General features: G+C 43.2%; 4 protein-coding genes across 13 annotated transcripts; 2 read left to right on the top strand and 2 right to left on the bottom strand.

Annotated features, from left to right (window-relative positions):
• Positions 1-43524: 43524 nt before the first annotated feature.
• Positions 43525-58554, bottom strand: SNAP47 (synaptosome associated protein 47). Of its 2 annotated transcripts, XR_009276949.1 has the most exons (6): positions 58485-58554; positions 55281-55807; positions 52277-52749; positions 46558-46673; positions 45427-45748; positions 43525-44184 (listed from the first exon to the last, which is right to left on the bottom strand). XR_009276949.1 is itself a non-coding variant. In XM_058832784.1 (5 exons), exons 2-5 carry the CDS (start codon positions 55766-55768, stop codon positions 45602-45604), a joined length of 1224 nt encoding a protein of 407 aa, XP_058688767.1. In that variant the 5' UTR covers positions 55769-55807; positions 58485-58554; the 3' UTR covers positions 45351-45601. The 2 variants fall into 2 exon arrangements, 1 of the variants encoding a protein (XP_058688767.1); XM_058832784.1 differs by lacking the exon at positions 43525-44184 and having other exon boundaries at positions 45351-45748.
• A 132-nt stretch (positions 58555-58686) lies between these two features.
• JMJD4 (jumonji domain containing 4) lies at positions 58687-75811 on the top strand. Of its 7 annotated transcripts, none has more exons than XR_009276745.1 (8): positions 58700-58875; positions 59721-60166; positions 62575-62740; positions 64972-65097; positions 66183-66450; positions 69867-70013; positions 72550-73721; positions 73773-75811. XR_009276745.1 is itself a non-coding variant. In XM_058830444.1 (8 exons), exons 2-8 carry the CDS (start codon positions 59908-59910, stop codon positions 73615-73617), a joined length of 1929 nt encoding a protein of 642 aa, XP_058686427.1. In that variant the 5' UTR covers positions 58700-58875; positions 59721-59907; the 3' UTR covers positions 73618-75811. The 7 variants fall into 7 exon arrangements, 6 of the variants coding, with proteins under 6 accessions (XP_058686424.1, XP_058686425.1, XP_058686427.1 ...); XM_058830444.1 differs by having other exon boundaries at positions 72550-72973; positions 73079-75811; XM_058830443.1 differs by having other exon boundaries at positions 72550-73012; positions 73079-75811.
• Positions 75812-75817: 6 nt separating this feature from the next.
• On the bottom strand, positions 75818-120009 carry ALS2CL (ALS2 C-terminal like). Of its 3 annotated transcripts, none has more exons than XM_058830435.1 (26): positions 119639-119977; positions 116416-116524; positions 115623-115803; positions 114063-114128; positions 113238-113403; positions 112460-112588; positions 111242-111361; positions 109612-109688; positions 109005-109071; positions 107946-108142; positions 102257-102322; positions 101077-101175; positions 99665-99823; positions 99334-99442; positions 97383-97460; positions 95949-95989; positions 94875-95048; positions 93890-93977; positions 89749-89906; positions 88225-88263; positions 85793-85957; positions 82925-82967; positions 82780-82826; positions 80016-80144; positions 77020-77116; positions 75818-76886 (listed from the first exon to the last, which is right to left on the bottom strand). In XM_058830435.1, the coding sequence occupies exons 1-26, from the start codon at positions 119747-119749 to the stop codon at positions 76824-76826; spliced, it is 2778 nt and encodes a 925-aa protein (XP_058686418.1). In that variant the 5' UTR covers positions 119750-119977; the 3' UTR covers positions 75818-76823. The 3 variants fall into 3 exon arrangements, with proteins under 3 accessions (XP_058686418.1, XP_058686419.1, XP_058686417.1); XM_058830436.1 differs by lacking the exon at positions 119639-119977 and adding an exon at positions 119988-120009 and having other exon boundaries at positions 75819-76886; positions 99331-99442; positions 116416-116525; XM_058830434.1 differs by having other exon boundaries at positions 75819-76886; positions 99331-99442.
• Positions 120010-126092: 6083 nt separating this feature from the next.
• On the top strand, positions 126093-140430 carry TMIE (transmembrane inner ear). Its single transcript, XM_058830454.1, has 4 exons — positions 126093-126594; positions 131038-131155; positions 135999-136148; positions 139344-140430. The coding sequence occupies exons 1-4, from the start codon at positions 126508-126510 to the stop codon at positions 139667-139669; spliced, it is 681 nt and encodes a 226-aa protein (XP_058686437.1). The 5' UTR covers positions 126093-126507; the 3' UTR covers positions 139670-140430.
• Positions 140431-144179: the final 3749 nt, after the last annotated feature.

Raw genomic sequence — 144179 nt, 5'->3', positions numbered from 1 at the left:
GAAATTTCTCTCTGGCAGAAATCCCGGCTGAAGTACCTGCTCCTCCGGGAACGGTAATTCCTACGCCACTGGAATGGCCGATCCACACGTTCGGGGCTTCAGTTTTTACTTCAGCATCGTAAAACTGAAGCTGGAGCAGCTGAGGCCTTGTAAAAGCAGATTTGCGACTCACCCCCACCCCCAGGCAAAAATATTTGTTTAAAGGATGCTGGAATAGGATCCCAGAGGGAACAAATTAAGGGAATTCGTGCCTGTGGAGTATTAGGGAGATGGGAAACATTATTTATTTTTTTTTAGTTGTTTTATTATTTTAATTTGGGAAAATGATGGTTTTTATTACGATGAGGAGAAATTATCTGCGGGAATAATGCTCCACGTTGGCAGGATGAATAGCAGGAACAACAAAATCTGGTCACACACCAGAAATAGAGTTTTAATTGGGAATTTAAAGATGGAATCCCAAAATTCTTCATTTTTCTTCACAGAGGACAGGTTGGATGGGATTAGGAGCAGCCTGGGGCAGTGGAAACCGTCCCTGCCCACAGCAGGGGATGGAAATGGATGAACTTTAAAGTCTCTTCCAACCCAAACCACTCCAGGATTCTGTAATTCCCAAATTTTTCACATCCTTGGAAGCTGCTGGACTCAATCCGCTTTTCCTCTTTTATTTTCAGGCCACTTTTCCCCTTTCCATCCCCATTTTACAGGATCTGAGCACGGAGCCAGAGACTCATTTTTCCCAAAAGTGAACATCCCTCTTTGATAGCAACAACCCAATGGATCTCGGATCTGATCCAGGGCTGAGCAGGGAGCAGGGATGGGAAATTCCAGCGCTTGGAGCAGTTGATCCAGTGCTACTGGGTGAGCTGATGGAGCAGGGATGGGAAATTCCAGTACTTGGAGCAGTTGATCCAGCGCTACTGGGTGAGCTGATGGAGCAGGAATGGGAAATTCCAGCAGCTGGAGCAGCTGATCCAGTGCTACTGAGTGAGCTGATGGAGCAGGAATGGGAAATTCCAGCGCTTGGAGCAGTTGATCCAGTGCTACTGAGTGAGCTGATGGAGCAGGAATGGGAAATTCCAGTGCCTGGAGCAGTTGATCCAGTGCTACTGGGTGAGCTGATGGAGCAGGAATGGGAAATTCCAGCAGCTGGAGCAGCTCGTGTGATGCTGCCGGAGCAGGAAATGACTTTTGGGCAGTCTGCAGCTCCTTCTGCTGGGCAAACAGCACCACTTGTCTCCCTCCTCCTCCTCCTCCTCCGGGATAAAATTAAGCAGAATATCACAGCAAGTCATATTTATCGCTTAAATTCATGGAATTTCACCCCAATCTTTCATCCACAGAATATTTAGGGATGAGATGCAGCCTGAAAAGTGTGGCCGAGTGCAGGGAGCCACGGGCAGCTGTTCCACAGCTGTGCCTACAAAAAGAGGGAGGAGATGCACAACATGGGCTGCCACGGTGAGGAAAATCCTTTCTGTTCCGTGCTGGAAGCTCAGCGCATCCCAGACTCATCCCAGAGAATCCCTTCCGTAAAGATTTACCGTGATCCTGCATCGTTGTTCTTCCCAGCCCTCATTACCCGCTAAGCCGAGCTCGGCTGAGCTGAGACACGTGAAGGCGTCGTTCCCAAAACTCCTAAAAATGCAGGAGAGAGAGGAAAACCAAGGGCAGAGGGGCTGAACCCAGCTCCTCTCACCTATCCTGGTGTTATTTTACACCTTGAGTAAGTCAGGCTCAGGGCCAGCCAGGACTAACACCTCCAGAAAGCTCAGCCTAGCACAAGGGGAGGAGGGCACCCAGTTCCTCCTGTCCCCAAGCAAGGTCTCCATCTGGGCTTTAAACCAGGCTTAACAGGCAGGATCTGTTGGGCACAGCCCCCATCCCACACAGATCAGTGGGGCCCTATTGATTTATTTCTGTGGCCCAGAAACACTCAAAAAACCTTTTTAAACATTTTTTTTTCTCTTGATACCCTTCCCTTTTTAGTATTTTTTAGACATCAATGGAATATCAAGGCTATTCCACTGGATATTCCAAGGATATTTTACAACTCGTAAATTGTGAAAAATTCTTGGCCCTCACAGCCAAGAATTCCTCCCCAAAATCCCACCTCTACCTTCCCTCCTTCATCCTCAGGCCACAGGGACTTTGGGAAGGTGGTTTGATTTTGTCTTCGGAGGGTGGGACCGCTGTGGATGCAGCGGCCACGGAGAGAAGGAGAAGCAGTGCCGGAATTATTTTCCAGAGCTGGTTTATGATGTCTGCACATCATAATTATGATGAGTCCTTCCCATCCCTGCCACAGACAGGAGAGAAGGGAATGTCCAATCCTAGATTTAGTGCATGAACTGCCAGGATCTGGGGCAAAAGGGGCTGTGATCCTTTTTTTAGTGATTTTTTTCCTTCTTCTAAAAAAAATTCACTGGACAATGATCATAGGATTGAGATTGCTCAATATTTGATCATCCTCTGGAAAATAATTGGAGGTGTGGGGAGGCAAGAATCCACCGTGGGGAATTATCTGGAGTTTTCTCAAAACTGGATGTGGAAGAGCACACAAAACTCTGATAAACCTGACAAAAATCTGATAAACCTGGCACTAAATTTCTGATAAACCTGACAAGAAATCTCTGATAAACCTGGCACCAAATCTCTGATAAACCTAAAAAAAATCTCTGATAAACCTGACAAAAAATCTGATAAACCTTGCACCAAATCCCTGATAAACCTGACAAAAAATCTCTGATAAACCTGACAAAAAATCTCTGATAAACCTGACAAAAAATATCAGATAAACCTGGCACCAAATACCTGATAAACCTGACAAAAAAACTGATAAACCTGGCACTGAATCTCTGATAAACCTGACAAAAAAAATCTCTGATAAACCTGGCACCAAATCTCTGATAAACGTAAAAAAAATCTCTGATAAACCTGACAAAAAATCTCTGAAAAACGTGGCACTGAATCTCTGATAAACCTGGCACCAAATCTCTGATAAACCTGACAAAAATTCTCTGATAAACCTGGCACCAAATCTCTGATAAACCTGACAAAAAATCTCTGATAAACCTGACAAAAAATATCAGATAAACCTGGCACCAAATATCTGATAAACCTGACAATAAATCTCTGATAAACCTGGCACCAAATCCCTGATAAACCTGACAGAAAAACTGATAAACCTGGCACTGAATCTCTGATAAACTTAAAAAAAATCTCTGATAAACCTGGCACCAAATCTCTGATAAACCTGACAAAAATTCTCTGATAAACCTGGCACCAAATCTCTGATAAACCTAAAAAAAAATCTCTGATAAACCTGGCACTGAATCTCTGATAAACCTGGCACCAAATCCCTGATAAACCTGGCACCAAATCCCTGATAAACCTGACAAAAAACTGATAAACCTGGCACTGAATCTCTGATAAACCTGACAAAAAATCTCTGATAAACCTGACAAAAAATCTCTGATAAACCTGACAAAAAGTCTCTGATAAACCTGGCACCAAATTTCTGATAATCCTGACACCAAAGCCCTGATAAACCTGACAAAAAATCTCTGATAAACCTGACAAAAAATCTCTGATAAACCCAAGACCCAACCTGGCAATCAAATACTCTGGGCTGGAGCCAAGGCGCTGAGAGAGAGGAAAAGAGGGAGAATCAGATTCAGATTCTTCCTAAAATTTGCCTTTTTGTTGCTCCCCACCTGAGCATTTCCTCCCTCTGGAGTTAAAACATTCCTGTTTGACACTTGTCGGGTTATAAATGTGAGCTGCAGCTGAGCCAGACTCAGTTCACTGACAGGGAAAAGATCTTGCTCCAAAGTCTGGAATTTTGGAGGATTTAGGACCTCGAAACAGTGGAATGGGTCAGCCCAAACCTCTGCCTCACACAATATCCCATTTCCTAAAGCTGCAAATCCCAAATGAGGGCAAGGAATGCATGGAAATGCTTCCATCAAATCCTCTCACAGTCTATAACAATTCCTGCCATTGGGATTTCCTGAACTGGACAAAATTTCTGCACATTTTAATGGGTTTTTTCTGCCATTGATTCTCTTTTTTTTTTTTAATTTTAATTTCCCTGTGAGCTCAGGAAAACTTTCAGTGTCTAAAACCCCCAGGATCAGGGATTTCCACACCCTCACTACCCGGAGTGACCCCTTATTCAGAAGAAACCCCCTTGTTTTGGGGGTTTTCAAACCTTAAATTTTTGGGGTTTGCAGTGGAATGTTTCCCTTTGCTCCAGATGGAATTCGAAGGGGAAATTTATCCCAAATTGAGGGTGTTTTTCCACTTGGTGGTTTTCCTTTACTTCACTCTACCAAGGTCATTTGAATTTTAATCCTGGCTTGGGACATACCTTGAAGGCCAGAGCAGATCCTTCCCTTTTCCACCTCCCCTATCCTGAATGGAAGTGTGAATACCAGCGCAGAGGACAACGTGTCCTGGCTGGATTCATCCTCCCTTTTGGATAAGCAAACCCTTGGGAGCTGCCTCCAAATCCAATTTTATCCCTGCTCCTGCATCCTGCATTTATCTGGGTCCTGCTTTCCCCCTGTCCCTGGATAAGGGGATTTAAAAGCCGTGTGGATGTGGCACTTGGGGACCAGAGGTGTCCTTGGCATTGCTGGGGAATGCTTGGGCTCGATAATATTTGTGAGCCCCAACTCCGCTTTCCCTGGATTGTGGATTCTGTGTTTCTGTGATTCTCTTACTCTTTATTTGCGTTAAATAAGAACTCCGAGAACTTCCCTGTCCCACAAATTCCCGAGGCCACGCTGTGGCACAGAAAACACTTTCTGCCTCCCAAAACAAGGTGGACACCGTCACCCTCACCCTACAGATGGTCCCTAAGTCACCCCCGTTCCCCACACCCAGCTGGGACACGTCTGTGCACCAAGGGCTGGACCCAGTCGTGGTTGGACTGAAGGTCTGAAATACCCAGGACTGACATCCACTATTCCCAGGGGCTTAAAAAGCAGGAAAAATTGCATTAATTTAGAGTTTGTGGTTTTTTCCCAGTTCTGGGGTGAGGGTGAAGTTGTGGGCCTTTCCTGGGCAGGAGATTCCCCCAAATCCCTTCCTCTTTGTCATTATCCCAGCCCAGGGTTGTCCTCCTGGGTGGAGACAGGCTGGGGCTCAAGATTCGGGGTGGGACACCAGAGGGTGGCAGGTCCAGTTTTCCTGTGAGGGTGGAGAGGCCTGGAACAGATTCCCAGAGAATCTGTGGCTGCCCCTGGATCCCTGGAAGTGTCCAAGGCCGGGTTGGAAGGGGCTTGGAGCAGCCTGGGACAGCGGGAGGTGTCCCTGCCCATCCAGGGGTGGCACTTTCAGGTCCCTTCCAACCCAAAGCATTCCAGGATTCCACGAGAGCCTCATCTCAAGCTCTGTATAACCAGCAGGGACAAATATTTTTGCCCTTAAGTGGACATTTAAAACAGTTTAGACAAATAGACATTTATTTTTTTTAACATAATTATTTTTCCTCAACAGATTCGTAAATTGTGAAAAATCCATCTTGGGGCTGGTTGAGTATGGAATTTTTCAGCTCATGGACTCTCTTAACTGTTTTATAGTGCCCTGACTGCCAGCTGAAATGGTTTTACAGACCAGGAGCAGGTCCTGTTTGGATCAGAGCCGAGCTGAGCCGAGAGTGGAGCCTGGGCAGAATTTAGTGCGACTCCAAACAGCAAAAAACCAGGGGATGTGCAAGACATTCCCTGAGGGAGGAAGGGAAAAGGGTCAGAAATTATGAAATGATTCTTCCAAAACGTTCTTCCCATGGCTAAGAAATGCCAAAGCGCTATGAGGCCTCATGAGCATGGAAAAGGAAAAGGATGAGATGCCAAATTCCTGGAAAAGCAACAAAAAATTCCCGGAGCTGGAAGCCATAGCCAGGGGAGTTCAGGAAGCGTTGGAAGGAGAGATCGGGTGGCAGGCAGTGGATAGTGAGACACGATTCCTTCTAGGTGCCACTTCCATGACACTCCAGCCTTTGGATGGATCCCAGAAAACCACCGGGTGGGAGGGACAGGAGAATGCCAAAAGCGAAGGGCAAAACAATGGGAGGAAATGCCTCGGAGATAATTCCGGGAGTTTGGGGATCTCCTCACCTTCGGAAATTCATGTGGCCCACGCACGTTCACCGAGTGTTGGGGTCAGAGCACAGAGAACAGACCCCTGTCCGTCCTGCCCGGCTCTGACACCCAAGAGAGCTCTGAGCTTAGCCTAAAACCGCAGAGACAGCTTTAAAATTAAGCTGAGAAACTGGGAATGTGGGTGTGTGAGTTAGAGTGAGCCTTCTTAAATCATTGGGTGAGAAAGTTCGAGTTTGGGGTTGAAGTTATTTTAGAAAATAAGAGACAACATGGAGGATTTAGGGCCTTGTCCCTTTCTCCTTCCTTCTGCATCTTCTTCCCCTGAGGGTTTTTGGGTAATAATGAGTGATTGGATAAAGAATTCCGCAGTGCAGCACAAGGGTGTCAGGTCATTGGGTCACTGAAATAAATAATTTACTTGGAATTTGATTGTTGGAGAAACAGACACACAAAATACCTTGGAGAGATTCTTCGTTCTCCATTTTGCACCTTTCTGTCTTAGTGTGTGGAGCTCCTTGTACTCTGTATGAGTGTGTATATGTATATATATATATATAAATAATAAATATATATATAAAACATATATATATCCTATTCCATCCCATCCCATCCCATCCCATCCCATCCCATCCCATCCCATCCTATTCTATTCTATTCTATTCTATTCTATTCTATTCTATTCTATTCTATTCTATTCTATTCTATTCTATTCTATTCTATTCTATTCTATTCTATTCTATTCTATTCTATTCTATTCTATTCTATTCTATTCTATTCTATTCTATTCTATTCTATTCTATTCTATCCTATCCTATCCTATCCCATCCCATCCCATCCCATCCCATCCCATCCCATCCCATCCCATCCCATATTATTATTATCATTAACCATTATAATGCCACTGGTGAACATCTATCCCAACAAACTCATCCAGAGATCCTTGCGGTCCATCCCACACCCACATCCCAAACATCACAGCCCTAAATATCAATTTTAGGATAAAAAATAAGGAAAATCTCCCAGCAGGGCTGAGAAGGGATTTTCAGGAGGGGAATTTTTGAAGCCTTAAGGAAGTGGTGTGTGAGGTCGCTGCTCCTAAACACAGAATCATGGAATGGCCGCGGATGGATGGAAGGATGGATGATGGAAGGATGGATGATGGATGGATGATGGATGGATGATGGATGTATGGATGATGGATGATGGATGATGGATGGATGATGGATGGATGATGGATGGATGATGGATGGATGATGGATGGATGATGGATGATGGATGGATGATGGATGGATGATGGATGGATGATGGATGATGGATGGATGGATGGATGGATGGATGGATGGATGGATGGATGGATGGATGATGGATGATGGATGGATGGATGATGGATGGATGATGGATGGATGATGGATGATGGATGGATGATGGATGGATGATGGATGATGGATGGATGATGGATGATGGATGATGGATGATGGATGATGGATGGATGATGGATGATGGATGATGGATGATGGATGGATGGATGATGGATGGATGGATGATGGATGATGGATGGATGGATGATGGATGGATGGATGATGGATGGATGATGGATGATGGATGGATGATGGATGATGGATGATGGATGATGGATGGATGGATGGATGGATGATGGATGGATGGATGACTGATGGATGTATGATGGATGGATGATGGATGATGGATGATGGATGGATGATGGATGGATGATGGATGGATGATGGATGGATGATGGATGGATGATGGATGATGGATGGATGATGGATGGATGATGGATGGATGATGGATGATGGATGGATGATGGATGGATGATGGATGATGGATGGATGATGGATGATGGATGGATGATGGATGATGGATGATGGATGATGGATGGATGGATGATGGATGGATGGATGGATGATGGATGATGGATGATGGATGGATGGATGGATGATGGATGATGGATGATGGATGATGGATGATGGATGGATGATGGATGGATGGATGATGGATGGATGGATGATGGATGGATGGATGATGGATGATGGATGATGGATGATGGATGATGGATGGATGATGGATGATGGATGGATGGATGATGGATGATGGATGGATGATGGATGATGGATGATGGATGATGGATGGATGATGGATGGATGATGGATGATGGATGATGGATGGATGATGGATGATGGATGGATGGATGATGGATGGATGGATGATGGATGGATGGATGATGGATGGATGATGGATGGATGATGGATGGATGATGGATGGATGATGGATGATGGATGATGGATGGATGATGGATGATGGATGATGGATGGATGATGGATGATGGATGGATGATGGATGATGGATGATGGATGATGGATGGATGGATGATGGATGGATGGATGGATGGATGATGGATGGATGGATGGATGATGGATGATGGATGATGGATGGATGATGGATGGATGGATGGTGGATGGATGATGGATGGATGGATGATGGATGGATGGATGATGGATGATGGATGATGGATGATGGATGGATGATGGATGGATGGATGGTGGATGGATGATGGATGGATGATGGATGATGGATGATGGATGATGGATGGATGATGGATGGATGGATGGATGGCTGATGGATGGATGATGGATGGATGATGGATGATGGATGGATGGATGGATGGATGGATGGATGGATGATGGATGGATGATGGATGATGGATGGATGATGGATGGATGGATGATGGATGGATGATGGATGATGGATGGATGATGGATGGATGGATGGATGGATGGATGGATGATGGATGGATGGATGATGGATGGATGGATGGATGATGGATGATGGATGATGGATGGATGATGGATGGATGATGGATGATGGATGGATGGATGGATGGATGGATGGATGGATGGATGGATGGAATCCATAGACGGACGGATGGATGAAATCCATGGATGGGTGCATGGATGGACCTTAAGGATAATCCCATTCCAACCCCTGCCAAGGACAGGGACACATCCCACCAGAATCAAGCTCACTCTGGAGCCTTTCCTTAAGTGGCAGAGATTATCCCAACCCTTCCTCCATCATTTTCCATCATTCTGGGATTATCCGAGACACTCCCTTACATCCCTCACCCACCCAGAGGTGTGATCCTCTTACTTTGGGAAATTTCCAACATTTGGAAGGAATGTGTGAAGTTGTTACCTGGAGAACAGGAAAAAATCCCAAACAGAACCCCACAATTTCTCAGTTCCACCTCAACCCTTTTGAACTTTCCTAAAGTTAATCTCTCTCCCTTATGGGATCCGAATTTATCCGGGATTTATCTAAACCAGCAGCCTGTCCTTCCTTTCCACAATTCCAGGGATGTAAGGACCTAAGGCTGTACTTATTCCATAAACTGCCGACATCACTCCCAAATCCAGATGCCCTGGAAGGTTTTGGATAGACAAAGCACGTTGTGATAATCCTCAAAATATTCTCTCAACTTCCAAAATTTTAAAGCTCAAGCTCTCCCTGGAATATTCCTGGATTTCCTTAACAAATCCCTTGGATGCTACTTCCAAAACATCTCCTGGGGAGAATTTGGGATCTTAAATATTTGTTCCATGCTCTCTGTAGGACTTAAGCACAGGAGTTCCTCCCCTCTCTCCAGGTACGTAACCAACAACTTCAGTTCTCAGGGATTTTGATGGCATTAGGAGACTTTGAAGAGCGAATTTTCCTAATTATAGGGAAAATCAGCAACGATGGATGTTATTCCAACCAGGAGAATCCGTGGTGTCCATTGGGACGTCACCCCTCTTATTCCTGCGGTGGATTCTCCATCACGGGATCTGCTCCCTTGGCTTTTTGGAAGGGAAAGGGAGCGTTGAAAACCACACACAGCCAGGTGTCTGCTCAGCGCTGCGATCCTGAAACACCCGGATCAGGATCCTGACAAACAGCAAACACAAAATCCCGGAATGTTTTGGACTGGAAGGAGCATTTAAAGGCCATCTGGTCCAACCCACCTGCAAAGAGCAGAGCCAAGGGTGCTCTGCTTCTCTCCCTCTCCTGAGGGTGACGTCCCTCAGACCGAGGCAGCGGGAATGGGAGCTGGGATTCACGGCAGGGGATGGGAGCTGGGATTCACGGCAGGGGATGGGATTCATCCCTCAGCCCGAGGCAGCGGGAATGGGAGCTGGGATTCACGGCAGGGGATGGGATTCCCCCCTCTGCCCCCAGCCAGGGCTCAGGAGCAGGGGCAGAACCAGGCTGTGGAGCCAGGCAGAGCCCAGAGGTGCTGCCTCCCTCTGGTGAGGAGCTGACCTCCAAAATCTCTCTGCTGTTCCTCCTCTGCGAGATTGGAGTCTCCCAGAAGGATCCTGGCACCTCTCAGGGATGGGGCCAGCACCGGGATTGGGAAGTTCCATGAAAATCCAGGTTGGATGAGGCTTGGAGCAACCTGGGATAGAGGAAGATGTCCCTGCTCATGACAGGAGTTGAAACTGAACAATCTTTAAGGTCTCTTCCAACCCAAACCATTCCAGGATTCCATAATCTCCACCTCAGGCACCTCCTCCGGGCCTGCAGGAAGTGCAAAGCACCTCCAGCACCGGCTGCTGGAAAAATGATTTGGGAGAATCCTCACAAGCCAAGAGGGTTGGAGTAAATCAGGTGCTGGAAGACATCAGCTTTTCCCACCTGTCCTCACCCTTTCCTGCCAGCCCACAGCCAGGGCACCTCAAGGAACGGTGTCCAGATGTCTCCTCCTTGCCCAGGAATAACAAACACCTCCAGGGCGGTCTCTTCCCAACGCCTCTGCGGGCAATTCCTCGTGTGAGTCCCTTTCCCTGCCTGACTCATTTCCTGTTTTGCCCAGACGGAAAAGAGGCACCTGGTGCCGGCAAGTGCCAAAAGTTGCATCTTTGGGGTTTGGGGAGGGTGTGGGGAGGGTTGCTGGGCTCCCTGGATCACCAGACCTCTCCGTTTGCCAGGACAAACACCACCTGACCTGCTGGGAAGCGGGACAGGAGCTGGGGTGTTTGGAGCTCTTTCCAATCTCCTGGTTGTGTCCTAAACTCTGCTTTCTGGAAGTTGGACACCCAAAATCCATCTTACAGCCAGAGCAGGGCGTGGGATGGTGTCCTGGATCCCTCCCCAGCCCGGAGTGGGGAGGTGATTGGGAAAGCCGTGAGCCAGAGGTGGATAATCCCAGCCAGACCTGGAATATCCATGCCCAGCCCTGAGGAACCCACGGTGAACACATCAGAGGAGAAGAGGGGAGCTCGGTGGTGATCCCCAAACTCAGGATCTCCTCGAGGGATGTGTGGTGGCAAGGACCAGGATGAGGGGGGCATCAGCGACCTCCTGACCAGGTGGAGAGGGAGGAAACTGCTCCTCCTTCCTTTCCGTGGGGACTCCCACATCCACCTCATCCCACACATCAGGGGAGCAACAACCCCCAGGGGAAAAAATGGCACCAAGGAGCTTCTTCTCCTTTTCCACCCGCTCTAAAAACACCCCCGATGGATCCAGCCGAGGAGGATCCAAGGAAAAAGCCGAAATCTCCGGGATTTCTGCTGTAAAGGCTGTCCCAGCACGTGACTCCCAGCAAACATTCCCCAAGCCTCCCGACTAACGAGAGGCTGTTAGTGCCAGCTAATTAATTAACAGCCAGCTTGTGACTGGCTTTTGGAGCCCCCGGCCACAGGGAAATTAAGTCAGAACAAAGGGAATGAAATCTCCTGAAGGGAAAATTTTTGGGGGTGGGAGCCCAGGATAGTTCCAGGAATAAACTTAATAGGTTTAGTAGTATTTAGGTGTAACTGGAGCAGAGCAGGGCTTCACATGCTGCTCGTTAATTTATTCCATCCTCTGGACTGAGGGGACAGAAAGGAGAGAAATCCACGGAGAGGAGGGAAAACAAACAGGAAAATGTCTTCAAAGGGGAAATAAAATATTTCAGGTGACCTTAAAGATTTATCCCCCCCCCCGACAGGGAAAAGTGAAGGAAGGTTGGGAGAGGGGCAGTGTGGGCACAGGGTGAGGTGACAAAAGGCCGGGAGGTGGATTTTGTCACCTTCTGCTCCTGCCCGGCCGCCTGGCAGAGACCTTTTCCATGAATTTCACGGAGATGAGGAGCCTGAGCGCTGCAATCCCTCCCAAAGTGAGGATGTTGGAATTTCAGGTGGATTGTTTTCCTCTTCCTTTGTGCTTTTAAGCCACCTCGAAGCACTCTTGTTCCCGATTTAGCGGATTTCTTCCCAATAACTGCCCTTCCTTTTGATCCATCATTTCCGGTCTCCTGGAAACCACTGGATTTTGGAGAGCGTTGGGCACAGGACAATCCTCGGCCCAGTTTTTTAAGCAGTTTTAAGTTCCCGACTCCCCCTGGCCTCCAGGAGCTCCTGGTGTTCAAATATTCCTGGACAGATCCCTGGGGGCTTCCAGTCTGAAGTTAGACCCAGGAATCTTTCCCCACTTTTAGGCCACAGGAAACAAACAAAAAAAAGTTGGTTTAGGGATTTTTTTTCATGATTTCTACTTTTCCAGGCTCCCAAATAATAAAGGATCCTGCAGATATTCCACAGGCAGCACCAGTGAACTCCCTGCGCTTCCAATCAGCTTTTTTATTCCAGATTCCCTCATTTCAGCGATCACATCCCAAAGGAAAAGCATCTCGGAAAATGTTTCCACCCCAAACTTTCCCCAGCCGCAAAATGAAATCCTGGAGGATTCACCTCGGAGGGGAACGGTTCTTTTCCAGGGCGGAATTCTCCTCACACAACTGGAAAATTTCAGCCCCATTTCCTGTTCACCAAATGGACGATAAACCACCAGGGAAAGATGGGATTCGAAAATTAGACAGGACCCTGATTACAGCAGAAATTATTTTGATAGGAAAAATAAAATGATAAAACAAGTGAAATTTAAAAATGAAACGAAATTAAACAAGATGAAATTAAATAAAATAAAAAATAAATATAATAAAAAATAAAAATAAAATAAAATAAAATAAAATAAAATAAAATAAAATAAAATAAAATAAAATAAAATAAAATAAAATAAAATAAAATAAAATAAAATAAAATAAAATAAAATAAAATAAAATAAAATAAAATAAAATAAAATAAAATAAAATAAAAATAAAAATAAAATGAAATGAAAATGAAATGAAATGAAAATGAAAATGAAAATGAAGTGAAATGAAAATAAAATGAAATGAAATGAAATGAAAATGAAATGAAATGAAATGAAAATGAAATGAAATGAAAATAAAATAAAATAAAAATAAAAATAAAATGAAATTAAAATAAAATAAAATAAAATAAAATAAAATAAGTCATGAAAAGCTCTCCCAAATTATCCTGAAGGCTTCCAGACCAGTGGGATTCACCTATGAGGAAAGTGGGGCGGGTGGGGACAGCATTCCAATGAAAAATCGGGATGGAATGGGAAGTCTGAAGACAATTTTCCCGTTTTTCCGTGTGCTTTCATCCACATTTCAACAGCCCCTGCTCATGTCTGATAATTCCCTTATCTTCCTGATCATTTCCTGATTTAACCCATGGAATTTCTTTCTGTCCTGAGCTGAACAGGGACAGCCTGAGGAGCCGAAATTACCCGAGAGGTCGTCCCCCCGCATTGTGATAAACATTCTGCATCCCAATTTTCCTCCTCTCCCTCCAGAGGGTGCCGAGCGACATTCCCGGCTCGGGAATGTCATTAGAGAGGGGCTTTAAAAGAAAGCAGGGCACACAAAAATGCGATGACTTGTCAAAAGCGCAGCCTGCGAGGTGTTTAAGGCATGAATTTCCTCCCAGCGAAGCCCCGCCGAGGGAATATTGGATTCGGGCCGGAACGGGAGCGATGATGTGGCACAGATTTATGGCTGTCCCCCCAAAATTCCCTGGAAAGGGGGCAGGAAAGGAGCCCCGCGTGGAAGGGCTCGTAAAAAACCCCCAGCCAAGCCCTGCCTTGGCTCTGAGCCACGGCTGCCAGGGGGTTCGGAATTTTGGGATGCAGCACGGCTCGGCAGGAGCGCGGATTTGGTGTGGATTTACCCTTTGGATGGGAAATCCTTCGGGATTCTTTGGATTGGGGAATTGCAGGGGTTAAACAGCATGAGCTGCGTTGGAAAGGAGCTGGGGGAACCCAGACTGGAGAGGAGAAAATTCCAGGGAGAGCTCAGGGCCTGAAGGGGCTCCAGGAGAGCTGGAGAGGGACTGGGGACAAGGGATGGAGGGACAGGACACAGGGAATGGCTCCCACTGCTTGGATGGGATATTGGGAAGGAATTCCTGGCTGGGATGGAATTCCCAGAGAAGCTGTGGATGTTCCCTGGATCCCTGGAAGTGTCCAAGACCAGGTTGGAGCAGCCTGGGATGGTGGGATGTCCCTCCCCATGGAATGGAACTCGGAGATCCTCAAAGGTCCCTTCCAAACCAAATCCTTCCATCATTCCATGATTCCACAATCACCTGAGCTGCCTGGACTCGAGAGGGGCCTGGACCCTTCTCTCCCGTGTTCTTTTCCCATCCCTCCACCACAGCCACCACCAACCATTCCCAGCCAGCCCAGGGAGCCCTGGAAAGCCAAATTCCAACGTGGGGAAATCACCGGTTTGTGCCAAATTTCCTCCATGTCAGGGAGGCACCAGCTGGGATTCCCAGAGCAGGAGAAAAGCTGCACTCGTGGAATGGCCATGGCAGAAAGTTTTGCTTCGGCAGAGACCAAAAAAACCCGAATTGCTCTCGGAGGTGGCACCATCATGGGATCATCACATCCCAGAATCCTTCAGGCTGGAAAAACCTTTAAATCCATGGAATCCAACTGCTCAAATCCACCACTAAACCACATCCCTGAGTGCCACAGGTCTTTTAAATCCCTCCAATTCATACTGCCAGGAGAGCACAGATTCACAGGGGTGCAGCCGAATTCCCAAAATAAAACCAAATATTCTCTGTGCGTCCCCTCTGGAACTGGGAGCAAGTCAGGGCATGGGATGATTCGGAAAAAATCGGATTTTGTAACATTCAGGAAGCTCCTTCCTTCCTCCCCACAGCCTCTCCGGTTCCAAACCGCTGTGAGGTCAGAGCTGGGCCGAGCACCGATAAGGATGTGAGAGGACTCGTCCGAGCAGGTGGAGCCCCGGGATTGGTTTTCTTTGGGATGAGTTTTCCAACTGGGGGAAGCGGAATGTAAACATTGGATCCCGTTCAGCAGCACTCGGCGTCAGCAGAGCTGCAAAAGGGACAGCTTTGACCCTGGAATTCTTCAAGTGACTCCAAAATCTGATTTTTTTCACTACTAAAGTACCTTTTTTTTTTTAATTTCCCCGTTTTTCCCCATTCTTTAAGGAGGAAAAATTGTTCGGTGATGCCTGGAATGGTGGGATGGTCCTGGGAGATAAAGGAGAAAGGAGCTTTGTATCCATGTTTTATCCAGAGGCATTCCGAGGTCCAGAGAGGTCACACAGCAGGTCACTGGGACTGGAATCCATGTCTCTTGATTCCCGGCCCAAAATTTAATTTGGAGTCAAATTTGACCTGACAGGATCCTTGTAAGCCTGGAATTTTACAGGATATAAAAGTGACTCGAGCGCCTTCCCGACTGCAACAAATACATTTAGAAATTAAGGAAAAGGGAAAAAAAAAAAAAGGCATAAATTCAGTATTCAGTTCACAGCTTGATCTCGATCCAAAGAGATTTTAAAAATAAAAAGGTGGGGAAAATAATTCCAAGCCTGGAGAACGTTGTCCTCCAGAATCCAGGCTCGTATCTCCCAAACTCCCCAGTCCTTTGGGATCTTTCCCAGGTAATTTGAAGCAGCTGACATTTCCCCTCCATGAAAGAATAAACATTTAATTTGCACTGCCGAGCTGTGGGAGGAAGAATTCTAATCCTGTTTGCTCCGGCTCAGCCAAAATCCAGGGAATGGGAGCTCTTCCCTAATTAGCGCTCCACACGGAGCGAGTAATTCAATTAGCGATCCCAACGGGGAGGATCCAAACCCAAGATTCAGCAACCGGGATTTAAATCCCATCCACTCTCCCGGGTCAGCGATTCCCAGGTGGGAACGGTCGGAAAGTCGGATCCCAGAGGGTCTGGGATTGATGGATTCCATAAGGATGAGCCGGCGGCGCTTCCCAGATGGATTCTTGGTTGTCCAAATCATTCCTGCTCTTTTGGAGCTCCTCCTGTGAAAAAGCTGAGGGTTAAAGGGGTTTCTGAGGAAAGGAAAATCCTCCCTGGACAAAGGTGGCTCCCATGGAAGAGCCCAGCGGGAAAAATTCCAGCCAAATCCACAAAATCCACGGTTTTTTTGGCCTTTTCATTGCATTTTATGTCCCTTTTCTCTCACCCTGCCCCGCATTTTTCATCAATATTTTTCCTTCTAACACACTTTTGGGATCGGTTAGGAACAGGGTGTAGAAAACTGCTCGGAGATACCAAAAAATGACAGGATCGTGGCCAGAGGGAAAGACAAATTATTCTGGAAGCAAAAATATGGAAGGAAAATCAAAGAAATTTCTTAAATATGTGAGAGATTTTTGCAGAGACACACAGAATATTTCTTCCAAGGAAATGGCGAAATAGCAGGGACAGGATTTCTTCGTGCTGCTGAAGATTCAGAAATGGAGTCAAGGAGGGAGCAAATTATCCAGAAATTTGGGATGAATCCAGGGAATCTTGCTTTAGAAATCCCTTGATGGCCTGCAAAGGGAGCCCAGGGTGAACAGGCTCATCCAGAGGGGTTTAAAGAGAAATTTCCAGAGATCTGACAGGAATTTTCTCTGGGAGAACATTCCAGTGGCACCTGCGAGACGATGGATGGATTTGCCACTTTGGAAAAAGCTTGGAGCCTTTGTTATTAGGGATTTCAATTCCATCGATATTCACTGAGAGGAAATTTCTGTATTGAGGCTGCGCTTGGATTATCACGGAACTGGGGATTACCACCTCTGAAACCTCTCAGGTGATTTCCTGAAGAGTATTCCCGTGGGAAGAGGCAACTCCTGTAAATTTGGCAGGAATATTCTCTATCCAAAGAGGGATATTTCTTCCACAAAGCGCAATTCCTGCTCGGAGCAAGGATGGAAAATCAAACAGGATCTGCGTTCCCGGGAGGTGCCCGATGTCACCACCTGGAATGTCACACCTGCCCCCCATCCCCGTGACGTCACCGTCCCCATGGCAGCAAAGTGACGTCACCGCGGCTGGAATCGGGAGCGGGATTTGTTTGGAAAAGCAATCGGAGGGAAAAGAGGAGCGGGAATAACGGATCAACGATGTCCCTGCGCTGTGCCACGGGAATTGCATTTCCAAATGAAGGGACGTGCTGGAATTTCTGGGAAAATGATGCCCGGCTAAGAGAGAGAAATAGAAAGGAAGAGTTAGAGCAGATATCGGAAATCATCGCATTTTTCCAGGCAGGATCCCAAAACCACAGGAAACGACCTTAAAATCCATCCAGTCCCTCCCTGCCACGGCAGGGACACCTCCCACCATCCCAGGCTGCTCCCAGCCTGGCCTTGGACACTTCCAGAGGCATCCCAGATAACCTTGATTATCCCATGGATTGCTCCAAGGATTTCCAAGCATCTGCTTCTCTCCATACCCGCTTCCCTAATCCCAAAAAATCTCAGTTTGGCTTCGATATCACCACTAATCTTGGAATTAAAACTGAGCTTCGCCCTAAGCTAAGGAAGGGATTTTATTTGAAACCAAGCGAAGCCAGCAGGAGAGGTGTTGGTTTTTAATTAGATATTAAAATATTAATGAAAGGAAAAACTTGGAGTGCTCGAGGTCTAAAAACCCCACAAAAAATTATTTCAGATTTTCCCCTTTTCCTTCAGCTCAATGTACACCCAAGATACTTCCTGGAGGTTTCTGTATAAACTCACCAAAATATTAATTTCATAAATATATTTATAATTTATATTTATATTTATAAAATATAAATATAAATATTTTATTTATATTTATAATCTATATTTATATTAAAATATTAATATTTTCTATTATATTTATAATATAAATATAAATTAGAAATATTTTATAATATTTGTAATATAAATCATATTTTATAAAAGCCATACATTTTTAATTGTACTTATTTCTATTTTACAATGAATTTATACATCAAAAAGCAAATTCTTTGCCGAACCTTTTCAAAAATACAAAAAAAATACAATATAAAATTATAAAAATATAAAATATAAAATATAAAATTTTATAAAAATGCAATATAAAAAAGCAGCTTTCAATATAAAACTTGGAATTTCCAGACCACAAAATCCAAGGGATGCTACTGCAGGAATTAGCCAGGAAATTATTTCCATAAATTTTGTAAGGAAAAACGTGGCCACATTTCCAGAAAAATCAGGGATTTCCATCAACTGCCGTCCTATCTTTAACCCCTTCCCAAATCCAGATAAAAATCCTGTTCCGCCGCCTGATTTTAGTTGTTATCCAGGTGAATCCAGCTTCCCGAAGGAAATGCGGATTCCCAGGTGCTGGGGGTGAAAATCATCTCTGGTTTTTGCTGTCTTTGTTCCCAGCCCTTTACAAAGTTTGGGGATGGAGAGCTGGAATGGGATTGAACTCCCCTAATTCCCTCTGCGCTAATTAATTTGCAAATTTATGCAGATTAATGTGTGGGTCCCTCTGGTGAAGAGTCGGGAAAAGGTCAAATTAGTCCAAAAGTCCAAATACGGAGCAAATTTAGGGATTTAGGGTGACCTGGGGAATTATTATTAATATTAATAATAAATATTAGTATTATATTATATTATATTATATTATATTATATTATATTATATTATATTACATTACATTACATTACATTACATTACATTCTATTCTATTCTATTCTATTATAAAATATTATAAAATATTATAAAATATGAAATATTATGAAATATTATAAAAATAATATGAAGTATTATGAAATATTATAAAATATTATGAAATATTATGAAATATTATAATTTTAATATAAATATTAATAATGATAATGTATTATTAATACACTGGCTGTGCTAATTAGGGCTTTAATTCCATTGCATGGACACAGGGAAGGAGTGAGGGAAAATCGTCCCACGTGGACATGGAGAGGACAGGAAAAGCAGCTGGAATCCAGCACATGGATCAGCAGCTGGAATCCAGGACATGGATCAGCAGCTGGAATCCAGGATGTTGATCAGCAGCTGGAATCCAGGACATGGATCAGCAGCTGGAATCCAGGCCATGGATCAGCAGCTGGAATCCAGCACACGGATCAGCAGCTGGAATCCAGGACGTCGATCAGCAGCTGGAATCCAGCACATGGATCAGCAGCTGGAATCAAGGACATGGATCAGCAGCTGGAATCCAGCACATGGATCAGCAGCTGGAATCCAGCACATGAATCAGCAGCTGGAATCCAGCACATGGAAGAGCAGCTGGAATCCAGGACGTCGATCAGCAGCTGGAATCCAGGACATGGATCAGCAGCTGGAATCAAGGACACGGATCAGCAGCTGGAATCCAGCACATGGATCAGCAGCTGGAATCAAGGACACGGATCAGCAGCTGGAATCCAGGACATGGATCAGCAGCTGGAATCAAGGACATGGATCAGCAGCTGGAATCCAGGATGTCGATCAGCAGCTGGAATCCAGGCCATGGATCAGCAGCTGGAATCCAGGACATGGATCAGCAGCTGGAATCCAGCACATGGATCAGCAGCTGGAATCCAGCACATGGATCAGCAGCTGGAATCCAGCACATGGATCAGCAGCTGGAATCAAGGACGTGGATCAGCAGCTGGAATCCAGCACATGGATCAGCAGCTGGAATCCAGGACATGGATCAGCAGCTGGAATCCAGGCCATGGATCAGCAGCTGGAATCCAGCACACGGATCAGCAGCTGGAATCCAGGACATGGATCAGCAGCTGGAATCCAGGCCATGGATCAGCAGCTGGAATCCAGCACATGGATCAGCAGCTGGAATCCAGGACATGGATCAGCAGCTGGAATCCAGGCCATGGATCAGCAGCTGGAATCCAGCACATGGATCAGCAGCTGGAATCAAGGACGTGGATCAGCAGCTGGAATCCAGCACATGGATCAGCAGCTGGAATCCAGGACATGGAACAGCAGCTGGAATCCAGGACATGGAACAGCAGCTGGAATCCAGGACATGGATCAGCAGCTGGAATCCAGGACGTGGATCAGCAGCTGGAATCCAGGACGTTGATCAGCAGCTGGAATCCAGGACATGGATCAGCAGCTGGAATCCAGCACATGGATCAGCAGCTGGAATCCAGCACATGGATCAGCAGCTGGAATCCAGGACTCCTCAGAAGTGCCCAGGGACAGCTCTGATCCCCACGGAGACACGGAGCTCTTCCTTTGGGAGAACGATCCGGGTGTGGATCCATGGGGAGCTCTGGAGTGTCCAGGGGATCTCCGGCTCCGGAGGGATCTGTTCCCTGGGAGTCTCCTGCCACCTCCACCAGACCTGCCCCAAACTCTCCGGGGTTTGGGCACCTCCAGTGACCTTTGGCAGCGGATTCCTGCCCAGTTTGGACTCCCAGCACATCCCAGAGGATTCCTGATGTCCATTCCTGGCTCGAGACGCCCAAGGAGGCATCAAAAGAGGCAAGGAATGGAATTTCAGCTCCTGGCCTGGGCTGTGGATCCATCCTGTTCCCACATCCCGGGATCCTGGGCCTGCCCATTCCCCTCCAAGTTCTCCCATCCCACGCAGGGCGCTTTGAACTGGTTCCAGTCTCTCCAGAAGGAGACAGCGTTTCCTGTTTCCAACCCCAGCCAGCTCCTTAATCCTTTTATCCAGCTCCGACTGTGCCAGCTTGTCCTTGCCTTCCTCTTTGACCTCACCTCGATTCCTCCTGCCGCAGGCTCCGCTCCCTGCACAGGGAATCTGCTTTAAATGGAATTTCGGGGCTTTTAGGGAGAGAAACTCCGGAGCAAATGGGTTTAAACACAATTCCAGGTCAATCTTTTCCATTCCCCATCCGGCTGTGAACCAGAACAAATCACTGAAGATCTCCCTGACGGAGTTTTCCCAGCCAAAAAACTGGGATGAAAACACTTCCTTACCTCAGACCGGACGTGGTTTAATTCCTTCAGATTTCCAAAGTTCCTCAGATGGAGAATTGGCTTAAATTTTCTCAGGAAAGTAATTTTTGGGATGCACAATTTGAGATTAAATTGTCCCTCCCTGTGCTCAGTCGGTTCCTCCACCAGCGGGAATTTTCAGGGAATCTCCGGGAAGTGGATTGTGGTTTTACACTAAATATGGAAAAGGAATTTTGCCACAGAAAGGATGGACCTTAAAAACTTCCAGGTAATTCAGGATTGAGCATTTCCTGCAGATCACTGAAGTGCTCCCTGAGTTTATGTTTTAAGATCCAAGGGCCAGACAGGAATTGTTGGTTTGCACCAGGAGAAAACCTGATTTTCACTGGGTTTACCCACAGATTTTAATTTGTTTTAATGAAATAATCCTTTCCTTTTTTTTGACAAATCCCTGCTAAAAACTGTAAATATCCTCATTTTATTTCAGACAAATTAAGATTCCAGAGATTTTCCCCCTGTGTTTTCCAACCTCAGGCAGATCCTGCAGTTCACCGGGAGGAGAAACACCAAATTCCAGTGGAACAGAATTAAAGTTCTCCAGATTCAGCTTTAATTAAATCCCTGAATTTTTTTCAATCCAGGAGTCTTGACCTCTAAAATAAACAATTTCTCTGTCTTCCAGTTCTTTTCCAGAGTGATGAACCAGCCCAGAGAGGGGTTTTTTAGAGGATTTTGTGGATTTTGAGGGAAATACCCTGCTCCAAACTCTTATTATCTTATTAATAACTGCAATGGCTGCAACAGCTCCTCTCCCACTTCCCACCTCCTTTCCAGGCTGGAATTTCAGCAGTTCCAGGAGTAAATTTGGCATTTTCACCAGGAGACCCCTGATAAGGTGCAGAGTGAGAATTTAAACCTGATTAAGTAAAAGGACCACAAAGAAAGAAGTAATTCCCCATCATTTACAAAAGAAAAAAGACAGGAACTGGATGAAATCCTAATTTTTCATCCGTCCTTCCCTTTTTTCCCTCAACAGCTGCACAACTTTGGATTTTTCTGTCTGTGCAGACAAATCCTTCTTTTTTTAATTTTTTTTCCCTTTCCCCTTTTACATTTCCTTTAAAAATTTCCTTTCAAATTTTCCTTTAAAACCTTTTTTAGCCTCTTCACCCCCACACCTTCCCTTCCCCATTTTCCAATCATTTTCCAAGCGCCCTCCCGGCAAATTTGTCACCCAATTCCAAAGGAAACATCACCCTTGGACAGCTCCTTCTGCTTCCAGCCGTGACCTTTGGAAACCAAACAGCCCCGAGCAAACACCGGGAGATAAGGAAAGGTTGGGAGGGCGGTTTTTATTTGCTCCAGGTGGGATTGATAAAGCTCTCCCTGAATCCTGCCAGTTGGAAAAGTCCCAGCGGGAAGGGCTTTAACCCTTTGGCTGCATCCCGGTGGATATTCATCCAAATAAGTGGGGATTATTTGGATTCTCTCTTGAAAACGCACAAGGAAAAGTTTCAAATCCAGGATTTTTTCCAGATGGTGATTTGGGATTGAAGTCTCCAGCTGGGATGCAGGGGGAAATAGGAATTTCTGCCTTTTTTAAATTTGGTAATTTATTTTGGATGGCTCACGTTGTTCCTCTGTTCCACCGTTTCCGCTGTGAAGATAAGACTGGGTGCTCCCGTGGAAATCAGGGAATCCTGGAATGGTTTGAGTTGGAAGGGATTTTAAGGAACATCCCGTTCCGGCCCCTCCATGGGCAGGGACATCCCATAAAGCTCTTGGGGATTGACTGATGGAGATGGTTATGGAAAAAAAAAACAGCATCCAGTCTGTAAATCCGGAATTCCCAAGGCCACCACTAATCCATGTCCCCATGTGTCACATCCACACTTTCAAATCCCTCCAGGAATGGGCGTTCCACCACTGCCCTGGGCAGCTGTGCCAGGGTTTGAGGAACCTTCTTCTGAAGGAATTTCTCCTCGAGGTTCATCCTTTGTGTGGCAAAATTCCTTTTCCATATTTAATGTAAAACCACGACCCACTTCCTGGAGATTCCCTGAAAATTCCCGCTGGTGAGGGAATCGACTGAGCACAGGGAGGGACAATTTTCTTTCTAAACTTCCCACCTAAAATTTTCTCTCCGATCTCCCAAATTCCCCATTGCAAGCCTTGCACTCAAAACAGGTTTTTTTTTTTTCCCCACGGAAAAGAATTCAAGTTCAGAATGTGGATTTACCAGAAATGTCCCAAAACATGGAAATTCAGTAATTCCCTCAGTTTGCTATGGGGAGGTGCCTTCCTTTTCCTCCTGGATTAAACCTCTCCACGTGAAGACACTGAGCCCTCCTCCTCTCCTTCTGTGTGGAATTCGGGGTCTCCATGATCCAGGGATTGGAGATTCCCATCCCAAAAATCCTGGCACAAAGTCCCGGTGGGACTCGAACTTTGGGAGGGAATCATAAAGAGGAATTAAAGGCATCAATTCCAGACAGGAGAATGGAGAAGGGGCGTCACCAACCTGGAAAAGTCCCAAAATTCTGAGAAAATGAGTCTGTAAGAGGAGCCCAAGGGATGGTTCCTCTGTCTCGGCATGATTTGCTCATTTATTTTTGGGATAGCCACATTCCAGCTGATCCCTGATCCGAGATCCTGCAGGATCCATGATCTCCTGGCACGTGGGGTGAGATTATTGCCACAGTGGCAGGGGGACAGGAAATTCCCTGTGCTCCACTTCCCTCTTTGCCTACCTGGAAGCCCCCAGGTTGTTGATTCCATGTATGGAAGGAGGGGAGAGGGGGATTGTGGCATTCCAGGGATCCGTTTCTGCAGGAGCAGAAAGGATGAGAAGCTTGGATTCCAACCTCCGTTTCCCAACTCTCCTGTTCCATGCCGGGAGCTGCCTGTTCCCATCCCCTCTTCCCAGAATTCCCGTTTCTGGAGTTTTTGGACCAGCCAGACACTTCCATCTTCTGCCCAAACAGCCCCTCCATCCCAAATCCTCAAATCCCAGAAGAGGAGCGGAGCAGGTTCCGATCCTTCCCTTAATAATCCACATGGAATATTCCACAGGTTCCTCTCAGCTTCTTTTCCCTCAAGAGCATCCAACTCCTGGAGCCCCACCAACCCCCGGGATCAGAACCCCGGGATGTTATCCCGGAGGGCAGGGTCAGGATTTCCCCTCCCCTCACCCCGTTTTTCCCATTCCTCTGAGGACCGAGGAGCAGCTGGAGGTGGGAAGTGGCGCTGGAGTTGTTTTTCCAGCCGTTATTCCCGCTCCAGGGCGAGGTGTGAGGCGAGGCTGCTGAAAAAGGAGGATTTTGAACATTTATTTAACAGGCGACGCAACCCAGCCCCTTTCCAAACACGGCAGCTCCGGGAATTCTCCTGGGAACCAGCCCCGCAAATCCTGGTGGCCGTGGGCTCTCCGATGTGTAATTAAGGCAGGAGTTGATTGACTGCGGAAAAACAGAGGAGGCAATGAGGGAAAACAGCGGCTCCTTTGCATTCCAGATTTTTCTCCGGCTTGGAAATGTCCTCAAGGAGGGACGATCTTGTGGCTCAACCACCCCAAAGCCAACGGCAAAATCCCTCCTTGGCTTTAGCACAGCCTGGAGCTAAATCCCAAAATAAATTGAATTCCAGGGAAAGCTCTGCTGATCCAGGTTTGGATGATTCTCCCCGAAATCCCTCAATTTGGAGCAGCCCAGAAATGGTCTGAGCCGGAAAAATCCAAATGTGAGAATTGCAGATAATAATCACCTGCTTCACCTCCACATTTCACACTCCCTGAAATGAGTTTTCATTCCATGTCCTCATCCCATCCTTCATTTTCCATGAGCCACCCGCCACACCTGGAAATGCAGCTCCCAAAAAAAGACCCCAGAGCACATTTTGTCCTCATGGAGAGGTCATTTCCTCCAGGAGAACTTAAAGCCCCTTCCAGGGCCTGAAGGGGCTCCAGGAGAGCTGGAGAGGGACTGGGGACAAGGGATGGAGGGACAGGACACAGGGATCCAGGGAACATCCACAGCTGCTCTGGGAATTCCATCCCAGCCAGGAATTCCTTCCCAATATCCCATCCAAGCAGTGGGAGCCATTCCCTGGGTCCTGTCCCTCCATCCCTTGGGAATTGTCTCTCTCCACGTTCCCTGCAGCTCCTCCAGGTCCTGGAAGGTCACACTGAGCTCACCCCAAGGCTTCTCCTCTCCAGGTGAACATTCCCAGCTCTCCCAGCCTTTCCTCCATCCCTGGGATCATCCTGGTGCCTCCTCTGGATCTCTCCAGCAGCTCCGGCTCCTTCCCGTGCTGGATCCGGGGCTGGGGCCTCACCTGAGACAGGTGTGACACCAGCGGGAAATTGGAAATTGGAAAAATAAATAAATTTTTAAAAATCCTTTGAAAATATGGGAAAACGAGAACGATAAAATCCTCTGAGGAGCTCAATCCTCATCTCCAAAGCCGGCAAACCAAATTCCAGCTTTGAGCGTTCCCGTTTTCCTGATCTAGAAGACAACGCTTCCATCTGGACATTTCCTTGGTATTTCTGATCACGAACCAAAACGCCAGCGGTGGGAGACGTTCCGGAAGGTGCCGTGGTTTGGTGTAACCCCACAAAGGATCTTTTACACCAAATTCCTCAGGCAGCAGGTCAAAAATTATATTGATTAAAACAAATTAAAATATATTCATATATTAATTATAAATATCCAAAAATTGCAGAATCGCAGAGGGGTTTGGTGTAGGATCATCTCATTCCAGCCCCATTCCATGGATTTTATCATTTATAAATAACAAATAATTGATCCGATTTGGGAATTAAAAAAAGATAAATTGGATGATTGGGTAATAAAATAATCAGATAAATCTCATTTGAAATAATAATTAATGATAATAAATGATAAATCTGCTAATGAAAAATAAAATAAAATAAAATAGAAATAAAATAAAATCTAAATAAATAAAATGAAATGAAATGAAATGAAATGAAATGAAATGAAATGAAATGAAATAAAATAAAATAAATAAAATAAAATAAAATAAAATATAAAATAAAATAAAATAAAATAAAATAAAATAAAATTATATAAAAAATAAAATATATAAAATAAAATAAAATAAAATAAAATAAAATAAAATAAAATAAAATAAAATAAAATAAAATAAAAATGATAAAAAATTATAATGATGATGATGATGATGATGATAATAATGATAATGATAATGATAATGATAATGATAATGATAATAATAATAATAATAATAATAATAATAAATTACAAATCTGCTCCTTTTTCCCCATAACATCCAGGCAGGTCTTCTCCAATTTCCCAGCTCTTCCTGACCAGCTTTCCCTCCAACCTCATTTATTTTTCCCTGTTGGACACCAAACCTCTCCCAACCATTTGCTCGTAAAACCACCGAGTTTTCCTCGGAGGGGAGCAAAGCACGACAAGTTCAGGGAATTTGGTTCTTGGTTCACCCCATAAAATTTAGGATTCCGGGGGGACTGGGAGCTCATTCATCTCCTCAGGCTGGGCTGGGGCTGCTCCTGCTGGAGGGAGCTCATAAAGCTGGAGATGGGATGAGGGAGGGGAGGAGTCTCCCGGATTTTTATTTCCTTTCAGCTCCGAGGGGTAAGTTACAAAAAAAAACAAAACAAGAAACGGTCAGGGAACACCTGGAGCAGCACCTAATTAAGCAAAGTGGGATTTAATTGGGCAGGATTAAATACTCTGGGCTCTGTGGGTCTGCTTTGCTCAGAGCTGGGATAAAATCCTGCGTTTCCCACCCTCCTGGGAGAAAAAATTTGAGGGAGGTACGAAACAAAGGTGACTTTGATGCTTGATTTTCCCCGTGTGGATAACTGGGATTAAAATTCACTGGGAAGGAGGGGGTGCTAAAAGCTGGGCTGGGCTGGAATTCCACCCCAATTCCTCCTGGTTTGTACTGGGGTGGGGGGTGGCTCGGAGAAGCAACAAAAAACCCCGTTAAATTCAAGATATGGGGGAAATTGATTTAAAAAGGGAATTGAATCCTGGTTGTTTCTCCTGGGAAGTTCAAGCACCGCTTCGGCATTACGGAAATCCCAAGTTGGAAAAGAAAGATTTGATGTCAGGTTTAAAAATTCACATCAGATATCAAGACCCGGGTGTCGTTCTAGAGATAAAACTGAGATTTAACCTATAAACCATGGAATCCAGGGATGGTTTGGGTTGGAAAGCACCTTCTGGAATATTCCTTACGGATCCAAGGCTCTTGGGCCGGGACACCTTCCTCTTCAATTATGGGGGAAGAGAATTAGCACAATTAATATGGACATTAATTAAATCCATTTATAATATCCACAATAGATATCCATATATATATATCCACAACTAATTAGGTGGATGTAATTAACAATTCTGATTGATTGATTGATTGATTGATTGATTTGAACAGCAGCCCAAGGGCAGAGAATCAGGAATTGACCGAGCTGGAGGATTCCTGACAGCGCTAAAGGCACAAATATTTCCAAGGATAATTTCCTTGATTATCCAGATCCTAAAACTGCTGGAAAAGATCCACCAATTCCTCTTTTCCAGGATGTCATTCCCAGTTTTTTGTCTCTGTGGCTGTGTGGATATTTGAGTGTTGGTTGTTCATTGGAGTAAGGAGTAAATGCTAAATATAATTATTGGAATGGTGATAAATAAAAATGAAAATAAAATTAAAATTAAAAATTGAAATTAAAAGAGAAATAGAAATAGAAAAAAGAATAGAAATAAGAATAGAAATAGAAATAGAAATAAGAATAGAAATAGAAATAGAAATAGAAATAGAAATAGAAATAGAAATAGAAATAGAAATAGAAATAGAAATAGAAATAGAAATAGAAATAGAAATAGAAATAGAAATAGAAATAGAAATAGAAATAGAAATAGAAATAGAAATAAATAAAATAGAAAAAAAATACAAATAAAAAAATAAAAAATAAAAAAATAAAAATAAAGATAACAATAACAATAACAATAACAATAACAATAACAATAACAATAACAATAACAATAACAATAACAATAACAATAACAATAACAATAACAATAACAATAACAATAACAATAACAATAACAATAACAATAAATAAAAATATTAAAAATTAAGCTGAAGGTAAAAAAATTTAAAAAATAAAAATAAATTAAAAAACATTAAAATTAATAAAAAAAAATAAAAAATAACAATAAAATTATTTTAAACCTCAGAGCCCCTTCCAGGGCCCAAAGGGGCTCCGGGAGAGCTGGAGAAGGACTGGGGACAAGGGATGGAGGAACAGGACACAGGGAATGGCTCCCACTGCTTGGATGGGATATTGGGAAGGAATTCCTGGCTGGGATGGAATTCCCAGAGCAGCTGTGGCTGCCCCTGGATCTCTGGCAGTGTCCAAGGCCAGGCTGGACGGGGTTTGGAGCAGCCTGGGATGGTGGCAGCTGTCCCTGCCCATGGAATGGGATGAGCTTTAAGGCCCTTTCCAATCTGAGCCATTCCATGATTTCATTATCCCAAATCCCTCACAAGCACCTGAAATATTCCCAAAGGAATGTGCCCCTACAGCCAGCTGGGATTTCCTTATCTTCAGCACCAAAACCTGTCCCAAACCCCGGGAATGTGACATTAAAATAACGTCACATCCGCAGGATATTGGATCTCCCAAACATCCCAAGGCTCCCGTCTGATCCTTGATTTTTGCACTTCCCAACTGGATCCCAGAGTGCTGGATTACTCTGGGATGGAACTCGGATCCATCCAGCCAAATCCTTCTGTTCATAGAAGGATCCTCAGAACTTGGGTGGACAAATCCAGCCCTTGACTGCTGGAGAAGTTTGGGAATATTTTTTAGGAATGTTTTGGCTTGGCTATTTTGGGAAAGGCGGATGTGTGGGAGCAGAACGTTTTCTCGGGAATGGAAAGATCCCGATGGAGTTTTTCCTCACAGGTTTTCCCAGATGAGTTTCTGAGCCCAGTGGAAGTACAAGAATTCCCGCTTTTCCCGCCGGTCAGGGATTCCAGGCATTTTCCACATCAACCATCCCCGCCCAGGCCCTTCCTCTGCCAAGTCCAGAATTCCTTGAAATTCCATCTCCTGTGTCTTGGCTCCGGATTTCCTTTTTCCTGTGGTTTTCTTGGTCAATTCTGGGTTGTTTTTCAGTTTCTTCTTCTGGTTCCGCTTTCCTTGGTTTAAACTCAGCCTGGGTTGAACATCGAAGGAATTCCCTTCTCTTTCCCAAATCATTTTTGGAACCTCAATTCAGCACAAAAAGCCGACAGAATCCAGGTGGAAGTTGGGTCGGTGCTGTCCTGGAAGGTGGAAAATCAAGGAAAACACATCCAGGAGAGTTCAAATCATTTGGTTTTAAGGGAATTCTGTTCCATTTGAATTCCCAGCGCTGAGCTCTGTCCATGCTGGGAAGTGCTGAGAGGAAATCCATCAGAACCTCTTGGAATTGTGAGCGAATCCTGAAATTCTCCTGCTGGGATGAGCTGTAGGTTTGAAGCCCTGACTTCCCACTCATGTGGGAAAATCCAGAGGAAATTCAAAATTCCCAGAAACGTCTGTTATCCAAGGATAAGCCATGGGAATTCATTCCTACAAGATTTTTGCCCCCGAAGTCCAAGAAGAGGGAGACAAATCAACGTTCTCCACCTTTGAATTCCGCAAATCCTCGGATTATCCCTCTCCCCTTCCCTTCCCTGCAGAATTCCCACGGCTGGAGAGGCAGCAGACGGCCTGGGAATCTCCCAAAAGCCGCTGATCCCTCAGCTGGAATTTCACCATTCCAAGGCTCCTCCTCTCCAGCCCCCTCACTCAGCTCCCGAGCAGCCGCGAGAGCTTTTATTTTCTTGTGGTCAACCGCTCTTCCCTGGAAATTCCCCGGAGGAAGGATTGGATTTCCTCCTCCAGGCTTTGAACTCCCGGATTCGCGCTCTCCTTCTCGGCTCCAGCCCTTCCTGGCAGAAGGAATTTGTTCCGCAGCCTTTGGGGAATCCTTGGGATAACAGAAAGGAGGGAAATCTGACAGTTCTTAAGAGGCTGATCCAGTTTCCCTCATCCCAACAGCTCCCGGGTTTTGCCAAATTCCCGGCTAAATCCCGATGAGCTTCCTGAGGATCCTTCCCTATGGAAAAGGCAAAACAGCTTTAATTAAAGGTTTTAATTAAAATTTAAATGCCTCTTCCCGTAACATTCCCATTCCTCGATTTTTCTTGTATTTTTAGAGACCTGAAAGCCCCAAAATCCCTCTCCCATCCTGGATTTTCCACGGATTCCTGGGCTGCTAAAAAATGGTCAAGTTCTGACAGGAAAATTGATGAAACCGGAAGTTTTCCCCAGCCAAAAGGAAGTTTCACCACCAGCTCTATTCCAATATCAGGATTATTTTCTCTGCGTGTGGATTTTATGGAAATCTGATGGAAAACTATTCACTGGATCCAGCCATCCCTCATTCCTTATCCCACGGAAAAATCGGGAGCGACTGGAATCACCTTCAGGATTTTGAGGGTGCGGGGGGATAAACAAGATCAGAATAATTTGTCGTGATGAAGAATGGATTGAAAATGCCAGAGGGCAGAGAGAAATGGGAATTTTGGGAAGGAATTCCTGGCTGGGATGGAATTCCCAGAGAAGATGTGGCTTCCCCCAAATCCCTGGAAGCGTCCAAGGCCAGGCTGGATCACCCTGGGATGGTGGGAGGTGTCCCAGCCCATGGAATTCGGTGATCCCTAAATCCCTAAAACCCAATCCATCCTGGGATTCTGGCTCAGAAATCACCTGCCCTCCAAATCAATTAGGATTTCTTCGCTTATTCCCAGATTTTTAGGTTTTGTGTGGAAAAACAACTTCCCCACACCGCCCATCCTGAATTTTTATCCATTCACTCACCCCACATCCGCCCTCCAGCAGCTCCAAGAGAACCAAGGAACAACTGGAAAAAAAAAAAAAAAAGGGGAAAAATGAGCGGATTGTCTGGAAATTTACAGGGCACAAAGCCCCGGCAGCTGACGGAATTCCAGTGGCTTTAACTCCACCCTGGGACTCGTGAGGGGAAACCAGAGACAAATCAGCGCCGGGAAATGAGAAAGGGACTTTTCTACCTGCGCATTCCGCGATCTCCAGCCATTCCCGTTTCTCCCAAAGCCTCCAGGTGTGTTTTATAAGGCTCGGGATGGATTTGGAGCCTCGGGTCAGGAGTTGAGTTTCCCTGGCTGATGGGATTTGCTGATGGGATTCCCTGAGGGGAATCCTCATTAAATTATCCGGGAATGCCACACGTGGAGCTTTACAGCTCCTGGAGGGAATTCCAGCCGTCCAGCCGGGAAGGAGGATTGCTCCATGCTGGAATGACAAATCTTCCACCTTGTAGAGCCTTTGGAAGTCCAACCCGAGCCAGTGATAATTAACGGCGCGAATAATTAACGCAGCGCTGCCGCGGGGGTTTGTGATTCCACTCCAGCTGTCAATCCGTGCTCTGAGGCTGGAAATCTCCTGGAAATTGAAGGATTTTGAAGTTTTCACGTCCAGGATTCCTTTTCCAGGACAGGAATTCGGTCTGGAATGGAGCTGTGAGGAGCCTTTGTGTCATTTAAGTTCCCACAGAATCATCCGGTGCTCCCACAGTATCCAAGGGATATTCCAAAGGGAATTCCATCCCAGCCAGCCTCGGGATTTCAGGGATTGAGGGTGTTATTCCTAGAGCTGACGGATGACATCAAACAAAGGATATCCCAAAATTCCTGTTTGCTGCTCCGAGGTGAATGAAGGATCAAACATTGGGGGTTTTGCTGCAGATATCCCAAATTTTTTTAGGAATTCTTTGTGCCAAATATTTTTTAGCCAACAAATTGTCCCGCCCCAACCCTCCAGATGCAGCAGCTGGATTTTATTCTTAAATTAAAGATAATTGAGAGCATCCTAAGGAAATCCAGGGAATAATTCCATGACCAACTACAATTTTTTATAACTGAGCCCCGTGAATTCAAAGCCAATTGGAATTCCCAGTTTTCCGGCCCGCTTGGAAGGAATTCCTGATTTTTTTTGTGAGGGTGAGGAGGGGCTGGAATGGATTTCCAAAAAAAGCTGTGGCTGCCTCTGGATCCCTGGAATGTCCAAGGCCAGCTTGGATGAGGTTTGGAATTAAATGATCCCTAAATCTCTTCCAACCCAAACCATCCCGGGATTTCTGATTCCATGACATTTACATTTTTCCTCATAAAAAATTGTTACAAAAAGAAGAAGCGGTATTAGCTTCATTAATTTGAATTATCAATAAAATGGATAGTTCCATTTATTTATTTTTGAATTTATTATTATATATTATTAATATTGTTTATATATTTAATTTAATGTAATTTAATTTAATTCAATTTAATTTAATTTATTAGTTTGATAAATTAATTTAATAAATTAATATAATTAATAGCATATAAATTAATATTTTATTAATAATTATTAATGAAAAATACACCCTTTTCCTCTGAGCTGGACTTCTGACTATAATTAAAAATAGAGGCAAAAATTTTTTTAAAAAATCTTTTTTTCAAGAATTAAAATTAAAAAAATTAAAATTAAAAAATTAAAATTAAAAAATCAAATTAATAATTAAATAAAATATAAAATTAAAAAAATTAAAATTAAAAAAAATTAAAGTTAAAAAAAATAAAATAATTAATTTTGTTTTAGAAAGTGCAAACTCCTGAAAAACCATAAGGGAAAGTGAGGCAAAGTTTTGGAATTTCCCTGAGCCTTTTAAACGGCTTTGTTACCTTAATTAATCCCTGCACAGAGAATTAATTAATACCCCATTAATTAACGGGGTTCCTGAGGGATTTCAATCTTGGCTGTGGCACTTGGGGCAGGGCTGGGGAATGGTTGGACTCGATGATCCTGAAGATCTTTTCCAAACTAAACAATTCCACGATTCTTCCTTCTCTCCACAGCCGGAATTTGTCCCTGGTGAATTGCGAGGATCCAGGTGGATCTGCTTGAACCGGTTTCTAATTCCACCTTTGAAAGCAAAGCCGCTTTGCCCGTGGATTTTTATTTTCCTAATCCAGGGAATGCATTTATTCCTTGGAATGAAAATGTTTAGGCACAAAAAAAAAGGAAGGTTTATTTCCATAACTTTTCCAACTTTCCAGTAGGAAAATTGAACCTCCAAAACCCCTCCCCCCCCGCCCTCAATCGCTCTTTTAATTTGCCTTTTCTTTTATTTTTTAATTAAAAGCAGCAATTTTGGTGTTGTTTGCAATAAAACTCTGTTACGAGGGTTTGTTCCCTAAAATGAAGGAAAAAGGAGTCGGAATTTGATTTTTTTGGGAATTCAAACGTCCCACATTTGGCACAATCCAGATTTTCTTCGTTGACCGCTCATCATTTCCTTGAGGTGCAGATAGACCTGACGGGGGCAGCTCGATGCCGGCCAAACCTGGAAAAATAAGAGAGTGCTGAGAAAATTCCAGAAAATTCCAGGGTTTGGATGAGAACTGGACAGAGGAAAAAAATATCAGGAAAACATCCTCCATTGCCTGTTGGAATGTGGAATGATCCTGCTTCCCACTGCCTGACTCCGGCCGTGGTTCAATATTCCAACAGTTTCCATGATTTTCATCTTCGGAGTTTTGGTGGAGCAATGACGTCACCACCCGGCTTTCGATCTCCATGGAATGCTGGAATGGTTGGGACGGGAACAGACCTTAAGGATCACCCAGCTGGCCACGGGCAGGGACCTTTCCATGGAGATCAGGTTGCTCCAAGCCCATCCAAGCTCTTCTCAGCGCTGTTCTACCAACCCACAAACAGAATTCCACTCCTTATCCATTGGAAAATCCGTCATTCCAAGCACAAGGATTATAATTCCCCTCTTCAGGCCGAGTTCTCCCTAAAAACATTGGATTCAGGGCAGGAACGTTAAAAAACTTGGATCTCCTGTGGATTTCTTCCAGCTTGGAGAAGAGAAGCTTTGGGGTGAGCTCAGTGTGTTTTTCCAAGAGCTGAAGGAGGTGACAGGAAAGACGGAGAGGGAATATTTCCAAGGGATGGAGGGGAAGGACAAAGGGGAATGGATTCAAACTGACAGAGAGGAGGTTTAGGTGGGATTTTGGGATGGAATTCCTGGCTGGGAGGGTGATGAGGCGCTGGGATGGAATTCCTGGAGAAGCTGTGGCTGCTCCTGGATCCCTGGAATTGTCCAAGGTCAGTCTGGAGCAGTCTGGGACAGTGGGAGGTGTCCCTGCCATGGCTGGGATGGGATGGGATGGATTTTAAGGTCCCTTCCAACTCCAACCATTCCAAGATTTTGGGATTCTAGGATAAATTGAGCTGAAAGAAGTTGATTTAGATGGGATTTGGGATGGAATTCCTGGCTGGGAGGGTGGGAACGAACTGGGATGGAATTCCTGGAGAATTCCCTGGATCCCTGGAAGTGTCCAAGGCCAGGCTGGGACAGTGGGAGGTGTCTCAGCTCAAGGTGGGAATGGGTGGGATTAAAAACCTCTTCCAACCCAAAGCATTCCAGGATTCCCTGAGCGGATTAAAATCTCCTCTGGCTGCCCCTGACATTCTCACCGGATAAAACCTCACATATCGCAGACCTGGGACAGAATCCCAGAATTCCCCTTTCCCCTGCCGTATCCACAAGGAATTTTAAGGAAGGAACAGTCGTGCTGCTCGCACTCACCAAAGGATGGATCCCAGCAGGAGCCGGATCTTTCCCATCCTCACCCAAAAGTCTGGATGGCTGCAGTGATTTGAGGGAATTGTTTGTGCCAAGGAATGTTCCCGGACACTCAGCTCCAACTCAATCCCGGGAAACTGCGAGAACAATCCATGGCACCGCTTCCTTCTCGGTCAACAGCCACCTCCACAAAGCATTCCTGGGAAATCTTTGGGAATTTGCTGCTCCTGCCTCCAGGGGATTCAAAGGAAACAATGGATTTGATCGGGATGTAATGTTTTAATTTCATTAATTTAATTAAAGGGTGGGGCTTTCTGCCTGCTCCTTTCAGTTGATTAAAGCAGGCTGGAATTTTGGGAATAGGAGCCAGCTCAGGTGTGAGCGTGCGATGCCGACGTTGGAATGGGATGAGGAAAACATCCCCTTTCCTGGCGGGATATTGCTGCCAAACATTCCTGGTCACAGCAGCTCCAAAAGGCAAACAAGGACTGAAAAATGCAATAAAGATGGAAAAATCCTTTGGGATAAAGGCAAAGATCAAAAAAATATTAAAAAAAAAGGGATATAAGGAATCATGGAATCATGAACAGTGGAAGAATTGAGGATGGATGATGGATGGATGATGGATGGATGATGGATGATGGATGGATGATGGATGGATGATGGATGATGGATGGATGATGGATGGATGGATGGATGATGGATGGATGATGGATGGATGGATGATGGATGATGGATGATGGATGATGGATGATGGATGGATGATGGATGATGGATGGATGGATGGATGGATGGATGATGGATGGATGATGGATGATGGATGGATGGATGGATGGATGGATGGATGGATGATGGATGGATGGATGATGGATGATGGATGATGGATGATGGATGGATGGATGGATGGATGGATGATGGATGGATGATGGATGATGGATGATGGATGGATGGATGGATGATGGATGGATGATGGATGGATGATGGATGATGGATGATGGATGGATGGATGGATGATGGATGATGGATGGATGATGGATGGATGGATGATGGATGGATGATGGATGGATGATGGATGGATGATGGATGGATGATGGATGATGGATGATGGATGGATGGATGATGGATGGATGATGGATGATGGATGATGGATGGATGGATGGATGGATGATGGATGGATGATGGATGATGGATGATGGATGGATGGATGGATGGATGGATGGATGATGGATGATGGATGGATGGATGGATGATGGATGGATGGAGGATGGATGGATGGATGGATGGATGATGGATGATGGATGATGGATGATGGATGATGGATGATGGATGGATGGATGATGGATGATGGATGATGGATGGATGATGGATGGATGATGGATGGATGGATGGATGATGGATGATGGATGATGGATGGATGGATGATGGATGGATGATGGATGGATGATGGATGGATGGACGGATAGGAGATGACGGATGAGAGATGATGGAGGGTTATCAAATCCAGGGGAAAAAGCCAAGGGAGAAGGGATTGGCCATTCCTGGTTTCAGTGGAAGAACCAGAGAGGCTCGGATGAAATCAGGAGGATGCATCACAAATCCTTCGCCAGGGAATTCAAGGATGCCTGAATCCAGCAGGATTCCAAAAGCCGATGGATCTGCAGCTCTCCCACCTCCGGCCATGGATTATTTGGGAGAAGACAATGGACACCTGCCCTGTTCCATTCCTGTTTCCAGGAAGCAGCAGGGAGGCGAGGAGGGACCTCTGGCCATTCCATGGATTTCACGGATTTGGGGAGAGAAATCCATGCCAGGGACTGTTCTGGGAAATGAAATTCCAGTCGCTCATCCTGGGTGCTCAGCACTGCTCTGAGGCTGGAGAGGGATTTGGGATGAGGGATGGAGGGACAGGACACAGGGAATGGCTCCCACTGCTTGGATGAGATATTGGGAAGGAATTCCTGGCTGGGATGGAATTCCCAGAGCAGCTGGGGCTGCCCCTGGATCCCTGGCAGTGCCCAAGGCCAGGCTGGACGGGGTTTGGATCACCTGGGATAGCGGGAGGTGTCCCTGGTTGGAGCAGGATGATCTTTACAGGCCCTTCCAACACAAACCCGGAATTCTGGGATCCTGTGATATTCCCCATCCCACCGGGAATGCCTTTTCCCACTTCTGAGCTGAATCCATCTTGTGGTGACATCCCGGAGATTCCCGCTCAGTTCCCGTCCCCTCCAGGTCCCGCACGGGAGGACAGGACAGGGCGGATCTGACCCCAGGAGATCCTCGGGATCAGCACCGTTGGGATCTTCCCTGGTTCCTCTTTCCCCCCTCCGGATGAAGTCGAAGCCCCGAGGGGCAGAGCCACTCCCGGAGCTCTCCGTGGAGCCATCCAGCTTTTCCAGCTTTTCCAGCTTTTCCAGCTTTTATTTGGAAAACTCGAGTGCTTTGTGGCAAACCTCATTTAAAATTTCCCCTTTTCAGCATTCCAGCCACCACAAAACTCCCAGGATTTCTAATTCCCATTCCTTAAACTCCATTAAAAAGGCAAAAATAGCAACTCCCCTCCAGAACTTTCCCTTTTCCCTTTTAATTGATGATTTCTCCGAGGTAAAACTTTCCCCGCCGTGGCCCAACATCGGCATTAAATTAATTATAATTTTGTTTTCAAAACTCACTTTATATTCCCAGAAAATCGCCTTTGTGTTTACATATTCCCCAATTCCTGCCAGTTTTTCCTCCTTTTTTTCTCCTTTCAAAGCACTCCAAGCCACGACCCTGGGGACGAGGGAACCTTTTCTGTTTATCCTCCTTTTCCTTCCAGTCAGGAATTAGCTCCGAGGGCATTATTTTAACGAGGCCTTCGTAATCCTTTAACGAGGTTCGTTGAAATTAAGACCCGGCATCGCCAGGCAGCAAAAAGCTGCTTAGAGCCAAACTCCTTGGAGCTGGAAAAGCTGGGAATTGGCTGAGTTTTCTTCCCGGTTTTTGGTGGAATTTGAGTTTTCCTGGGAGCCGAGAAGAGCGAGGAGTTCAGGAAGCGCCTGGAATGTGGTCCCGGTGCTCAGGGATGAATCCGGCTCTGGTGGATTCTGAGATTGGAGGAATTTGAGGATTTCAGTGGAATTGGATGGAATTCTCAAAATCCCACAAGGATGGGGATCCCGGATCCCGGTGGAAAAATTCGAGGTGCCCACACTGCTCTCCATGGAGAGAGCAAAATCCCAAACTCCCAAACTGGAGAGAAATTCAAACCCATCAGATTTGATATCAAACACGAGCCCAGGAGGGTTTAAGGCAACAGCTTTGCTGGAAAAATGAGGATCCAAAAGAAACGCGTCCGGGAAATTCAGGGAAGGGGGAATTCTGCCCCTGGGCCCCGCTCAGGTGAGGCCCCAGCCCTGGATCCAGCACGGGAAGGAGCCGGAGCTGCTGGAGAGATCCAGAGGAGGCACCAGGATGATCCCAGGGATGGAGGAAAGGCTGGGAGAGCTGGGAATGTTCACCTGGAGAGGAGAAGCCTTGGGGTGAGCTCAGTGTGACCTTCCAGGACCTGGAGGAGCTGCAGGGAACATGGAGAGAGACAATTCCCAAGGGATGGAGGGACAGGACACAGGCAATGGCTCCCACTGCTTGGATGGGATATTGGGAAGGAATTCCTGGCTGGGATGGAATTCCCAGAGAAGCTGTGGATGTTCCCTAAATCCCTGGAATGCCCAAGGTCAGGTTGGACGGGGTTTGGATCACCTGGAATAGTGGGAAGTGTCCCAGTGTGGATTTCCCCCTTCCCAACAGCTCCAGTGGTTGGGAATTGATGTTTTCCCTGAAATCCTGGATTTTCCTCACCCCCAACCTTCCGAATTCCAGGAAGTCCAAACTCGCCCTCTCCCCTCGCCCTGGCTGCTCCTCACCCCAGTCCAGGGAGCTGCCAACTCCTCCTGATCCCGGAAATCCAAAGGCGAAGAATTCCCGAGGAACGGGTGAAGGCCGGGATCGATCCCATCCCACACAAATAACCCTGGATCCCATCCCAATGGATAACCCTGGATCCATCTCACACGGATAACCCTGGATCCATCCCAATGGATAACCCTGGATCCATCCCACACAGATAACCCTGGATCCATCCCAATGGATAACCCTGGATCCATCCCAATGGATAACCCTGGATCCATCCTACACGGATAACCCTGGATCCATCCCAATGGATAACCCTGGATCCATCCCAATGGATAACCCTGGATCCATCCCAACGGATAACCCTGGATCCATCCCACATGGATAACCCTGGATCAATCCCATCCCACATGGATAACCCTGGATCCATCCCACACAAATAACCCTGGATCCATCCCAATGGATAACCCTGGATCAATCCCACATGGATAACCCCGGATCCATCCCACATGGATAACCCTGGATCCATCCCAATGGATAACCCTGGATCCATCCCAATGGATAACCCTGGATCCATCCTACACGGATAACCCTGGATCCATCCTACACGGATAACCCTGGATGCATCCCAATGGATAACCCTGGACCCATCCCACACGGATAACCCTGGATCCATCCCAATGGATAACCCTGGATCAATCCCATCCCAATGGATAACCCTGGATCCATCCCAATGGATAACCCTGGATCAATCCCATCCCAATGGATAACCCTGGATCCATCCCAATGGATAACCCTGGATCCATCCCAATGGATAACCCTGGATCCATCCCAATGGATAACCCTGGATCCATCCCAATGGATAATCCTGGATCCATCCCACACGGATAACCCTGGATCCATCCCACACGGATAACCCTGGATCCATCCCAATGGATAACCCTGGATCCATCCCAATGGATAACCCTGGATCCATCCCAATGGATAACCCTGGATCCATCCCATCCCACACGGATAACCCTGGATCCATCCCATCCCACACGGATAACCCTGGATCAATCCCACATGGATCACCAGGAATTCTGAGGAAGCTCCAACAAATTCCCGATCCATCCCCCGGCCACTTCCCCCCTGCCCAGAGCTCATCCCAGAGCTCCCATTTTCCATCGGGAATAACAACAAAAGCTGATCCAGCCATATCCAGACACAATTCCCACCCATTCCTTGGGTTTTTTTAATCCATAATTTTTTTTTTAAGGAATTTGGCTCAGGGTATTTCCTGTTAAGTCAGAACAGGATTTTTTTTCCCATGATTTCCATGGATTTTTAAAAAAAATCCCCTAAAAACCCTCACTCCAGGGGTGTTTCTTAGGTTCTCCCGAATTTTTTTTTATGGAAAAGTGGGAAAAGATGCATTTCAGGAGTTTTTCCCATTTTTTTTCCTTCATCCCTCCACTCCACCTCCTTTCCCTTCGGGCTCTCCCAAAATCCCGCGGGCGTTCACCGAACCAAAACCCCAAAACGAGGCCGAAATTCCCGAGCGGAACCAAATCCAACCCGATTCGGGATTTTCCTTCCTCCGGGAATTTGCTTGGAAGTGGCACTCCATAAAAAATGGGGGAAAAGCGGCAGCCCCAAGGCCGTGGAGAGCGGCGGCCGCTGGAATTTCGCTCTCCTGGATGATCCCAAGACGCTTCCTTTTTTTTTGGGGGATGAGTTTTCCAAGCCGGATTCGCCTCCGGAGAGGACGCGGATAAGGAAGAATTCCCGAATCCTGGAATCTCCAGGATCTTCTGATGATCCACGGAGCTCGAGCTGGCCGGAATCTCCCTTTTGGCTCCCGTTTCCACCATTTGGGACACAAAATTCCCGTTTGGAATCCCTCAAATCCGGTGGGAATGATGGGATTTTCTGTGGGAATTCCACAGAGTTCGGGATCTTCAGCCAACAGAAAGAATCAGGAACGGGACATGAAAAATCCTGGAAAATCCCAGAACATCCTGGAAGGGTTTGGGATGGATTTTAGGGATCATCCCGTTCCATGGGTTTGGGTTTGTTGATTTGAGTTGTTTTGTTAAATGTGGTGAGTTAAAATAAACCCGTTAATAGTAATAAATCAAATAATTCCTGCTAATTACTTAATAATAATTAATTTAATAAATAAATTTCTATTATATATTGTATTTCTAGTATTAATTACAGTATTAATTCTATTCCATTGTACTGTATTAAAATTATATTATATTATATTTATATTATATTATAATTCTATATAGTTTATATAGTTTTATATATTAAATGATATATTAATTGTATATATTACGTTATATTAATTATATTAATATTATATTATATATTAATTGCATGTACTAAGTTCTAATTATAAATATAATTACATTATGCTGTAATTACATTATATGCATTATATATATATAATATATATTTTATACATAGTATATATATTATAATATATATTTATAATATATTATATATAATATATATAAATATATATTACATTATACATTATATTACAAAGTAATTGTATACATTGTGTTGTATTAATTATATTATATTATATTATATTATATTATATTATATTATATTATATTATATTATATTATATTATATTATATTATATTATATTATACTACACTATACTATACTATACTATATTATATTATATATTAATTGTATGTGTTATAATTCTAATTATATTACAATAACATTATATTGTAATTACATTATATTATATATTATATTAATTATATTACATTATATTACATATTACATTCTATTATATCATATAACATTACATTATATTACTATTATAATTATTATATTATATTACATTACATTACATTACATTATATCATATTATATCACGTAATATTATATCATATCATATATTATATTATCATTATATTATATTATATATTATCATTACATTATATTATATTATCATTACATTGTCATTACTTCATATTATATTAATATTATTATTAATGCTATTATTAATGCTATTATTCAATAACTATTTAATAGTTAATATTAAATAACTATTTAATAACGATTTTTGTTGTGAGCTGTGGGTTAAGAGAAGGATAAATCAGCTTTAAATCCATTTATTTTCTGAATCCCAAAGAAACCCATCCTAAATCCCGGAATCCTGGAATTCCCATCCCACAGGAAAACTGGGATGGATTTTTCCCACAAATTCCCAGCAAAGTGAAGACAGGAGAGAGAGAAAAAACAAAAATCACAATTCCAAGAGATTTAATAAGGAATTACAGGTGGAAAATCCTTCTGGCACACGGAATTCAGGCGATTTACAGCTCCGGGATGGGTTTTCCAAGGAATATTCCACGTTTTTTTGGGATATGTTGGAATTGACACAACCCACAGAACACGGAGTCGGTGCTAAAACCCCACCACGATAAAAAATATGGCACAAAAAAACACCCAAAAAACGCTCAAATCCCAAAGATTTCCATCCGGGAATTCCGGCTTGGAATCATCCCAATCCCGGATCCTGAAAAAACACGGATTTGGCGCGGAAATCCGCTGGGAAATCCCGGGAAAAACGAGGGGTGGGAATTTCTTCTCCTCTCCCGGGAAAGCGGCAGCGATTTGGGGGATGGGAAACAACGGGAGAAGCTTGGAGAGGATCGAATTCCCGGGAAAAAAAATCCATGGATACGGAATTATCGGCGGATTATCCCAGAAAAAAAAAAAACTTGGGATAATTTTGAGTCCAGTCCTAAGGAAGATGAAGGGATAAAACCTCGGAAACAACGCCCTCAGAAACGTTTGGGGTTTTCTTATCCCAAAGTTTGGCCGGATTCCCAAAAAAAAAATTGGGAAAAAATTCCCACCGAATCCAAGGATTTGAAAAATGTTGAGTTGAAAATGTGGGATTTGAAAGCAATAGCAAAAAGATGGAAATTTAAATGAAAAAAATTAAATTTGTATTAAAAAAAGATTGAAATGTCAATTAAAAATGTATTTTAATTGAAATAAAAATTGAATTGAAATAAAAAGATTAAATTCAAAAATTAAATTTAAATTAAAAAAATTAACATTCAAAAATTAAATTTAAATTCAAAAATTAACATTCAAAAATTAAATTTAAATTCAAAAAATTAACATTCAAAAATTAAATTTAAGTTCAAAAAGATTTAATTTTATGTTACAAAAATAAATTAAAATATAATTAAATTTAAATTTAAAAAGGTTTAAATTTAAATAAAAAGGATATAAATTTAAATAAAAAAAGAAAATTAAGAGATACTTAAAAGAAGATTGAAATTAAAATTAAAAAAAATTACTTTTAAATTAAAAAATTAAATTAAAATATATTTAAATTTAAATAAAAAAGAAATTAATATTAAAAGATATTTAAACTAGAAATGTAATTTTAAATTAAAATCTAAAAAATTTCAAAATTTAAATTTCAATTAAAAATTAAATTTAAATATAAAACGAAATTAAAATATATTTAAATTTAAATAAAAATAAATTAATATTAGAAGATATTTAAATTTCAATTAAAAATTAAATTTTAAATTAAAAACGAAAAAATTTCAAAATTTAAATTTCAATTAAAAATTAAATTTAAATAAAAAATTAAATTTAAATATATTTAAATTTAAATAAAAAATAAATTAATATTAAAAAATATTTAAATTTAAATAAATAATTTAAAATTAAAATGTAAAAAATTTCAAAATTTAACTTTCAATTAAAAATTCCACTGGATGGCTGAAACGAGAATTTTTCCTCTGGAATTTCAACAATTTCTTCCCTCAACCAGAACCAAGTGCAAATTTCAGCCTGGAACTGAAAATATTCCCATTTTTTTGGGAATTCTGGAAAAGCCTCAAAATGTTTTCGTCACCACCGAGTGCAAATAAATGAAAAAAAATCAGGATTGGCTCCAAGGGATTTTAGGGAAAGAGCTGGAGAGGGAATTCCCGGCCTGGAAAGCAGCAAAGTGCAAAAGGACGATAATTAATTAGCGGTGAATTAATTAATTCGGAATCAGTCTGGTTTTGTTTCATCCCTTCCCATTTCCAGGAGAATCCGCGGGTTCGGCTCCATCCCCATCAGAAATTCGGATTCTTGTAGCCAAAAAAACCTTCTGGACCTCAGCAAGGGCCCAACGTGATCCAAGATCCAAACGATATCCAAGATCCAAACATCCAAGGTCCATCCATGATCCAAGATCCAACTTCATCCAAGATCCACCCATGATCCAAGATCCATCCTCAGCCAAAATCCAACCATCCAAGGTCCAAACCTCATCCAAGGTCCAACCTCTTCCAGGATGCGACCATCCAAGATCCAAACGTGATCCAAGATCCAACCATGATCCAAGTTCCAACCATCCAAAATCCAAACCTCATCCAAGATCCAACCTCAGCCAAGGTCCAACCTCGGCCAAGGTCCAGCCATCCAAGATCCAACCATGATCCAAGTTCCAACCATCCAAGATCTAAACCTCATCCAAAATCCAAACCTCATCCAAGGTCCAAACCTCAACCAAGATCCAACCTCATTCAAGGTCCAACCATCCAAAATTGCAGCCTCATCCAAGATCCAACCATGATCCAAATGTGATCCAAGATCCAACCTCAGCCAAGATCCAACCATCCAAGGTCCAACCTCAGCCAAGATCCAACCATCCAAGGTCCAAACCTCATCCAAGGTCCAACTTCATCCAAGGTCCAACCTCATTCAAGGTCCAACCATCCAACATACAACCATCCCAATTCCAACCATCCAAAACTGCAGCCTCATCCAAGATCCAAATCTCATCCAAGATCCAACCTCAGCCAAGATCCAACCATGATCCAAGATCCAACCATCCAAGATCCAAACCGCATCCAAGATCCAAACCTCATCCAAGATCCAAACCTCATCCATGAGCCAAACCTCACCCAAGATCCAACCTCATCCAGGATCCAAATGTGATCCAAGGTCCAACCATGATCCAAGTTCCAACCATCCAAGATCCAAACCTCATCCAAGAGCCAAACCTCATCCAAGAGCCAACCTCACCCAAGGTCCAACCATCCAACATACAACCTTCCAAATTCCAGCCATCCTAAACTGAAACCTCATCCAAGATCCAACGGTGATCCAAACATCATCCAAGATCCAACCTCACCCAAAATCCAAACCTCATTCTAGGTCCAACCTTATCCCAGATCCAATCTCACTCAAGATCCAACCATCCAAGATCCAAACCTCATCCAAAATCCAAACCTGATCCAAGATCCAACCTCAGCCAGAATCCAACCATCCAAAATCCAAACCTGATCCAAGATCCAACCTCATCCAGGATCCAACCATCCAAGATCCAAACGTGATCCAAGATCCAAACCTCATCCAAGATCCAAATGTGATCCAAGATCCAACCTCAGCCAAGATCCATCCATGATCCAAGATCCACCCATGATCCAAGATTCAACCTCATCCAAGATCCATCCATGATCTAAGATCAACCATCCAAGGTCCAACCTCATCCAAGATCCAAACCTCATCCAAGATCCAAACCTCATCCAAGGTCCAAACCTCACCCAAGGTCCAACGATCCAAGATCCATCCATGACTCAAGTTCCAACCATCCAAGTTCCAAACCTCATCCAAGTCCAGGAGCCGTTTCGATTTTCACCGGAACTCACCCCCAGCAGCGCCATTTTCAAACCTCATCCCAAAGCCCTTCCCAAAGCGTCTCTGGAAAAACAAATCCCAAAAAATCCCGGCTCTCCCCCATCCTCCCGCTCTTCCCGGCGTCGCCGTTCCGGCCGGGAAGTTACGTCAGCCTCCGCATGCGGCGGTTCTGGCGCTCGATGCCGAGCGTGGCGCGATCCACGGAGCTGCCGATGGAATCCAGGGCCTCGTCCTGCCTTTCCAGCTCCGCCTCCGTCTCCAGGGCCAGGCCCTTGAGCTGCTGCAGGATCTGCGGGAAACACGGAGAGATCCCGGTCAGGGCCGCGGGATAATCCCGGAATCCCGGGAATTTAAGGATTGTGCCGTGCTGTGGGCAGGGATAACGCCCACAATCCCAGGTGGATCCATGGAGGGAATGGAGGGAGCTTCCATGGGATTCCACATCCAAACAGGCAAGAGTGAGGAAATCCTGGGAATTCCTGTTCTGCCAGAATCCCGGGAATTCATTCTCTGTTGAAGAGGGAATCCTGGGAATTCCTGCTCTGTCACAGAGGGAATCCTGGGAATTCCTGTTCTGTCCAAGAGGGAATCCTGGGAATTCCTGTCCTGTCACAGAGGGAATCCTGGGAATTCCTGCTCTGTCACAGAGGAAATCCCAGGAATTCCTGTCCTGTCATAGAGGGAATTCTGGGAATTCCTGTCCTGTCACAGGTTGTTATTATTATTATATAATAATAATAATAATAATGATAATGATAATAATAATAATAATAATAATAATAATAATAATAATAATATACTTGTACCAATTAATTATCCTGTAATACTAATACTAATATTACTAATATTACTAATACTACTAATACTAATACTACTAATAATAATGCAACTTGTACCAATAAATGATTCTGGAATTTCCATCCCAGGCTTGAGGAATATTTCGAATATTCCCACAGAAATGGATTTCCAGGAATATTTGAAGGGACAATTCCTAATTGATCAAATCCATGGAATCAATTCCATTAAAAATTCATTAATTCTCAAATTAATTAAATCAATTCAACAATTCCTATCCAGAAATTCCATCCCAATTTTTACCTCTCGGATCTCCTTCACCTCTTCCTGGGAAACCTTTGTCAGCTGCTGCTGCTCCTGCCCTTCGGAGCTTCCCGCCGGAATTCCGGGATTCGCCGCCGCTCCCGGGAATCCGCCGCCTGCCAGAGAAATTCCAAGCTCAGCTTTTCCCTGCTTGGATGTGAAGGAAAAATTCCTGCCTGTGAAGGGGAGGTCTTGAGAATTCCCAGAGAAACTCCAGGATCCTTGGGAATGTCCGACAGAGCATCCTGGGAGGATGGAATTCCTCACAGGAATCCATACGGATCAACAAGGAATTCCGGGATCCAAGCGGTTGAGTTGTGCTTTGGGAAGCTGGGATGGCTCCCAATCCAATTTTTCCCATTCAATTCAGTTTTTCTGGGAATATTCAAGGTGTATTCCTGATAATTTTTCACCTGGAGGTGCCCAAATCGCTGGGATTTATTGTCGGAAGGAGCCTTTGGAAAACCGGGATCATTTCGAATGTGGGGATTCCATTGGAGCGGAGAAACAGCAACACGTTCCCGATCCATAACACGGGATTATCCCAGGATTTGGCTTGGGATGGATCCCTGCTATCCCAGGCTTTCCTTGGACACTTCCAGGGAATTCTCTGGGAATTCTCTGGGAATTCCAGCCCAGCCAGGAATTCCTTCCCAATATCCCGGCTATCACTCTTCCCTGCCCCAGAAACACCAAACCCTAAATCCCTCTCCAGAATCCCAACAAATTCCAAATCCTTGGAATTATCCAACGATCCGATCATCCCCGGATTCAGCTCCCATCCAAGCGGAAACCACGGAAGTTATTCCTTGTTATCCTTGTTTTCCAAAGGGGGAAAAAGCTGTTTATTGGGAATTCACATCCCACTTTCCCTCTGGAAAAGCGGGAATGACGGAATTCCCTATGGAAACTGACGGGCAGCTGTTGATTATTCCATGGAAATCGATCCAGCCGCCGTTTCCGCCCCACTCCTCCCACCCAGGCCGGGAATAATTCCCGGAAAAAGGAAAAAAATGTGGGAATGCCAAAAGAGCAGAGAAAGGATGAGGAAGGAGAGCTGGAATTCCCAGCAAATTTTTAGGGATAGAAGTGGCTGAAAGTCAGGAATATTTGGGTTCAAAGAGAAAAAGGCGCCGCATTTTTCCGGGAATTCCCGGAAAATCAGAACCCTCAAGGAATTTGGTCCCAGGGATAAGCGGGAAAAATTCATCCTCTCAAGGGATAAAATCTGGGAAAAGCAGGATTGGAATGATCCCACTGCTGATGGAATTCAGGATTTGAATCCAGGTTTATTTTTTCGGGATAAAATCGGATCCAAGCTGCTCCATAACAGCTCTCAATGATGAAAATTCCAATGTTTTTCCCAAAAAAAAAACAGCTGGAAAAAAGCTCAAAGCAGCCACAAATCATTCCAGATTATCCCTGAATTCCTTTTCCACAGGGAACGAAGCCTGAGTTGATTTTTTTGGAATTTAATTCCACAAATTTCTGGATAAACTGAGTTCAGGATTGGTGGAAACAAAGGATCCAGGCGGGATCGTGGCAGTTTTGAGGGAAAATCCAGAATTTTCCCCGAAATTTCCATCCTAAAAATCCCTGGATCGATTCCCGATTGGAAAACGAAGAGAGGGGCACAGAAAAATTGGAATTTTTTCCCCTCCTGATTTGATAAGAACGGGAAAAAATCAGGAAAAAATCCGTTTTCCATGGAAAAATCCCCAAGGATCTCACGCAGTCCGTGAGCGCCATCGTGTGACAAATCCAAGGAAAACGCCAAAAAAAACCTGGAAAAATCAGGATTTCAATCAGTTCCCCTCTGCTTCCCACATTTTTCCAAATTTAACAGGGAAGGAGAGCAAAATCCAGCTGGAAAACAGAAGGAAAACCGCTGGAAAAAGGCTGGAGATCCAATTATTTTCTGGAATTCCATAAAACTGAGAAGTTTTTGGGATAATAGGAAGGCAGGAGGGGATTTTTCCTTGGAGTTGCGTTGGAAAATTCCAGGAAAATTCCTCAGCAGCAGGAGATTCCCTGCCTTAAATTGCTGGATTTATTAATTATTTATAAATTAATAAACTTATATAATAATTAAAATAATATTATTTTAATAATAATTAACTATTAACAATGTTAATTATATGAATAATAATTAAATTTCATTAAACAATAAATTTAAGTTAATTTATACTTAAAAATTATACAAAATATAGTTATTGTAAGTATAAACATTAGTATAATGGCATAATTATTTATATTTTACACATTGACATTAATAAACAGTTATTAATAGTAGATCAATAATAATCTACTATAATTATTTACATATTGATATGGATTTACATAATTAGTTCATATATTAATGAATATTTCATTTTAATTTTAAATACTTAGTAATTTACATATAATTACATAATTATACTTATCAATAAAATTATACTAAACTACATTTCAATTATCTTTTAATTCTACAGAATTATATATTAATTACATATTAATTATATATTTTATATTTAATATTTAATTATACTTTAATTATAATTTTAATTCTTTTTCATTATAATTTTAATTACTTGATTTTAATTAGAATTTCAATTAACACATTTTAACATTATTATTAATTTAATAATTTAATTTAAATTTAATTTAATTGTAAATCTTTATAAATAATTTCCTCATCAATTTATTCCGGTTTTTCCAGCCGATTTTGGCGCTGTGGGATATAGAAAATTGGATATGGGATAATACTGATTATTAAATATGGGATATTAAATACAGGATATTAAATATTGGATACAGGAAATGAGAAATGGGATATTGATTATCGAATATTGTTTATTAACTATTGGATATGGGACTTTGGATACTGGATATTGGATACTGGACATGGGATATTAAATATTAATTATTTGATTTGGGATATTAAATATTAGATACCAGATATTGGTTACTGAATATTGGCTGTTGGGATGTGGGATATTGATTATTAAATATGGGATATTAAATATTGGATATAGGAATTGACAAATGGGATATTGGATATGGGATATTGATTAACTATCAGATATTAGACATTGGATATGGGATACTGGACATGGGATATGGGATATTAATTATTGGATATGAAATATTAAATATTGGATATTAGATACTGGATATTGGTTGCTGAATATTGCATATGGAATACTGGATATGGGATATTAATTATTAAATATGGGATATGGAATATTGGATACAGGATATTAAATATTGGATATGAGAAATGAGAAATAGGATATTGGATATTAAATATTGGATATGGGAAATCGGATGTGGGATATGGGATATAGAAAACTGGATATGGGATATCGGATATTGATTACTAAATACTGGATGTGGGATACAGGATATTGGATATGGAATATTGATTATTAACTATTGAATATGGGACACGGGACATCGGATATTGGATATGGGATACTGGATGTGGGATATTAAATATTGGATATTACATACTGGATATTGGATATTGATTATTGAATATGATATATGGGATATTGGATATGGGATATTAAATATTGGATATAAGAAATGAGAAATGGAATACTGGATATAAGAAATGAGAAATGGGATATTGATTACTAACTATTGGATATGGGATACTGGATGTTGGATATTGGATACTGGATATGGGATATTAAATATTGGATATGGGAAATTTGATGTGAAATATGGGATATTAACTACTGGGTGTGGGATATCGGATATTGATTATTAACTGTTGGTTCTGGGATACTGGATATGGGAAATGGGACACTGGATATGGGATACAGGATAATGGATATAGGATATTAAATATTGGATATGGGATATTAAATATTGGATATTAGAAACTGGATATCGATTATTGGATATTGAATACTGGATATGGGATATTGATTATTAAATATGGGATATGGAATATTGAATGAGGTATTAAATATTGGATATAGGAAATGAGAAATGGGATATTGATTATTAAATATTGGATACGGGATACTGGATATTGGATATGGGATGCTGGATGTGGGATACTGGATATGGGATGTGGAATATTAATTATTGGATATGGGATATTAAATAGTGGATATTAGATACTGCATATTGGTTACTGAATATTGGATATTGGGATGTGGGATATTGATTATTAAATATGGGATATTAAATATTGGATATAGGAAATGACAAATGGGATATTGGATATGGGATATTGATTAACTATCGGATATTAGACATTGGATATGGGATACTGGACATGGGATATGGGATATTAATTATTTGATATGGAATATTAAATATTGGATATTAGATACTGGATATTGGTTGCTGAATATTGAATATGGAATATTGGATATGGGATATTAATTATTAAATGCTGGATATGGGATATTGGATATGGGATACTGGATGTGGGAGATGGGATGTGGGATATGGGATATTGATTATTAACTATTGGGTATGGCATATGGGACACTGGATATGGGATATCAGATATGGGATATTAAATACGGGATATTGGATATTGATTATTAAATATGGGACATGTAGGATATTAAATACAGGATATGGGATATTGATTATTAAATATTGCATATGGGATGTGGGATATTAAATATGGGATATGAGATATGGGATATTAAATACTGAATATGGAATGTGGGATATTAAATATGGGATATGGGATATGGGATATTGATTATTAAATAGTGCATATGGGATGTGGGATATTAAATATGGGATATGAGATATGGGATATGGGATATTGATTATTAAATATGGGATATGGGATGTGGGATATTAAATACAAGATATTGGATATTGATTATTAAATATCGGATATGGGACGTGGGATATTAAATACAAGATATTGGATATTGATTATTAAATATTGGATATGGGATGTGGGACATTAAATATGGGATATGGGATATTGATTATTAAATACTGGATATGGGATGTGGGATATTAAATATGGGATATGGGATATTGATTATTAAATATTGGATATGGGATGTGGGATATTAAATATGGGATACGGGATATTGATTATTAAATATTGGATATGGGATGTGGGATATTAAATATGAAATATGAGATATGGGATATTAAATACTGAATATGGTACGTGGGATATTAAATATGGGATATGGGCTGTTGATTATTAAATATTGGATATGGGATATGGGATATTAAATATGGGATATGGGCTGTTGATTATTAAATATTGGATATGGGATGTGGGATATTGTTTATTAAATATCGGATATGGGATGTGGGATATTAAATACGGGATATGGAATATTAAATATTGGATATGGGATGTGGGATATTAAATATGGGATATTGATTATTAAATACTGGATATGGGATGTGGAATACTAAATATGGGATATTGGATATTGATTATTAAATATTGGATATGGGATGTGGGGTATTAAATATGGGATATTGGATATTGATTATTAAATACTGGATATGGGATGTGGGATATTAAAAATTGGGCACTGGATATGAGATCCAGGATATTGGATATCAGATATTCCCTTCCAGCTGGGAATTAACTCCAGGAAAAGCGGCAGCACCAAAGGCTCCGAAGCCACCCGGAGCTCATTCCCTGGATTTATCCTCACCGGGAATTCCCTGCAGTATTCCTTGGCAAACACCCGGAAACCTCCGGAGCCGGGAAATCCCCTCCAGCACCCACCTGCCCGCCAGAAATCCCCCTGGGGAGATTTCCCAGCTCCGGCAAATCCCAGCGCATCCTCCAAGAACTGGATTTTCCTGCTGAACTGCATCTCCAGGATGGGAATGGCCTCGGGCATGCGCGCGGCCAGCAGGCGGCAGGAAATGTCGGGTTTCCCGATGAATCTCTGCCGGATGCTGATCTCGTACGGAGTGTGAACGCGGATTTCATCCACATCCCGCGATTGGAAGCGCTGCAGGAGTTGGGAATTGCAATCCCTGATTTCCAAGCCGGATGGAAACACGGTGAGTTTGGCAGGTTTGGCGTTGGAATCTGGCCCGTGGGTGATGATGACGGGAATTCTCAGCAGGATTCCTTCCTGGATTTTGGGATCGGGAGGAGCGGGGTTTTCCTTCGGTTTCGCTTCCAAAGGGTTTTTCCAGAGTTTGATGCTGAAAGGCCACCAGGAAGGAGATTCCAGCTCCGTCAACAGCCTGGAAAGAGGGAAAGGTGAGTTTCTCCCAATTCCCTGGATCGGGAGAGGGAAAATCTCCAAGGAAATCCCCACAGACACGGAAATTCCTTAATCCCAAATCCAGCCTCCTCCTCAAAGCCATCCACGCTTTCCCAGGATCCAGGCGGTTCAAAGCCTGCCCTCTCCTCATCATCCACCAGAAAAATTCCCAGAATCCCACCTGGGAGGGAAGGAGCTGGAAGTGGATTTTTCCAGGTCCATATTCCCACTCCTGCCCATCCAAGGTTTTTTCCTGCTCTTTTTCCTTCACCCCCTCAGCCTGATGCCGCTTTTTCCTTTGCTCCACACCCAAATTCCCAGAAAACACACGGAAAATTCCAGGTTGACGCTCCAAAATCCAGCAGAAACTTCCCAGGAATGTCCAGCCTGCAGCTCCCTAAGGAAAACATTCCCAGAAAACAAGGCAGGGACTGGAATTGTTCAGATTCCACTCCTGCTCCAAGGAGAAGGGAAATAATCCAAATTTTTTCAACTGAAAACCAACAATGATCATCCCTAAAATCCTGATTTCACTCCCTTTTCATTCCCTTCTTTAAATCCATTAAAACTTTGGGATACTCCCAGGAATTCCCTTCAATTCCATAAAAACTGGGAAGAGCCGCTGGAATTTCTGCCTGAGCTCTGAGCTGGGGAATGTTCGGCTGCCCATAAATCCATGGAATTCCGAGTCCTTTCCCGTTCCTTCCCTCTCCTCACGCTCCAGAGGCCGCGTTCCCCTCGCTCCCGCTGGAATTTTATCCGGAGGCTTCAAAGATCAGGAAACGCTCAGCAAAAATATTCCCAAGGAACCCCGGCTGTTCCCATTCCCACCAATTCCAGCTTTTCCCCAGGGGTTGGAATATCGGGATATCCCAATCCGGCCATGAGCTCGCCCAAAAATTCCCAATTCCAGTCTCTTTCCTGTTCAGTCCCAAGGGTTTTCAAAGGTTTGGGGATATTCCTAGGAAATCAAGGCGAAGGTTTTCCAGGAAAGCTGTGGGGAAAAGGGTGGGAAAGGGCGGGAAAGGAAAGGGCGGGAAAGGAAAAAGGCGGGAAAAGAAAAAAGGGCGGGAAAGGAGAGGTTGGAGAGGAAAAAGGGAGGAAGAAAAAGGATGGGAAAGGAAAAAAGATGGGAAAGGAAAAAAAGTGGGAAAGGAAAAAAGGGCAGGAAAGGAAAAAGGCAGGAAAGGAAAAAGGGCGGGAAGGAAAAAGGCGGGAAGGAAAAAGGTGGGAAGGAAAAAGGCGGGAAGGAAAAAGAGCGGGAAAGGAAAAAGGCGGGAAAGGAAAAAGGCGGGAAAGGAAAAAGGTGGGAAGGAAAAAGGTGGGAAGGAAAAAGGTGGGAAAGGAAAAAAAGTGGGAAAGGAAAAAATGGCAGGAAAGAAAAAGAGTGGGAAAGAGTGGGAAGGAAAAAGGGCGAGAAGGAAAAAGACGGGAAAGGAAAAAGGCGGGAAAGGAAAAATGGCAGGAAGGAAAAAGGGAGGGAAAGGAAAAGGGTGGAGAGGAAAAAGGGAGGAAAAAAAGAATGGGAAAGGAAAAAAAGTGGGAAAGGAAAAAAGGGCAGGAAAGCAAAAGGGCGGGGAAGGAAAAAGAGCGGGAAAGAAAAAGAGTAGGAAGGAAAAAGGCGGGAAGGAAAAAAGGTGGGAAGGAAAAAAGGCGGGAAGGAAAAAGGGCGGGAAGGAAAAAGGGCGGGAAGGAAAAAGGGCGGGAAGGAAAAAAGGCGGGAAGGAAAAAGGTCGGGAAGGAAAAAGGTCGGGAAGGAAAAAGGGCGGGAAGGAAAAAGGGCGGGAAGAAAAAAGGGCAGGAAAGGAAAAAGGGCAGGAAAGGAAAAAGGGCAGGAAAGGAAAAAGGGCAGGAAAGGAAAAAGGGCGGGAAGGAAAAAAGGGCAGGAAGGAAAAAGGCGGGAAGGAAAAAGGGCGGGAAGGAAAAAGGCGGGAAGGAAAAAAGGTCAGGAAGGAAAAAGGCAGGAAGCAGCAGGCGGCACCAGGGATTTCCCAGGAATGGCAGCAGGGATGGGCTCCATTTATCCCAAGTTTTATTCCCACAGAGCCGGGCACAGCGGGAAGAAGAGATGGCGGCACTCCCAAATTCCCACGGCTGAATTCCCAACATTTCCAGCCTGTGGGCACAGAAGGCCTGGATTGGGAGGGATCCCAAGGATTATCCCATTCCATGGCAGGGAATTCCCAGCCTGGCCTTGGGCACTGCCAGGGATCCAGGGGCAGCCACAGCTGCTCTGGGAATTCCATCCCAGCCAGGAATTCCTTCCCAATATCCCATCAAACCAGTGGGAAGCCATTCCCTGGATCCTGTCCCTTATCCCAAATCCCTCTCCAGGCCCTGGAAGGGCTTCTGAGCTTTCCCTGGAGCTTTTCCATGAACATTCCCAACTCCCTCAGGCTTTCCCCCCAGAGCTGCTCCATCCCTCTGATGAAAAACCCAAAAATCCACGATTTTCACTTCCCAAAGACCTCCCAAAGAAATTCCAGCTCCGGGAACGTTCCCATTCCGTACCTGTCGGCCACATCCATGTCCCCCTCGATTTTGTGGAGTCCCCTCATGATGGAATCGAACTGTTCCCCTTGGGAATGCAGCACCTGGGCCGTGTCCTGCAGGCGTTTCTGGGATCCCTCCAACATTCCCGTTAATTCCTTCCCTTTCCCGTATTCCAACGCCGCTCCCGCCCCGGCCTCGGAGAGCAGCTGCTCCCTCCAGAAATGCTCCAGGATATTGAAAACCACATTCCTGTTGGGATGCAGGGAACTGAACCAGTGCTTGCTGCTCTTCTCCAGGATGGTCAAGGAGCTGAAGACGAAATGGGAAAATTCCTTCTTGATTTCGCTGATCCCGGAAAGTCGGAAATCCACCAGGAGCTCCCCGTTTTTGTCAGCCGTGAATCGGATGGAAACGGGAGTCAGGGAGAGCTTCCCGGGAATCCATTGTTTGCTGCTGTCCAGGTAATAGGAGCAAGGCCAGGAATGGATCCGGATGTCCTCGCTCATCCGCTCGCTCTTCCCGGTTTCCTCGTGCCGGGAAACGCTCTGGAATCCGCGGGAAAAATAAGGAAAAAATGGGAATTCTTCATAAACGGGTTTTTTTGGGATAGCTAAAAAAATTTGGAATTGTTTCTAATCGTGGCTTCCTATGGAAAACCCCATCGATATGGTCAGACAGTAATTCCATGAATATCCTGGAATATTCCCAGCTCGTCTCGGATTGCCACAGAGCAGCAGGGATGGAGGAAAATCCCAAAATTCAAGATTTCCTCTGGAAAAGCCCAGCGACATCACTGGCTGTGCGTTTTCCTGATAATTCCATGAATATCCTGGAATATTCCCATTCCCAGCTCATCCTTGGCTTCCCAGGGATTGGGGGGTACTGAGGAAAATCCAGGAGATCCCAAAATTCCAGCTCATTCCTCGTTCTAAATCCCTGCTCCCTCCCATTCCCCTCCGGCAGCTCAACTTCCAGGCACGTATTCTAGGAATTCTCCAGGAATTCCCAATATTCCTCAGGAATGGTCAATATTCCCCAGGAATTCCCAATATTCCCTGAGAATTGCCAGTATTTCTCAGGAATTCCCAATATTCTCCAGGAAATCCCAGCATTCCATGGGAATTCCCAATATTCCCCAGGAATTCCCAGTATTCCCCAGGAAATCCCAGTATTCCTCAGGAATTCCCAATATTCTCCAGGAAATCCCAGTATTCCCTGAGAATTCCCAGTATTCCCCAGAAAATCCCAATATTCTCCAGGAAATCCCAGCATTCCCTGGGAATTCCCAGTATTCCTCAGGAATCCCCAATATTCCAGTATGAGGAAATCCCAGGAATTCCTGTCCTGCCAGAGGTACAGAGGGAATCCCAGGAATTCCTGCTCTGTCCAAGGGGAATCCTGGGAATTCCTATTCTGTCACAGAGGAAATCCTGGGAATTCCTGTTCTGCCAGAGGTGCTGAGAAAATCCTGGGAATCCCAGACAAAATCCTGGGAATCTCTGTTCCGCCAAAGGTACTGAGGGAATCCCGGGAATCCCTGACAAAATCCCAGGAATTCCTGTTTTGCCAAAGAGGAAATACCAGGAATCCTTGATGGAATCCTGGGAATCTCCATGGAAATCCTGGGAATGCCTGAGGAAATCCTGGGAATTCCTGCTCTGTACAATCCCAGGATGCTCCAAGCCCCATCCAGCCTGGCTTTGGACATTCCAGGGATCCAGGGGCTTCTCTGGGAATTCCATCCCAGCCAAGAATTCCCGATTTTCCATCCAAGCAGTGGGAGCCATTCCCTGTGTCCCATCCCTCCATCCCTTATCCCAAATCCCTCTCCCTTCAGGCACTCCAAGGATCTTTCCCTAATCCCAGAAAATTCCTCATTTTTCCCAATCCCACTTGGAAAAGCCACAGGACAAACCCCAAACCCCTCTCTGGCTCCTTGGCTCCAGAACCTTCCTCTCCTCCCACGGAATTCCAGAATTGCTGAGCTTGGAAAAGCTCTCCGAGGCCATCGGATCCACCCCATCCCCGATCCCAGAGCCACCTCCAGGAATTCCTTGGACACTTCCAGGGATGGGGATTCCAAACCTCCCTGGGCAGCTCCTTCCAGGAAGGAATTTTCCCAAAATCCCACCTCAATCTTCCTCTCCTCCTGTCCTCGTTCCCTGGGAGCAAGTCCCAAATTCCCCTCCTGTCAGGGACACCCCTCTTTTCTCCGGGATCAACATTCCCAGCTCCCTCAGGAGTCCCCATTCCCACAAATTCACCATTATCCACCAATTTCTTGGATTATCCCGATCCCCTCCCAGCTCATCCCTTCCCTATCCCTGAATTCCAAATCCCAACATCCAAATCCTGGCTCGGCTTCCGATGCCTCTTCCAGCCTTCCCTCGCTCCCAGCCCAGGATGGAATTCCTGGAGCTTCCCAATCCCCATTCCCAGCTCCCAGTTCTCCCAGTCCCCATTCCCAGTTCCCAGTTCTCCCAATCCCCATTCCCAGCTCTCCCAATCCCTATTCCCAGTTCCCAGTTCTCCCAGTCCCCATTCCCAGCTCCCAGTTCTCCCAGTCCCCATTCCCAGTTCCCAGTTCTCCCAATCCCCATTCCCAGCTCTCCCAATCCCTATTCCCAGTTCCCAGTTCTCCCAATCCCCATTCCCGGTCCGGAGCCTCCCCAGCCCCGGGTTCGAGTCCCGGTCCCGACACCAAACCCAGCCCGGCGCCGCCAGACCCCGGTTCGAGACCCCCCGGTCCCGGTCCCGGTTCGGAGCCCCCCAAACCCCAACCCGCGAACCCTCAGCCCCATTTCCAACCCCAAACCCCTCCCGCCCCATTTCGAGCCCCCTCCGCCCCAACCGAGCCCCCCCGGTCCCGACACCAAACCCAGCCCGGGCCCACCGGCCCCGGTTCGAAACCCTCCCGGTCCCGGTCATGGATCGGAGCCTCCCATTCCCGGCACGGAGCCCAAGTTTGTGACCCCTCAGCCCCATTTCCAATCCCGAGCTCAACCCCCAGCCCCTCCCCCCCATTTCGAGCCCCCTCAGCTCCATCCGAGCCCTCCCGGCCCCGACACCAAACCCAGCCCGGGCCCACCGGCCCCGGTTCGAGACCTCCCGGTCCCGGATCGGAGCCCCCCAAACCCCAACCCGTGACCCCTCAGCCCCATTTCCAATCCCGAGCTCCACCCCCAGCTCCTCCCGCCCCATTTGGAGCCCGCTCAGCCTCACCCGAGCCCCGTCCGAGCTCCGCCGGTCCCTCACGCACCTCCCTCAGTGCGGCACCGAGCCCGCTCCGCGCCTGCGCCCTCCGCGCGCTCTCATTGGCTGAGCTCCGCGCATCCGCGCCTTCCTATTGGCTGACCCTGCGCATCCGCGCCTTCCTATTGGCTGACCCCGCGCCGCTGCGCTCCGTTTTTCACCTTCCCCCCCTGCCCCACCCACCTGATGAAGAGGTTCCGGCTGCTGCCGCCATTGCCCCGCAGCGCCGCCGTCTCCGTTGGCGCCCGGGCCTCGGGACAATTATTCCCGTTTTTTTGGGAATATCGCGGGGGGAGCGGGTGAGTGCGGATCCCTCGGGATGCTCCCGGTTCGGTTCCTGCGGGGGAAACGGGAGAGCGAGGTGGGAATGGCGTGTGCGACGCCCTGTGGTGTCCGGGTCCTCCCTCTCCTCACAGCCGGGAGCTCCGGGAGAGGGGAATTCCCCCCTGGAAAATCCTTAATCCCCATATTCCCATGAGGGAATTCCCTGAATCCCGATATTCCTTAAGGGAATTCCCCTCTGGATTTCCTTAATCCCGATATTCCCCATAAGGGAATTTCCTTCTGGATTTCCTTAATCCCGGTATTCCCATGGAAATCTCTGAGGGAGAAATTCCCTCATGGAAATCCCTTAATCCCGGTATTCCCATGGAAATCTCTGAGGGAGAAATTCCCTCATGGAAATCCCTTAATCCCGGTATTCCCATGGAAATCTTTGTGGGAGAAATTCCCTCCTGGATGTTCCCTATTCCCAATATTCCTGGATTTCCTTCATCCCGATATTCCCTGAGAGCTCTGAGAGGAATTCCCTTGGAAATCTCTTCGGGAGAAATTCCCTCATGGAAATCCCTTAATCCCGGTTTTCCATTGGAAATCTCTGAGGGGAATTCCCTCCTGGATGTTCCCTAATCCAAATATTCCCATGGAAATCTCTGATGGGAATTCACTCCCTCAGATCCCAAAATCCCATTTTTCCCCCCCTCCTTCCCAATCCCATTCCCAAATCCCATTTTTTCCCTCCCTGCTCCTTCTTTCCTTTTGATTTCCTTTCCCATTTTCCCCCTATTTTGACCTTCCCATTGCTCAAATCCATGGAAAACTCGGTGGGAAAGATCCAATCCCATCGATATTCCAGGAATTTCCTCCTTCCCAACCCTCATTTTTTTGGGAATATCCTGCTAAAATTTTCTTTCCTTTCTCTTCCAGGACAAAACCAGAGAATCATCCTAAAAATCCATGGAAAATCCAAATTATCCCAATTTCCCCTCATTTTCCTCATAATTTCCTGCAATTTCCAACCTTCCAAATCCCTTTTTTTTTTGGGGAATAACAGGAATAAAACCCATTCCAAACTTTCTCGCCTCGAGCAGGAATTTTCCATTTCCCATCCCGCATGGACAGAGAAACCTTGGATTTTTCCACCGCTTTTTTCCAGGATTTTGAGAATTCTCCGGAAGATTTTCCCGGGGATCGAGTGGATTTTATCGACAAATCCGATTCTTTCACGTATTCCCAATTTTTCCGGGATTATCTCCTTCCCAACCGTCCCTGCGTGTTCTCGGCCGAGTTCACCAAGGATTGGAGCAGTCGGAAATTCTGGGTCACTCAGGATGGGAAACCCAACCTGGAGCGGCTCCTGCAGGAATTCCAAGGTAAATCCGGGAATTTTTTCCAAATCTTAAAGGATGGAATTTATTAGGATTGAATTTTAGGAATAAAAACACAAAAAACCCCGAAATTCCAACTTTTTTCTTGATTTAATTCATGGAATTTTTTTTCCCATTTTTTTCCCATTTATTCCCAAATTTGATTTCTTATTTTGATTAAAATCAATTAAAAATCTTGGATAATTTAATGATTCCAAATCCCAAAGGATGGAGTTTTTAGGAATTAATTTTAGGGATAAAATCATAAAAAAACCCCCAAAATTCCAAGGATTTTTTTTTCCCATGGGAAACCCGACCTGGAGCGGCTCCTGCAGGAATTCCAAGGTAAATCCGGGAATTTTTTCCAAATCTTAAAGGATGGAATTTATTAGGAATTAATTTTAGGGATAAAAACACAAAAAACCCCAAAATTCCAAGGTTTTTCCTATAATATATGGAATTCTTTTCCAATTTTTTCTTGGTCTGGTTTGCAGATTCCACTGTGAAATTTATTCCCAAATTTTATTTCTTATTTCCATTAAAATCCATTAAAAACCTTGGATAAATTAATGATTCCAAACCCTAAAAGATGGAATTTATTAGGATTGAATTTTAGGGATAAAAACACAAAAAAAATTGAAATTCCAAGGTTTTTTCTTGGATTAATCTGTAGATTTTTTCCCATTTATTCCCAAATTTTATTTCTTATTTCAATTAAAATTCATCAAAAATCTTGGATAAATTAATGATTCCAAACCCTATAGGATGGAATTTATTAGGATTGAATTTTAGGGATAAAAACACAAAAAACCCTGAAATTCCAAGGTTTTTCCCTAAATATATGGAATTTTATCCCATTTTTTATTAGAAGATTCCAAGGTGAAATTTATTCCCAAATTTTATTTCTTATTTTGATAAAAACCATTAAAAATCTTGGATAATTTCATGATTCCAAATCCTATACAATGAATTTTTTAGGAATTAATTTTAGGGATAAAATCATAAAAAAACCCCAAAATTCCACGGTTTTTTTCTTCAATCCATCCAAGGATTTTTTTTCCCATGGGAAACCTGACCTGGAGCGGCTCCTGCAGGAATTCCAAGGTAAATCCGGGAATTTTTTCCAAATCTTAAAAAATGGAATTTATTAGGAATTAATTTTAGGAATAAAACCACAAAAAAACCCCGAAATTCCAATTTTTTTCTTGATTTAATTAATGGAATTTTTTTTCCCATTTTTTTCCCATTTATTCCCAAATTCTATTTCTTATTTTGATTAATTCATATTTATGAGCTTATTTGCATATTCCTTCATGTTCATGAGCACATTATTATTAATTTGCATATATGAATACATTTGCATACTCATTCACATTTATGACATCATTTGACTATTTCATGCTTAATTGGAATAATAATTCATACTTATGGCCTCATTTGAATATTTGCATAAATTAACTCATTTCAATACTTGTTTGTATATGAGGTGATTTGAATATTCATGTATTTGATGATCTCATTTGCATAATCCCTCCCATCCAGGTTCGCCTCCTCTGGCTGCCCCAGGGCTGGAATTCCGGGAATCATTCCCGGCCCCCTGCGGCTGCCGGAGCGCAATTCCCGAGGGATCTGTCCCTGATTGATTCCCTTGGGATCTCTCCCTGATTCCCAAGGGATCTCTCCCTGATTCCCATGGGATCTCTCCCTGATTCCCACTGATCTCGATTCCCATGGGATCTGTCCCCAGTTGATTCCCTCAGGATCTCTCCCTGATTCCCTCAGGATCTCTCCTCGATTCCAATGGGATCTCTCCCTGATTCCCATGGGATCTCCACCTTATTGATTCCCTTGGGATCTCTCTCTGATTCCCACAGGATCTATCCCTGATTGATTCCTCGGGATCTCTCCCTGATTCCCACGGGATCTCTCCCTGATTCCCGCTGATCTCTCCCTGATTCCCTTGGGATCTCTCCCCAATTCCCAAGGGATCTCTCCCTGATTCCCTCAGGACCTGTCCCAGATTCCTGCTGATCTCGATTTCCTCGGGATCTCTCCCTGATTCCCTCGGGATCTCTGCTCGATTCCAATGGGATCTCTCCCTGATTGATTCCCATGGGATCTCTCTCCAGTTCTCGCTGATCTCTCCCCAATTCCCACAGGATCTCTCCCCAATTTCCGCTGGTCTCTCCCTGATTCCCACGGGATCTCTCCCCAATTCCCTCGGGATCTCTCCTCGATTCCCTCGGGATCTCTCCTCGATTCCCTCGGGATCTCTCCCTGATTCCCACGGGATCTCTCCCTGATTCCCACGGGATCTCTCCCCGATTCCCTCGGGATCTCTCCTCGATTCCCTCGGGATCTCTCCTCGATTCCCTCGGGATCTCTCCTCGATTCCCGCTGATCTCTCCCTGCAGGAGCAGCCCCGGTTCCGGTGGCCAACTGTGACCGTCGGGAATACAATTCCCACCCCAAGGAGCTGCTGCCCTTCCCGGAATTTGTGGAATATTGGCGGGAATTCATCAGCAACGGGCACCGCTCCTCGCGCGGCTGCCTCTACCTCAAGGACTGGCACCTGAGCAGGTCCTTCCCAAAATTCCCACCGGGAATGTTCCCCTGGACAGGGATCCCAGGAATTCTCAGGGCTCCTTCCCCAAATTCCCACCGGGAATGTTCCCCTGGACAGGGATCCTGGGAATCCTCAGGGCTCCTTCCCAATTTTTCACTCTGGGAATGTTCTGGAATCCTCGGGGCTCCTTCCCAAATTTCTGCACCGGGAATGTTCCTCTGGACAGGGATCCAGGGAATCCTCGGGGCTCCTTCCTGAAATTCCCTCCAGGAATGTTCTCCTGGACAGGGATCCAGGGAATCGTCAGGTCTCCTTCCCAAAATTCCACTCTGGGAATGTTCTGGAATCCTTGGGGCTCCTTCCCAAATTTCCACCCCAGGAATGTTTTCCCAGAGAAGGATCCAGGGAATCCTCAGGGCCCTTCCGGGGCCGGAAGGAGCTCCAGGAGAGCCCGGGAAGGATTTGGGATCAGTCAGGGAATGGCTTCCGCTTCCTTCCTGTGGGAATTTGGGAAGGAATTCCTGTCTGGGCTGGAATTCCACAGGGTTGGAACTTTGAAGATCCCAAAAATTCTGTAATTCCAGGATTTCCAATCGCTCCAATCGGAGGCAAAGCAGGGGAGAGGAGAAAAAAAATTCCAACATTCCCTGAGGATTCCAAAAATTCCAACATTCCCTGAGGGATCTCTGAGGGATTCCCAAGCTCCGAATTCCCAAAATTCTCAATTTTCCAGGCTGCTGGCATTCCCAGTTTTTATTCCAAGCTCCATTTGGAATTGGAAATTTGATTGGAATTTCAAATTGGAATTTTATTCCAATTCCATTTGGGAAGGAATTCCTGGCTGGGAGGGGCTGGGCTGGAATTCCCTGGAATTCCCTGAATCCCTGGAAGTGGCCACGGGTGGGATGGTGGGAATGGCCCTGGGATGGGATGGGAATGGGATGATCCCAAAATCCCAAACTGGGGAAATTGGGATTGGAAGAGGGATTGGGTTTGGAATTGGAACTGGAACTGGAACTGGGATTGGAGCCAGGATTGGGATTGAGATTCAGATTGGGATTGGAATTGAAATTGGAACTGGGATTGGGATTGGGATTGGGATTGGGATTGGGATTGGGATTGGGACTGGGATTGGGATTGGGATCGGGATTGGGACTGGGATTGGGATTGGAACTGCAATTGGGATTGGGATTTGAATTTGGATTGGAAATGGGATTGGGATTTAAATTGGAACTGGGATTGGAGCTGGGATTGGGATTGAGATTCAGATTGGGATTGGAATTGGGATTGGAACTGGGATTGGGATTGGGAGTCAGATTCAGATTCAGATTGGAATTGGAACTGGGATTGGGATCAGAGTTGGGATTGGGATTGGAATTGGGATTGGAACTGGGATTGGGATTGGAAGAGGGATTGGGATTTGGATTGAGATTCAGATTGGGATTGGGATCAGGATTGGGACTGGAACTGGAATTGGAACTGGGATCAGGATTGGGATTGGGAGTGGAAATGGAATTGGGATTGAGACTGGAACTTGGATTGGGATTGGATGTGGGATTGAAATAGGGATTGGAAATGGGATTGGGATTGGAATTGAAATTGGAATTGGGATTGGGATTGGGATTGGAATAGGAATTGGGATTGAAATTGAAATTGGAACTGGAATTGCGATTGGGATTGGAACTGGAACTGGGATTGGGATTGGAACTGGGATTGGGATTCAGATCGGAGATGGGATTGGGATTTGAATTGGGATTGAAAATGGGATTGGGATTGGGATTCATATTGGAATTGGAACTGGGATCAGGATTGGGATTGGGATCAGAGTTGGGATTGGGATCAGGACTGGGACTGGGATTGGGACCGGGATTGGGACCGGGATTGGGACCGGGATTGGGATTGGGATTATTCCGTGGCTCTGTTGGATTTGGGATCCTTGATTATCCATCAGCTTTTCTGGGAAATTCCCGCTCCTCCCAATTCCCTTCTCCCGCCTCTGCTTTTCCTCCTCCAGCTGCCAAAGAACCTTGGGAAGGAATTTTCCCCATGGGAATGGGGAGGAGCCGGAATTCCCAAAAAATCCACCACTCCCCCTAAATCCCTGGAATTACCCCAAACCAGCTCGGAACAACCCCAGGATAGAAAAAAAACCCGGGATGAGCTCCAGAACCCTCCCCCAAATTCCACCCTAAAGGATCCTCGGGAATTTGGGATCCCGCTTTTCCGAGCTCCTTGTGTTTTCCAGAGCTTTCCCGGAGCGGGAATTTTACAGCATTCCCGTGTATTTTTCCTCGGATTGGCTCAATGAATATTGGGATGCCGTGGGCGCCGACGATTTCCGCTTCGTCTACATGGGACCCAAGGGATCCTGGTAAGGCTCCGATCCCGGAAAATTCCCGCTTTTCCAGCCGGATATCCCAAAAAATTCCTGTTATCCCGGGGAGGGAAGAGGGAAAAACCCAAATTCTCCTCCAAAAACGATCCCGGGAATTGTGAAATTCCCTCGGGATCGGCCGCTCGGAACGCGCGGGGAGAATTCCGGAGTTTTCCAGGTGAAAATTCCAGCCCGGAGTTGGTTCTGGAATTGGGATTTGGGGGGGGTTTTGATGGGAATTCTCGGTCCTTGAGGAATTTTTTGGGATAAATTAAAAAGGATAGAAAATGTTCCGTTATCCAGCCGGAATTCCAAGAGGAATTTTGGGATCGGGATGGATCCAGTGGCTTTTTAAGGACTCGATAATCCAATCAAAAGAATCCAAACGCCCTAATCCAACGGAAATTCCATGAGGAATTTTGGGATCAGTGTCCCTATAATGGCTTTAACAGCCCAAAATGCATAATCCAATTCCATGAGGAATTTTGGGATTGGAATGGATCCAATGGCTTTTTAATAGCCCAAATTCCACAATCCAGCCAAAATTCCAGGAGGAATTTCAGGATCAGGATGGATCCAGTGGCTTTAACACCCCAAACTCCATAATCCAATGGATTTTCCATGAGGAATTTTGGGATCAGTATCCCTATAAATGCCTCTTAATAGCCAAAAATCCATAATCCAATGGATTTTCCATGAGGAATTTTGGGATTGGGATGGATCCAGTGGCTTCAACAGCCCAAACTCCACATTCCAACCGAAATTCCATGAGGAATTTGGGGATCAGTATCCTTAAAGGGACTTTTCAACAGCCCAAACTCCATAATCCAATGGATTTCCCATGAGGAATTTTGGGATCGGGATCCCTTTAATGGCTTTGACAGCCCAAACTCTGTAATCCAACGGATTTTCATGAAGAATTTCGGGATTGGGATGGATCCAATGACTTTTTAATAGCCTGAACTCCATAATCCAATGGAAATTCCTCATGGAATTTTGGGATCCACCCCTGTTTCTCAACCGCTCAAATCGGAATTTTTCGGGATCTCTTCCCTCTCCATCCCATTCCCGATTTTTCCCAGGACTCCGTTCCACGCCGACGTTTTCCGCTCCTACAGTTGGTCGGCCAACGTGTGCGGCCGGAAGCGCTGGCTGCTGTATCCGCCGGGAGAGGAGCGATTCCTCACGGATATCCACGGGAATCTCCCCTTCGACCTCACGGCTCCGGAATTCCGGGATCCGCGGATTTATCCGCGCTCCGGCCGCGCCCGAGCCCCTCTGGAGATCATCCAGGAAGCCGGAGAGATCGTCTTCGTTCCCAGCGGGTGGCACCACCAGGTGCACAACCTGGTGAGGGAATTCCCGCCGGGAATCGGGAATTTGGGAATGGGAATTCCGGGTTTTTGGAGGATCCGCGGGGAAAAGGTGGAACGGGAGGTTTTGGGATGGGTTTTTTTCCCGGAGATTTTCCGTGTTTGGAAGGAGTTTGGGTGAGGATTGGTGCGCTCTGGGATGATCCTTAAGGTGCTTTTCCCAACCAAATAATTCCAGGAATTCCATGGTATTCCAGGAATTCCGTGGTATTCCAGGAATTGGGGTGAGCAGGAGGAAAAAGAAGAGGAAATGTTGGAAATCCTTCCCAGGAAGGAGAAATTCCAGCTTGGAGCACCCTGGAATATTGGGAATGGGATGATCCTTAAGGTGCTTTTCCAGCCAAATAACTCCAGGAATTCCATGGTATTCCAGGAATTCCATGGTTTTCCAGGAATTCCGTGGTATTCCAGGAATTGGGAGGAAAAAGAAAAGGAAAAGTCAGAAATCCTTCCCAGGAAGGAGAAATTCCAGCTTGGAGCGCTCTGGGATGATCCTTAAGGTGCTTTCCCAACTAAATAATTCCAGGAATTCCGTGGTATTCCAGGAATTGGGAGGAAAAAGAAGAGGAAATTCCATCTTGGAGCGCTTTGGAATATTTGGAATGGGATGATCCTTAGGGTGCTTTTCCAGCCAAATAATTCCAAGAATTCCGTGCTATTCCAGGAATTCCATGGTTTTCCAGGAATTCCATGGTATTCCAGGAATTGGGGTGAGCAGGAGGAAAAAGAAGAGGAAAAGTCAGAAATCCTTCCCAGGAAGGAGAAATTCCAGCTTGGAGCGCTCTGGGATGATCCTTAGGGTGCTTTTCCAGCCAAATAATTCCAGGAATTCCATGGTATTCCAGGAATTGGGAGGAAAAAGAAGACGAAATTCCAGCTTGGAGCGCTCTGGAATATTTGGAATGGGATGATCCTTAAGGTCTTTTCCCAGCCAAACCATTCCAGGAATTCCTTGGCACGGAATTGGGGTGAGGGAGAGGAAAATCCCGGGAAAAAAAGAGGAGGAAATGTTGGAAATCCTTCCCAGGAAGGAGAAATTCCAGCTTGGAGCAGCCTGGAATAGCGGGAATTGTCCCTGTCCATGGATCCCTTCCATCCCAAATCTTTCTGGGATCATCCCATGGAATTCTGGGATGTTCAAAGCACCAAAATCTCCTTGGGCCACTGGAATTCCAGAGCGAATTCCATGGGAAAAGCCGCCTGCTTCCCATATTCCCGCTTTTTTTGGCGGGAAATTCCTCAGGAATGGGATCCTGGATGAGCCAGAGCCGGGGGGAGCTGAGAATCCCGGGAATTGGGATGGGATCGGGGCCAATTAAGGAAAAATTCCATGGAATTCCATGGAAAGGAGCAGCGCTGCCCTCTCCCCTCCCCCGCCTTCTCCCACCCCTCGGATTTTTTGGGAATTTGGGATCGTTTGGGTCGTTCCAAGACTTGGAAAAAGGAATTTCCCAGGATTTCAATGCCAGGGAATCCTTTCCCTTCTCAAGAACTGGAATTTTGGAGGAGAAAATTCCTTTTTATTATCCCTAATAAATTAATTAGTGATTAATCATTAATTATCCAGGGGTTTTTCCCTAATTTTTGGGGGAATCAGGGACATTTGGGATTTCTAAGGAAGGAATTTCCCAGGATTTTGATTCCTTTCCCTTCTCAAGAACAGAAACTTTGGAGTGACATTTCCATATTATGATCCCTAATAAATCAATTAGCGATTAATCATTAATTATCTGTGGATTTTCCCTAATTTTTTTGGGAATCAGGGAGTCAGGGAATTTGGGAATCAGGGTTCCTAAAGAAGGAATTTCCCAGGATTTTGATACCGGGGAATCCTTTCCCTTCTCAAGAACAGAAATTTTGGATCGACAATTCCATCTCATCACACCTAATAAACCAATTAGTGATTAATCATTAATTAATTGTGGGTTTTCCCTAATTTAATTGGGAATCAGGGAGTCAGGGAATGAATTTGGGAATCAGGGTTCCTAAAGAAGGAATTTCCCAGGATTTTGATTCCTTTCCCTTCTCAAGAACAGAAATTTCAGAGCAGCAGAAATTTCTCAACAACAGAAATTTTGGTTTGACAATTCCATCTTATCACCCCTAATAATCCAATTAGTGATTAATCATTAATTATCAATGGATTATCCAAATTTTTGGGGGGAGAATCAGGGAATTTGGGAATCAGGGTTCCTAAGGAAGGAATTTCCCAGGATTTTGTTTCCCTTCTCAACAACAGAAATTTCGGCGCAACAATTCCATCTCATCACCCCTAATAAATTAATTAGTGACTAATCATTAATTATCTATCAATTATCCCAAATTTTGGGGGGGATTTAGGGATATTTTGGGGTTCCTAAATAAGGAATTTCCCAGGATTTTGATTCCTTTCCCTTCTCAGGAACAGGAATTTTGGATCCACAATTCCATTTTATAATCCCTAATAAATTAATTAGCGATTAATTAGCGATTAATTACCCAGTGTTTCCCGTGCAGGAGGACACCATCTCCATCAACCACAACTGGCTGAACATTTGGCAGCATTTTGGGAATCGGGGACGTTTTGGGTTGCTCAGGAACAGGAATTTCGGATCCACAATTCCATCTCATCACCCCTAATAAATCAATTAGCGACTAATCATTAATTATCCATGGGTTTTCCCTAATTTAATTGGGAATCAGGGAGTCAGGGAGTGAATTTGGGAATCAGGGTTCCTAAAGAGGGAATTTCCCAGGATTTTGATACCGGGGAATCCTTTCCCTTCTCAAGAACAGAAATTTTGGATCAACAATTCCATCTCATCACCCCTAATAAATTAATTAGTGATTAGTCACTAATTATCCGTGGGTTTTCCCAATTTTTTTTGGTAATTAGGGACATTTTGGGGTTCCTAAAGAAGAAATTTCCCAGGATTTTGATTCCTTTCCCTTCTCAAGAACAGAAATTTTGGAGCAACAATTCCATAGTATGATCCCTAATAAACCAATTAGTGATTAATTGTTAATTATCTGTGGATTATCCCAACTTTTTCAGGGGAATTTAGGGACATTTTTGGGTTCCTGAATAAGGAATTTCCCAGGATTTCGATTCCTGTCCCTTCTCAAGAAGGAGAAATTTCAGAGCAGTAGAAATTTCGTCGCAACAATTCCATCTCATCACCCCTAATTAATTAATTAGCGATTAATTAACGATTAATTACCCGGTGTTTCCCGGGCAGGAGAACACCATCTCCATCAACCACAACTGGCTGAACATTTGGCAGCATTTTGGGAATCGGGGACGTTTTGGGTTGCTCAGGAACGGGAATTTCGGATCCACAATTCCATCTCATCACCCCTAATAAATTAATTAGCGATTAATTAAGGATTAATTACCCGGTGTTTCCTGGGCAGGAGGACACCATCTCCATCAACCACAACTGGCTGAACGGCTGCAGCGTGGGGCGGATGTGGCGCTTCCTGCGGGAGGAGCTGGGGGCCGTGCGCCGGGAGCTGAGCCGCTGGCACGGCCCCGACCGCCACGACCCCCTCCAGTGCCAGGTGCGGAATATCCCGGAATTCCGGGAATTCCGGGAATTCTCCCGGCCGGAATTTTCCCTCTTTTGAAGGAAGGAGGAGTGGAGTTTTGGTTTTTTGTTTTATTTTGTTTTTATTTTTGTTTTTGTTTTTGTTTTCTTTTGTTTTGGCAGGAAATGTTCCTGATAAAAGTTTGGGGAATTGGTTGGGAAAGTGGGAAATTTTGGGATGGGGAAAAGTGGGAATGTGCAGCTGGAGAAGGGAAAATTCCAGGGAGAAATCATAGAGATCCTTCTGGAGATTAAAAAAAGCATTTTTGCACAAAATCCCGGAATTCTGACCCAAAAACCTGGAATTCTGACCCTAAATCCAGGAATTCTGACCCAAAATCCTGGAATTCTGACCTTAAATCCAGGAATTCCAACCCAAAATCCCGGAATTGCAACCCAAAATCCCAGAATTCCCACCCAAAATCCCGGAATTCTGACCCAAAATCTGAGAATTCCCACCCAAAATCCTTGAATTCAGACCCAAAATTCTGACCCAAAATCTGGGAATTCCCACCCAAAATCCCGGAATTCCCACCCAAAATCCCGGAATTGCCACCCAAAATCCCGGAATTCTGACCCATAATCTGGGAATTCCCACCCAAAATCCCAGAATTCCCACCCAAAATCCCAGAATTCCCACAGTTATTTCTGGAATTCCCACCCAAAACCCGGGAGTTCCCTCCCAGAATCCCAGAATTCCAACCCAAAATCCCAGAATTCCGACCCAAATTCTGGGAATTCCCCCCCTAAATCCCAGAATTCCCACCCAAAATCCCCAAATTCTGACCCAAAATCCTGGAATTCCCACCCAAAATCTGAGAATTCCCACCCAAAATCCCGGAATTCTGACCCATAATCTGGGAATTCCCACCCAAAATCCCAGAATTCCCACCCAAAATCCTGGAATTGCCACCCAAAATCCCAGAATTCCCACCCAAAATTCCAGAATTCCCCCCCAAAATCCCAGAATTCCCACCCAAAATCTGGGAATTCCCACAGTTAATTCTGGAATTCCCACCCAAAATTCCAGAATTCCCACCCAAAATCCTGGAATTGCCACCCAAAATCCCAGAAGTGCCACAGTTAATTCTGGAATTCCCACCCAAAACCTGGGAGTTCCCTCCCAGAATCCCAGAATTCCAACCCAAAATCCCGGAATTCCCTCCCAAAATCCCTGAATTCCCTCCCAGAATCCCCAAATTCTGACCCAAAGTCTGGGAATCCTGACCCAAAATCCCGGAATTGCCACCGAATTCCGGAAAAGCTGGAGAGGGATTTGGGATAAAGGCTGGAATGAGCGGGAATGGCTTCCCATGGAATTCCCGTGGGATCTTGGGAAGGAATTCCTGACTGGGATGGAATTCCCATTTATATTATTAATTATTTATAGATCTATTTCAATTACTTTATAATATATTAATTACATATAATTACTACATTATTAATGTAGCATTGCTATTTTATTAATATTATTACTAATAATTATTGATAATTAAGAAGAAATATCAATTGCTAATCCTTATTATTAATTGTTGATAATTAATTGACATGTGATTATATACATTTATTTCTATTAATTTACAGGAATTCTAAATATTATTAGTAATTACATTCACAAATAATAATATTAATAATAGATATTAGTAGTAATTATTAGCAATAATGGCTAATAAATATTAATTGATGTGTGATTTATATACATTTATTTCTATTAATTTGCAGAAATAAATATAATTATTATTAATAATAGTAATATTAGATAACTGATACTACTAATAAAAATATTGTTATTAGTTATTAATTTTCATTAATAATAAATATTAATATATAATTTATATCCATTTGTTTATATTAATTCACAGAAATTGTGGTTATTATTATATAATTATTGTCATTATCGTTATTATCATTATCATTATTATCACTGTTATTATTATTATTAATATAATATTATATTATATAATATTATATAATATAATATAATATTATATTATATTATATTATATTATATTATATTATATTATATTATATTATATTATATTATATTATATTATATTATATTATATTATGATATAGCAATAATAATATAGTAATAATAATATTAGCGTAATAATATCAATATTATCATGTTAATATATTAATAATAATTAATATTAATGATAGTGTGATACTATCTTAATAATAATAGTAATAATAAGAGTAATAGTAATAATGGTAATAATAGTAATAATGGCAATAGTAGTAATAGTAAAAATGCTATTAATGCTATTAATTCTATTAATAATATTAATATTATTATTTAAATAATAATATTAATATTAATTATTAATAGAATAAATATAATTATATAATGGTAATGATATGATGATGATGATGATGATGATGATGATGATAATAATAATAATAATAATAATAATAATAATAATTTAATTTAATTTAACCCAATTCTCCCCCATTCCAGCCGGGATTTTCCCCTCTCTCATTCCCAATCCCTTTTCCCTTTTTTCCAGCTGCTGCTGAAATCCTGCACCGGCATCGACTTCCCGGAATTCTACAACTTCCTGCGGCTGCTGGCCGAGAGCCGCCTGGCGCTGCTGGAAAACCGGGAATGCTCATCCTGGGAAAATTCCCCCGGATCCGCAACCGGCCTGGGAACGCCGCAGAATTCCCAAAGTTCTGTTCCCGCCTTGGAAACTCCCCAGAATTCCCAAGGATCCGTTCCCACTTTGGGAACTCCCCAGAATTCCCAAAAATCCGTTCTCAGCCTGAATTCCCAAAGTTCTGTTCCCACCCTGGAAACTCCCCAGAATTCCCAAGAATCTGTTCCCATGTTGGAAACTCCACAGAATTCCCAAAGTTCTGTTCCCACCCTGGGAATTCCCCAGAATTCCCAAAATTCTGTTCCTGCCTTGGAAATTCCGCAGAATTCCCAAGGTTCTGTTTCCACCTTGGAAACTCCACAGAATTCCCAAAGTTCTGTTCCCAGCCTGAATTCCCACGGCTCCGTTCCCACTTTAGGAATTCCCCAGAATTCCCAAGAATCTGTTCCCAGCCTGGAAACTCCACAGAATTCCCGAGGATCCATTCCCACCTTGGAAACTCCCCAGAATTCCCAAAGTTCTGTTCCCACCCTGGGAATTCCCCAGAATTCCCAAAATTCTGTTCCCAGTTTGGAAACGCTGCAGAATTCCCAAAATTCTGTATCTGGCCTGGAAATTCCACAGAATTCCCAAAGTTCTGTTCCCACCCTGGAAACTCCCCAGAATTCCCGAAGTTCTGTTCCCAGCCAGAATTCCCAAAGTTCTGTTCCCAGCCAGCATTCCCGCGGCTCCGTTCCGGCGTTGGGAATTCCTGATGCCGTGTTTGACCTGCAGCGTTTGGCCGCGGTGCTTCGCTCCTTCATCGCCAACCGGGAATTCCAGCGGCTCCCGGCCCCTTCTCCGCCCCCTCCGGAGCTGCTCCGGAGGCTGGAAAAGGCCTTGGACACCGCCCTGCTGGGAATTCCCCATTCCCGACATTCCCGAGATTCCCAAGATTCCCAATTCCCGGAGGAATTCGGGAAAAGCCGTCCCAGCTGAAGGAAAATCCCAGGGTTTTTTTACGGATTCTAAAAAAAATTCCCTCCTCTGGTGTTGGAATGATGGGAATTCCACGCCTTTTCCGGGAGCAGCTGAGGAATTCTGTGGAATTCCATGGAATTTGTGGAATTTAATGGAATTCTTGTTGAATTTAGTGGAATTTCATGGAATTTCATGGAATTTGTGGAATTTCATGGAATTCCTGTTGAAGCCGGAGCTGGAAGCAGCAATGGACACGGGAATTCCCAATTTTCCCGCCTTTATTCCAAAGATTTGGAGCTTTAATCCAACAGAAATTCGGGAATGAGGGAGAAATTCCCACAGTTTGGAGGAATTCGGGAAAACCCATCCAAGCTGAAGGAAAATCCTGGATTTTTTTACAGATTCTGAAAAAAATTCCCTCCTCTGGTGTTGGAATGACGGGAATTCTGTGACTTTTCCAGGTGCAGCTGATGAATTCCGTGGAATTCCATGGAATTTGTGGAATTTAATGGAATTCTTGTTGAATTTAGTGGAATTTCATGGAATTTGTGGAATTTTGTGGAATTCCATGGAATTTGTGGAATTTCATGGAATTCTTGTTGAATTTAGTGGAATTCCATGGAATTTGTGGAATTTCGTGGAATTCTTGTTGAATTTAGTGGAATTTCATGGAATTTGTGGAATTTAATGGAATTCTTGTTGGAGCTGGAGCTGGAAGCAGTGATGAACACGGCCCTGCTGGGAATTCCCGATTTTCCCACCTTTATTCCAAAGGATTTGGAGCTTTAATCCAACGGAAATTCGGGAATGAGGGAGAAATTCCCAGAGTTCGGAGGAATTTGGGAAAACCCATCCAAGCTGAAGGAAAATCCTGGATTTTTTTACGGATTCTGAGCCTCGCTCAGGGAAAAAATTCCCTGTGGATCAAACCTGGAAGAGGAAAAACGGGAATTCCTGAGCTCTCCCAGCTCCAGCTTTTCCAGCTTTTTTTTTTTTTGGGAATTCCTGCTGAATTCCATGGAATTCCCTGGAATCCGGAGCTGGGTTTGGCTCTTCCAAAGGTAAATTCCATGAAATTGAGAATTTTTTCCATGAAAATTCCATTGGGGATCGATTGCATGAAAAACTCGGAGCCGAATCTGGCTGGAATCATCCTGAGAAAAAATGGGAATGGGAAAATTGGGAATTCCCACCCGGAATTCCATCGGATTTTCCCAGGGGAGCTTCCCCTTCCTGCTTTTCCTTGGAAAAATCGAAAAGCTGGAAGCACAAAAGGCCGGAGCTAAAAAAACTTGGAATTTTGGGAAGTTTTAGGAAGCGGAACCGGGAATCCGCCTCGTTTTCCAGAGAATTCCTTGGATTTTTTATCCAGTTTTCCAATGGGGAATTTGAGGTTTTTATTCCCAAGAAATCTCGAGGTGTTTAATGGAGAAAATTCCCGGATTCCTGGGAAGAATTCCAAAGGAAAATTGGGAATAAGGAGCACGCGGAGCCTGGAATTACTTCGGAATTCCCGGAGTTTTATTTAAATAAAAATTCCTGGTGAAATTCCCGTGGGATTCTCGGGTTTGTTTTGGTGATTCCGGGGGTTTTTATGGAAGTTGGGAAAATGGGAGGGAAAACTGGGGAAGGTTGTTTTTCCAGGAAAAATTCCTGTGGAAAATGACAAAAATTCTGGGAAAAATGAAAAAATTTCTTGGGAAAAATAAAAAAAAAAAAAATCCTGGGAAAAATGACAAAAATTCTTGGGAAAATAAAAAACAAATCCAGGGAAAAATGAAAAAATTCTGGGGAAAAATATAAAAATTCAGGAAAAATTAAAAATTCCTGGGAAAAATGAAAAAAAAAATCTGGGGAAAATGACAAAAATCCTTTGGAAAAATGAAAAAATTCCAGGGAAAAATGACAAAATCCTGGGGAAAAATTACAAAATTCTGGGAAAAATGGAAAATTCCTTGGGAAAATAAAAAAAAAAATCCTGGGAAAAATGACAAAAATTTCCTGGGAAAATAAAACAATTCCTGGAAAAAATGGTAAAATCCCAATGGAAAAATTACAGAAATCCCTTGGAAAAATTAAAAAAAAAAAAAAATCCTGGGAAAAATGGAAAAAATCTGGGAAAAAATGGAAAATTCCTGGGAAAAATGAGAAAAATCCTCAGGAAAATAAAAAAAAAATCCTGGAAAAATGTAAAAAATCCTTGGAAAAATAAAAAAAAATTCTGGGAAAAATGGAAAAAATCCTGGAAAAATAAAAAAACCCTTGGAAAAATAAGAAAAATTCAGGAAAAATTACAAAAATCCCTTGGGAAAATGAAAAAAAAATCCAGGGAAAATTAAAAAATTTTGGGAAAAATGAAAAAAAAATCCAGGGAAAATTAAAAAATTTTGGGAAAAATTAAAAAATTCGGGGAAAAATTAAAAAAATCTGGGAAAAATTTTAAAAAAATCCCCATTTCTTTAAAGCTTTGGATTCCAAGTTTCCTTCCCAAAAATCTCAATGATTTAAAAAATGAGGAAAACTTGGGAAAAACAGCAGGAAAAATCCTGGGAATTTTGTTTTCCCTGGAATCGCCTGGAAAAGGAAAACAAAATCCCTGGAAAAATGAAAAAATTGGGATAAAAAACGTTTAAAAAAAGTGAATTTTGGGGCTGTTTTGGGAAAATCCCAAAGATTCATTGGGAATATCCCAAATTTTCCTTTTCCAAAGGGATTCAGGGCAGGGATTGGAGTTTCTATTCCCATTTTCCCGGAATTTCCCCAAAATCTGGGAGAAATCCACATTTTTCCTGAGCTCCGAGAAGGAATAAAACCACGGGAAAATCGGGAATTTTGGGAATGGGAAATTCCAAAAATCCTGACTCAGGAAAAGCGGAAAAATAGAAAATTTTTCCACATTTTTTTCCCTCATTCCAGGAATTTTTCAGAGCTTTAGAATCCATTTCCCATCCCAGGAAATCCCAAAAAAAAAAATTCCTTTTTTTTTTTCTGGGAATTCTCCAGTGTAAATTAAAAATCAAAAATCCCAGAGCAGGAAAAGGAAATTTTCCCGGGAATTCTTCATGGGAAAATGGGATCAAGATGGGAATTCCAGCTTTTCCAGTGATTTTTGGGATGGGAAAACCTCAGCTGGGGAGGAATTCCTTCCCTTAAAAGCAGCCAGGGATGAAATTCCCGATTTTTCCAGCGGGAAAATTCGGGATGAAGAAGATTTTCCCAAGGGATCAGGAACTGTGGGAATTTTCTTTGGGATGAATCCGGATCCTTTGGATGTGTTCGTAGCACGACTGAGGAGGGAAAAGAGCAAAAAAATCAGGGAAAAAAATCGGGAATTGTGGGATTAAATCTGAGTTTTTGCAGCCGGAAAATCCCGGCGGATCCCGGGAATTCCCATGGAATTCCGGGAAAAAATTCCCTGACCTCGAGCGCCGTGAGGAGGAAATCCGACATTCCGCCCTGCTGGGATGGATCCATGAAATCCCGGATCAGGTGGAGTTCCGCTCCCAGGTGCTGGATCCTAAGGAAAAACAATTCCCAAAATCTGGGAAAAACCTCCCGGGAATGTGGAGAGGGTGGGGATTAATTGGGGATTAATTGGGGATTAATTGGGGATTGTTTGGGGATTATTTGGGAATTATGTGGAAATTTATTTGGGATTATTTGGTGATTATTTGAGAATTAATTGGGAATTATTTGCGGATTATTTGGGAATTATTTGGGAATTAATTAGGAATTATTTGGGAATTATTTGGGAATTTATTTTGGAATTATTTGGGTATTATTTGGGAATTATTTGGGGATTAATTGGGGATTAATTTGGGGATTAATTGGGAATTATTTGGGAATTTATTTGGGAATTTATTTGGGGGTTAATTGGGAATTTATTTAGGGATTAATTGGGAATTATTTGGGAATTTGGGGATTTATTTGGGAATTATTTGGGAATTAATTGGGAATTATTTGGGAATTAATTGGGAATTTATTTGGGGATTAATTGGGAATTTATTTGGGAATTATTTGGGAATTATTTGGAAATTATTTGGGGATTATTTGGGAATTAATTGGGAATTATTTGGGAATTTATTTGGGAATTTATTTGGGGGTTAATTGGGAATTTATTTAGGGATTAATTGGGAATTATTTGGGAATTTGGGGGTTTATTTGGGGATTATTTGGGAATTAATTGGGAATTATTTGGGAATTTATTTGGGGATTAATTGGGAATTTATTTGGGAATTATTTGGGAATTAATTGGGAATTATTTGGAAATTATTTGGGGATTATTTGGGAATTAATTGGGAATTATTTGGGAATTTATTTGGGAATTTATTTGGGGGTTAATTGGGAATTTATTTAGGGATTAATTGGGAATTATTTGGGAATTTGGGAATTTATTTGGGGATTATTTGGGAATTAATTGGGAATTATTTGGGACTTCATTGGGAATTATTTGGGAATTATTTGGGAATTTATTTTGGAATTATTTGGGTATTATTTGGGAATTATTTGGGGATTAATTGGGGATTAATTTGGGGATTAATTGGGAATTATTTGGGAATTTATTTGGGGTTTAATTGGGAATTTATTTGGGATTATTTGGGGATTCTTTGGGAATTTATTTGGGAATTTATTTGGGAATTTATTTGGGAATTAATTTGGGAATTTATTTGGGAATTATTTGAGAACTAATTAGGGATTATTTGGGAATTATTTGGGAAATATTTGGGTATTATTTGGGAATTATTTGGGAATTAATTTGGGTATTATTTGGGAATTTATTTGGGAATTAATTGGGAATTATTTGGGAATTATTTGGGGATTATTTGGGAAATTATTTGGGGATTATTTGGGAGTTAATTTGGTTATTCTTTGAGAATTAATTCGGAATTATTTGAGAAATAATTGGGGATTATTTGGGAATTTATTTGGGCATTATTTGGGAATTCATTTGGGAGAGAGGAGGGAGGAAAATGTGGGAATTGTAGAGTTGGGGGATTCCAGAGGGAGCCGGGATCTCGGAATTCTGGAGTCTGCCAATCGCAGAATTCCAGGATCTCCCAATTCCTGAATTCCCAAATTTCCCAATTCCAGAACCCCAGAATCCCAAAATTCTGGAATCTCTCAACCCTGGAATTCTCAACTCTCCCAATCCCAGAATTCCTGAGTCCCAGAATTCTCAAATCTCCACATTCCAGAATTCCTGAGTCTCCCAATCCCAGAATTCTGGGGAAATTTGGGGAAAATTCCCAAAAATCCAAGCCCAAATCCCGACGGAATCCTTGGAATTCTTCCAAGGCTGGGAACATTCCCGAGGGAAGGGATGGGTGAATTCCAGAGGGAATGAAAGAATTCCAAAGGGCAGGAATGAAATTCCATAAGGAATGGAAGAATTCCAGAGGAAATGGAAAAATTCCAAAGGTAAGGCATGAAAGAATTCCAGAGTGGATCCAGAATTCCAGAGGGTTGGGAATGTGGAATTCCAGAAGGAATAGAAAAATTCCAGAGGGCAGGAATGAAATTCCAGAGGGAATAGAAGAATTCCATGGAAATGCAGAATTCCAGAGGCAATGGAAAAATTCCAAAGGGAATGGAAAAATTCCAAAGGGAATGGAAGAATTCCAAAGGCAAGGAATGAAGAATTCCATAGGGAATGAAAGAATTCCAGAGTGGATCCAGAATTCCAGAAGTTGGAAATGCAGAATTCCAGAGGAAATGCAGAATTCCAGAGGGTTGGGAATGCAGAATTCCATGGAAATGCAGAATTCCAGAGGATGGAAATGCAGAATTCCAGGGGGTCAGGGATGCAGAATTCCAGAGGGAATGAAAGGATTCCAGAGTGGATCCAGAATTCCAGAGGGTGGGAATGAAATTCCAGAGGGAATAGAAGGATTCCAGAGGAAATGCAGAATTCCAGAGGGTCAGGGATGCAGAATTCCAGAGGGAACGAAAGAATTCCAGAGTAGATCCAGAATTCCAGAGGCAAGGAATGAAAGAATTCCAGAGGCAATGGAAAAATTCCAAAGGGAATGGAAGAATTCCAAAGGGAATGGAAGAATTCCAAAGGCAAGGAATGAAGAATTCCATAGGGAATGAAAGAATTCCATAGGGAATGAAAGAACTCCAGAGTGGATCCAGAGTTCCTAGAGGGGTGGAAATGCAGAATTCCAGAGGGAATGAAAGAATTCCAGAGTGGATCCAGAATTCCAGAGGGTCGGGAATGCAGAATTCCAGGGGATCAGGAATGCAGAATTCCATGAGAAATGCAGAATTCCATGGGAATGCAGAATTCCATAGGGAATGAAAGAATTCCAGAGGGTTGGGAATACAGAATTCCAGAGGGTCGGGAATGCAGAATTCCATGGGAATGCAGAATTCCAGAGGGTTGGGAATGCAGAATTCCATGGGAATTGCGGGACCTGGCTCTGGCCACGGTGAAGAGCAGCAGGGGCAGGAGTTCGTCCATCGGGAGCCGCGAGCCCGGAGCCGCCAGAGCCCGGCAGGCGCCGCACAGGAATTCCAGCTTTTCCTTGGGATCCACCGTGGTGCTGCCGGAAAAACAGCCGGGAAAAATGGGGAAAAATGGGATTGGAAAAAACTCTGGGAAAAATGGGATTGGAAAAATCGGGAAAAATGGGGAAAAATGGGATTGGAAAAAACTCTGGGAAAAATGGGATTGGAAAAAACGGGATTGGAAAAAACTCTGGGAAAAATGGGAAAAAAGCGGGGAAAAAATGGGGAAAAAATGGGAAAAATGGGATTGGAAAAAACTCTGGGAAAAATACAGGGAAAAACTGGGAAAAATCTGGGGAAAAAATGGGGAAAAAACTGGGAAAAAATGGAGGGAAATGGGAAAAAGGTAGGGAAAAAATGGGGAAAAATGGGGATATCAGGGAAAAAATGGGAAAAAATGGAGAAAAATTGGGGAAAATAGGAAAAAAGCAGGGAAAAAATGGGGAAAAAATGGGAAAAATGGGGGAAAATGGAGAAAAATTGGGAAAAATGGGGAAAAAATGGGGGAAATGGGAAAAAATGGGGAAAAACAGGGAAAAATGGGGAAAAAATGGGGAAAAATGGGGAAAAATAGGATTGGAAAAATGGGGGAAAATGGGATTGGAAAAATCAGGGAAAAATGGGAAAAATGGGATTGGAAAAAACTCTGGGAAAAATGGGATTGGAAAAATCGGGGGAAAATGGGAAAAATGGGATTGGAAAAAACTCTGGGAAAAATGGGAAAAAATGGGGGAAAATGGGAAAAAAGCAGGGAAAAAATGGGGGGAAAATGGGAAAAATCAGGGAAAAAATGGGAATAATGGGAAAAAATGGGGGAAAATGGAGAAAAATTGGGAAAAATGGGGAAAAAATGGGGGAAAACAGGGAAAAATGGGAAAAAAATGGGGGAAAATGGGGGAAAATGGGATTGGAAAAATGGGGAAAAATGGGATTGGAAAAATCAGGGAAAAATGGGAAAAATGGGATTGGAAAAAACTCTGGGAAAAATGGGATTGGAAAAATCGGGGAAAAATGGGAAAAATGGGATTGGAAAAATCGGGGAAAAATGGGAAAAATGGGATTGGAAAAAACTCTGGGAAAAATGGGAAAAAATGGGGGAAAATGGGAAAAAAGCAGGGAAAAAAATGGGGGAAAAATGGGAAAAATGGGAAAATCAGGGAAAAAATGGGAATAATGGGAAAAAATGGGGGAAATGGAGAAAAATTGGGAAAATTGGGGAAAAAATGGGGGAAATGGGAAAAAACGGGGAAAAACCGGGAAAAATGGGAAAAAAATGGGGAAAAATGGGGAAAAATGGGAAGACATGAGAAAAATGGGGAAAAATGGGGGAAAACAGGGAAAACCAGGAATAATGGGAAAAAAATGGGGGAAAATGAGGATATCAGGGAAAAAATGGGAAAAAATGTAGAAAAATTGGGAAAAATGGGGAAAAAATGGGGAAAAATGTGAAAAAATAGGGAAAATGGGAAAAAATGAGGGGGAAAATGGGGGAAATCAGGGAAAAAATGGGGAAAATGGGAAAAATCAGGAAAAAGGGGGAAAATGGGAAAAAATGGGAAAACGGGGAAAAATGTGGAAAAACGGGAAAATATGGGGAAAATGGGAAAAATGGGAAAATCTGGGAATGGGCAGTTTTGGAAGTAAAAATTCCTTGCACAGAAACCAAATCCCAAAATCCCCAAATCCCCAAAATCCCAAAATCCCAAAAATTCCCAAATCCCCAAATCCCAAAAATTATTAAAAATTCCCAAAAATTCCCAAATCCCAAAAATATCCCAAAATCACAAAATTCCAAATCCCAAAATCCCCAAAATAAAAAAAAAAATCCCAAAATCCCCAAACCCAAAATCCCCAAAATCCCCAAATCCCCAAATCCCAAAAATCCAAAAATCCCCAAAATCCCCAATCCCCAAATACCAAATCCTCAAAATCAAAAAAAATTCCCAAAATCCCAAAATCCCCAAAATTCCCAAAATCCCAAGATCCCCAAATTCCAAATCCCCAAAATCCCCAATTCCCAAAATCCCAAATCCCCAAATCTCAAAATCCCAAAATACCAAAAATTTAAAAAATCCCAAATCACCAAATCCCCAAAAATCCCCAAATCCAAAACAAAATTCCCAATATCCCAAAAATTCCCAAAATCCAAAAAAATCCAAAAAAATCCAAAAAAATCCCAAAAACTCCCAAAAAAATCCCAAAATCCCCAAATCCCAAAAATAAAAAAAAAATTTAAAAAATCCCAAAAAATTCCCCAAAAAACCCCAAAAAACCCCAAAATTCCCAAATCTTCAAATCCCCAAAAATCCCAAAATCAAAAAAAAATTCTCAATATCCCAAAAATCCCAAAATCTCAAAATTCCCAAAATCCAAAAAAATCCAAAAAAATCCAAAAAAATAAAAAAAAAATCCCAAAAACTCCCAAAAAATCCCAAAATCCCCAATCCCAAAAATAAAAAAAAAATCCCAAAGTACAAAAATAAAAAAATAAATTAAAAAAATCCAAAAAAATTCCAAAAAAACCCCCAAAAACCCCAAAATTCCCAAAATCCCAAATCCTCAAATCCCCAAAAATCCCAAAATAAAAAAAAAAAAATCCCCAAGTCCCCAAAATCCCCAAATCCCAAAAAATTCCCAAAATTCCCCAAATCCCAGGAATTGGGGTCTCACAGGAGCCTCTGGAGCCGCTCGGTGGCCGCCCGGAAGCAGCGAAAATCCTGGAAAAGAGAGCGGAACCCTCCGGGAATTCCCAGAAATCCAGGAAGGAAATCCACAGAAAATTGGGAATGGCCGAGAATTCCCGGTTTTTCCTCACCTGGCTCCGGCTCGGGATCGGATCCTGGAGAGGCCAAAGGTGCCTGGGAAGGGAAATTTGGGATTTGGGATTTCCTGATCCCGCGGGAGAAAAGGGAATTCCATGAAAATCCTGGAATATTCTCTGGGATAGGACACGGATATTGGGGAATTCTGGGATGGAAGGATTGGATTTTCTGTGGAATTCCAGGAATATCCTTTGGGATTGGGATTTTCCAGGAATTTTCCCTTGGGATCTCCTCCTCCTCCGTTTGCTCCTCTCCCGACCCTGCTCCAGCCTCGGGAATCTGGGAATTCCAGCCCATGGATCCAATTCCCTGGGAATTCCAGCCCATGGATCCAATTCCCTGGAAATTCAATCCCTGGGAATTCCATCCCCGGATCCCTTTCCCAGGAATTCCATCCTTGGGAATTCCATCCCTGGGAATTCCAGCCCCAGATCCCCATCCCCGGGAATTCCGTGGGAATTTTTGGGATAATCCAGGAGGAATTTGGGCCCTTTCCCATCCAACTCCTCCCTTTGCTTTGGGCTGGAATCCTCCAGGAGAATTCCCAAAAATCCGGGAATTTTCCACATTCGGAAATTTATAAATTCATAAATTCAGGATAATTTGGAACAAAGAATTCGGGAATTTTCCACATTTAGAAATCATTGAAATTCATAAATTTGGGATAATTTGGAGCAAAAAATTCAGGAATTTTCCCATATTTCTTAATTTATGGATATTTCTAAATTTGGGATGATTCGGGAATTTTCCACAATTTAAAATTATTGAGATTTAAAAATTTGGGATAATTGGGAACAAAAAATTTGGGAATTTTTCCACATTTTTCAATTTATAAATTCATAAATTTTGGGATAATTTGGAGCAAAAGATTCAGGAATTTTCCACATTTATAAATCATTGAAATTTAAAAATTTGGGATAATTGGGAACAAAAAATTGGGAATTTTTCCACATTTAAAAATTTATAAATTCATAAATTTGGGATAATTTGGAGCAAAAAATTTGGGAATTTTCCACAATTTAAAATTATTGACATTTAAAAATCCAGAAAAATTTGGAACAAAAAATTCGGAATTTCCCACATTTATAAATCATTGAAATTTAAAAATTCAAGATAATTTGGAGAAAAAAAATTGGGAATTTTTCCACATTTAAAAATTTATAAGTTCATAAACTTGGGATATTTTGGAGCAAAAAATTCAGGAATTTTCCCATATTTCTTAATTTATGGATATTTCTAAATATGGGATGATTCGGGAATTTTCCACAATTTAAAATTATTGACATTTAAAAATTCGGGATAATTTGGAACAAAAAATTTGGGAATTTTTCCACATTTTTCAATTTATAAATTCATAAATTTTGGGATAATTTGGAGCAAAAAATTCAGGAATTTTCCACATTTATAAATCATTAAAATGTAAAAATTTGGGATAATTTGGAACAAAAAAATTTGGGAATTTTTCCACATTTATAAATTTATGAATTCATAAATTCAGGATATTTTGGACCAAAGAATTCAGGAATTTTTCCACATTTAGAAAGCACTGACTTCCTAAATTTTGGGATAATTTGGAGCAAAAAATTCGGGAATTTTCCACATTTATAAATCATTAAAATGTAAAAATTTGGGATAATTTGGAACAAAAAATTTGGAAATTTTTCCACATTTAAAAAATTTATAAATTCATAAATTTGGGATAATTTGGAGCAAAGAATTTGTGAATTTTCCACATTTTTCAATTTATAAATTCATAAATTTTGGGATAATTTGGAGCAAAAAATTTGGGAATTTTCCACATTTATAAATCATTAAAATGTAAAAATTTGGGATAATTTGGAGCAAAAAATTTGGGAATTTTTCCACATTTAAAAAATTTATCAATTCATAAATTTGGGATAATTTGGAGGAGAGAATTTGGGAATTTTCCACATTTAGAAATTATTGAAATTTAAAAATTTGGGATAATTTGCAGCAAAAAATTTGGGAATTTTCCACGTTTATAAATCATTAAAATGTAAAAATTTGGGATAATTTGGAACAAAAAATTTGGGAATTTTTCCACATTTAAAAAATTTATGAATTCATAAAGTTCGGATAATTTGGAGCAGAGAATTTGTGAATTTTCCACATTTTTCAATTTATAAATTCATAAATTTTGGGATAATTTGGAGCAAAGAATTCAGGAATTTTTCCACATTTAGAAATCACCGACTTCCTAAATTTTGGGATATTTTGGAGCAAAGAATTTGGGAATTTTCCACATTTAAAAATTTATAAATTCATAAATTTGGGATAATTTGGAGCAGAAAATTCGGGAATTTTCCACATTTATAAATCATTGAAATGTAAAAATTTGGGATAATTTGGAACAAAAAATTTGGAAATTTTTCCACATTTAAAAAATTTATAAATTCATAAATTCGGGATAATTTGGAGCAAAGAATTTGGGCATTTTCCACATTTAGAAATTATTGAAATTTTAAAATTTGGGATAATTTGCAGCAAAATTTGGGAATTTTTCTGCATTTATAAATTCAGGATATTTTGGAGCAGGAAATTTGGAAATTTTCCACATTTAAAAATTTAAAAATTCATAAATTCGAGATAATTTGGAGCAAAAAATTCAGGATTTTCCCACACTTATAAATTTATAAATATTTCCAAATTCCTGAATAATTTACAACCAAAAAATTCAGGAATTCCCAAAAAAAAAAAAAAAAAAAAAATCCCGGAATACAAACCAGGATAACAACACCTCCCAACCAAACCCTTCCGGAGCGGGAATTCCTCCGGAAAAATAAAACCCCCTCGGAGCGCTGAAGCTTCCTGGGGATTTTTCCGGCGGGAATTCCGCTCACTTGTGCACTCCCAGGAATTCCAGGAGCTGGGAATCCGGGAATTGTCCGAGCTGTTGGATTCCCCGGCTGTAGAGCTCATCCTGCCGCTGGTGCTGGAGCAGGTACAGCACCGACAGCTCCGGGTAAAACCTGGACAGGATCAGCGGCAGCACCGGCCCCGAGCCCCTGCGGAAAACATGGGGAAAAAATGGGATTTTCCAATGGAATTCCAGGTGGGTTTACCTGGAGGGGATGGGGGAGGGGTTGGGATGGAAAAATGGAGAAAAAATGGGGAAAAATGTGAAAAAATAGGGAAAATGGGAAAAAATGAGGGGGGAAAATGGGGGAAATCGGGGAAAAAATGGGGAAAAATGGGAAAAAACAGGAAAAAGGGGGAAAATGGGAAAAAATGGGAAAATGGGGAAGGGATGGAAGGGAGGGAGGGAGGGAGGGAGGGAATGGATCCCGGAGGAGATGGGGAAGGGAGGGAGCTCTGGGAAATTCCATGGGAAAAAGCTGGACAACAGGGAAATTCCTTGGAAAAATCCTGGAGAACCAGGAAATTCCATGGGAAAATCCAGGAGTGCCAGGAAATTCCATGGGAAAAAGCTGGAGAACAGGGAAATTCAATGGAAAAATCCTGGAGAACAGGAAATTCCATGGGAAAATCCAGGAGTAACAGGAAATTCCATGGGAAAAAGCTGGAGAACAGGGAAATTCCATGGGAAAAAAAAACCTGGAGAACTGGGAAATTCCATGGAAAAATCCTGGAGAACAGGAAATTCCATGGGATAATCCTGGAGAACCAGGAAATTCCATGGGAAAATCCAGGAGTGCCAGGAAATTCCATGGGAAAAAGCTGGAGAACAGGGAAATTCCATGGAAAAATCCTGGAGAACAGGAAATTCCATGGGATAATCCTGGAGAACTGGGAAATTTCATGGGAAAATCCTGGAGAACCAAGAAATTCCATGGGAAAATCCTGGAGAATCTGGAGAGCTCCAGGAAAATTAAGGGGAAAATCTGGAAAAACAGGAAATTCCATGGGAAAAAAAAACCTGGAGAACTGGGAAATTCCATGGGAAAATCCTGGAGAACTGGGAAATTCCATGAGAAAAAGCTGGAAAACCGGGAGAGCTCCAGGAAATTCCATGGGAAAATCCGGGAGGGCCAGGAAATTCCATGGGAAAAAAAACAACCTGGAGAACCAGAAAATTCCACGGGAAAAAGCTGGAGAACCAGGAAATTCCATGGCAAAATCCTGGAGAACCTGGAGAGCTCCTGGAAATTCCATGGGATAATCCTGGAGTGCCAGGAGAGCTCTGGAAAAATGAATGGGAAAACCTGGAGAACCAGGAAATTCTATGGGAAAATCCAGGAGTGCCAGGAAATTCCATGGAAAAATTCTGGAGAACCAGGAAATTCCATGGGATAATCCTGGAGAACAGGGAAATTCCATGGGAAAATCCTGGAGAACCAGGAGAGCTCCAGGAAATTCCATGGAAAAATCCTGGAGAACCAGGAGAGCTCCAGGAAATTCCATGGGAAAATCCTGGAGGACCAGGAAATTCCATGGGAAAACCTGAAGCCCCTGGAGATCTCCAGAGTTCTTGGGAAAAACCTGGAGCATCTGGAGATATGCAGGAAATTCCATAGGGAAAAAATCCGGAGCTCCAGGAGATCTCCAGAATCACCAGGAAAGTTCTGGAGCTCCAGGAAATCTCCAGGAAATTCCTTGGGAAAAAATTCCAGGAAATTCCATGGGAAACATCTGGAGAACTTGGAGATCTCCAGGAAATTCCCCGGGAAAAAAAACCCTGGAATTTCAGGAGATCTCCAGGAAATTCCCCTGGAAAAATGTGGAGAACCAAGAGATCTCCAGGAAATTCCATGGGAAATGTCTGGAGAACTTGGAGATCTCCAGGAATTTCACTGGGAAAACCTGGAGCAACAGAAAATTCCATGGAAAAAAAATCAGGAGCTCCAGGAGATCTCCAGAATCACCAGGAAAGTTCTGGAGCTCCAGGAAAACTCCAGGAAATTCCTTGGGAAAAAATTCCAGGAAATTCCATGGGAAACATCTGGAGAACTTGGAGATCTCCAGGAAATTCCCAGGAAAAACCTGGGAAATTCCCAGCTTCTTTTCCAAGCCATTCCCATGGAATCCCAGCAGCTCCAGGAATTCCATTTGGAGCCCTTTGTCTCTCCGGGATTTGTGGGAAAAATTCCCGGAAAAATCCCTGGAAAATCCCGGAGCAGAACCAAACCTCGGCTCCTCCATCCTCAAATCCCAAAGCCGCATTCCCAGAATTTTTCCAGCTTTTTATTCCGAGTTTTCCGGCTCTGGAATGGGAGGAGGAGGAGGAGGAGCCGGATGGGGAAAATTCCGGAATTCCCGGAATTCCCTGGGAATTCCCAAGGGATGAGCGGGAATCTCCGGAGGTGGCACCGACCTGGGATCGGCGTCGTCCGAGGGCAGCCGGAGAAAAGCTCTGGAAAAGGAAAATCCGGGATCAGCTCCTTCCCGGGAATTCCTCGGGATTTGTTCCCAAAGGAGGAGCCGGCCCAGGGAGAGAAATCCTGGGAATTCTGGCGGGAACGGGGAGAATTCCAGGATTTCTCTGGAATTCCAGAGGGTTTGGAATGGCTTGGGAAGGAATTGGTGGATGAGAGGGGTTGGGAGGGAATTCCTGGGAATGTGGGGCTGATCCTGGAAATCAGAGAGGGGTTGGATGGGGCTGGGAGAAACCTGGGATTGGGATGATTGGGATGATTGGGATGATTGGGATTATTTGGATTATTTGGATTATTGGGATCAGGATTGGGATTGATATCAGGATTGGGATTTGGATTATCTGGATTATTGGGATTATTGGGATTGGGGTTTGGATTATTGGGATTATTGGGATTGGATTATTTGGATTGGAATTATTGGGATTGGGATCGGGATTGTGATTATTGGGATTGGGATTGGGATTATTTGGATTATTGGGATTTTTTGGATTATTTGGATTATTGGGATCGGGATTGGGATGGAGATCAGGATTGGGATTTGGATTATTTGGATTATTTGGATTATTGGGATTGGGTTTGGAGTTGGGACTATTTGGATTGGGATTATTGGGATTGGGATCAGGATCAGGATTGTGATTATTGGGATTGTGATTATTGGGATTTTTTGGATTGGGATTTTTTTGATTATTTGAATTGGGATCAGGATCAGGATCGGGATTGGGATTATTTGGATTATTTGGGTTATTTGGGTTATTGGGATTATTGGGATTGGGATTGGAATGGGATGAGATTCCCAAAGCATTCCCAGATCCCATTTTTCCGTCAATCCCGGATTTCCGAACGCATGGATCCATGCTGGGATTGGCATCGGTGCCTTGAGGAGGCAGCACTGCCAAGAATTCCCGGGAATTCCCAGGAAGGCTCAAGAATTCCAAAGAAATTTAAGGAATTTGACAAAATTCCACAGAATTTTGAAGAACTCCCAAGAATTCCCAAAAATTCACAAAAAACTCCCCAAAATTCCCACGAATTCCCAAGAATTCCCAAAAACTCTCAAGAACTCCCAAAAAACTCCCAAAAATTCCCAAAAAATCAAAAAAAACTCCCCAAAATTCCCAAAAAATCCCCAAAAAAACTCCCAAAAATTCCCAAAGACTCCCAAAATTTCCCCAAAATTCTGCACAAATTTCCAAAAAACTCCCAAAAACCTCCAAAAAATTCCCCAAAAATTCCCCAAAATTCCCAAAGAACTCCCAAAAACTCCCAAGAACTCTCAAGGATTCCCAAGAATTCCCCAAAAATTCCCAAAAATTCCCCAAAATTCCACAAAAATTCCCCAAAATTCCCCAAAAATTCCCCAAAATTCCACAAAAACTCCCAAAAATCCCCAAAAATTCCCCAAAACCTCCCCAGAATTCCCCGAATTCCCAATCCCGCCGTTCCCATCCCCCTCCTGGACTCACCGGGCGAATTCCCAGATTTTCCGGGCGTAGAGCTGCACCTCGGCCTGCGCCATTCCCAGCAGGAGCCGGCTGGAGCCGGGCCCGGAATACGAGGCCTGGAATGCGGAGCCCAGAGCCCGGAGCAGCTTCCCCAGGGGGTGCCGGGGACAGCGCAGAGCCTGCGGGGACAGCGGGAATACCGGGAATGGCCGGAATTCCAATGGAATTCTGATGGAATTCTCAGGGGGATTTGGGATTTGACCCTGCGGAGCCAAAGGGAGCAGCGGGAATGGGCAGAATTCCAATGGAATTTTGATGGAATTCTCAGGGAGGTTTGGGATTTGAGCCTGCGGGGACAACCGGAATACTGGGAATGGGCGGAATTCCAACGGAATTCTCGGGGGCGATTTGGGATTTGAGTCCGGGAATCCAAAGGCAGCAGTGGGAGTGGCTGGAATTCCTCTGGAATTCCACTGGATTGGAGGGATTTGGGATTTGAGCCTTTGGAGCCAAAGGGAGCAGCGAGAATGGGCGGAATTCTGATGGAATTCTGATGGAATTCTGATGGAATTCTCGTGGAGGTTTGGGATTTGAGCCTGGGAATCCAAAGGGAATAGAGGGCATGGCTGGAATTCCAATGGAATTCTGATGGAATTCTCAGGGGAGTTGGGATTTGAGTCTGGGAATCCAAAGGGAGCAGCGGGAATGGCTGGAATTCCAATGGAATTCCACTGGATTGGGGGGATTTGGGATTTGAGCCTCAAAATCCAAAGGGAGAAGTGGGAATGGCCGGAATTCCAATGGAATTCTGATGGAATTCTCAGGAGGATTTGGGATTTGAGCCTCAGAATCCAAAGGGAGAAGTGGGAATGGCCGGAATTCTGCTGGAATTCTTTGGGGGGTTTGGGATTTGAGTCTGGGAATTCAAAAGGAGCAGCAGGAATGGCCGGAATTCCAATGGAATTCCACTGGATTGGGGGGATTTGGGATTTGAGCCTGCAGAGCTAAACAGAGCAGCTGGAATGGCCAGAATTCCTCGGGAATTCTTGGGGAGGTTTGGGATTTGAGTCTGGGAATCCAAAGGGAACAGCAGAAATGGGCGGAATTCTGATGGAATTCCACTGGATTGGAGGGATTTGGGATTGGAGCCTGTGGAGCCAAAGGGAGAACCGGAATGGCCGGAATTCCTCGGGAATTCTCTGGGAGATTTGGGATTTGAGGCTCAGAATCCAAAGGGAGAAGTGGGAATGAATGGGCGGAATTTCAATGGAATTCTCAGGGGGTTTTGGGATTTGAGTCTGGGAAAGCCAACAGGAGCAGAGGGAATGGCCGGAATTCCAATGGAATTCTGCTGGAATTCTCAGGGGGGATTTGAGATTGGAGACTGTGGAGCCAAAGGGAGCAGCGGGAATGGGCAGAATTCCAATGGAATTTTGATGGAATTCTCAGGGTGGTTTGGGATTTGAGCCTGCGGGGACAACAGGAATACCGGGAATGGCCGGAATTCCAATGGAATTCTGATGGAATTCTCAGGGGGGTTGGGATTTGAGTATGAGAATCCAAAGGGAATAGAGGGAATGGCTGGAATTCCACTGGATTGGAGGGATTTGGGATTTGAGCCTGTGGAGCCAAAGGGAGAAGTGGGAATGGCCGGAATTCCGATGGAATTCCACTGGATCAGAGAGATTCAGGATTTGAGCCTGGGAATTCAAAGGGAGCAGCTGGAATAGCCGGAATTCTGATGGAATTCTGATGGAATTCTCAGGGAGTTTTGGGATTTGAGGCTGGGAAAGCCAAAGGGAGCAGTGGGAGTTGCCGGAATTCCAATGGAATTCTGATGGAATTCTTCTGGAATTCCACTGGATTGGAGGGATTTGGGATTTGAGCCCGTGGAGCCAAAGGGAGAAGTGGGAATGGCTGGAATTTCTCAGGAATTCTCTGGGACATTTGGGATTTGAGTCTGGAAAAGCCAAAAGGAGGAGTGGGAATGGGCGGAATTCCAATGGAATTCTGCTGGAATTCTCAGGGGGGTTTGGGATTTGAGCCTGGGAATCCAAAGGGAGCGGCCGGAATGGCTGGAATTCCAATGGAATTCTGCAGGATCAGGGGGATTTGGGATTTGAGGTTGGAAGTCCAAAAGAAGCAGCTGGAATGGCCAAAATTCACCCAGAATTCCACTGGATTGGAGGGATTTGGGATTTGAGCCTGGGAATCCAAAGGGAGAAGTGGGAATGGCCGGAATTCCAATGGAATTCTCGGGGAGGTTTGAGATTTGAGCCTCAGAATCCAAAGGGAATAGAGGGAATGGCTGGAATTCCAATGGAATTCTGATGGAATTCTCAGGGGATTTGGGATTTGAGTCAGGGAATCCAAAGGGAGCAGCGGGAAAAGGCAGAATTCCAATGGAATTTTGATGGATTGGAGGGATTTGTGATTTGAGCCTGTGGAGCCAAAGGGACAAGTGGGAATGGCCGGAATTCCTCAGGAATTCTCGGGGAGATTTGGGATTTCAGCCTTAGAATCCAAAGGGAGAAGTGGGAATGAATGGGCGGAATTCCAAAGGAATTCTGCTGGAATTCTCAGGGAGGATTTGAGATTTGAGTCTGGGAATCCAAAGGGACAAGCGGGAATGGCCGGAATTCCTCAGGAATTCTCAGGGAGATTTGGGATTTGAGCCTCAGAATCCAAAAGGAGCAGCAGGAACGGCCGGAATTCCACAGGATAGAGGAGTTTTGGGATTTGAGTCAGGGAATCCAAAGGGAGGAGTGGGAATGGCCGGAATTCCTCGGGAATTCTCGGGGGGATTTGGGATTTGTCCCCGCTTTGGGTTCCGGTTTTCCCGCTGGGGTTTTTGGGATGTTCCGGAGGGAGAAGGGGGGAGGGAAAGGGGCTGGGAATGGCTGGGACTGGGAATTGGGGGTTCTTAATTGGGCTTCAATTAATTATTGAATTAATAAATTGAAATTAATTAATTGAAATTAATTATTAGCTATTAATTTATCTTAAATAATATGTTATGGTATATTGTATTATATTAACATATTCTATTATATTAATTACATTGAATTAATTATATTATATTATATTATATTATATTATATTATATTATATTATATTATATTATATTATATTATATTATATTATATTATATTATATTATATTATATTATATTATATTATATTATATTATATTATATTATATTATATTATATTATATTATATTATATTATATTACTTATGAGTTTATCTATAATTCAGTTTATTAAATTAAATTATTAGCTTAATATATTTTTTTAAAAAATTAATTTGTTCCATTATTCCATCTTTATGGAACATTTAATTATTTAATGAAATATGAAATATTTAATATTGAATTATTAAATTGGAATAATTATTTGTTTGGTTTATTAAATTGAATTATTAATTTAATATTTTTTTTAAAAAATAATTTATTCCATTATTCCATTTTGATGGAATGTGTAATTATTTAATTATGAAATATTGAATATTGAATTATTAAATTGAAACAATTATTTAATTTATTAAATTGAATTACTAATTAATTTTTTAAAAATAAATTAGTCCATTATTCCATTTTTATGGAATAAGCGATTATTTAATTTAATGTTAAATATTAAATATTTAATTATTAAATTTAAATAATTATTTATATAATTTAATCAATTAAATTCTTAATTTAATATTTTTTTTAAAAAATTAATTTATTCCATGATTCCATTTTTATGGAACATTTAATTACTCAATTAAATATGAAATATTTGACTATTTAATCATTAAATTTAATTAATTAATTAATAATTTACTATTTTTTAAAAAATTAATTTTCATTATTCCATTTTAATGGAACATTCCATTACTTAATTAAATAGGAAATATTTTAATATTTAATTATTAGATTTAAATATTTAATTAATTAATTAATTAATATATTTTTAAAAATAATTTTCTTTATTCCAATTTAATGGAATATTTAATAAATGAATTAAATATGAAATAAATAATTATTTAATTATTTAATCAAATTAGTAAATAATTAAATATTAATTAATTAATTGATTAAATGATCCATTAAATCATTTATTAATAACCGGTTAATTAGGGAATGTTGATCATTTGGATTTGGGAATCATTCCCGTCTTTACCTTCTCCAGGAATCTCCGGAGCGCCTCCGGCTCCCGGCCCAGCTCCTCCGGGAAATTCCCGTTTCTCCAGGAGAGCTCCTCGGCGCCTCTGGAAAACCGGGAAGTGAGAACGGAAAAGGGAACCCGGAAAATTCCAAAGGGACGGGAAAAATCCTGGAAATCCCTGGGAATCTCCTGGATTTGGCTCAGCTGCGCTGGGAAATTCCTCCGGAGCCGGAGGAGCCGGAAAATTCCTGGAATGGCAGCGGAGCCCTGGATGGGAATGAGGGAATCCTTGGGATGGACGGGATTCCCGGGATTGCCTCAGGAATTCCCAGGATTTCCTCTTTGACAGGACAGGAATTCCCAGGATTTCCTCATGGATTCTTGGGATCTTGTCAGGGATTCCCTGGATTTCCTCAGGAATTCCCAAGATTTCCACAGGGATTCCAGGGATTTCCACAGGGATTCCAGGGATTTCCTCTTTGACAGGACAGGAATTCCCAGGATTTCTCAGGGATTCTTGGGATCTTGTCAGGGATTCCCGAGATTTCCTCATGGATTCCTGGGATTTTGTCAGGGATTCCCGGGATTTCCTCAGGAATTTCCAGGATTTCCTCAGGAATTCCCATGATTTTGTCAGGGATTCCTGGGATTTCCCCAGAGATTCCCAGGATTTCCACTTTGACAGGACAAGATTCCCAGGATTTCCTCAGGTATTCCCTGGGAATTTCCTCATGGATTCCTGGGATTTTGTCAGGGATTCCCAGGGATCTCCTCAGGGATTTCCAGGATTTCCTCTCTGGCCGAACAGGAATTCCTGGAATTTCCTCAGGGATCCCCAGGATTTTTTCAGAAATTCCTGGGATTTCCTCAGGAATTCGCAGGATTTTTACAGGAATTCCCAGGATTTCCCCAGGGATTCCCAGGATTTCCCCAGGGATTCCCAGGATTTCCCCAGGAATTCCCATGATTTTCTCAGGAATTCCCAGGATTCTCTCCATACCCCTGGCCGCACAGGAATTCCCGGGATTTCCTCAGCTCCTTGCCCGTTTGGATGTTGAATCCCGTGAAAAATTCCTCGGTTTCCTCCTTGCAGCCGGAATGGAGAAATTCCTGGAATTGCTGGAAGATTCCCGCCCATCTCTTCTCCACCGGGAATTCCTTCAGGCCCAGCTGCCTGGAAAAGGAGCCGGGATTGGGATTTTCCGTGTTCTTCCCAAATTCCCAGCCTGGAATCTGCACAGGGATGGACCCTCAGGAAGCACCCCTGGAATTCCCAAGGATCCCAGCTCGGAATTCCCAGGGATCCCGGATGGATCCAGAGGCACCCCCAGAACTCCCAGGAATCCTGGATGGACCCAAAACCCCTTGGGAAACGCCCTGGAATTCCCAAAGATCCCAGTGTGGAATTCCCAGAGATCCCGGATGGATCCAGAGGCACCCCCAGAATTCCCAGGGATCCTGGATGGATCCAGAGATCCTCAGGAAGTGCCCCAGAATTCCCAAGGATCCCAGCTCAGAATTCCCAGAGATCCCAGATGGATCCAGAGGCACCCCCAGAACTCCCAGGGATCCTGGATGGACCCAAAACCCCTCGGGAAGAGCCCCTGGAATTCTCAAGGATCCCAGCCCAGAATTCCCAAGAATCCAGGATGGATCCCAGGGATCCCCACAACTCCCGGATGGATCCCGAACCCCTCAGGAAGCGCTCCCAGAATTCCCAAAGATCCCAGCCTGAAATTCCCAGAGATCCCAGATGGATCCAGAACCCCTTGGGAAGAGCCCTTGGAATTCCCAAGAATCCCAGCCCGGAATTCCCAGAGATCCCGGATGGATCCCAGGGATCCCCACAATTCCTGGATGGACCCAGAACCCCTCGGGAAGCACTCCCAGAATTCCTAAGGATCCCAGCTCGGAATTCCCAAGGATCCTGGATGGATCCCAGGGATCCCCACAATTCCAGGATGGATCTCAGGGATTCCCAGAATTCCCAGAGATCCCGGATGAACCCCAGGGATCCCCACAATTCCGGGATGGATCGCAGGGATCCCCAGAATTCCCGGATTTCCTCACTCACGGCGTTGCCTGCCCGGAGCCATCAGCCAGGGAGAGCCGGCCCTGCCCAGAGCAAAGAGTGATTAATTAATATTGATTAATATCGGTTCTTAATGATCTATTCTGATATTGAATTTTATTATTAATTTCTCTGTTTATTATTAAATTCCCCATTATCAATTTAATTATTAATTTTAGATTTATTAGGTTTTCTGGTATTAAATTCTCTATTTATTATTATTAAATTCCCCACTATTAATTTAATATCCTGATTTAGTTGAACTTTATTATTGAATTATAATTAATTCTCTATTATTAAATTTTATTACTAAATTCTGTATTTATTACTAAATTCCCCATTATTAATTCAATTATTTATTTAATATTCATTAGATTTTCTGGTATTAATTTCTCTATTTATTATTAAATTCCCCATTATTAATTTAATATCCTGATTTAATTAATGATTGAATTTTATAATTAAATTCTCTATTTGTTATTAATTTCCCAATTATTAATTTAATTATTTATTTAATATTTATTAGATTTTCTGGTATTAATTTATTTATTATTAAATTCCCCATTATTAATTTAATGTCCTGTTTTAATTTAACTTTATTATTGAATTTTAATTAATTCTCTATTATTAAATTTTATTACTAAATTCTGTATTTATTACTAAATTCCCCACTATTAATTTAATGTTCCATAAATCCCAAGAAAATCCCAACAAAAATTCCCAAAAACTCCACCAAAAATTCCCATAAATCCCAATAAAATCCCTACAAAAATTCCCACAAATTCCATCAAAAATGTCCCATAAATCCCGAGAAAACTCTCAAAAAATTCCCAAAAAACTCCGCCAAAAATTCCCATAAATCCCAATAAAAATTGCCCCCAAAAATTCCCAAAAATCCAATCAAAAATTCCCAATAAACGACCCAAAAATTCCCAAAAACTCCACCAAAAATTCCCATAAATCCCAATTAAAATCCCCTAAAAATTCCCACAAATTCCACCAAAAATTCCCATAAATCCCAATAAAATCCCCCCCAAAAATTCCCATCAATTCCAATAAAGACCCAACAAAAATTTCCCCAAACCCGACCAAAAATTCCCATAAATCCCAATAAATTCCCTACAAAAATTCCCAAAAATTCCACCAAAAATTCCAATAAATCCCAATAAAAATTCCCAAAAATTCCACCAAAAATTCCAATAAATCCCAATAAAAATTCCCAAAAATTCCATCAAAAATTCCCATAAATCCCAATAAAAACCTCCCCCCAAAAAAACCCCACCCCACCAAAACCTGCGGTAAATAAGTCATTAAAAATCCCAAATTATTCCCAAAAATCCCAAATATTCCCAAAAATCTCCCAGCTTTGGCTTTCCTTCTGGGAATGAGGAATATTCCCAAAATTTGGGAATATGGAATTTTGGAGGGAATTCCCACCTTTCCCACAAATGTCAGATCTTCCGTGAAATTCCCTTCGTAGACGGATCCGTCCTCCAGGAACAGAATTCCCGAGCCCTTGGGATGAGAAAAAAGTTGGGAATTCTTTGGGAAAAATTCCGAGAGAATTCCAAGGAAACAGCGATTTTCTCTGGGAAAATTCCAAACGATTTTAGGAATTCTAGGAATTTAGGAAAGATATTTTAGGGAATTCTTTGGGAAGTGATTCTGAGGAAATTCCAAGAAAATTCCAAGAAAACTGTGATTTTCTTTGGGAATCCATTGGGGATTTTCTTCCCTCTGGGATTTATTCCAGAGTTGAAGCCCAAAGGTTTCCTCATCCCTAAAGCAGCCAGGAAATTCCAGGGCTGGAATGGCTCCCTCTGGAAAATGGGATTGAGCTGATTGATCTGATTGATCTGATTTAATTGATCTGACTGGTGTGATCTGATTGATTTTATTGATCTGATGGATCTGATGGATCTGATTGATCTGATTGATGTGATTTAATTAATTTGATTGACGTGATCTGATTGATCTGATTGATTTGATTGATCTGATTGAGGTGATTTAATTGATCTGATTGATCTGATTGATGTGATCTGATTGATCTGATTGAACTGATTTAATTGATCTGATTGAGGTGATTTAATTGATCTGATTGATGTGATTAGATTGATCTGATTGATCCGATTTATTTGATTGATTTGATAGGTATGATGGATATGATATGGTATGATTGATATGATATGATTGATATGATATTATATGATTGATATGATATGATATGATTGATATGATACGATATGATTGATATGATTGATATGATATGATATGATATGATTGATATGATTGATATGATATGATATGATATGATATGATTGATATGATATGATTGATATGATATGATTGATATGATTGATATGATTGATATGATATGATTGATATATGATTGATATGATTGATATGATATGATATGATATGATTGATATGAAATGAAATGATATGATTGATATGATATGATATGATTGATATGATATGATTTTATATGATATGATTGATATGATTGATATTATATGATTGATATTATATGATTTATATGATATGATATAATATGATTGATATGATTGATATTGATATGATTGATATGATATGATATGATTGATATGATATGATTGATATGATATGATTGATATGATATGAAATGATATGATTGATATGATGATATGATTGATATTATATGATTTTATATGATATGATTGATATTATATGATTGATATGATTGATATGATTGATATGATTGATATGATACGATATGATATGATTGATATATGATTGATATGATATGATATGATATGATATGATTGATATGATTGATATGATATGATATGATATGATTGATATGATATGATTGATATGATATGATTGATATGATTGATATGATATGATATGATATGATTGATATGATATGATTGATATGATATGATTGATATGATTGATATGATATGATTGATATGATATGATATGATATGATTGATATGATATGATTGATATGATATGATTGATTTGATATGATATGATATGATATGATATGATATGATTGATATGATTGATATGATTGATATGATATGATTGATATGATATGATATGATTGATATGATATGATTGATATGATTGATATGATATGATTGATATGATATGATTGATATGATATGATTGATATGATGCGATCTGATCCGATCCAATCTGATTGATAGGATCCGATATTGTAGCTCCCATTCCCTTGGGAATGTCCATCCCCATCCCCCTCCAGGATCAAAACCTTTCCCTGATCTCCAGCCCTCTTCATCCTCCGAGATTTCATTCCAGACCGGAGCCTCCCCCCAGGCCCACGCGGTGAATTCCCGGTGCCGGGGATTCCCGGATTCCATGGAAATCCCGGACTCACCACCATTTTATCCGCCTGGAACCTCCTCTGGTAGCAGAGCCCCGAGTGCGTCACCACGATTCCGTCTCCGTGCCTGCGGTCATCCCACCACATCCCGAGGTACCGCTCCCCTCTGGAATGCCACCAAAACCCCATCCATGGATTTTTCCCTGCTTTTCCCGCCTCTCCCCCCCCGTCGGATCCGTCCCTCCCGGTTTATCCCGCGCAAACGGAACTCCGGGAATGTTTCCCGAGGAATTCCAGCCTTCCATCTCCACGGATCCATCCCAAACATCCAGGATGGATCCCAGCGATCCCGAAGCTGTCCCACACCTCGGATCCATCCCGCTTTTACCTCTCCTTGTCCTCCCAGACCCCGTATCCGCTCTTTTTGTCCTTTTCCCAGTGGCCGGTGTATTTGAAGGGATTCTGAGCCGAGGAATTCTCCAGGATCCCGAATCCGTGGCGCTTGTCATCCTTGAAGTAACCCTTGTAGACCTGGCCGTCCCCGTACCTGCCGGAAAATCCGGGAATATTGGATTCCATCGGGAATATTTCTACTCCTGGAGTGGAAAACCAGGAAAATGAGGAGCTCAAGCTCATCCATCCCAAAATATTCCAACTATTTGGATTGGATCCTCGATCGCTGCAACACCCGTAAATCCCAATAAAAATTCCCACAAACTCCTCCAAAAAATTCCCATAAATCCCAATAAATTCCCAACAAAAATTCCCACAAACTCCACCAAAAATTCCCATAAATCCCAATAAAAATTCCCAAAAGTGGACATTCCTGAATTATCCAAGGAATCAACGCCGGGGCTTGGAATTGCTTTGGTGAATCCAGGCTGGAAAATTGGATCCGGAGCTTGGAACCAGCTCCTTCCCTGGACTGGGAAATGGGATATTGGGAAGGAATTCCTGGTTGGGATGGAATTCCCAGAGCAGCTGTGGCTGCCCCTGGATCCCTGGAATGTCCAAGGAAAGGTTGGATGGGGTTTGGAGAATCTGGGATGGTGGAAAATCCCTGCCCATGGAATGGGATGGGAACGGGATCATCCTTAAGCTCCCAAACAATTCCGGAATTCTAAACGCCCACTGAGCATTTCCAGAGCAGGTTCTGAGATTTCAGGGAACATTTCAACATCCCTTTCAATCCATGGGAACCCCCTTTTTCCTGGAATTTTCAATCCCTGGAACCACCTTTTCCCTGGAATCCAGCCCTGGAATTTTTATTCCTTGGAATTCCCTTTTCCCTGAAATTTCAATTCCCTGGAATCCCCTTTTCCCTGGAATTTTAAATCCCTGGAACCCCCTTTTTCCCTGAAACTCTAAACCCATGGAACCCCCTTTTCCCTGGAATTTTAAATCCCCGAAGCCCCCTTTTCCCTGGAATCCAGTCCTGGAATTTTAAATCCCCGAAGCCCCCTTTTCCCTGGAATCCAGTCCTGGCATTTTAAAGCCCTGAAACCTCCTTTTCCCTGGAATTTTCATTCCCTGGAACCGCCTTTTCCCTGGAATCCAACACTGAGATTTTAAATTCCTGGAACCTCCTTCTCCCTGGAATTTTAAACCCCTGGAATCGCCTTTTCCCTGGAATTTTAAATTCCTGGAACCCCATTTTCCCAGGAATTTCAAGTCCTGGAATATTAAATCCCTGGAATCCAACTGTGGAATGTCAATTTCCTGGAACTCCCTTTTCCCCTGGAATTTTAACTCCCTGGACTTCCCTTTTCCCAGGAATTCCGAGCCCTGGAATTCACTTACTCACAGATTCCGTAGCCGCTCATCCTGCCCTGCTGCCAGTGGCACTTGTAGCAGTCGTAGCGATCCTCGGAGCGCCGCGGGACCAGACGGATCCCGAACCTGCCGGGAATACGCGGGAATGCTCGGGGGGGTGAAATTCCAGCAGGGAAAATTCCAGCAGGGAAAAATTCCAGCAGGGAAAATTCCAGAATCGAAAATTCCAGCAGGGAAAATTCCAGCAAGGAAAAATTCAAGTGTGGAGAATTCCAGCATCGAAAATTCCAGCGTGGAAAAGGTTATCAGGGAAAATTCCAGCAGGGAAAATTCCAGCAGGAAAAATTCCAGCATCGAAAATTCCAGCAGGGAAAATTCCAACATGGAAAATTCCAGCGTGAAAAAGGTCAGGATGGAAAAGGTCAGAAGGGAAAATTCCAGCATGGAAAATTCCAGCAGGGAAAATTCCAGCATGGAAAATTCCAGCGTGGAGAATTCCAGCAAGGGAAAATTCCAGCAGGAAAAATTCCAGCATGGAAAATTCCTGCAGGGAAAATTCCAGCGTGGAAAAGGTCAGGATGGAAAATTCCATCAGGGAAAAATTCCAGCAGGGAAAATTCCAGCAAGAAAACTTCCAGCATGGAAAATTCCAGCGTGAAAAAGGTCAGGATGGAAAAGGTCAGAAGGGAAAATTCCAGCATGGAAAATTCCGGCATGGAAAATTCCAGTGTGGAAAAGGTCAGGATGGAAAAGGTCAGAAGGGAAAATTCCAGCATGGAAAATTCCGGCATGGAAAATTCCAGCAGGGAAAATTCCAGCAGGGAAAAATTCCAGCAGGGAAAATTCCAGCATGGAAAATTCCAGCAGGGAAAATTCCAGCATGGAAAATTCCAGTGTGGAAAATTTCAGCAGGGAAAATTCCTGCACGGAAAATTCCAGCGTGGAAAAGCCCAGAAAGGGAACGTCCAACACGGAAAATTCCAGCATGGAAAACATCAGGATGGAAAAACCCAGCTTGAGAAATTCCAGAATGGAAAAGTCCAGCATGGAAAATTCCAGCATGGAAAAGCCCAGAAGAAATTCCAGCATGGAAAACATCAGAAAGGGAAAATCCCAGGATGGAAAATCCCAGGATGGAAAATTCCAGCATGGAAAGATCCCGTTTCTTTGGAAATCTGGGAATGAGATCCCGTTTTCCGAGGCTCACCCGTGCTCCCGGCCGTCCCGGAAATCGCCCACGTGGTTGCGGCCGTCGCTCCACTTCAGCGTCCCCCTGGAATGCAGGGAATTCTCTCACATGGAATATCCCAACATTCCCACATGGAACATCCCAATATTCCCATTGGGAAATTCCTGACATTCCCATGGGGAACATCCCAACATTCCCATGGGGAAATTCTGACATTCCCACCTGGAACATCCCGACATTCCCATGGGGAAATTCTGACATTCCCATGGGGAAAATCCCAATATTCCCACATGGGACATCCCGACATTCTCCCTTTCAATCCCGGGAATCCCCTTTTTCCCTGGAATTTAAAATCCCTGGAATCCACTTTTCCCTGGAATGCAGCCTGACATTCCCACATGGAATATCCCAACATTCCCAAATGGAATATCCCGACATTCCCATAGGGAAAATCCTGACATTCCCACTAGGGACATCACTTCTTCCTTTCAATCCCTGGAACCCGCTTTTCCCTGGAATTTTAAATCCCTGGAATTCCCTTTTCCCTGGAATTTTAAATCCCTGGAATCCCCTTTTTCCTGGAGTTTTAAATCCCTGGAATTTTAACTTCCTGGAACCCCCTTTTCCCCTGGAATTTTAAATCCCTGGAATCCCCTTTTCCCTGGAATGTCAAAGTCATGGAACCCCCTTTTTCCTGGAATTTTACATCCCCAGAACTCCCTTTATCCTGGAATTTTAAATCCCTGGAACCCCTTTTCCCCTGGAATTTAAAATCCCTGGAATTTTAAATCCCTGGGATCCCTTTTCCCTGGAATTTTAAATCCTTGGAATCCCCTTTTCCCTGGAATTTTAAATCCCTGGAATTCCTTTTTCCCTGGAATTTTGAGCCCCTGGAATCCCCTTTTTCCTGGAATTTTAAATCCCTGGAATCCCTTTTTCCCCGGAATCCAGCCCAACATTCCCCCTGGAATATCCCAACATTCCCACGGGGAACAGGAGCTCCCAAATCCCAGCCAATATTAATTAGTCTAATTAACATTCAGGCCGCTAATTAACATTCAGGCCGGTTCAGCTGCAGCTTTGAGCGGAGTTTGGGATTGGATCATTCCCAAGATTCTTTCCCTGGAATTTCCTTTCCATTTCCTTCATCAACTCCCGGATTTTAGGGGGAAAAATTCCAACCAAAAAAATTCCTCGAAGGCCGGAGAGCCAAAAGGCACCTCCAGGCCTCGATTTAATCCCGGAAAACATTCCGGGATGAGTGGGAAGAATCCTTTGGAATTCTCTAATCCCAAAATTATTTTCTGGAGGTGCCTTTACGACCTGGCTGTTGATCCCGAATTAATTACAGGGATTAATCCAACCGCAATTGGAATTAATCCAATCCCAGCCCGGAATTCCAGTCCTGAGGGATCGGCGATTCCGTGGATTTTGGGGGTTGGGAAAGGGATTCCAGGATAAAAATGAAATTCCCAAAATCCTGGAATTTCCCTCCTTGCCGGGTTCCCGCTCCAGCCGCACCCGGATTTAATTCCGGCCTCATCCCAGAAAATCGGATCCCTGATTTCCAATGGAATTCCAAAATCCTGGAATGCTTTGAGGACACCTCCCACAGTCCCAGGCTGATCCGAGCGCCCGACCTGGACATTCCCGGGATTCAGAGACAGCCCCAAATCTCTGGGAATTCCGGCTCCTCCCCACCCATCCCAGTTCCAGTCCTGATCCCGATCCCAATCCCAATTTCCCCAGTTTGGGATTTTGGGATCATCCCATTCCCATTCCATCCCAGGGCCATTCCCACCATCCCACCTGTGGCCACTTCCAGGGATTCAGGGAATTCCAGGGAATTCCAGCCCAGCCCCTCCCAGCCAGGAATTCCTTCCCGAATGGAATTGGAATAAAATTCCAATTTGAAATTCCAATCAAATTTCCAATTCCAAATGGAGCTTGGAATAAAAACTGGGAATGCCAGCAGCCTGGAAAACTGGGAATTTTGGGAATTCGGAGCTTGGGAATCCCTCAGAGATCCCTCAGGCAATGTTGGAATTTTTGGAATCCTCAGGGAATGTTGGAATTTTTTTTCTCCTCTCCCCTGCTTTGCCTCCAATTGGAGCGATTGGAAATCCTGGAATTACGGAATTTTTGGGATCTTCAAAGTTCCAACCCCGTGGAATTGCCAGGAATTCCTTCCCAAATGGAATTGGAGCTCGGAATAAAACCTGGGAATTGGGCTGAGGGAAAGCCAGCAGCCTGGAAAATCGGGAATTTCGGGAATTTCAGGAATTCTGAGCTCATTTTGGAGCTGGAGGCTTTGGAATCCCTCAGGGAACGTTGGAATATTTTTCCTCCCCTCCCCTGCTCCAAATCCCGATGGGAACAATTGAAAATCCTGGAATTTTTGAGCCTTGATGGGAATCTTAAAATTCCAACCCCGTGCCAGGAGCGTTTCCCGTTATCCCAGGCTGCTCCAAGCGTCCGATCCTCCCTTGGAAATTCCAGGGATCCAGGGGCAGCCCCGGAATCTCTGGGAATTCCATCCCGAGGTTTGATCCCGACCTCCGGATGGCGAAACACCAAAACCCGGCCCGGGGTTGTTTGGATTTCTCCGGCTGTTCCCGACGCCTCCGCGAGACTGGAGCGGCTCCAGCTTTTCCAGGATTTTGAAATCCTTGGATGGCTTCCCTTTGGATTCGTGCGTGGGAATGGAAAGAGGGAGGAGGGAAAAGCCGGAGCACGGCCAGGTTTCGGTCGGGTTTTAGGGAAAGGTTCGTCCCGAGGAATGGGATATTCCACAGGGAATGGGAATATTCCAGAGGGAATGGGAATGTTCACCTGGGAATGGGAATATTCCACAAGGAATGGGAATATTCACCTGGGAATGGGAATATTCCAGAGGGAATGGGAATGTTCACCTGGGAATGGGAATGTTCATCTGGGAATGGGAATATTCCAGAGGGAATGGGAATGTTCCAGAGGGAATGGGAATGTTCACCCAGGGAATGGGAATATTCCAGAGGGAATGGGAATAGTCACCGGGAATGGGAATATTTCAGAGGGAATAGGAATGTTCACCTGGGAATGGGAATGTTCCTCAGGGAATGGGAATATTCACTGGGAATGGGAATATTCCAGAGGGAATGGGAATATTCACCAGGAATGGGAATGTTCACCTGTGAATGGGAATATTCCAGAGGGAATGGAAATATTAAACTGGGAATGGGAATGCTCACCTGGGAATGGGAATATTCACAGGGAATGGGAATGTTCCAGAGGGAATGGGAATATTCACCTGGGAATGGGAATATTCCACAAGGAATGGGAATATTCACCAGGAATGGGAATGTTCACCTGGGAATGGGAATGTTCACCTGGGAATGGGAATGTTCACCTGGGAATGGGAATATTCACCTGGGAATGGGAATGTTCCTCAGGGAATGGGAATATTCACTGGGAATGGGAATATTCCCAAGGCTGCTCCAGGACTTTGGGCAGGGTGGGGTTTTTGGGAATGTCTGTTGATCCCTGCGAGCTTTTCCCGCTCCAGATATTCCAGAATTCCGTCTCTGCTCCCGGCACAGGATGTGGAAGGTTCAGCTGAGCGGGAATCCGGCTTTTCCCCCTTCGGAATTCCGGGACAGCCGGTGTTTATCCCACAGGAATTCCCATTCCCTGGGAAACCCCAGAGCAAGCAGCAAGGCCGGGATGCTGCTCCGGAACCTTCCAGCAGCCAAATCCCGGCTGGTATATTCCAGGAGTGGGAATTCCAGAGGAATTCCAGGAGTGGGAATTCCAGAGGAATTCCAGGAGTGGGAAGGGAACTCAAATCCAAGGAATTGAACACCTGGAATCCCAGAATTCTGCCACGGAATTCCTGGGAAACCTCAGCCAAGAGGCCCAGAATTCTCTCTGGAATTCCCTCAGGGCCAGAATTCCCTCTGGAATTCCCTCAGGCCAGAATTCCCTCCGGAATTCCATCAGGGCACAATTCCCTCGGGGCCAGAATTCCCTCTGGGAATTTGTCCCGTCCTGGAGGTTTCTGGAAAAGGATGGGATGTGATGGAGAAGCTCCGGGATCTTTCCCAGCCATCACAAAAATGCCAAACCTGCGATTCCAGCCTCATTCCCGCTTGGAAAAGGGACCCAAAAGGCAATTCCAGGATTATTCCCGCTTGGAAAAAAACCCCAAAAGGCAATTCCAGCCTCATTCCAGCTTGGAAAAGCGGTTCAAAAGGTGCCTCCAACCTTATTCCAACTGGGAAAAAGGATCTAAAAGCCACTTCCAGCCTCATTCCCGCTCGGAAAAGGGACCCAAAAGTCACTTCCAGCCTAATTCCTGCCTGGAAAAGGGACCAAGAGGTGCCTCCATCCTTATTCCAGCCTGGAAAAGGTGCCCAAAAGGCACTTCCAAGATTATTCCCGCTTGGAAAAAAACCCCAAAAGGCAATTCCAGCCTCTTTCCTGCTTGGAAAAGGGACCTGAAAACCACTTCCAACGTCAATCCCGCTTGGAAAAGGGGCTCAAAAGGCACTTCCAGCCTCGTTCCCGCTTGGGAAAAGGGTCTGGAGGGCAATTCCAACCTTATTCCAACTTGGAAAAGGGACCTGAAAACCATTTCTGTCCTCAATCCAGCTTGGAAAAGCAGCCTTAAATCCACTTCCAGCCTCATTCCCACCTGGAAAAAGTCCCCAGAAGGCAATTCCAGCCTCATTCCCGCTTGGAAAAGGGGCCCAAAAGTCAATTCCAACCCTTCCTACCTTGAAAAAGTCCCCAGGAGGCACCTCCAACCTCATTCCCACTTGGAAAAAGTCCCCAAAAGACAATTCCAGCCTCATTCCCGCCCGGAAAAGGGACCCAAAATCCACTTCCAGCCTCATTCCCATCTGGAAAAGGGACCTGAAAGTCACTTTCAGCCTCCTTCCCATCCGGAAAAAAACCCCAAAATTCACTTCCAGCCTCATTCCCGCTTGGAAAAAGTCCCCAAAAGGCAATTCCAGCCTCATTCCAGCTTGGAAAAGGGGCCCAAAGGGCACTTTCAAGATTATTCCAACTTGGAAAAGTGACACAAAAGAGAATTCCAGCCTCTTTCCCACTTGGAAAAAGGGGCCCAAAAGGAGCGTCCAACCTTATTTCCACTTGGGAAAAGACCCCAAAAGTCATTTCCAGCCTCATTCCCACCCGGAAAAGGGGCCCAAAAGGCACTTCCAACGTCATTCCCACCGGGAAAAAGTCCCCAAAAGACAATTCCAGCCTCATTCCCACCCGGAAAAGGGGCCCAAAAGACAATTCCAGCCTCATTCCCGCTTGGAAGAAAACCCCTAAAGCCACTTCCATCCTCATTCCCACCCGGAAAAGGGACCCAAAAGTCACTTCCAGCCTCCTTCTGGCTTGGAAAAGGGTCCTAAAAGTCAATTCCAACCCTTCCTACCTGGAAAAAGTCCCCAAGAGTCACTTCCAACCTCATTCACGCTAGGAAAAAAAAACCCTAAAGCCACTTCCATCCTCATTCCTGCCCAGAAAAGGGGCCCAAAATCCACTTCCAGCCTCCTTCCCATCCGGAAAAGAGGCCCAAAAGGCAATTCCAGCCTCATTCTCGCTTGGAAAAAAACCCCAAAATCCACTTCCAGCCTCATTCCCACCCGGAAAAGGGACCCAAAATCCACTTCCAGTCTCATTCCCACCCGGAAAAGTGTCCCAGGCGGTTCCTTACTTGCCGTGGGGTTTCCCCTCCAGCCACTCCCCCTCGTAGGTGGCCCCTCGGAGCCGGCCGTCCCTGCGGAATCCGTAGCTGAAGAATCTTCGGGAAGGAGCCTCGGCGCCGTCGCCGCTGCCGCCCCAGAGCGGGAAATCGCGCTTCCCGTTGAGCGCCTGGCGCACGGCCTGCTCCAGCTTCCAGCGCCACACGGCCTGCGGGCACGGAAAACAGGGAGAGACAGGGAATCAGAGCCCAGCCCGGGAAAAACGGGATGGAGACGATGTCGGGGAAGCGCTGAGGGATTTGTGGGAATCAGCGCTGATCCCGGGAAAATGGGACAGAGAAAATGTCAGGGAAGCGCTGAGGAATTTGTGGGAATCAATGCCGATCCCAGGAAAATCAGCCGGAGACAACTCCAGGGAAGAGCTGAGGAATTTGTGGGAATCAGAGCCAATCCCGGGAAAATCAACTGGAGATGACTCCAGGGAAGCGCTGAGGAATTTGTGGGAATCAGCGCTGATCCCAGGAAAATGGGACGGAGAAAATGTCGGGGAAGCGCTGAGGAATTTGTGGGAATCAGAGCCCATCCCGGGAAAATCATCCAGAGACGACGTCAGGGAAGCGCTGAAGAATTTGTGGGAATTCCAAAAGGGATTCTCCTGGACAGGTGGGAGGGAGGAATTCCAGCTCGGATGTGAAAAAAACGGGACAAATGTTTAAAAAGACAAAAATCCGGTTGAAAAGCAGCGAGAAACCGATGGGTTCCCACCAACATCAGCTCTGAGCAACCTCTGGAGTCTCATCCAGGATTTTTTTTTTGAAAAGGAGGGGAAAAATCCCAACCCAACTCCAGGGAAGTGCTGAGGAATTTGTGGGAATTCCAAAGGGGGTTCTTCTGGACAGGTGGAAGGGAGGAATTCCCGCTCGGATGTGAAAAAAATGGGAAAAATGTTTAAAAAGACAAAATTCCGGGTTTTTTTTTTTAAAAGGAGGGGAAAATTCCCGACCCAATCCCACTCTGAATTATTCTCCTGATTTAAATAACGTGGAAAAGGGAAAATCCCGAATCCTGACCTTGGTCTGGGGGTCCTTGGTGGAGAGGACGAAGGTCTCCTCCGGGGTGGTGACGCGCAGGCCGTGCCTGGGAGGGAACAAAAACCAAAAAAAGGATGGAAAACGCAATTCCCAATCCGTCGGATCCTCCTCCTGGAGATCCTGGTGCTTTTCCAGGTGTTTCTTTAGTTTTTTTCTGGAGTTCTCCTGGATTGAATAATTTGGGATTGATGGGTTGGGATGGACGGGATGAGAGGGAACGGCCTCAGGTTGTGCCTGGGGAGGGCGGGCTCGGATATCAGCGGGAATTTTTTTATGGAAAACCTGGGTCGGGATTGCTCAGGGAGGTTTGGAGTCTCCATCCCTGGAGGTGTCCAAGGAATTCTGGGAACGAGGTGGGATTTGATGATTCCAGAGGGTTTTTTCCAACCTCAGAAATCCTGGGATTTCAATCTGGCAGCAAATTCCAAGCTGCTGAGATCCCATTATCCGTACCCCAATCCCTCCGCTCGGAAAGGAGATGGGACAAAGCTTTGGAGCGTTTTCCCATCCACCTGAACCTTTTCATTCCTGGAATTTCCTGGATTTTGGGGTTTTTTGGAATTCCCAGTAGGAATTTCTCACTCACGATCCCGGAGCCAATTTCTCTCCGCAGTTTTCATCCACCCACACCAACTTCAGATCAAAACTCTGGAAGCTGTTTCCCTGGAAAAAACGGGAAAAGGGAATTGCTGGAAACATCCTTGGAATAGCAGAGCTGGAGGGGCAGCGCAAATTCCCGATTTTTTTGGATCAGAGATGGAAAAACCACGGGAAAAAGGAGGGAATTTCTTGTCTGAACATTCCTAAAGCTCTTCCAAAATTCCATGGCCACGTCCAGGAGTGAAACATTCCCAGGTGACCCCGATGCCCACGGGAATTCCTTCCCCACCACACGACAACATTCCCAAATCATTCCAGCCGACATTCCCAGAGATTTGTGGCTGCCCCATCCCCAGATGTGTCCAAGGAAAGCTGGGATGGTGGGAATCATGGAATGGCCTGGGAATGGATCAGCTTTAAACTCCCTTCCCATCCAATCCATTCCGGGATTTATTTAGGATTTGGACTCCGGGTGGCAGCGCCAAAAAATATCCCAGGAATCCCAAATTGAAGGATTTTGGGATCAGCAGAAGAGGAACAGAACAAAATCCAACATGGAATAAAAGGAAAAAATTCCGTTTCCCATCTCCTTTCCCATCCAGGTGTCCACACGGAGCTGCTGCCTGGCAGGATGGAGTTTTCCAAGGAATTCCCGGAATGTTCTCCCGGATTTGGGAAAAGAGGCAAGGAAGGGATGTCAAGATTCCCAACCAGCTCCATCCCAATCCGGTTGGAATTCCCAAAGTTCCATAAAGCTCGGCAGCAGCGGGTGAGACACAGACGGGAATCGCGGATCGAACACGGAAATAATTCCATGGATTTGCTGATCCCAAACCTCCCATCCCAGGCATCGGATCCAGCTCATCCAAAAATGTGGAAAACCCAAATTCCATGGCAGGGGATGCTCTTCCTGGAGTTTTTAGGGAATTCTCATCATCTCAGGGATGAGAATTCCACAGTGTCCGGGTGGGGAAGGGAATTTCCACCCCATTCCCAAGGCTGGATCCTGATTATTCCCAAAGTTTTGTCTGGGAGAGTTTGGGAATGTTCCAGATCCCAGGACAGTGTTGGGATACCTGAGGAGCAGGAAGAGATTCCTGCTGGATCCCGGGAGCTTCCAAACCGGAATTCCACTGGAATTCCCTCACAGGAACACATCCCCACAGCCCAGAATTCCCAAAACCACCTCCGGCATCTTCAGCCGCACCACCAACACGGAAAATCCCATCGATCCCAATCCAGGATCTCAGCCTTGATCCAGCAGATCCCTTGGAATAACAAAGGGCCCAAATTCCCTGTGGAAAAGGGTTGGGATCACTCCAAAGGTGCCCGAATCCACATTTCCTGGGAATATCCTGTGGATCTCCTCTACTCCTTCCCAGATTTTCCTTTTTTTTTTCCCCGAGAGCCAACCACACCTGGATCGATCCGAGACAAAATTTTCCCAACTTTTCCCATCAGCTGAACTCTGCTGGATTTTCAACATCAAAAAACCTGGAATTTTCCAGCCATTCCTTCAGGAAATTCCAGTAATTTTTGCCCGTTTGTTCCGTTGGAATTTCAGGGTGTTTTTTCCGTGTTCTCTTCCCGCTTGCTCCGGAGGATCCCGGCCTCACCTGGATCAGCACCAGGACGTCGTCGAAGAGCAGGAGGCGCTCGGAGCGGGAGCCGCCGGAAGCGATGGGAAGGTTCCTGCTGTCCTCCAGGAGCCTCCGCTCGGGAACGCGCAGCACGTCCTGGAGCCCAGGGAAAAACCGGGATTGGGAGAGGACACGCAATTCCAGGCGGGAATTCCCGCTGGGATCAGCTGGCTCGGGGTGACGGATGTGGGGCACAAACTCGGAACCCCCAGGGAGCTCCTCCAGCTCCTCCAGCCAGCCCTGACTGATGGAATTCCAGCCACAGATTCCCGATCCAGATCAAATTCCCGATCCAGATCAAATTCCCAATCCTTATCAAATTCCTGATCCAGATAAAATTCCTGATCCATATCATATTCCCGATCCAGATCAAATTCCCGATCCAGATCAAATTCCCGATCCTTATCAAATTCCCGATCCAGATCAAATTCCCAATCCATATCAAATTCCTGATCCAGATCAAATTCCTGATCCACATCAAATTCCCGATCCAGATCAAATTCCGGATCCAGATCAAATTCCCGATCCAGGTCAAATTCCCAATCCAGATCAAATTCCCAATCCATATCAAATTCCCAATCCATATAAAATTCCCAATCCTTATCAAATTCCTGATCCAGATCAAATTCCTGATCCACATCAAATTCCCGATCCAGGTCAAATTCCCAATCCTTATCAAATTCCGAATCCAGATCAAATTCCCCATCCAGATCAAATTCCTGATCCAAATCAAATTCCCAATCCATCCAGATCAAATTCTGATCCATATCAAAATCCTCGTCCTTATAAAATTCCCACCCATATCAAATTCCCAATCCTTATCACACTCCTAATCCTTATCAAATTCCCAATCCATATCAAAGTTCCCATGAAAATCAAATTCCCACCCATATCAAATTCCCGATCCTTATCAAATTCCCAATTCTTATCAAACTCCTGATCCCTCTCCCATTCCCAATCCCAATCCCAATCCCATTCCCAATCCCAATCCCAATCCCATTCCCAATCCCAATCCAAATCCCAATCCCATTCCCAGTCCCTTTCCCATTCCCATTCCCAATCCCAATCCCTCTCCCATTCCCAGTCCCTTTCCTGTTCCCATTCCCAAATTCCTGTTCCCAATCCCATTCCCAGTCCCTTTCCCATTCCCATTCCCAAATTCCCGTCCCCTCTCCCATCCCATTCCGGACTCACGGTGAATTTACATCCCAGGGAATTCCAGAGCTCCTTGGTGCGGGCGGCTTCATCCAGGACCTGGCTGACGAAGGATTCCAACTTCCCAAATTCCCGCTCCACGGCTCCGGCCGCGTCCCGCTCGGGGCCCTGGGAAAGGATGGAAAAATCCGGGAATGCTCCCGGTGGGGGGAAGGGAGATCCAGGCTGGATTTTCAGGAATATTTAAAAAGATCCATTCTGGATTTTTGGGAATATTTAAGAATATCCAGTCTGGATTTTTGGGAATATTCAGCAATATCCAGGCTGGATTTTTGGGAATATTTAAGAATATCCAGAATGGATTTTTGGGAATATTTAAGAATATCCAGGCTGGATTTTTGGGAATATTCAGCAATATCCAGAATGGATTTTTGGGAATATTTAGGAATATCCAGACTGGATTTTTGGGAATATTCAACAATATCCACACTGGATTTTTGGGATATTTAAGAATATCTAGGGATTTTTGGGAATATTTAGCAAAGGAGATCCAGCCTGGATTTTTGGGAATATTTATCAATGTCCAGGCTGGATTTTTGGCAATATTTAGGAATACCTTGGCTGGAATTCTGGGAATATTTAGCAAAGGAGATCCAGGCTGGATTTTTGGGAATATTCAGCAACATCCAAGCTGGAATTCCTGGAATATTTAGCAAAGTCCAGGTTGGATTTTTGGGAATATTTAGGAATATCCAGGCTGGATTTTTGGGAATATTTCTTCCCGCCAGAACCCCCAGCATTCCAGGCCCATTCCCACCTCCTGGAGCTGCTCCCGGAGCTGCCGGAGGAGCCGGAGGCAGCTCTGGCCGTGCTCCCGGAAAGGTTTGAGGAGCTCCGAGTGCAGGGCCGGAGCCAGGGAGCGCTCGGAGCTGAAATCCCGCAGGAATTCCTTCAGCACCGCCTTGTGCCGCTTCCAGGCCTCGCTGGAAAACCGGGAATGAGGAGAAAAGGTCGTTAATTCTCCCGGAATCGCCGTGAAAAATACGGGAATTGGGATTTTCAGCTGTGAAAAACTGGGATTAAAGGGAATTTCATCCCATCCCTAAATCCCAGAATTCTGATTCTAAATGGAGCTGGGAATGCTTGGAAAGAGGGAAATCCTGGAATTGTCCCTAAATCCCCAAATTCCAACTCCAGAGGAAGTTGGGAGACCTTGGAAAGGGGAAAATCCTGGAATTGTCCCTAAATCCCAGAATTCCGACTCCAGAAGGAGCCGGGAACGCTTGGAAAGAGGAAAATCCTGGAATTGAGCCACGGAAAAATCAGGAATAAAGGGTTTGGGAATGGGCTCCTTAGCAATTCACATTTTCATTCCCTGCTTCCATCAAAATCTGGGATTAGAGGAATTCCCAGCCAGATTCCCGCTCTCCAATCCCATCTTTTCCCTAAATCCCCAAATTCCAATTTGCCGACTCCAGAGGCAGCTGGGAACGCTTGGAAAGAGGGAAATCCTGGAATTGTCCCTAAATCCCAGAATTCTGACTCCAGAAGGAGCCGGAAGTTCTTGGAAAGGGGAAAATCCTGGAATTGTCCCCGTATCCCACGGATTCCCAAGATTCCCAGGGATTTTCCAGCCGCTGACCTCTTGTTCCCGGCCGCCCGCTCAAATCCTTGAACCACCACAAAGTTGGCGAAGGTGACGAAATACCTGGAAAAAATTCCAAGGATACACAGGAGAAGGAAATTCGGGATGAATTTCGGATCCCAAATCATTGGGAAATTCCCTTAATCCCACAGTCTGGAAAAATGCTGGAAGTTTGATGGGGATAAAGATTGGATCCAGGAATTTTTTCCCGACTTTAATTCCAGGATTTTTGGGCATAAAAGCTCTGATCGGAGCGGGATCCGTTTCCATCGGATTTCATGGAATGAAATTCCTGCCTGCAGGAATTCCTCAGCCTGGAATTCCCATCAGAATTTGGAAAATTTGGGAATTCTGGGATGGAAATGATGGAATTTTTCTGGCTCTGAGCTCCGTTCATTTCTCCAGACTCGGAATTTTCTTTTCCCATTTAATATTTTCCACAATTTTTTTCCAAGAGCTGCAATTTTACCAAAAATTCCCGGCAAATCCCAGATTTTCCCACTCAAATCCCACATTTTTCCAACAAATCCCAGATTTTCCCACCAAATCCCAGATTTTCCCAGCAAATCCCAGATTTTCCCAACAAATCCCACATTTTCCCACTCAAATCCCAGATTTTCCCAACAAATCCCACATTTTCCCACGTTAAACCCGGGTTTAATTCCAAAAGAAACGGGAATAAAATCTCCAGACAAATTCGTTTGGATCATTCCCAAATCTCATCCCAAATTCCCATTTTTTTTCTCCATTTCTTCAGGAAAACCAACTTGAATTCCCGGGATTCTGATCCAAACTGGAAAATCCCAGCTGGAAAAGTTTTGGCCACTTTTATGGAGAAGAAAAAAGGTGGAATTGAAGATTTTTATGGAATTTCAGCTCTCCAGAAGATTTGATTCCCTCTGGAATCTCAGCTCCTGACCCAAAAACACAAATTCATGGAAAAAAAAAAACCCCAATCCAATCAATTTTCCAGGATATTCCGAGGGTTCTCATCCCAATTTTTCCCGATATTCCCAACCGGGATCCATGGAATCCCATTTTCCCGCTATGGAATAATAATAATAATAATAATAATAATAATAATAATAATAATAATAATAATAATAATAATAATAATAATAATAATAATAATAATAATAATAATAATAATAATAATAATAATAATATGATAAAAATCATAATAATGCTAATATAATAATAATAAAAATATAATGATAATGATAATGATAATGATAATGATAATGATAATGATACTAATAATGATAATAATAATAATAATAATATAATGATAAAAATCATAATAATGCTAATATAATAATAATAAAAATATAATGATAATGATAATGATAATGATAATGATGATAATAATAATAAATAATAATAAATTATAATAATAAATTATAATAATGATAATAACATAATAATAAAAAATAATAATAAACATATAATGCTAATGCTAATGCTAATGATGATAATAATAATGATAATGATAATGATAATGATAATGATAATAATAATAATAATAATAATAATAATAATAATAATTCCGGCTCTCACTGGATGGAGAGGCTGAGGAAGAGATCTCCTTTCCAGAGGATGTAAAAATCCTGGATGCAGCCGGACTCGGAGCCCCTCAGGATCCGGGAATTCTCCTCCGTGAAATTCCAGAGGGCTTGGAAGCGATCGTTGAGCAGCACCAGGAGCTGGAAATTCTCCTTTTCCTTCGGATCGTTGGGTTCTGGGAGGGAAAAAAACCGGGAAAAATGCCGTGGGAATGCTGTGATTCCCAAAGAAATTCATGGAATGTGGCCTCTGATAAAAACAAAAGGGAAAAGGGGAAATTCCAAGGAAAAAATTCCATGATTTGGGGAAGCAGGGAGCAAAAAAAAACTGGGAAAACGGATCTGAAAAAGGGGAAAATCTGGGAATTTTCCCAGTTCCTGGAGTTGGTTTTGTTGGAATGGGATAAAATCCATCCCAAACTCTCTGGGAGCTCATCCCGGTGCTCCGGAGGGAAAATTCCCGGTTTTTTCCCCAAGGAATTTCCCAGTTTCCTTGGAATCACCCCCAAGGGAATTCCTGGAATGGCTCCAGGAATTTCCCTGGATTTCGGAGCTGTTTGGATTCCCTGGAGCTCCGGAGAAATTCCCAGGAATTTTCCCAGCCGGGATCAGCCTGGAACGGGAGCAGGGAAAGAGGAGGAGCCAAATTTTAGGGATTTATGGATGAATTCTCCACGGATTCATCCCAAAAAACCACAACCCCGAGCTTGGGCTTCCCGATTTTAGGGAAAACATTCCCAAAAAACTTTTCCCAGTGGGAATTCCAGACAAAAATTCCCTGGATTTACCTGCCTGGAGCAGAGGTTTGAGGATGAGGGCGTCGAGCCGTGCCAGGCACGAGGAGAATTTTTCCTCTTCTTGGAGCAGCGATCCCAGAATTCCCGGCACGGACATGGCCTGGAAAAAACCGGGAATGAATGGAATTCCTGGGAATGGAATCCCTGGGATCCAATCCAAGGGGTTTTATTTTCCTTGGATCGATCTCCAGAGGTTTCTGCAAAGCTTCCCCGCCCTCGGCGGTGATCCCAGCTGGGCCCATCCCAAAAATCCTCGGGAAAAGTTGGGAAAGGGATGGAGACAACTGAGCCCAAGATTCCCAGATTTTCCCAATTTTTCCCAATTTTTCCAATTTTTCCCAATTTTTCTCAAATTTTCTCAATTTTTTCCCAATTTTTTCCCAATTTTTTTTCCAAATTTTCCCAGTTTTTCTCAAATTTTCTCGAATTTTTCCCAGAGTTTTTTCCCAAATTTTCTCAAATTTTCCCAATTTTTCCCAAATTTTCCCAATTCTCCCCAATTTTTCTCAAATTTTCTCCAATTTTTCCCGATTTTTTCTCAAATTTTCCCAATTTTTTCCCTAATTTTCTCAAATTTTTCCCAGTTTTTTCCCCAATTTTCTCAGATTTTCCCAATATTTTTCCCAAATTTTCCCAATTTTTTTTTCTCAATTTTTCCCAATTTTTTTCCTCAAAATTTACGAAATTTTCTCAGATTTTCCCAATTTTTTTTCCCAAATTTTCCCAATTTTTTTTCCAATTTTTCTCAAATTTTCTCAAATTTTTCCCAGAGATTTTCCCAGAGCTTTTTCCCAAATTTTCTCAAATTTCCCCAATTTTTCTCGAATTTTCTCAATTTTTTCCCAAATTTTCCCAATTTTTTTCCCCAAATTTTCCCAAATTTTCCCAATTTTTTTTCTCAAATTTTCCCAATTTTTTTTCCCCAAATTTTCCTAAAACTTCCTGGAGGAAATCCCCCCAATTCCCACAGGAAATTCCCACAATTCCCCAAATTCCTGGGAATTCTGGTTGGGAATTCTGGCTGGGAATATTGCTTGGGAATTACAGCTGGGAATTCCAGTTGGGAATTCCAGTGTGGAATCCCAAGGATCCTGACCTGGCCATTCCCAATCCTGCAGCTTTTTCCCACTCCCATTCCCAAAAATCCTCCCCCTCTGGAATCACCAATCTCCAAATTCCCGCCTTTATCCCCAAATTCCTCTGGAATTTGGGAATTTTTTCCATCCAGAACCCCTTCAGGGCAGGATTTTTGGGATAATCCCACCCGGATTGTCAAATATTCCCACTTTTTTTGCCTTTTGGGAATGCAGGAATCCCCCGGAGCAGCTGCACATTCCAGGAATTCCGGGATTTTCCCTCAGTTTTAATCCAGGCCTAAAACTGAGATGGGAATTTAAACCCGGCCTTTCCTCGGCCTCTTCCCGAAAACCGGAGCCCCTGATCCCGGATTTCCATGGAATTCTGGAGCCTCCAGGAGGTTTTTTTGCCTGGGATCAGCTCCTGGGGAGCCAATGTTATTGATTATATTAATAATTAATATTAATAATTAATAATTAATAATTAATAATTAATAATTAATAATTAATAATTAATAATTAATAATTAATAATTAATAATTAATAATTAATAATTAATAACTAAATGAGCTCCTGAGGGGAGTTTGGGATTTTATTGATTAAATTGGTCCCATTTTGTTCATTAAATCAGCGGGAAATTGGATTTTAATTATTTCAGTTCTTTGATTTTCTTTTATTTATTTTATTTCTATTCTATTTTGGTTTACTTTATTTTTATTTTGTTTTATTTTGTTTTGTTTTATTTTATTTTATTTTATTTTATTTTATTTTATTTTATTTTATTTTATTTTATTTTATTTCATTTCATTTCATTTCATTTCATTTCATTTTTACTTTATTTTTACTTTATTTCATTTCATTTTATATTTTATTTTAGTACATTTTAATTTATTAATATTTTTTATTTAATTTCATTTTATTTTTATTTCATATTTAATTTTATTTATTTTATTTTATTTTATTTTATTTTTTTATCTTTATTTCATATTTATTTTATCTTTGTTTTATCTTTATTTTATTTTTTTTCTATTTTATTTATTTCATTTCTAATTTTTATTTTATATTTTTATTATTTTATTTTATTTTTATTCTATTCTATTTATTCCATTTCTATTTTCTATTTTCTATTTATTTCTTTTATATTTTATATTTTGTATTTTATTTTATATTTTATATTTTATATTTTATATTTTATATTTTATATTTTATTTTTTATATTTTATATTTTATATTTTATTTTTTATATTTTATATTTTATATTTTATATTTTAATTTCATTTCATATTTTATTAACGAAATGATTTTTCCTGAATTATTCCCTTTGAAATTCCCGCTCTCCCTTCCCTGACTCTTTTCCAGCTTTTCTGATTCACCCTGGAATTCCCCGCTGGAAAATCCCCAGGGATAAAAACCGGAATTCCACCGGCAATAAAATTAATTTAATTTTTCCTTATTAAAAAAAATCAACTTTTATTTTAAAAAAATAATAAAATTAAATAATTAAAAATTTATTTAATTTTTTTAGAAATTCCATAAAAATTAGAAATATCTTTTTATAATAAAAATTAAAAATAAGAATAAAAATAAGAATAATAATAATAAGAAGAATGAAAATAAAAATAAAAATAAAAATAAAATAATAAAAATAATAAAAATAATAAAAATAATCAAAATAATCAAAATAATCAAAATAATAAAATAAAATGAAATTAAATGAAATTAAATGAAATAAAATGAAATAAAATGAAATAAAATAAAATAAAATAAAATAAAATAAAATAAAATAAAATAAAATAAAATAAAATAAAATAAAATAAAATAAAAATAGAAATAAAAATATAATAATGATAATGATAATGATAATGATGATGATGATGATGATGATAATAATAATAATAATAATAATAATAATAATAATAATAATAATAATAATAATAATAATAATAATAATCTCATTTTTGGGGGGGAAAAGCACGATTTTCATGGGAAAAATCCCAGAAACTCCTCCCTGAAATTCCCACGCTTCTCCTTAGTGCAAACATTCCCAAATTTCCTGTGGAATAAACCAACCCCGCCCTCAACACAACCCCAAACCCACCCGGGAAATCCCAAATTCCCAGGATTTCGCATGGATTTACCTGGCAGGGAGCGAATTCCCGGCTGGAACAATCTCCGGCAGGCTCGGAAATCTGGGAATTCTCGCTCTTCCCGAGGCTGGAATTTTTCCCTCCCATTTTTCCCTCCCACATCGGGGGCAGAGCCCCAAATCCCAACCTCCCACGGAATTACAAAATCCCGATCCTCGCCATTCCCAAAATTCCTGCTCCTCCTCTTCCCTTTTCCTGAGGTTTTTTAAAATAATCCCGGATTTTCGTATCCCGGATTTTTTTCTTCCCGGATTTTTGTCATCCCGGATTTTCGTATCCCGGATTTTTGTCTTCCCGGATTTTGCTCATCCCGGATTTTTATATCCCGGATTTTTGTATCCCGGATTTTTGTAGTCCCGGATTTTCATATCCCAGAGTTTTGTAATCCTGGATTTTTGTATCCAGGATTTTGCTCATCCCAGATTTTGCTCATCCCGGATTTTTATATCCCGGATTTTTGTAGTCCCGGATTTTTGTAGTCCCGAATTTTCATATCCCAGATTTTTGTAGTCCCGGATTTTTGTAGTCCCGGATTTCCGTATCCCAGATTTTTGTAGTCCCGGATTTTTGTATCCCAGATTTTTGTAGTCCCGGATTTCCGTATCCAGGATTTTGCTCATCCCGGATTTTTCTCATCCCGGATTTTTCTCATCCCGGATTTTTCTCATCCCGGATTTTTCTCATCCCGCCGGGATTTTCGGGAAGTTGAAATTTCGGGAAGTGAAAAGGGAAAAGGTCACGAGGGTTTTGGGTTTTTTTTTGTGGCCCCGCTCTGATCCCGAAAAACCCCAAACTTTGGGATTTGTTTCTCTTCCTCCTCCTCCCTCCAGGCTCCCTCCCATTGGCTGAAAATTCCAGGAAATCCTTGGAAAAGGAGTTGTTTTTTTCCTGTCGTTCGCAGGGAGGGGGGGAGCGCTTCCCTAAAAACCCCAAATCCCGTCCCAAAATTCCCAAATCCCTCGGGCAGGAGATCCCAAACCCCTCAGCCCCAGGAACTTTTCCCTCATCCTAAAAAATCCCCAAATCCGATCCCAAAATTCCCAAATCCCTCGGGCAGGAGCTCCCGGAGTTTCCTGGGCAGCTCAGCCGCCTTTAACCCTTCCCTGTCCTCCTTCAAAACCCCGAAATCGACCCCAAAATTCCCTAACTCGTCCCTCAGGAGATCCCAAACCTCTGAGACCCAGGAGCTCATCCTAAAAAATCCCCAAATCAGATCCCAAAATTCCCAAATCCCTCAGTCAGGAGATCCCGAGGTTTCTGAGCAGCTCAGCCGCCTTTAACCCTTCCCTGCCCTCCTAAAAATCCTAAAAACGACCCCAAAAATTCCCAAATCCCGCTGGGAGGAGCTCCCGGAGTTCTCTGAGCAGCTCAGGAACCTTTAACCCTTCCCTGTCCTCCCCAAAACAATCCCAAATCCGATCCCAAAATTCCCAAATCCCGCGGGAAGGAGATCCCAAACCCCTCAGCCCCAGGAACTTTTCCCTCATCCTAAAAAATCCCCAAGTCCGATCCCAAAATTCTCAAATCCATCGGGAAGGGGAGTCCGGGAGCTCTCTGGGCAGCTCAGACACCTTTAACCCTTCCCTGTCCTCCTAAAAAACCCGAAATCGACCCCACAATTCCCAAATTCGTCCCTCAGGAGATCCCAAACCCCTGAGACCCAGGAATTCTCTCCCCTCCTCCTAAAAACCCCGAAATCCGATCCCAAAATTCCCAAATCCCGCTGGGAGGAGCTCCCGGACATCTCAACCACTTTTAACTCTTTCGTTTCCTCCTTAAAACCCCGAAATCGACCCCAAAATTCCCAAATCCATCCCTCAGGAGATCCCAAACCCCTCAAACCCAGGAATTCTCTCCCTTCTTGCAAAAAAAAAAAATCCTAAATCCGATCCCAAAATTCCCAAATCCATCAGTGAGGAGGTTCCCGAGGTGTCTGAGCAGCTCAACCTTTAACTCTTCCCTGCCCTCCTTAAAAACCCCGAAATCCAACCCCAAAATTCCCAAATTCGTCCATCAGGAGATCCCAAACCTCTCAGCCCCAGGATTCTCTCCCTTCCCCCTAAAAAATCCCGAAATCCCATCCCAAAATTCCCAAATGCATCCGGCAGGAGATCCCAAACCCCCTCAGCCCCAGGAGCTCTCTCTCCTTTTCTAAAAAAAATCCTAAATCCCATCCCAAAATTCCCAAATCCCTCAGCCAGGAGGTTCCCGAAGTCCCAAACCCCTCAGCCCCAGGAATTCTCTTCTCTCCTCCTAAAAAAACCTCAAATCCCATCCCAAAATTCCCAAATCCCTCTGGGAGGAGCTCCCGGAATTCTCTGAGCAGCTCAACCTTTAACTCTTTCCTTTCCTCCCCAAAACCACCCCAAATCCCATCCCAAAATTCCCAAATCCGTCCCTCAGGAGATCCCAAACCCCTCAAACCCAGGAACTCATCCTAAAAAAACCCCAAATCTGATCCCAAAATTCCCAAATCCTGCTGGGAGGAGCTCCCGGAGGTCTCTGAGCAGCTCAGCCGCTTTTAACTCTTTCATTTCCTCCCCAAAACAACCCCAAATCCCAAAATCCCAAAATTCCCAAACTCATCCGACAGGAGATCCCAAACCCCTCAACCCCAGGAGCTCTTTCCATTCTCCCTAAAAAACTCCTAAATCCAATCCCAAAATTCCCAAATCCATTGGGGAGGAGCTCCTGGAGTTCTCTGAGAAGTTCAGGAACCTTTAACCCTTCCCTGTCCTCCCTAAAAACCCCAGATCCCATCCCAAAATTCCCAAATTTATCCGACCGGAGGTCCCAGACCCCTCAGCCCCAGGAACTCTCTCACCTCTTCCCAAAAAAATCCCGAAATCTGATCCCAAAATTCCCAAATTCATCCCTCAGGGGCTCCCAGACACCTCAGCCACTTTTAAACCTTTCCTTTCATCCTAAAAATTCCAAAATTTGACCCCAAAATTCCCAAATTCCTCGGTCGGGAGCTCCCAAACCCCTTTAACCCTTTCCCCCCCTGAAGGATTTGTGGTTCCAGGGGCGTTTTTCCCTCCAAACATTCCAAGATTTTTCCATGGAGAACCCGGAGATGGGAATTGGCAAAATAAAAAATAAAAATCCCAATTCTGGGGACCGACGGCTCCAAAATCCCTGAGAATTCCATGGAAATTCCCACGGGATTCGCTCCGGGATTATCCCAGGTGTTGGAAAAGAACGGGAAACTCGGAATTTCTGGGAATTTCCTTGGATCTGCTCAGCTTGAGGCAGTGAAGGATCCAACACCATAAAAATCGGGATTTTCTCATCCAGGAGATTCCTAAAAATGAGGGAAATCAACTCCGAGCTTGGAATTCTGAGCCGGAATTCCGGGATTTTCACATTCCTGGGAAATCCGGCCGTGATTCCAAAACTCCTGGAAAATGTCCGGGAAAATCCGATCCCGGAATTTTCACTGGGGAGACTCAAAGCCAAAGGATGGGGGGGGATGGGAAAAGAGGCCCCAGGAAAAACCGGGATCGGCAGCGGGAATGTGGAAAAACCAGGATGGAATCCCGGGTTTTATTCCAGGAAATTCAGTTGGAAATTGGGATGGAATTCCAATTTTAATTCCAGGGGAAACCAGTCCAGAATTCCATGTTTAATTCCAGGAAATTCTGTGGGAAACCAGGCCGGAATTCAAAGTTTAATTCCAGATAATTCAGTGGGAATCCAGGATGGAATTCCATGTTTAATTCCAGAGAATTCAGTTGGAAATTGGGATGGAATTCCATGTTTAACTCCTGAAAATTCCAGAGGAATTCAGGATGAAATTCCAAGTTTAATTCCAGAGAATTCAGTGGGAAGCCAGTCTGGAATTCCAAGTTTATTCCAGGAAATTCCGCGGGAATCTGGGATGGAATTCCAAGTGTAATTACAGAAAATTCCAGGGGAATTCAGACTGGAATTCCATGTTTAATTCCTGATAATGCTGCTGGAAACTGGGATGGAATTCCATGTGTAATTCCAAGAAATTCAGTGGGAATTCAGGATAGAATTCCATGTTTAATTCCAGAAAATTCAGCTGGAATCCATGGAATTCCAAGTTTCTTGGGAATGACGGGAAATCTCCGTCTCCATTCCCGACTCAATTCCAGTGGGATGGAATTCCCAGGATGGAATTTCTGGGATGGAATTCCCGGGATCACATTCCCGGTCTCCACGGGAATTCCTCAGATGTGATTTAAAAGGAAAGGCGGCAAAAATTCCCGATATTCCCAAATTTTCCTCCCTGGAGGGCACTGGAGCTTTTCCTACTGGGAATTTTCTGGGATTTTCCCAGATTTTCTCAAATTTTCCCGGATGTTTCCTGGATTTTTCCCCAGATTTTCCTGGATTTTCCCATAAATTCCCAGATTTTCCTGGATTTTTCCCAAATTTTCCCAGATATTCCAAAATTTTCCTGGATTTTCCCCAGATTTTCTCAGATTTTCCCAGATTTAATTGGATTTTTCTGACGTTTTTCTCAAATTTTTCTGAATTTCCCCAGATTTTCTGGAATTCTCTGGGATTTTCCTGAATTTTTCCCAGATTTCCCTGGATTTTCCTATTTTTTTCCAGATTTCCTTGGATTTTTTTTCCAGATTTCCCTGGATATTCCCAAATTTTCCAGGATTTTTCTCAAATTTTTCCCATATTTTCCAAAATTTTCATGTCTTTTCCCAGATTTTCCAAAATTTTCCCAAAAATTTCCAGATTTTCCTGGATGTTTCCTGCATTTTCCCTGGATTTTCCCAGATATTCCCAAATTTTCCCGGATTTTTCCCAAATTTTCCCAATTTAACCTGGATTTTTCCTGGATTTTATTGCATTTCCCTGGATATTCCCAAATTTTCCTAATTTGTTCCCAATTTTTTCCTAGATTTCCCTGAATTTTTCCTGGATTTTCCTGGATTTCCTTTTACATTCCCAAATTTTCCTGGATTTTCCCCAAATTTTCCCCAAATTTCCTGGATTTTTCCTGGATTTTACCCAAAATTCCCAGATTTTCCTGGTTGTTTCCTGCATTTTTCCCAGATTTTTCCCAGATATTCCCAAATTTTCCCGGATTTTTCCCAAATTTTCCCAGATTTTCCAGGATTTTCCTGGATTTTCCCAGCTCCCTGTTCCCCCGGAATCCCGGGAATCTCCGAACATCCAAAAATCCGGGAAGTGACTCCGGGAGTTTGGGAAGGGGGGGTTGGAGAGGATCCCAAATCCCGCCGGAATCCGATCCCAAATTCCCCAGGAATGGGAAAAGGAATTCCCAGGAATTCCCAGGAAAATCCCAAAGGAACCGGGATTTCCCAGCATTCCCATAAAAGCCGGGATGAGGAAAATTTTCCCAACATTCCAAGAAAAAAAAGCGGGATGAGGAGGAAGCCGAGGCGGGAAAGGCCAAATCCTCTCGCCAAGGTTTGGGATCGTTCCCAGGATTATTCCCAAGATTATTCCCAAAATTGTTCCCAGGATTTTTCCAGGATTGTCCCCAAAATTCCTGGGATTTTTCCCAGGATCCTTCCCAGGATTTTTCCCAGAATTCCCAGGATTATTCTCAGGATTATTCCCGGGATTTTTCCCAGGATAATTCCCAGAATTCCCAGGATTTTTCCCAGGATTAAAATAAAATAAAATAAAATAAAATAAAATAAAATAAAATAAAATAAAATAAAATAAAATAAAATAAAATAAAATAAAATAAAATAAAATAAAATAAAATAAAATAAAACAAAATAAAATTTAATTTAATTTAATTTAATTTAATTTAAATAAAATAAAAATGAAATAAAAATGAAATAAAAATGAAATTAAATGAAATAAAATATAAATATAAATAAAATCTAAATAAAGTAAAGTAAAATAAAGTAAAATAAAATAAAATAAAATAAAATAAAATAAAATAAAATAAAATAAAATAAATTTAAATGAAATAAAAATGAAATTAATCTAAATAAAATTACAATATAGGAAAATAAAATAAAAAATAAAAAATAAAAAAAATAAATAAAAATAAAAATAAAAATAAATTTAAAAAAATAGAATAAAATTTAAAAAAATAAAATAAAATAAAATAAAATAAAATAAAATAAAATAAAATAAAATAAAATAAAATAAAATAAATAAAATAAAATAAATAAAATAAAATAATTAAATAAAATTAAATATTTATTAATTAATTAATTAAAAAGTAATTAATTAATTAATTAATTAATTTTTTAACATCCCAAAACCGTTTGGAAAAACAAAAAAATCCCCAAAATTCCAACCATTTCCCCTCCAGCTCGACTGAAATTCCAAATTCTTTTGAATTATTTTTTAATAATTATCATTTTTTTAATAATTATTATTTTTAATGAAAACAAACCCAAAATCCCCTCCTTAAACCTCAAAAAAAAAAAAAAAAATGAAATCCCTGGAAAAATCAAAGGAAAACCGAGAATTCCTGGAATTCTTTTCCCTTTGGAATAAAAAAAACCGGGAGAAGCTCTCGGTGCTCCCGATCCCCCTTCCCGGGGCTCCGCCATCGACACCGCCTCGGCCATGAATCCATGAATCCATCGGCACCTGGAAAACAAGGCTGGAAAAGCTGGAAAAAACCAGGCCGGGAAAGGCGGAAAATTCCCAAATCCAGGGAAAAAAATTAATTGAAATCCCGGGAAAATATTAATTTAAATACCGGGAAAAAATTGAATTAAATCCTGGAAAAAAATTGAATTAAATCCTGGAAAAAATTAATTTAAATCCAGGAAAAAATTAATTTAAATCCCTGGAAAAAATTAATTTAAATCCCGGGAAAAAATCAATTTAAATCCCAGGAAAAAATTAAATTAAATCCCTGGAAAAATAGAAATTAAAGGATGGGTCGGGATCCGCCTTGGAATTCTTTGGGATTTTCCTGCCTGGTCCTGAGCAGATCCAGGATTTCCTTGGCGCAGCTGATCGAGGTGAGGAGGATCCCGCTGGAAAAGTGGGAATGGAGGTCGGGAATGAGGATTTTCCCAAAAAAAAAAAACCGGGAATTTAAGGTGGATCCGAGGAATTCCGAGGGGTTTTGGGTTGGTTTTTTTTTTTAAGGAATTTTTTTGGATGAATTCGGGAATTTTGGGTTTTTTTGGGGGGGGGGGGGGGGAAATGATCCTAAAAATTCCTGGTGGAAATTCCAGATTTTTGGGATGAGTTTTGTTTCTCCTGTTTTCCCTCAATCCCTGGAAAACCTGGAATTCTCTGGGAATTCCTCCCCCTTTCCCCTAAGGATGACTCTGCATTCCCACTCTGCTTCCTTGGGAAAAACCGGGAATGATCCCGGAGGAAATTCCAGAGGGAAATTCCTGCCTGGAATAAACCCAAAAATCCCAGATCCCAAAAACTTCCCCCGCTGGAAATTCCAGCTGGGAATTCCTGGAGCAGAATTTTGCTGCGATTTCTGGGATGGGAGAATTCCAGGAATTTCCCAGGATTTTTGGCCTCTCATCCCTTCCCAATTTTCCAGGATTTCCGGCCTCTCCTCCTTTTCCCTTTTCCAGATTTTTCCCTGGATTTCCAGCCTCTCATCCCTCCCTTCCCATATTTTTTTCCCCAGGATTTCCAGTTTCTCATCCCTTCCCATTTTTCCCAGATTTCTGCTCTTTTCCATATTTTTTCCAGGATTTTTGGCCTCTTATCCCTCCCTTCCCATTTTTTCCAGGACTTTCAGCCTCTTCTTTTCCCTTTCCCATTTTTCCAGGATTTTCATCCTCTCATCCCTGCCCATTTTTCCCAAAATTTCAGGTCTCTCCTCCCTTTCCCTTTTCCAGATTTTTCCCAGGATTTTTCAACCTCTCACCCCTCCCCATTTTTCCAGGATTTCTGGCCTCTCACCCCTGACCTTATCCCGATTTCTTCCAGGATTTTTGGCCTCTTTTCCTTCCCTTCCATATTTTTTTCCCCAGGATTTCCAGTTTCTCATCCCTGTTTTTATCCTGATTTTTCCCAGCATTTCCAACCACTCACCCTCCCATTTTCCAAGGATTTCCAACCTCTTATCCCTTTCACTTTTCCAGATTTTTCCCAGGATTTTTGGCCTCTCATCTCTCCCCATTTTCCCAGAATTTCAGGTCTCTCTTCCCTTTCTCTTTTCCAGATTTTTCCCAGATTTCTGGCCTCTCATCCCTCCCTTTCCATATTTTTTCCCCAGGATTTCCAGTTTCTCATCCCTTCCCATTTTTCCCAGATTTCTGCTCTTTTCCATTTTTTTTCCAGGATTTTTGGCCTCTTATCCCTCCCTTCCCATTTTTTCCAGGACTTTCAGCCTCTTCTTTTCCCTTTCCCATTTTTCCAGGATTTCCATCCTCTCATCCCTCCCCATTTTTCCCAAAATTTCAGGTCTCTCCTCCCTTTCCCTTTTCCAGATTTTTCCCAGGATTTTTCAACCTCTCACCCCTCCCCATTTTTCCAGGATTTCTGGCCTCTCACCCCTGACCTTATCCCGATTTCTTCCAGGATTTTTGGCCTCTTTTCCTTCCCTTCCCATATTTTTTTCCCCAGGATTTCCAGTTTCTCATCCCTCCCCATTTTTCCCAGATTTCTGCTCTTTTCCATATTTTTTCCAGGATTTTTGGCCTCTCCTCCCTTTCCCTTTTCCATATTTTTTTTCCCCAGATTTCTGGTCTCTCATCCCTGCTTTTATCCTGATTTTCCCCAAGATTTCAAACTTCTCATCCCCCCCTCATTTTCCCTGGATTTCCGGTCTCTCCTCCCTTTCCCTTTCCATATTTTTTTTTCCCCCAGCATTTCCGGTTTCTAATCCTTTCCCATTTTTCCAGGATTTTTAGTCTCTCATCCCTCCCTTCCCATTTTTCCCCAGAATTTCCAGCCTCTCTTCCCTCCCTTTCCATATTTTTTCCCTGGGATTTCCAGTTTCTAATCCCCTCCCATTTTTCCAGAATTTCCAGCTTCTCCTCCCTTTCCCTTTTCCAGATTTTTCCCAGGATTTCCAACCTCTCATCCCCCCCATTTTTCCCAGGATTTTTGGCCTCTCATCCCGGCTCTTTCCATATTTTTTTCCCCCAGGAATTCCAGTCTCTCATCCCTGTTTTTATCCTGATTTTTCCCAGCATTTCCAACCACTCACCCTCCCATTTTCCAAGGATTTCCAACCTCTCATCCCTTTCCCTTTTCCAGATTTTTCCCAGGATTTTTGGCCTCTCTTCCCTCCCTTTCCATATTTTTTTCCCCAGGATTTCCAGTTTCTCATCCCTCCCCATTTTCCCAGCATTTCCGGCCTCTCATTCCCACCCCCATTCCTGATTTTCCCAGATTTTCCCCCATCCCGAGCATTCCATAAATCCCAACAACAAATCCCGGAATTTTTTCCCATCCCAGGCCTCTGCTCCAATTCCAGCTTTTCCGACCTTTCCGAGCACTCCCAAGGGGACAAACGAGGCAGAAAATTCCCTGATGGTGCAGAATTCCCAGGGAATTCCAAACAGATGGAAAAATTCGCATTCCTTTTATTCCCAACCCCCAAAAAACTGGGATAAACCAGGGAGAATTCCAGGATTTTCTTTGTTTATCCCGTTTTTTTTCCTGGAAAAGCGAAAGCTCTGAGTTTATTCCTGGAAATAATTGGATAATGGAATTATTCCGAATAATTGGAACAGGAGGAAGGAAAAAAAAACCTGGAGACGGAAAAAATTCCCAAAAAATCCCAAAGATAAGGAAAAAAAAAAAGAAGGGAAAAACCACCAAGAAATATTTGGGAAAATCCCTTTAAATCTTGGATTGGGGAAAAACTCGGATTTGGAAAAAACCCAAAATTTTGGAATTGGGAATAATCCAGAATTCCCAGCTCAGAATTCCCTCAGGGATCAGCTCATTCCAGGAATTCCCAAAAAATCGGGATCCGCTTTGGGGCTGGAATTTGGGATCCATTTTCCAGCTGCTGCTCCGAGGTTTTTCCTGAAAAATCCCACGGAAAATTCGGGATTTTGGGAATTTGGAATTCCCATCCTTTAAGTTTAGGCCGAGTTTCTTTTTCCATCCAAAAAAAATTCCCTAAATTCTCAATCCCAAAATTTCCTTTCTGCTTCTTCCTGGATCAGCATTCCCAAAATTCCTGGGATGAATTTCCATTAGAAAATCATTGGAAAATTGAAGAATTCCAGGAATTTTTCCAGGATTTTTTTTTTTTCCTGTTCTTTCCTCATTCAGCGCCCAAATTCCCTGAGATTCCAATCCTTAAATCCTCATGGAAAAATCCAGGAAGGAATTCCCAACGAGCCGAGAAACCTCATTCCTTAAAATCCCAACATTCCCAAATTTCTGACCAGTGTTTTCATCAATTCCCAGAATTTGGATTTTTTTTTTAATTTTCCCATCCTAAAACCTTTTCTCCCTCTTTCTTTTCCCATTTTTTTCAGGAATTTTCCCATTTCTCCCTCCTTTTTTCCCTGTTTTTTTTTCCCAGTTTATTTTTTTTCCCAGGGTTTTTTTTTCAGGAATTTTCCCTTTTTTTCCTGCCACTTTTCCCTCTTTTTATTCCCATTTTTTTGAGGGAGTTTTTCCCATCCTAAACCCTTTTCTCCCAGTCTATTTTTCAGGAATTTTCCCATTTCTCCCACAGGTTTTCCCTCTTTTTATTCCAAACTTTTTGAAGGAATTTTCCCTTCCTAAACCCTGGTTTCCCAGGGTTTATTTTGGAATTTTCCCTTTTCTCCCATCGGTTTTCCTCTTTTTATTCCCATTTTTTTTCAGGAATTTTCCCATTTCTCCCACCACTTTTCCCTCTTTTTTCCCCCATTTTTTCCAGGAATTTTCCCATTTTCTCCTCTTTTCCCTGCTTTTTTTCCCCAGTTTTTCTTTTTCCCAGTTTATTTTTTTCCGGGAATTTTCCCATTTTCTCCTCTTTTCCCTCTTTTTATTCTGATTTTTTTTTTTCAGGATTTTTCCCTTTTCTCCCACCACTTTTCCCTCTTTCCTTCCCCATTTTTTTTCAGGAATTTTCCCATTTTCTTCTCTTTTCCCTGTTTTTTTCCCTAGCTTTTTTTTTTCCCCCAGTTTATTTTTTCCCAGGAATTTTCCCATTTCCTCCACCTTTCCCTCTTTTTATTCTGATTTTTTCAGGAATTTTCCCATTTTCTCCTCTTTTCCCTGTTTTTTTTTCCCCCAGGTTTTTTTTTTTTTTCCCAGTTTATATTTTTTTCCAGGAATTTTCCCATTTTCTCCTCTTTTCCCTCTTTTTCCTCCTTTTTTTTCAGGATTTTTCCCTTTTCTCCCACCTCTTCTCCCTCTTTCTTTCCCCATTTTTTTCCCAGGAATTTTCCCATTTTTTCCTCTTTTCCCTCTTTTTATTCCCATTTTTTTCCAGGAATTTTCCCATTTTCTCCTCTTTTCCCTGTTTTTTTCCCAAGGCCACGACGGCTCCTCCGAAGCCGAAGCCGGATCCGGTGACGTCGGAGACCGTGGTGATCTGGGGGCTGCGCCTCTGGCAGGTGGTCGGGATCTTCGCCCTCTTCGTCCTCTCCATCAGTGAGTCCCGGAATTCCCGGAATTCCCCATCCCGACGGGAATCCTTCCCGGGAAAATCCCCCCGGAGTTCTTGGGAATGCTGGGAGGGAGCAGGGAGGGATCGGGAATCGGCTGGAGCCGCTCTCCTGGGAATCCGGGAATGCTCGGGAATCTGGGAATGGGGAGGGAATTGTGGAGTGCCCTGGGAATCTGGGAATGGGTCAGGAACCTGGGAATGGGTTGGGAATCTGGGAATGGGTTGGATTGGGAATCATGGAATGCCTTGGGAATCCGGGAATGGAAAGGGAATTGTAGAATAGATTGGGAATCCTGGAGTGCCTTGGGAATCATGGAATGGGTCGAGAATCCAGGAATGGGTTGGATTGGGAATCATGGAATGCTTTGGGTCAGGAATCATGGAATGGGTCGGGAATCGTGGATTGATTTGGATTGGGAATCCTGGGTTGGGTTGGGAATCCTGGAATGGGTCGGGAATCCGGGAATGGGTTGGGAATCATGGATTGATTTGGATTGGGAATCCTGGGTTGGGTTGGGAATCCTGGAATGGGTCGGGAATCCGGGAATGGGTTGGATTTGGAATCATGGAATGCCTTGGGAATCATGGAATGGGTCAGGAATCCGGGAATGGGTCAGGAATCCAGGAATGGGTTGGGAATCATGGATTGATTTGGATTGGGAATCCTGGGTTGGGTTGGGAATCCGGGAATGGGTTGGGAATCCTGGAATGGGTTGGGAATCCGGGAATGGGTTGGGAATCCTGGAATGGGTTGGGAATCCGGGAATGGGTTGGATTGGGAATCATGGAATGCCTTGGGAATCATGGGATGGGTCAGGAATCCAGGAATGGATTAGATTTGGAATTCTGGAATGTGTTGGGAATCCTGGAATGGGTTGGGAATTGTGGAATGCTTTGGGTTGGGATCCATGGAATGGGTTGGGAATCCGGGAATGGTTTGGGTTGGGAATTGTGGATTGGCTTGGATTGGGAATGGTGGAATGGTTTGGGTGGGGATCCATGGAATGCCTTGAGAATCCTGGGATGGATCGGGAATCCCGGAATGCCTTGGGAATCATGGAATGTTTGGGAATCCTGGAATGCCTTGGGAATCCAGGAATGGGAATTGGGTTGGGAATGGATCTCCACGTCCGTTTCATTCCCTGTTTTTCACGGGAAGGGACGTCTTCCCCAAGGAATTTTTGGGATTTTACCACTGGAATGTTTGGAATTCCAAGAATTTCCACTTGGTTTCAGCTGGGATTTGAAACCCCCAGGATTTTTAACCTGGAAGTGCCAAGAACAACGGGAAAAATCCAGGAAAATTGGAATATCCTGAAGGGAAAAGGATCCATGGAAATCATCCAAATCCAACTCCCGGTTCCGGAAATTTGGGAATAAACAGGAAAAGGATTTTTCAGTGGGAAACCGGGAATTGAAATTCCCAAATCCGATAAAAATCCTGAATTCCAGAACCAGGCAAAATTCAAAAATTAGGGAAAGAACCAAATTCCAAACCCAGGTAAAATCCTGAAATTCCAAATCCAGGGAATTCCAGAACCGGGAAAAATCCCAAAATTCCAAATCCAGGGAATTCCAGAACCGGGAAAAATCCCAAAATTCCAAATCCAGGGAATTCCAGAACCGGGGAAAATCCCAAAATTCCAAATCCAGGGAATTCCAGAACCAGGAAAAATCCCGATTTCTGGGAGATCCCAGGGAATGGAAAATCCGGGATAAATCCAGAGCATCCCAAGGGATCCCAGGCTCTCTTTCCAACCCCGCGGGTTTTTTGGGAATTTTGAGGAACTCCTCATCCTTTAAAATCCAATCCCAATGGAATTAATGAGGAAAACTGGGATTCTTCCATCATTCCTCACCTTTTCCTTGGAATTTCTCCCATTCTGCTCCTCCTTTGCTCCGGAGGTTTCCTGGCATATCCCGAAAATTTTAGAAGCCACAGATTTTCCTGGGAGCCGGGAATGGGATTGGAATCCAGAAAATCTGGGAATATCCCGCTTTTCCAGCTTCCTCTTCCCAGTCAGAGCCGCTTTTCCAAGGGCAGAAATCCCGGGATTTGGAACATTCCCAAAGCATCAACTCACCAGGAATTCCTCATGGTCCTCTCCATTCCCAATAACTCACTGGGAATTCCAGCTTTCCCATTCCCAGAAGGTCACTGGGAATTCCAGGTGTCCTGTTCCCAATAACTCCCCAGAATTCCCTGGTTCCCATTCCCAGTCCCTCATGGAATTCCCTGTTCCCATTCCCTGAGGGAATTCCCGTTCCCATTCCCACTAATCCATGGGAATTCCCTGTCTCCTGAGAGAATTCCCTGTTCCTGTTCCCATTCCCTGATGGAATTCCCTGTTCCCATTCCCAATAATCCATGGGAATTCCCTGTTCCTGTTCCCTGAGTGAATTCTTGTTCCCTGATGGAATTCCCTGTTTCTGTTCCCATTCCCTGAGGGAATTCCTGTTCCCATTCCCATTCCCACTAAACCATAGGAATTCCCTGTTCCCGTTCCCTGACAGAATTCCATGTCCCTGTTCCCATTCCTTGATGGAATTCCCTGATCCCATTCCCTGAGGGAATTCCTGTTCCCATTCCCAGTCACTCACAGGAATTCCCTGTTCCCATTCCCTGAGGGAATTCCCATTCCCGTTTCCAGACAGAATTCCCGTTCCCTGATGGAATTCCTGTTCCCATTCCCACTAATCCATGGGAATTCCCTGTTCCCATTCCCCAATGGAATTCCCTGTTCCCATTCCCTGAGGAAGTTCCCGTTGCCCTCTGGAATTCCCTGTTCCCATTCCCATTCCCACTAAACCATTGGAATTCCCTGTTCCCGTTCCCTGACAGAATTCCGTGTTCCCGTTCCCAGTCACTCATGGAATTCCCTGTTCCCATTCCCAATAATCCATGGGAATTCCCTGTCCCCTGACAGAATTCCATGTTCCTGTTCCCATTCCCTGATGGAATTTCCTGTTCCTGTTCCCATTTCCTGAGGGAATTCCCATTCCCTGACAGAATTCTCGTTCCCTGATGGAATTCCCTGTTCCCTGATGGAATTTCCATTCCCCTTCCCTGTTCCCGTTCCCTGTTCCCATTCTCATTCCCTGACAGAATTCCCATTCCCAGTAATCCATGGGAATTCCCGTTATTCCCAGTAATCCCTGGGAATTCCGGTTATTCCCAGTAATCCATGGGAATTCCCGTTCCCATTCCCTGTTCCCATTCCCATTCCTGTTCGCTGACGGAATTCCCATTCCCATTCCCAGTAATCCCCGGGAATTCCCGTTATTCCCAGTAATCCGTGGGAATCCCGGTTATTCCCAGTAATCCGTGGGAATCCCGGTTATTCCCGATAATCCGTGGAATCCCGGATATTCCCGATAACCCCTGGAATCCCGGTTATTTCCGGTAATCCCTGGAATCCCGGTTATTCCCGATAACCCCTGGAATCCCAGTTATTCCCGATAACCCCTGGGATCCCAGTTATTCCTGATAATGCCTGGGAATTCCAGTTATTCCCAGTAACCCCTGGAATCACGGTTATTCCCGATAATCCCTGGAATCCCAGTTATTCCCAGTAATCCCTGGAATTCCGGTTATTCCCAGTTATCCCTGGAATCCTGGTTATTCCCAGTAATCCGTGGGAATCCCGATTATTCCCAGTAATCCATGGGAATCCCGGTTATTCCCGATAACCCCTGGAATCCCGGATATTCCCGATAACCCCTGGAATCCCGGTTATTCCCAGTAATCCCTGGAATCCCGGTTATTCCCGATAACCCCTGGAATCCCGGTTATTCCCGATAATCCCTGGAATCCCGGTTATTCCCAGTAACCCCTGGAATCCCGGATATTCCCGATAACCCCTGGAATCCCGGATATTCCCGATAACCCCTGGAATCCCGGTTATTCCCAGTAATCCCTGGAATCCCGGTTATTCCCGATAACCCCTGGAATCCCGGTTATTCCCGATAACCCATGGAATCCCGGTTATTCCCGATAATCCCTGGAATCCCGGTTATTCCCGATAATCCCTGGAATCCCGGTTATTCCCAGTAACCCCTGGAATCCCAGTTATTCCCGATAATCCCTGGAATCCCAGATATTCCCGATAATCCCTGGAATCCCGGTTATTCCCAGTAACCCCTGGAATCCCGGTTATTCCCAGTAACCCCTGGAATCCCGGTTATTCCCAGTAACCCCTGGAATCCCGGTTATTCCCGATAACCCCCGGAATTCCGGTTATTCCTGATAATGCCTGGGAATTCCAGTTATTCCCAGTAACCCATGGGAATCCTGGTTATTCCCAGTAACCTGTGGGAATTCCAGTTATTCCCAGTTATCCATGGAATTCCCGTTATTCCCAGTAACCCCTGGGAATTCCTGTTCCATTCCCTGATGGAATTCCTGTTCCCGTTCCCTGAGGGAATTCCCATTCCTGTTCCCTGACAGAATTCCCATTCCCAGTAACCCATGGGAATTCCAGTTATTCCCAGTAACCCATGGGAATTCCCATTCCCATTCCCGGATGGAATTCCCATTCCATTCCCGATAATCCCTGGAATCCCGGTTATTCCCGATAATCCCTGGAATCCCGGTTATTCCCAGTAACCCCTGGAATCCCGGTTATTCCCGGTAACCCCTGGAATCCCGGTTATTCCCGATAATCCCTGGAATCCCGGTTATTCCCGATAACCCCTGGAATCCCTGATATTCCCAGTAATCCCTGGAATCCCGGATATTCCCGATAACCCCTGGAATCCCAGTTATTCCCAGTAATCCCTGGAATCCTGGATATTCCCGATAATCCCTGGAATCCCGGTTATTCCCAGTTATCACGCTCTGCTGCCTGTTCAAGTGCCGCATTCCGCGCACTCGGAAGGAGATCGAGGCTCGCTACGCCCAGCGCCAGGCGGCCAAATCCTACGCGGATAAACTGGAGACGGTGCCGCCCCTCGGGGAGCTCACTGACATTCCCGGAGGTAATTCCCGCTTTTTCTTGGAATTCTGGGAGCTAAAACTCCCCCACTGAGCTCACCGACATTCCCAGAGGTAATTCCCGCTTTTCTTTGGAATTCTGGGAGCTAAAACTCCCCCACTGAGCTCACCGACATTCCCGGAGGTAATTCCCACTTTTCTCTGGGAATTCTGGGGTGCAAAGTCCCTAAAAGAGCTCAGTGATGTTCCCAGAGGTAATTCCCACTTTTCTTTGGAATTCTGGGAGCTAAAACTCCCTTCATGAGCTCACCGACATTCCCGGAGGTAATTCCTGCTTTTTCTTGGAATTCTGGAAGTGCAAACTCCCTCCCTGAGCTCACCGACGTTCCCAGAGGTAATTCCCAATTATTTTTGGGATTCTGGGAGCAAAAACTCCCTCCCTGAGCTCATCGATGTTCCTGGAGGTAATTCCCATTTTTCTCCGGGAATTCTGTCTTTTCCTGAGCTCACTGACATTCCAGGAGGTAATTCCCGCTTTTCTTCGGGAATTCTGGGAGGGGAAATTCCCACCATGAGCTCACCCACATTCCCAGAGGTAATTCCCTATTACTTTTGGGATTCTGGGAGCACAAATTCCCTCCCTGAGCTCGTCGATGTTCCCAGAGGTAATTCCTGCTTTTCTCTGGGAATTCTGGGAGTGCAAAGTCCCTCCCTGAGCTCACTGACATTCCCGGAGGTAATTCCTACTTTTCTTTGGGAATTCTGTCTTTTCCTGAGCTCACCCACATTCCAGGAGGTAATTCCCTCTTTTTCTTGGAATTCTGGGAGCTAAAACTCCCCCACTGAGCTCACTGACATTCCCAGGGGTAATTCCCGCTTTTCTCTGGGAATTCTGGGAGTGCGAAGTCCCTCCCTGAGCTCACTGACGTTCCCGGAGGTAATTCCCGCTTTTCTTTGGGAATTCTGGGAGCTAAAACTCCCTCCATGAGCTCACCCACATTCCCTGAGGTAATTCCCACTTTTTCTTGGAATTCTGTCCTTCCCAGAGCTCACCAACATTCCAGGGGGTAATTCCCGCTTTTCTTTGGGAATTCTGGGGACACAAAATCCCTCCCTGAGCTCAGCGATGTTCCTGGAGGTAATTCCAGCTTTTCTTTGGAATTCTGGGAGCTAAAACTCCCTCCCTGAGCTCAGTGGTGTTCCCAGGGGTAATTCCAGCTTTTCTTTGGGAATTCTGTCCTTCCCTGAGCTCACCGACATTCCAGGAGGTAATTCCTGCTTTTTCTTGGAATTCTGGGAGCACAAAGTCCCTCCCTGAGCTCAGTGGTGTTCCCACAGGTAATTCCCATTTTTCTTTGGAATTCTGGGAGCACAAACTCCCTCACTGAGCTCACCAACATTCCAGGAGGTAATTCCCGCTTTTCTCTGGGAATTCTGGGAGTGAAAAGTCCCTAAAAGAGCTCAATGATATTCCCAGACATAATTCCCACTTTTCTTTGGGAATTCTGGGGGTTGGAAATTCCCTCCCTGAGCTCACTGACATTCCCAGAGGTAATTCCCACTTTTCTTTGGGAATTCTGGGAGCACAAAGTCCCTCACTGATCCCACCAACATTCCTGGGGTAATTCCCATTTTTTGGGGGGGAATTCTGGCACCACAAAATTCCTCCCACATTCAGCAGCAGATCCGGATTTTGGGATAAACCCTTTGGATAAAATGGAATTTTCCCATCGCTTCCAGCTGGAATAATTCCTCCATTCCCAAATTAAACTTGGGAAAAACCCTGAAATCCCATTTTTTTCCAAATCCTGCTAAAAAAACTCCATCAAATCCAGCTTTTCCCGCTTTTCTGACTCTTCCAGGAATGGCAATTCCAAACTTTTCCTGGGGAAAAAACCCTGGAATCCTCATCCTGTTTTCCCATCCATTCCCGGCTTTCCCATCAGGAAATTTGGGAATCCGATCCCATCCTTCAAATCTCAAATTCCCATTTATTCCAAGGGAATCCCAGGAGGGATTGGAATTGCTCATTCCCGGTTTTTTTTTTTCCCTCTGGAATTTTTTCTCACTCTCCTTTCCTGATTCCATAGGAAATTCCATTCCCGAAAATCTCCTCCCTCCCTCGGGCCAATCCCGAGCTCTGCGCTCGCTGCCGGTGCTGAAGGAAGAGGATGAGAGGATTTTCCAAGGAATTTAGGGAATTCTCATTCCCGTCCTCCTCTGGCTTCTCTTTTCCAAGATTTCCTCGGATTTTCCGCTTCTCCATTCCTGGATTTTTCTGTTTCTGGGGGTCTGAAACTGGAAATTCCCAGATTTTTCTGTGGAATTTGGAGTCAAACCATGAGAATTCACACAAATCCAGGGATTTTCCAAGGAATTCTGGGAATTCTCATTCCCACCCTCCTCTGGCTTCTCTTTTCCAAGATTTCCTCGGATTTTCCGCTTCTCCATTCCCGGATTTTTCCGTTTCCTCAGCGCTTTTTGGTGGTTTTTTTCCCTCTTTCCTGGGTCTCTCCAGGAGCCAGAATTCCATAAAAACGGCATTTCCAGAATTCGGGATCTCTGGGGGAAGAGGCGGATCCCAAAACTGTGGGAATTTGGGAATTCCTTGGAGAAATTCAGCCCCACCACGGAGAAAAATGTGGAATTCGGAGCTGGGAATTCACACAAATCCCGGGATTTCAGGGGTCTGAAATTGGAAATTCCCAGATTTTCCTGCAAAATTTGGAGTCAGACCATGAGAATTCGCACAAATCCCGGGATTCTGAGGTTCTTAATTGGAAATTCCCAGATTTTCCTGTGGAATTCGGAGCTGACCTCCAGGAATTTGCACAAATCCCGGGATTCTGGATGTCCAAAATTGGCAATTCCCAGATTTTCTTGTGGAATTCAGAATCAAACCATGGGAATTGGCACAAATCCCGGGATTTTCCAAGGAATTCTGGGAATTCTCATTCCCGCTCTCCCGTGGCTTCTCTTTTCCAAGGAAATTTAACTCCAAATTTCATTTAATTAATTTAAATTCCAAATTTAATTCCAAATCAACCCTTGGAATTTTTTTTCCTAAAAAAAATCCTCACTCGGCTGGATGGGAAAATTCCCAGCGGGAATATTTTTGGGAATATTTTCAGGAATATTTTCCCTGGAATTCCTGAGAGTTGGAATTGTGACAATTCCCAGATTTTTTTTTTTTTTTAATCCCCATCAATTCCCTGTTTTTTTTTTATCCTCGGGAACAGCTCAGACGACGGAAGAAAAAAAAGAGGAAGAAATTCCCACGGTATCCGGAAAAGTGGAAAAAACTCCGGGAAAAAAGGAGGGATCCAAAGATTCCAAGAAAAAAGACGGAGAGAAGGAACAGAAGGAAGAATCCAAGAAAGACGGAGGCAAAAAAAAAGACGGGAAAGAGGAAAAAGACGGGAAAGGGGAAAAGGAAAAGGGGGAAAAGGAAAAGGGGGAAAAGGGAAAGGAAACGAAGGAAAAATCCCAAGGGAAAAAGGGGGAAAAAGACGGAGAAGCCGGAAAATCCAACGGGAATTCCAAAACTCCGGCGAAAAAGAAGTGATTTCACGGAAATTCCAGGATTTTTTGGGAATGCTGGGTGAGATTTCCCGGATATTCCCGCAGGATGGGATCGGAACCGCCGGGATTCGGCTCCTCCGAAGGAAAAGCGGGAATTTGGTGGGATAATAAAGGCAAAAAAAAATGGGAATGAGAGGTTGGGAATGAGCAGGGATGAGGAGCCGAAGGAAATTGGGATCGATCCCGAATTTTTTCTTTTTCCGGAGGAGCTGGAAAAGTTGGAGAAAGTTTTCCCGGAATTCTGCAATTCCTCACGGGGGATTTTGGGGATTCCGGGAAAATCCCAAAAGTTTGGGATTCTCCAAAGATTCCAAGAGGTTTTTGGAGATTTGGGAATTTTTCCTCCCTTCTCCGGTGCCTTTTTCCCTGGATTGCTGCAGGGAACAGCCGGAATTCCGTCTTTTCCATGGGATTCAGCCACATTTTCCCAATTTTTTCCCAGGAATTCCGCTCCTCGCTCCTTTCCCGGGAATTCCCTCAGAACAGTTTGATTGGGAGCGGTGTTTTCCCGAATATTTTGGGAATATTCCAGAAATTTCTGCCTTAAAATTTCCAGCTTGGGGGGAAGAATTTAACTCCAGTTTTTTTGGGAATAGCAGGAAAAATCTTGGGAAAATGAAAATTTGGGATATTCTGGAATTTTCTGTCCCATAGGGAGAATTCCATCCCATCCTTTATCCCTGGGAATGGGAATTATTTTTTATTTCATTGATTTGATTCCAATTATTTTCCTGCTGTTTTTCCAATGGGATTTTTTTCCCAATTTTTCCCAATTTTTTCCCAATTTTTTTCCCTTTTTTTGCCATTTTTTCCCATTTTTTTCCCCATCTTTTCCATTTTTTTTCCCTTTTTTTTCCCCCATTTTTTCCCATTTTTTTCCCATTTTTTTCCCATTTTTTCCCACTTTTCCTTGTCCCAATTTTCCTTTCCCTTCTCTCTCAGCCAATTAATCCCAGTGGGAAAACATCCTGGAAAAAAAAAAGGGAATTTTCTGGACTGAGGATGTCACTCAGCTCCAAAAAAATTCCCAAAAATCCCAAATTTCTCAAAAAATTCCCCAAAACCTCAAATTTCTCCAAAAAACTCCCCAAAATCCCAAATTTTTCAAAAAAATTCCCAAGAAATCCCAAATTTCTCAAAAAAAAACCCAAAATACCAAATTACTCCAAATAAATCCCAAAAATCCCAAATTTCTTCAAATAAATCCCAAAAAACCCAAATTTTTCCAAAAAAAATCCCAAAAATCCCAGATTTCTCAAGAAAAATCCCAAAAAATCCCAAATTTCTCCCAAAAAGAAATCCCCAAAATCCCAAATTTTTTTAAAAATCCCAAAAATCCCGAATTTCTCAAAAAATATCCCCAAAATCCCAAATTAAAAAAAAAATGCCCAAAAATCCCAAATTTCTCCAAAAATTTCCCAAAAATCCCAAATTTCTCCCAAAAATCCCAAAATTTTCAAAAAAAACCCCAAAAAAATCACAAATTTCTCAAAAAAAATCCCAAAAATCCCAAATTTTCCACCAAAAACATGGAAAACTTAAGGAGAGAGGTTGGGAAAAATTCCCAGAACATCCAGGAAAATCAGGAATTCTGGGCTTGGGAATTCTGCCCCTGAACACCCAAAATTTCCATCCTCAGGATGAAAAAGTGGGAATAAGGATCCAAATATTGGGATTTTTTTGGAATTTCAAACCCAATCCCAAATTTTCAAGGCTCCTTTTCATCGGGATTTTCCCATTGGATTGGGGCTCAGATCCGTGGGAATTTTGGGATCGGGATATTTATCCCTTAAAAATTCCGGGATGGGATCCAGCTGGGAATTTGGGATGGAGAGGGAAAAGGAGGGGATTTATTCCCGATCCGCTTTTTTTACCGGGAGGAAAAATTCATTCCTTTATTTATTTTTTCCATGGAATTCCTTTTCCCTCATCCGGTTTCCCGTGAAAAAGAATCCAAATCCCGAATAAAAAATTCCTTGGGATTGGGGAATCCGGGAGATTCCTGGGAATGGCTGATTGTTGGGTTTTTGTTTTTTTTTTTTTTTTTTAAAAGGGATTTTTCCATGAAAAACCAAAAATAAATTAATTTTTCCTTCGGGAATGGTTGGGTTTGGAATTCTCAGGGATGGGGGGGAATGCCGGGAATTCCTGGGATTGGAGATTTGGGAATCCATTCCAGGGATTTGGGATTATTTTCCCGGGATTTGGGAATCCATACCTGGGATTTGGGAATCCATTCCCGGGATTTGGGAATATTTTCCTGGGATTTGGGGAATAAATTCCTGGGACTGAGGAATCCATTCCCTGGATCTGGGAATCCACTCCTGGAATTTGGGATTTAGGAATCCATCTGTGGGATTTGGGGAATCTATTCCCAGGATTTGGGAATCCATTCCTGGGATCTGGGAATCCATTCCCTGGGATTTGGGAATCCATTCCCAGGATTTGGGAATCCATTCCCTGGGATTTGGGAATCCATTCCCAGGATTTGGGAATCCATTCCCGGGATTTGGGATTATTTTCCCGGGATTTCTGAATCAATTCCTGGTATCTGGGGTTAGGGAATCCATTCCTGGGATTGAGGAATCCACTCCTGGAATTTGGGAATATTTTCCTGGGATTTGGGAATCCATCTCTGGGATTGGGGAATCCATCTCTGGGATTTGGAATTTGGGAATTCCTGGGAATTTGGATCAGGGAATCTATTCCTAGGATCTGGGAATCCATTCCAGGGATTTGGGAATCCATTTCTGGGATTTGGGGTTTGGGAATCCATTCCTGGGATTTGGGAATATTTTCCTGGGATTTGGGAATCCATTCCCAGGATTGGGGAATCCATCCCTGGGATTTGGAATTTGGGAATTCCTGGGAATTGGGATCTGGGAATCAATTCCTGGGATCCTGGAATCCATTCCTGGGATTTGGGGTTTGGGAATCCATTCCTGGTATTTGGGGAATCCATTCCCAGGATTTGGGAATATTTTCCTGGGATTTTGGGGAATAAATTCCTGGGATTGAGGAATCCATTCCCTTGATTTGGGAATCCACTCCTGGAATTTGGGATTTGGGAATCCATTCCCAGGATTTGGGAATCCATTCCCGGCATTTGGGAATATTTTTCTGGGATTTGGGATTTGGGAATCCATTCCCGGCATTTGGGAATATTTTTCTGGGATTTGGGATTTGGGAATCCATTCCCAGGATCAGGGGATCAATTCATGAGATCTGGGAATCCACTCCTGGGATTTCAGAATATTTTCCTGGGATTTGGGAATCCATTCCTGGGATTTGGGATTTGGGAATCCACTCCTGGGATTTGGGAATATTTTCCTGGGATTTGGGAATCCATTCCCAGGATTTGGGAATCCATCCCTGGAGTTTCCAGGGCTCATAAATCTCATCCCAATTCCCAAGTGGAAACAGAGGGAAAGAATTCCCATTCCCGATCCCACCTTTCCCCTGTTCCCAGCGGGATCGGGAAATCGGGAAGTGATAAAAAAAAAAAAGGTGGAAAATTCCAGGCGGGAGCAATTCCAGAATTTTGGGATTCGCTTTTCCACCAGCAGGTGGAGAAATCGCCTTGGAAAAAACACGGGAAGGAATTTTTAGCGGGATCGATTCTCCAGGAATTCCGTTGGAAATGGAAATTCCAGAGGCCAAAAGTTGCTTTTCATTCCCAGAAATCCATGGAATAGCGGGAGGATCGCTCATTTCCTTGGATTCGGCTCCCGGACCGGGAATAAATCCCGGGATGGCCGCAGATTCCTGAAATTCTGCTCTGGGATTTCCCACCCAGATTGAAGGGATTGGAGCTCCCTTGGGATAAAAAATTCCAGGATTTGGGAAAATCTCCCGATTTTCTCCCTGGATTGGTTTTCCATGGAAAACAGAAGGGAAAATGGAACATTCCAGGTTTTTTCACATTCCCAGCCCGGGAGGAAAAGGATCGGGAGGTTCCCATTGTCCTGCCCCCGGGTCTGGGAATGCGGAATCCATGGGAATTCCCAGGGAATTGGGAATTCCCGAGTCCTGAGGTCTTGTCCCACTCCTGGGACATTCCCGGGATATTTATAGGATATTTATGGGATATTCCCAGGAAATTTATGGGATATTCCCGGAATATTTATGGGACATTCCGGGATATTTACAGAACATTCCTGGGATATTTGTGGGATATTTATGGAATATTCCCAGGATATTCCTGGGATATTTATGGGATATTCCCAGATATTTATGGGATATCCCAGGATATTTTTGGGATATTCCTGGGATATTTCTGGGATATTCCCAGGATATTTATCGGATATTCCCGGGATATTCCTAGGATATTCCCGGGATATTTGTGGGATATTCCCAGCATATTTATGGGATATTCCTGGGATATTTGTGGGATATTCCCGGGATATTTGTGGGATATTCCTGGGATATTTATGGGACATTCCAGGATATTTATGGGATATTCCAGGATATTTGTGGGATATTCCCAGGATATT

Source organism: Poecile atricapillus, chromosome 2, assembly GCF_030490865.1.
Source record: "Poecile atricapillus isolate bPoeAtr1 chromosome 2, bPoeAtr1.hap1, whole genome shotgun sequence".
NCBI classification, from domain to species: domain Eukaryota; kingdom Metazoa; phylum Chordata; class Aves; order Passeriformes; family Paridae; genus Poecile; species Poecile atricapillus.
This window is presented reverse-complemented; position numbering and strand designations above follow the sequence as displayed.

Excerpts from the sequence above, each read along its gene's own strand:
- JMJD4 (XM_058830441.1), top strand. The coding sequence starts at position 59,908 with ATGGACAGAGAAACCTTGGATTTTTCCACCGCTTTTTTCCAGGATTTT. Across the intron at positions 60,167-62,574 it reads GCTCCTGCAGGAATTCCAAG|GAGCAGCCCCGGTTCCGGTG; the intron begins GTAAATCCGGGA and ends CTCTCCCTGCAG. Across the intron at positions 65,098-66,182 it reads ATGGGACCCAAGGGATCCTG|GACTCCGTTCCACGCCGACG; the intron begins GTAAGGCTCCGA and ends GATTTTTCCCAG.
- TMIE (XM_058830454.1), top strand. The coding sequence starts at position 126,508 with ATGGGTCGGGATCCGCCTTGGAATTCTTTGGGATTTTCCTGCCTGGTC. Across the intron at positions 131,156-135,998 it reads CCTCTTCGTCCTCTCCATCA|TTATCACGCTCTGCTGCCTG; the intron begins GTGAGTCCCGGA and ends GGTTATTCCCAG. Across the intron at positions 136,149-139,343 it reads GCTCACTGACATTCCCGGAG|CTCAGACGACGGAAGAAAAA; the intron begins GTAATTCCCGCT and ends CCTCGGGAACAG.
- ALS2CL (XM_058830434.1), bottom strand. The coding sequence starts at position 119,749 with ATGTGGGAGGGAAAAATGGGAGGGAAAAATTCCAGCCTCGGGAAGAGC. Across the intron at positions 97,461-99,330 it reads TCCAGGCGGATAAAATGGTG|GGCTCGGGAATTCTGTTCCT; the intron begins GTGAGTCCGGGA and ends TCTCATCCCAAG. Across the intron at positions 76,887-77,019 it reads TCCTCCTCACGGCGCTCGAG|TCGTGCTACGAACACATCCA; the intron begins GTCAGGGAATTT and ends TTCCCTCCTCAG.
- SNAP47 (XM_058832784.1), bottom strand. The coding sequence starts at position 55,768 with ATGAGCGAGGACATCCGGATCCATTCCTGGCCTTGCTCCTATTACCTG. Across the intron at positions 52,750-55,280 it reads GACATGGATGTGGCCGACAG|GCTGTTGACGGAGCTGGAAT; the intron begins GTACGGAATGGG and ends CCCTCTTTCCAG. Across the intron at positions 45,749-46,557 it reads AGGTGAAGGAGATCCGAGAG|ATCCTGCAGCAGCTCAAGGG; the intron begins GTAAAAATTGGG and ends TGTTTCCCGCAG.